General features: G+C 37.7%; 3 protein-coding genes and 1 non-coding gene across 11 annotated transcripts; 2 read left to right on the top strand and 2 right to left on the bottom strand.

The window, feature by feature from the left end:
• The first annotated feature begins 56,677 nt into the window (after positions 1-56,677).
• On the top strand, positions 56,678-68,293 carry PTGER4 (prostaglandin E receptor 4). The gene is made up of 3 exons (XM_006207682.4): positions 56,678-56,815; positions 57,274-58,193; positions 66,339-68,293. Exons 2-3 carry the CDS (start codon positions 57,315-57,317, stop codon positions 66,927-66,929), a joined length of 1,470 nt encoding a protein of 489 aa, XP_006207744.2. The 5' UTR covers positions 56,678-56,815; positions 57,274-57,314; the 3' UTR covers positions 66,930-68,293.
• Positions 68,294-75,607: 7,314 nt separating this feature from the next.
• On the bottom strand, positions 75,608-106,710 carry TTC33 (tetratricopeptide repeat domain 33). 5 transcript variants are annotated; one of them, XM_015242102.3, is made up of 5 exons: positions 106,582-106,710; positions 102,308-102,529; positions 85,154-85,235; positions 83,583-83,714; positions 75,608-80,505 (listed from the first exon to the last, which is right to left on the bottom strand). In XM_015242102.3, the coding sequence occupies exons 2-5, from the start codon at positions 102,526-102,528 to the stop codon at positions 80,152-80,154; spliced, it is 789 nt and encodes a 262-aa protein (XP_015097588.1). In that variant the 5' UTR covers position 102,529; positions 106,582-106,710; the 3' UTR covers positions 75,608-80,151. The 5 variants fall into 5 exon arrangements, with proteins under 5 accessions (XP_015097588.1, XP_072814850.1, XP_015097587.1 ...); XM_072958749.1 differs by having other exon boundaries at positions 106,590-106,705; XM_015242101.3 differs by having other exon boundaries at positions 106,496-106,586.
• Positions 106,711-112,828: 6,118 nt separating this feature from the next.
• On the bottom strand, positions 112,829-137,112 carry PRKAA1 (protein kinase AMP-activated catalytic subunit alpha 1). 4 transcript variants are annotated; one of them, XM_072958746.1, is made up of 10 exons: positions 136,806-137,112; positions 127,084-127,225; positions 125,314-125,407; positions 124,829-124,873; positions 121,891-122,035; positions 120,481-120,568; positions 118,337-118,561; positions 116,024-116,510; positions 115,785-115,911; positions 112,829-113,074 (listed from the first exon to the last, which is right to left on the bottom strand). In XM_072958746.1, exons 1-10 carry the CDS (start codon positions 136,930-136,932, stop codon positions 112,830-112,832), a joined length of 1,725 nt encoding a protein of 574 aa, XP_072814847.1. In that variant the 5' UTR covers positions 136,933-137,112; the 3' UTR covers position 112,829. The 4 variants fall into 4 exon arrangements, with proteins under 4 accessions (XP_072814847.1, XP_072814848.1, XP_072814849.1 ...); XM_072958747.1 differs by lacking the exon at positions 124,829-124,873 and having other exon boundaries at positions 136,806-136,932; XM_072958748.1 differs by lacking the exons at positions 124,829-124,873; positions 125,314-125,407 and having other exon boundaries at positions 136,806-136,878.
• TRNAA-UGC (transfer RNA alanine (anticodon UGC)) lies at positions 114,253-114,325 on the top strand. Its single transcript has one exon. It is a non-coding gene; the product is annotated as a tRNA-Ala (tRNA).
• Positions 137,113-144,179: the final 7,067 nt, after the last annotated feature.

Here is a 144,179-nt window from a genome sequence, read left to right as displayed (position 1 = left end):
AAACCATCAGTCCTTTTCAGTGAAGTCCTCCCAAAAACAGAATGCATTACACTGGGGCCATGGGCTTATTCTACAGGAGTGTTTTTTATTGGTTAGTTATGAGATTGGTTATTCCTAAAGGGAAATTTAAAATTCTCTGCCATGTGTTCATGGGGGACAGATCCCTGACATTTTTGTAGAGACTCCCAGGCCATCTCATGTCCCTACACCAAGAAGCCCTCCTGAAAGAATCCATGGATAAAAGAGATTGCAGTGCACTCCTTTCAAATGCTCAGAGTTTTTCAAACCTTCACCAGAATGCCCCTAAGCCCCTCATCATCTTTCAAATGTCAAGTAAAAGTGAAATTTTAAATTAATGATTAACTGTTTAAATACTTCAATTTTTTCATATAATTTTTAAAGTTAAAATAGCATGATTTTTTTAGAGTAAAGGATATTCATGTTTTATTCTATACACTTCTGAATTGTTGAGCTTTTTAGAATAAAAATGCATTATTTCAGTAATTTAAAAAGTATGATCAGCAAGGAAATTAAATTGTATCTAAAAAATTCATATCAATATTTTTTACTCTTTCTGGAACAGTCATACCTCAAGTCCAGAAAGTATGAAGTGCAATAATGAGGATAGAAAAGTCCATTATATGTGTCAACAAAGGACTAATATTGTCACGCTTTATCTTAATGCAACAATTGATTTATAAATGCATTATAGATGCTTTATGCCCTTTCCTGTGCACTTCATTAACCCCCCATCAAACACCAATCTCTTAAACTCTGAATAATGTAAAATGACAGTGTCTTTTTATAATGTAAATTATCCCCCATATAATGTGATCTAAAAGTCAAAAGCCAATCATGCCCCCTAAATCTCTTCTCAACCAGCCTGTCTATGCTTGAAATTCCTTCCACAGCCTTTTTTTTTTTTTTTTGGATTAAATTGTTATAATGCCTACAGGACACCTCTTCAAAATACAATTACTGGTTTTCTTAAAGGAGGAACCAATTAACCTATTAGAATCAACAGTTCTACCTGATTAAACCATTACAATGCAAGGCCTAACTCCAAACAATGGTCACTGATGATGGGGATTACTTTCCTCATCTTTTTCACATGTGACTATTAACCATAATGATCATGATCATCAACACAATTTACCAAGCATCCATGATGAATTGGGCCCAGTAGTTACTACTTGCCATACATTATTACTAATACTGATACAACTTTACAAAGTACTATTTTTTATGGATTAGGAGGCTGAGATCAATGAGACTAGGTCTGAGGTCTCCTAGGAACCAAAGTTAGGATTCCAACCAGAGCTGCCTGAAACCAAAGCCCACGTCCCTTCTACGCTGTGCTTATAATACCTGAGACCATAAGAGGGCTGCACCTATGACAAAGTTATAGATTTAGCTGATTTGTGAAAAAAGTTCCCTTTTCTCTGTCACATTCTTGCCATCTAGAGCCAGTAGCAGAAAGGCCATGGCAATCAGTTATCTGTCAGCCCAGGCCTTTTCCTGCATGCACCTCCTCTCCAGTGCCGGTCCTTAGCCAAGCATTTGAGTCTATCCCAACCCACTCTGGTTTTCCTAGTCTAATTATAGCTTTAGGAGACTCAATAACTCAGGCGATTATCACAATATCCTGCTGAGTTCAAACAAAATATTTTTTAAAAACAATGATAATTGCACATTAAGTTGTTGTGTAAGTAATAAAATAATAATTCCTTAAATTCATACAATAGGTGCTCCTCCTTCTCAAAGAACTTTACAATGATTGACTAATTGGTACTTGAACATAATATTAAATGTCTTTTAATCTGTGGAAACAAAAGTGTCTTAAGGTAAAGTAGTTCTGATTCTTGTCTGATAGTAAATGGGGTTCTGGCTCTCATGTTGTGGGAAGCTGCCTCCTGAACATGGTGAGGACAGAGTATAAAGTGAGAACAAAGACTGGGGAATTATGGAAATCACTCCATCTGCTAGCCACGCTGCTCACAAGGCACTTGTCTTGATAACACGTTTCTTCAGCCATATAATTTGCTACTTAAAGAAGGTGGCTTCCATCAATTGTGATGATGTGGTTTATGATGTAAGAGAAAGCTGATATCCCAGTGACAATTATATAAGAGTTTACCGCAGGCTGGATAAAAGACTGAGCTAAAAGTAAACAAAAGTGAGTTTGCTGGCAACCAGCCCTGTAAAACCTAAGGAAATACTTCAGATGACCAAATAACATTGCCCTGGTTCGGTGCTGGCTTCTATATGGAATTGCGGCTAATTTAATCTATTGTTTGATTGTAACATGTTCTAATAGTTAAATAACAAAACATTTCTCTATTAATTTCTCTGTTATTTGAAGACTTCCTTAAAGGATTTCCAAGTGACCATTACTCACATGAAAACATGGTCTCTCGGGGGTACAACTTTGAAACTGACTCCAAAGAAATATATGAGGCCCTTCTTGAGTTCCTACAGCCAAAAGACACACATGTGTAATCCAAACTAAACAGAATGGTGTACAGAAATCTGATCACATGCAACATTCAAAGAACCAGCTCTTAGAGCCAGTGGGAAAGAAAGAGATAAAATTCAGCCCACAAATCTCTTGACAGACAGGCCTTTAAAAAATTGCAACAACTTGAACCAGCCTTCTTCAGTCTATTTCAACGTCCCCAACAACAACAACAAAAGATTGACCTTTAGTATGAAACTTTGGTTCTCTTTTGGCTTAAGGAGGATGCTTTTGAGAGATATTCCGGTAACTTCTGTGTTCTTATTCTTATCCAAGAGATGAGTTCATAATAGACTGAGTATTTATGTCCCCTCCCAAAGGCATATGTGGAATGCCTAACCCTCAATGTGACTATTTGGAGATAGAACCTTTATGGAAATAATTAAGGATAAATGAGGTCATAAAGGTACGTTGTCTATCTAATAGAATTAGTATCCCTATAAGAAGAAACACCAGAGAGTTCGGCTTATTCTCTCTGCCACGTGCAGACACAGTGAGAAGGTGGCTGCCTGCCTTCACAGGAACCACATCAGCTGGCTCCTCAATTTTAAATTTCCCAACCTCCAAAACTGTGAGAAAATAAATTTCTGTCATTTAAACCCCAGTCTATAGTATTTTGTTATGACAGCCCTAACAGACTAACACAGATATCAAATTAAAAAATATATATATATATTTTAAAATACATAAATAAATACATATATATATGTAGTTCACTTGCTTGGATGAGAACCATAAAACAAAATATTTGCAACTTAAAATCTATAATTACTGAAATAATACATATTTATTCTTAAAAATCTCAATAATTCAGAAGTCTATAGAATAAAACTTGAATATGCTTTACTCCAAAGAAATTCATACTATTTAAGTTTGAAATTTCTATGAAAAAATTAAATTATTCAAACAGTTAATCATTAATTAAAAATTTCACTTTTCCCTGACATTTGAAAGATGATAAAGGGCTTTGTCACATTCTGGTGAAGATCAGCAAAACGCTGAGCATTTGAAGGGGCAAACTGAGATATCACCTCATACCTGTTAGAATGGCTATCCTCAAAAGGACAAAAAAATAACAAGTGTTGGTGAAAATGTGGAGAAAAGGAAAGCCTTGTGCACAGTTGGTAAAAAAACAATATGAAGTTTCCTCAAAAAATTTAAATTAGAACCATCATATGATCTAGCAATTCCACCTCTAGGTATTTACTCAAAGAAAATGAAAACTAACTCAAAAATATATATGTACCCTTATGTTCACTGCAGCATTTTTCGCAATAGCCAAAATAGGGAAACAACCTGTGTCCATCAATGGATGAATGGATTAAGAAGATGTGGTGTATATATATATATTTTATATATATATATATATAATATATATATATACACACACACACATACAATGGAAAATTAGCCATAAAAAGAAAAAATCTTGCTATCTGGGACATGAATGGATCTTGACGGCATTGTGCTAAGTAAAATTAGTTAGACAGAGAAAGTCAAATACCATAGGCTCTCACTTCTATGTGAAATCTTAAAAAAAACCAAAACTGAACTCAGATACAGAGAACAGACTGGTAGTTGCCAGAATAGAGAGTCGGGAGCAGACAAAATCAGTGAAGGACATTGAACTGGGTACAAACTTCCAGTTGTAATATAAATAAGTCAGGGAGGTAATGTATAGCATGGTGACTATAAATAGTAATACTTTATTGCATATCTGAAAGTCACTCCAAGAATGGATTTTAAGTTTTCACCACAAGGAAAAATGTTTTGTAACTATGTGTGGTGACAGATGTTAACTACACTTATTGCAGCAATCATTTCTCAATATATACAAATATCAAATCAGGTTGTACACCTGAAAGTAATAAAATATGTCAATTATACCTCAATTTTAAAAATTAATAAATATTAAAAATTGTGATCACTATGTTGTATACTTGTAACTTATATAATATTAAACATTAACTATACCTCAATAAGAAAAGAAATTAATAAATAAAAAACTTAATTTTAAATTAAAAAAAAAGAATTTCCCACAGAACTAACTGGCTGGCTCATCTGTGTTTACATTATATGCCATTCATAGCTCAGTACCCCAAGGAAGGATGAAATCCCCAGGGCACTACAGAAATCCTAATATGTCAAGGACAGTGCTCACTAAATATTTCATGAACTCCCCTGTATTTCACAGCCCCCATTACATATACACTTGAAGTCATGTGACTAATTCCAGCCAAAAGGACTCTGGGTGGAAATGCATATGACTTCCAGGCCAAAGCAGGTGAGAGAGCCAGTGCACCTCTGCCATCTCTGTTTTCCCACCTGCAACAACTGCAGAGGCCACATGTTCCATTCAGAGGCCAGGCAGATTCCACAGCTACAGGATGGAATGGGAAGTAAGCATTTATTTGGCAACCTCCTGAGATTTCAAAGTCTTATTGGCTGTGGCAGCTAGGATTAATTATCCTAACACATCTTGGAACTCTCATTCTGCAGAAGACTTTGTGACCTCGATGCTACTGGAAACTTGACTGTGGACTTCCACCTCCCCGCCAAGTTGTGACAGACCATGAGCAACTGAATTTGGAGATAACAAGGGAGATCAAGCATCAGTGTCTCCATAGGAACCACTTAAACTCCTTCTGTGTTCCTTGGCCTGAGCTAGGTGATGTGGAAAGACAAGGAGGAAAAAGACATAGTTTAGGTTCTCACAATGCCCGGAGGTGCTGTTCCCAGTATGGTTTTAGACTCCTGCCTCTCCTAACCAGGATGTTATTAATGTACCAGGGCACTGCTGCTTAAGGAATTACATCATTATACCACACTGAGACTTTATACACACCTAGAATGAGGATCATGAACCAGGAGAATAAGAAATGAGAATTTAATTGATGCCGTGGATTTCTACTCCAATTAGAGCAATAAAATTCATAATTTGATTTACAGTAACTTTCCCCACCGTATCCCTGCCAAAGTGCTTAGGGGCTGTAAGGGTAATCAAAAATCATCAAAGAAAATAATGCTAATTAAAACCATAAGCTAGAACTAGGGTGATAGTTAGATTAATGGACATCTTCGCTAATGGTACTTTTCTTATCTTATTCCAAAAGACCAAGGAACCTTCTTTTGTCATTCACCTTCTTTTCATTAATGGAAAAACTGAGGGGCATAGAAGCTATCTGTATGGGAAACAGGGAAGACGGACTAGACTGAAACCCATGGGGACCACGGAGTTTATTTGTGGACTTGTGCTCCTTCACATTCCCCATGCTCTTTGCCTTTGTCCCTTTTTGTGCCATTCTCTGATGTCACTTCCCAGTTCTCAGAAGATTAAAAGTTTATTTTTGGTTTTGGTTTTGTTTTGTCTCTTTTGCTTCTATGACATCTACCTGATGCCTTTAAGTTACTGGGAAAACAGGCACACTGCCTGGTTCTCTTGTGACACTCTTCCACTGGCTTCTTCTGGTGCCTGCTTTTGGAAGGAAAAGAAAAGAGAAAGAAAGAAATTTACGTAATGGATCTTCCCCTCTCTAAGACCTAGTGGAGTCTTAATTATCAAAGCCTGGTGCAGCAACCTGTCGAGAGTATACATTGGTTGGTTTATATTAGTCCCATTCTGTCTACTGGAACCTCCCTTTATGCAGAATAACTTCTTTTAAATTGTCAACTGATTCTTCCAGCTACCATAACAAGCACTTTAGTTGCTTCTTCTGAATGTTCCAGGACAGAAAAAAAATTTGTTTGAAGAACATTATGTTAAGAAAAAAAGAGGAACAAGAATATTGAGCACTTGCTACACTATAGGTCAAATGCAGTTTTATCGGTATTAGATGAGTTTATTCATCTAATTAACTCACAAAAAATAAGAAGTATAAATAAATATAGGTATGACATTTGTCCAAATATGGCACTTAATAAAATTTATTATTATGTGACATTAACACTAAAACATTATCTTTCTTATAAAGTCTTCCCCTGAGAAGATTCAGTTCTTTGATCTTCTCTGTCAAGGCCCATGATACCACGAATCTTAACATTGACTGTAAAGCATTTCTCCACTCGCAGTATTCTAAAATATGCCAGAAGGAATCAACATACATCATAACATAAAGGAAGTTTATATTGCTGGGTGTCTTCTCCATACAGTCAGAAAAATATCATATTCATCCATTATTCTAAAGTGGATTACACTGAGGTGCATTGGAAAGAACATGGAACTGAGAATTAGGACATCTGCATGCTGAACCTGGCTTCGTGCCTTAGTCAGCTGTGTCACTTGAGGAAGTCACTGAACTTCTCTATGACACACTTCTTCATCTGCTATAAAATGAGGAACACATTTCCATATTGTCTGTTTTGCCTAAAATAGCTAATTTAGGATACATGCTATTTAGAATACACCCATTTGAGAATATTTTCCAATTCTCTTACATCTCCGTGTTTCCATCATCCAACAATCAATGATCAATCACCCATCAGACCCCGCTAGGTGCTAGGGATACAATATGTAAAATATTACCTTTGTCTTCTACAAGACCATAATTGTGCAGGGGGAACAGTTATATAAACAAAAAACTCTAATGCAATGTGGTCATTGCTATAACAAGGGAACAGTCCAAGTGCTATGGGAGAACAAACACAAAAGTCAGAATGGCTAGAAAAGACTTCAGAAAGAATATGACATTTGATTAGTGGCTTGATAGTTGAATACTTCATATTTTTACCTAATAATTTCTCTTTCTCTCTACCTACCACTAATTTAATGGATATTTGGTCTTCTTTCATGATACATTAAAAACCAGTGCTTCAGCTAACCTAACCACAGCATTAAATAAAATTTCCTTCTTACCATACAGCAGCAACCCAGTTGCCAAAATAAAAACCACATTTTATCCCTCTTGTGGTATAAGAATAGATCCAAAAAAATTAAACATAATGGAATATAGATGTGGCCTAAAGATATAAAGTCAATTAAAGCCATCCCAAAAGCCATGGTTCCCCACTTTCATAAGGAAACTCTATTTCTAGAAGTCTGAATGCCCTATGACATTATGGCTTCTTCTAGCTTAGATACCCAAACTCCTATATAAAAAATGCTAGCCCAGGAGTTAAGCTTCAGTTTCTTTTTAGAGGTATTTTCAACCTAAAGGAACATATACTGGCACACATGTGACATGGTGGTTCAGGGCATCTTTCTCAGGACCTTCGTAGCAGCACACTTCAATCAGCTTCTATCACACACCCAGAGCAGCACATTCAAACCAAACCAAGTAACCTGTTCTCTTCATATCAGCAACTGCATAAGGGTAATATTGGTGTAGAAAGATTTACAAGCTGGTATGGCAGTATGCCAAAGTGAATGGAGTAAATCTTATAGACATATGCACAATGGGACCCCCTAAGGGGATCTTAGATAAAATAAAAATTACACTTTCTGTATTAGAAATAAGTCCTCAAGCCTGGCAAGAGTTCATTGAAAGGGGTATTACAGAGGCACTGTTGTCAGGGCTATAGAAGATTCCAACACTTTGGGGAAGTAATTTATTTCCCTGTGCTAAGAACTTGAAAATGTTCATATTCTCAGACACAGCTTCTGGGTCATAACCCTATTTATGGGAAAAAATTTATGCATGAAGATGGTCATCCTAGGATTATTTATTGTAATAAAAAATGGTACAATCCAGAAGTTCAACAATAAGAGAATGGTTTATTAAAATCATTGTACACCTATATATTAGTGTACAATAGATTCATTAGAACAGAATAAATTAAAATACAAAATGGAATAAATAGTTGGATCTGAGATCACAACCATGCTTTAAAAATGCAAAGAAAAAAAAGATTGGCAGGAAATACACAAAAAAATTCCCAGTGATTGTCATTGAGTGAAATAAATTGATAGTTACATCATTTTACATTGTAATACTTTCCATGTTTTCTCTAACGATATTTAGGAAATAAAATTAAGTACATTTAATTCAATAACTCAGAATGATCCTCTTTAGGTATAGTGTTAGATATTCATAGATTCATAGACAGCCAGACAGATCAATGACCAATATAAGTCAACACAAAATCCAAAAATATGTCAGTGAACTGGAAAGCTGAGGCACAGTGATATAAAACAGGAAAGTTAGATTCCCAGAACTTATGAGTGATAAGAAGATAAATGCAGAGGAAAAAATGCTATTAGAAATGCATCTGATTTTCTGAATAATCTATGTGATAAATGAATTCAGAATGTCTCTGCTAATGAACCTTAATTTAATCAAGGGACTAATTAATTCAACAAATCTTTATCAAGAAATTGCTATATACCAGGGACTTGTTCATGTGTCTGTGACACAAAAATATATATGACATGGTCCCTGCCTTCATGAAGCTTAGCAGAGTATGTATCAGTGCTATGGCTTTTATTATAGCTGCATTTAATGATGTAGGTATCTCCCCCAAAACTGCCTAAAGATAAGAAATTTTAAAATATTTCATTTGAAATGGTGGGAAGGAAGAATGATTAAATTCCAAGAAACTGGATGATGAAAGAGACTACAATTTGGAGTTAGAAAGTCAGTTAAAAGTTCAATAATTCATGTTAAGCTCCCACAGCTGCTAACACTGAGATAGGCAGGAGGAAGGAGTCACTTACCAGAAGTGAGTCAGTTGGCTTTGACCATCTGTTGAATGCCTACTGCAGCCAGAAGCAGTGAAAAGGCACTGGGAAACAGTGCACAAAAATGGAATGTCGGTCTCCTCCATAAGGAGCTTCCACACTGATTTGGGGGAAAACACACACAAAAGAAAGAGCTGAAGAAAACTTCTGAATTTCACTTGTCAATAAATCCAAGTGGAAAAATAATATTTCAGAGTAAAGATGGTACCACACAGAACAAAAAGCCTAATCTAGGGTATGAGTCTTAGAATTTCACTTGAAAGAGATATTTGAAGCTGCATTCTAATGAAGAACATTGACAGAGAAAAGAGAAAGGAATGGTTCACTCAGTGGAAGGGGAACAAAAAAGTAACATGCAGAATAAGGCCTGCAGGTGGAATTTGGCTTGACTCTAACCCAATGATTCCCAATTCTGATTATACCTGGGAGCTTTTGTTTGAAATTGAAGTATAGTTGATATACAATATTACATAAGTTATGGATGTATACTATAGTGATTCACAATTTTTAAAGGTTATATTCCTTTTATAGTTATTATAAAATAGTTGCTATATTCCCCATAGTGTACAATGTATCCTTGTAGCTTATTTTGTAACTAATAGTTTGTACCTCTTTATCCCCTACCTCTGTGTTTCCCCTTCCCTCTTCTCTCTCTCCACTGGTAACCACTAGTTCATTTTCTGTATCTGTGAGTCTGCTTCTTTTTTCTTACATTCACTAGTTTGTTGTATTTTTTAGATTTCATGTGCAAGTGATATCATATAGTATTTGAACTGAATAGACATTTTTCCAAAGAGGACATGCAGATGGCCAACAGGCACATGAAACGATGGTCAACATCCTTAATCATCATAGAAATGCAGACCAAAACCAAAATGAGATATCACCTCACACCAGTCAGAATGGTTATCATCAAAAAGAACACAAATAACAAATGTTGGCAAGGATGTGGAGAAAATGGAACACTTGTACATTGTTGGTGGGAATGTAAATTGGTGCAGCCACTGTGGAAAAAAGAATGGCGGTTTCTCAAAAAAAGAGAAATAGAATCACCATATGACCCAGCAATTCCACTCCTGGGTACACATCCAAAAACAAAAAAAAAAAAACAAAAAAAAATTAACTTAAAAAGACACATGCACCCCAATGTTCATAGCAGCATTATTTCCAATTGCCAAGATACGTAAACAACTTAAATGTCCATTAACAGATGAATGGATAAAGAAGATATGGGGTATATATGTATACACACACACACACACATATGTATACACATGTATATACATATATACATGCAATGGAATACTACTCAGCCATAAAAAAGAATAAAATTTTACCACTTGCAGCAACATGGATGGACTTGTAGAGTATTATGCTAAGTGAAATAAGTCAGGCAACTGGGAGCTTCTTAAACACCCATACCTGTAGGTTCTTACTTCATTGATCTGGGTAGGGCCCAGGCATTAGCATTTTGAAGAAAATTCCCCCAAGTGGTTCTGGTGTTCAGCCAATGCTGAGAACCCCTGGGTAAAGGGAGCATATAACTAAACAAGGGGAGATGATGTACTTGAGATGGGAAACAGATACTTGCAACTTAGATACTAACACAGGTTTAAATTCCATAATTAATTTGGCTCATTAGACTGTGAACTTCTTGAAAGTAGGGATCATGTTTTTATTCATTTCTGTGTGAATATAATATTAAGCTAATTATTTTTGAACGGTTGAATAAATGAAAGAGTACAGTAAGTAAAAAGAAATCACTGTAGGCATTTCAGCCACTAAATAAGATGATGGTACTGTTTAAGGGAGACTACTTCAATATTATAAGAGAAGAGAGGAGAAATAGGAAACAGCTGGCATCTACCAAGGGTCCCCTATGTCTCAGGCGCTTTACAGCAGTGTGTCATCTCATACTCACAACCAGTCTCTTACATAGACAATATTACCCCAGCGAGGGAATGGAGACCCATGATTGCTCAGTCATGGTTAAGTAACAAAGCTGGAATCTGGCTTTGCAAAACCGATATAGTGATTCTTTTTGGCAGATGCCTAAATGTATATGAGAAAACAGAATGAGCAACACAGGCTCAAATTTCTGAACAGATTTCCAGCTTTCAACTTATTCTAACGATGCAGAAATGGCATGTAATTTAATTAAGATATTTACTGAACTACAAGATTAGAACTCTCAACAGTAACCAGACAGGTGGGTCAACATCTGGTGTTTCTGGAAAATAATTTCTGTTGCTTTGTCTCTCCGCAGATAAGATTTTATTAGAAATATAATAGAAAAGAAAATATATCCCATTACACTTTGTTTTAAAATAGGACATACAATTGCTTTATTATTGAGGGAAAATTGCTCACCATCCGTTGTTTCTCGGTTCACATTTAAAGAAACATTTTCCTTTCATCCTTTCAGAGCTTGTCCAAAAAGAAATGTCTCCACTCCTGATGCCATGTATTATCTAGAATAGCAGGATTATGTGTCAGTAGAAATAAGTAATTAATAAACTGAAGGTTTCTCAGACTCATGTGTTACTGTAATGGACCTTAAAAGGCTGCTCTAGATGACTTTATACCAGGAACCATAAGAGATCCAGCTACTCAAAGCAGTAAATTTGTTCAAAAAGTAAAATTAAGGACATTTAGTTTTACCTTCTACTCAATGATAAGTAGAAGGCTTCAATTAAAAAAAGAAAAATTTAGCCATCCATCCCAAAAGAGAAAATGAGAGACCACCCTATCAGCATTCAGTAATATTGATATAAACAAGCTAAGTGCATTAATTTCTTTGTGATTCTTTGGGAAACCAGAAACTGGATCTTTTGAGAAGCTCTGTGTTGGGTATAACCAAAGCCAATTTACTTGAACAACAACTTGCAATATATTGCCAACTAGAAACACAGCTGAGTTCTTCTGTCCTTAAAATACTTTAACTTTGTAACTTCAAACACCAAACTCATATAACCTTTACCCATTTTCCATCTGCCTCCCTTTTTATATTAATTATCTTATCACTTGAAACTTTTGAATTCCCTGTTAGAACTTTAGGTTCAAACTCAGCAACCACTCTCTAATGAAGCTGAGCTCATATTTTTAAAATACCAAGTTTTAATGTCTTTCTTTTGGGTCTATTCCTCCTCCTAAGACCATAAACAGCATCATTTAATTTTAATTGGCATCAAAGCTTCAATGTTCTAATTGGAAGCTTTGCATTTGGCTTAGACTGTGCACTGGGGATACTTAAGAAAGCTCTTGTGACAGTCTCTGAACTGCTCTGGAAGTAAGAAAATAGCATTATCTAGAAGTTTCCTTGAGCTATCTTTAGAACTAGCTTACTGCCCTCCTCAGAAAAACTTACCCTCTAGATCCCCTAAATTATCTGGAAGGGCACTTTTGAGGGTAGAAGGGTCTTTCTAATTTATTAGATGTAAAATTGGGGCTTCTCCATAGGCCAGCCTTGGAGGGCAGCTCTGAAAAAGACCGAGGCCTTACTTGGGCAGAGCTGCCCAGAGGAAACACTGCAGTCCTCTCTGTTGATGACATGTGCTGTCACTTTACATAGTTACTGGAAATTCCATTTCTTTCTGTTTTCACTCTCTACACATCTTAACACTATACACACTGTCTTATTCTTCATGTCAAGGAGAAAGAAAAGGGGAAGTGAACAATGATAAAATCATTCAGAGATTACATAATCAAGGGCAGAACTCAAACCATAAAACAAGTTGCTACAGTAAAACCACCAAACCCCAACTGGATAAAAACACCGTCAAGAATGACAAAGTCTTCTGCCTAAATTTGGTTCATTGAAAGGAAAGTAATTTGTGGATGGGAAGCCAGGCCAGAGGGGGATTCCACATGAGGGCCCCATACGTGCTTAATACCTAGAAGAGGCTGAGGCAAAGCTAATGCCATCAGCAGTGCATAAATGTAAACCTCTTTGCTCACCATAGAGCCCAGATTTTTCCTTTTTCCAGCAGTTGTGCACATAAGGTGTTCTTCTCTTCCCTTTTTCCTTCCTCAAGTTACTACTTCGCAACAGAGATTAGGTTTTAGTCATCTTTCTTTCATTGCTATACAATGTTTTACAATAAATGCATGTTGAATTAAAAATTCTAAATGGAGGCTGTGCTATTAATATGGGTCTTTTAATTGCAAATGCACCAACAGGAAGATCTATTTCCATACATGCAGACTAGTTCTATCTGACTACTATGCCGGGATGTTGTGCTGCAAATTGATTGTTGGGATGCCATGTTTTAAGTATAATGTTTTGTACATAGCATTCAAATGCTATATGTCAACAATTTGAATGTTAGTCTTCAAACATGGTATTTTGTGAGATAATGTTTAATGTCACAGCCTTTCCTATTTATTTGAATACCAAAAAAGAAAGTGGAGTGAAGGGGGATTTAACAATTGTGTGCCTCTTCTGCACAACACAAAAAAATCACTGTAATCTAGATACACATCAATAATAATGCTTTCCATATTTCAAAACTTTAGTTATAGTTTCTATTCCACCACCGAATGACAGCAAAAGACTTTCTTTTCATTTTTTTTACCCAACTGGATTGAGAGAAAACTGAACATAATTTCAATAAGATCTTCAGTCAGTAATCCCATGGCTACTAAATTTTCTCTAAATTCATTTCCCTACTCACAAAACAGAAATTAAGGAAGTTGGAAGAACTTTTTCAAGTCAAAAATATCATAGTTCTAGCTCTTTGGCCACCTAGGTTAAGTACAAGAAGTAAGGGGAAATATTTCCACATAGAAGCTTCCGCCCCCACTTCCCTTTGCACGTGAAAAAAATTCTCCGAATAGAGTAGTAACAATAAAGACAATCTAGAACCCTGACTTTGTTCAAAGCTTTCCACACATTCTCTCCATTTAACTTCCACCACAGCTTTATGAGATCAGCACTGTTGCTCAAGTTTCTTCAGGTAACTTTTTTCTTCTTATAGGAAAAAGGAGACTTGTCCAAGGTTTCACACCATAAGAACAGAAGAGAGAGGACTGGGATCTTTTACAATTTTGAGGGAAATGAGGCTGAATAAATAAATTTACAAGGAAGCATGGATGATGAGATCAGATACCTTTCTCTTATCTCAGCTGAAAGGTATTCGCTCTTTTTCTCAAATCAGACAAAAAGAAATTCCCCATGTGATGGTAAAGGGAGGCCAAGTTTTCCCTAACCGGCTAGCTGCGTGGCTTTGAGCAAGATCCTCCGCCTTCGTGGGTCTCAGCTTCCTTATGTCTGAACCAGAAATGAGAAAGCCTTGTCTCCTGAGGTGCTCGTGAAGGTTAAATGAGATAACCTATGAAAAGACCCTCATATGTATTAGTCACTCAAGAAAGAAACTTATACTAAATCCTCTAAGGAACAGATAGTGTCCCTGTGCTCAGGAACTAGAGTTCAGGAGCCTTTAGCCTTAAAATAACTCAGTTCCACATTCAGGGGCTACTGGCCTCTGTCAGCACCAGAAGGGAGTTACACCTGGAACCCACTCTCTCCCACCCTAACCCACCCCCAGGAACACTTGCCTCTACTTGGCTCTTAGGAACAAGTCACCTGATCCCAAGGAGGCCTCCTCTTTACCCCCCTGGAGGCCACAGGGATATCTGTGAAACACAATCTGTTACACAAAATAAGGAGCTTCAAAAATTCAGTGTCAGCAAATTTACAAACAATCCAGCGTTGGAATGCATAATATAGGACTAGCATTCATTTCACATGTCTTGATTCAAGAATCTTAAAAGTGTGGGTAAGCCAGAGAACCCTGGTCATATCTAGATTCAAACAATCTGTAAGTCAAAAAAAAAAAAATCAGTGTCAGAATAGCTCTGTATTCCAAGGGCTAGAGTAGGGAACTTCTTGCTTAAAATCTCCTCACCCTAACCCATGCTAAGCCTGAGCTCAGAACCACAAAGCTACATGCAACCAAGCTGAAGCCATCTCTCCTAATGTAACTCCATGCAGTAGGTATGAGCTGGAAGACAGAATGGGGAATGATTCAGTTTATGTCACTGCAAATCCTTTTATCGCTGAGGAAAGCCTATAGAATCAGCTTCATTTTTTTTTCTTCTTTTTTAAGCAAGTTAAAAAAAATTAAACTGAAAGCTTCCATGAAGCCACTCTCAGTAAGTTTCACTCGTTACCAAACTATTATACATACCTCAGAAGTTAATGATTCCTGTCTTTATGCCTTGGTTCTAAAATTCCCTCTAAGGACCTCTAAATACATCTTAGTTCTGCACTAGAGTTCTTTCTCAGTGATCCAAATTCAATGTCCTTGGGACACAGGATTTCACATAATTATTATAAATATTTCCAATTCTTTGGTGCACATTACACAGAGATGTTACAGGAAGCCGAACATGAAACATGAGCATAAAGAAGGTAAACAAGCAGGAGCGCCAGCACCCTCTCATCCAGTCTGCACAGTGTCTAACACTAACTCCACAGGGGAGGTAGTTAGGAATGCCGTTTATAGCACATATAAAGAAAAACTGTAAATGTAGATTATAGCGAAAAAAATCTAACATTTTTAAGTGGTTATTTTTGTGTGGTGCAACTATAAGTGACTTCTCCCTTTTTCTGCTTCTCTTGTTCTCTATATTAGTTTTAAAATACAGAAAAATGCATTTCATAAAAACTAAGATACCATCAATTTAATTTTTATTTACTTTTTTTGGTCAGCTTTCACAATGTGCAATTTACACTTAAAAAAAAAATACCGGTTTTCAGTATGCAAGCCAATAAGCTTTGACAATTGGATTCAGTTGTGTGACTACCACCACAATCATGACAAAGAACATTTCCACTATTGCAACAAGTTCTCTCACACTTTCAAAGAGCCTCCTCACCCCAGTCCCTGGCCTTTGCCAACTACTGATCTGCTTTCTATCACTATGGTTTTGCCTTTTCTCGAATTTCACACAATTGAAATTATACAACATGAAGACTTCTACACCTGGTCCTTTCACTTTTTAGATTTATCGCTAATAGTGTGTTGTATATATCCGTAGTTTATTCATTTTTATTGCTGAATAGTAGTTCATATATGTATATACCAAAGTTTATCTACTCATAATTTATTGATGAAACAACACTTGGGTTGTTTCCAGTTTGAGGTTACTATGAACATTTGCATACAAGTCTTTGTGAGGGTATGTTTTCACTTCTCTGTGTTTAGTACCCAGAAGCAGAATTGCTGAGGCATACACAGGTGTGTGTTTAACTTTTTAAGAATGTAGCAAACTGTTTTCCAAAGTAGCTGTATATTCTTGCATTCCCATCAGCACTGCAAGAGAGCTCCACTTATGCCACATCATTACCAACAATTGGTTTGTCAATCTTTTAAATTTTAGCTATTCTTGGAAATACGTAGTGGTAGCATACTGTGGTTTTAATTTGCATTTTCCTGTGATTGTAAGTATAAGATGCCGTTGGTACTTAGTGTGCTATAAAAAAATGCTGCCAGTTAAACAATGACACAATGCTTTTTTATCACCTAGATATTGTATGTTGTAGCCTCCCTAAAAAGCTTTCTTAGTCTTATGTAGGCATAGTCTTTCTATTATATATCCCTTACATATAAATTAAAAAGTATATAAGCAAAATTAATTGGTGAAGAAACCCCTAAAACTTATTCAAAGTTAGAGTCTAGCTCTTCTCAATCACCTTTTAGCTCAGTTATTGATGTTAGCATTTTCCATATTATTTTGAATTCTGTGTCAACAATGGTACTGGGAAGGCAGTCTTTTATTTTGGAAATCTGCACCATTGTTGCTTCTGAGGTTTTTCTACAAGCCACTAACAACATTAACAATATTCTGCACATTTTGATGCTGACACTTACTTATTATCAGACTGGATTGAATTCCTTATCAGAAAAGGTTAGTGTTTCTTGCAAGCAGCTTATAGATTGAAATGGCAAAAGGTTTCAGTTGTCCAGTCATGCTACCAGCAATGACCATCAAGACTGCATATGCCCAGGCAATGATGAATGAATCAGCTGCCCAAAGGTAGTTATTGTAAAATATCATCAATTGTAAGATACACTCCAGTTTCAGAGGTGTAAGAATATGTAAAATGGTGCATCTTGGAAACATGAAATATAGAAGCAAATAAGCATACTTTTAAAAGTTGTCTCCTTACATACAGATGGCCAACAGGCACATGAAAAGATGCTCAACATCACTAATTATTAGAGAAATGCAAATCAAAACTACAATGAGGTATCACCTCATACCAGTCAGAATGGCCATCATCAAAAAGTTTACAAATAATAAATGCTGGAAAGAGTGTGGAGAAAAGGGAACCCTCTTACACTGTTGGAGGGGATGTAAATTGGTGTGGCAATTATGGAAAACAGTATGGAGGTTCCTTAAAAAACTAAAAATAGAGTTACTATGTGATCCAGAAATCCCACTCCTGGGCATATATCCAGAGAAAACTTTATTTTGAAAAGATACATGCACCCCAATGTTTATAGCAGCACTATTTACAATAGCCAAGACATGGAAGCAACCTAAATGTCCACTGACAGATGATTGGATAAAGATGTGGCATATATATATATAAGATATTACTCAGCCATAGGAAAGAATGAAATAATGCCATCTGCAGCAACATGGATTGATCAAAAGATTATCATACTAAGTGAAGTAAGTCAAAGACAAGTATTATATGTTATCACTTATATGTGGAATATAAAAAAATAATGCAAATGAATTTATTTACAAAACAGAAACAGACTAACAGACATAGAGAATAAACTTATGGTTACCAAAGGGGGAAGGGAAGGAGGATAAATTAGGAATTTGGGATTAACATATGCACACTACTATATATAAACTAGATAAACAACAAGAAACTATTGTATAGCATAGGGAACTATATTCAATATCTTGTAATAGTTTATAATGGAGAATAATCTAAAAAATAATATATGTATGTATAACTGAATAACTTTGCTATACACCTGAAACTAACGCAACATTGCAAATCAACTATACATCAATTTAAAATATATATATATAAACTTGTTTTTATCTTAAAGCTGTGTATTTCAATACAGAAAACACATTGATAAAAACCAAACATCCATCATTCTTGAACTGCATTATGCAATTTAGCAATTAATCATAATCTTAAAATACACTCTAATTGTTTACAAGTTAGTTTTCTCTCCCCAGGCAGACCACAAGCCCCTTTCCTTCAGAAATGTTACCTTGATTCCTCTTATATTTTTTACATCATTGCTTCTCAAATTGTATGTAACAATCCATTAACAAGTCATGAAATCACTTTAATGGGTCATGACCAGAACTTTTAAAACAAAATAGAATAGAATAAAAAATGTAAAAGTGTAATTTATAGTAAAGGTAAGGACCACTTCATAAATGTTTCAAACATTTCAAAAATGTCTGTTTTGGTCAATTATATTTATACATGTGAGTACTGGTTGTGATATCAAATGTATTTCTTAAAACATGCCATAATAAAAAAAAGTTTGAGAAACATTACTATAATAGCATGAAAAGTATTCAATAAAACTGATTAACTGATTTTTGCAGATAGAAGCCAATTTTAAACATTTTTAAGTGGCCCCAAATTTTGATCCCATTCTTAAAAGTTATTATCAGGTTGGTATATTTTTAACCTTCTTTCAATGAGGGCAATATTAGAATATGATTATAATATCACAATCTAACTTATTTCTGTTTCTAAGGGGAAGAGTCTCAATTCCTGACTCCCAAATGAAAAAATCAGATTTGAGTCATCTGGACAGCACCCAAACTTTTGAGTCTTGGGTGATTAATTATTTAGCACACTTTCAAACTTGAGATTCTTTAAACAATTATTCAATCTTTCTTCGAAAGAAAACACGTTCTTCAGTTCTTTAGTGAGTAAGTCTGACCCCAAGTCTGCGAATTCAAACCAATGACACAAAAAACTCTGATCCATCTCCCTTGAAAGCAATTCCAGGACTTTTTATTCGCAGTTTTTCAAACACACAATTTGGTGGGATCTCACCTCTCATGCACATGACTTATCAAAATAGGTATTATCTCCCTACCTCCTTCTTCCAACTTAATTTGATAGTCTTCCAGGAAGTTTATACACACACACACTTACAGACATACATATATATATATATACTTTCTTCCATCTCTCTTACTTTTCCAGTAATGTCCAGCTCCCTCACAAACTGGCTTCCTCCAGAGCTGTCAGGATAATTTATCTTTTACTCCCCTTATTCTAGGTCTGGCGACACTAGGAAAATCTCTGCCCTGGAACCGGGAGATCTGAGTGCCCACCCTGGCCATGTCACACAACAAATGACCTCTGGCATTTTACTGAGACTCACTGGGCTCCAATTTCTTCATCCATGGACAAAATGAGCTCTCTGACTTTATGTGATCCGATGCTTTTTGATGAATAGTTTGCAAATCTGCTCCACAATTCTATATCTTTTAAATATTTTAAAAATTATAGTCAGTTACATTGTGTCAATTTCTGGTATATAGCATAATGCTTCAGTCATACATATCCTACATATATTTGTTTTCATATTCTTCTTCATTATAGGCTATCATAAGACATTGAGTATAGTTCCCTGTGCTACACAGAAGAAATTTGTTTTTTTCATCTATTTTCTATATAGTAGTTAGTATTTGCACATCTCAAAGTCCTAACATAATTCCATATCTTTGATGAACAGTTTTCAGATCTGCTCCGAGAGATGGGGGTTATAAGCAGTGGGAGTATGGACTCAAGACCATGCCCTCCTTTTAGCCATAAAAATTCTACTATAATCAGTTTTGTTGGTTAAACCTACATAAGATTTCATTTGAATGAATGATTCCTTGAATAAATAAATAAATATATTACAGGAAATTTATTCAAATATTTTTTGAGTAGCCCCTATGTGCCAGACCTTGTTCTAGGTCCTGGAGTTTTCCCTGTGAACAAGACAGAGAAGGCCCCTGCCTTGGTGGATATTTGAGAAAGTATTTATGTTATATAATTTGTAAGCTTGAAAACACTACACCAGGTAATATGCTTAATTACATTAAACGGAGACAATTTTGTAAAAAATAATTTATTTCATTGTTAGAACATTTCTATCAGACCTAGTATTGTTATGGTCCACAAGAAGAATATAGTTGAAAATATCTGTATAATCAACTGGAAAATATAAGCATTGTAAGAAGAGAACTAAATTTCTGTAAACTATATCTTACCAAATCAAGTTAACAAAGGTATTACAGCATTTCCTTTCAAATAAGGAAGTGCTGATAGAGATTAAAATCATGAGAAGAGAGTGAAATAAATAAGAACATATCAGTATTATTCTACTTAGTAGTAACTATCTCTTTCATAACACTGTAAAATCCTTGAGAGCAGGAGAGATACATCTATTATATACCTATTTCTTTCAACAGCACCTAAAATAGGGCTTTATTACATATAAGCCTAATGAATGAAGTACACCAAGCACTCAACTCTGGGAGATAATACCTCACTGCCATCACCACTGTAAGCAGAGTGACTATACGACCCTGGGTTACCCAAGACAGTCCCAGTTTAAGCCTATTGTAGGCTAACAGTGCCCTTCTCCACTCTCTCGGGGCCATGTTTTACAAATACATCATATGCTTGCCCTAATCATAAGCCTCAGCCATATTCATCCTGCCTTTCAGCTCCTTTTAAGGTAAGAAATTCTAGAACATTTGGCTCTAGTTTCTGATTTTATTTTACTCTATGAGCAAGTAGAATAAGTGTAGACCTTGTGAAATGTATTCCTGTTCCACTTTCATTATAGGATTATGGAGAACTACAATCCTTTGGGGGAAAGTTTACCTTGGGGAGACTGAGCTAAACAACACACATACCTTGCCTGTAAAGACAAGGCCATCAAGAAACTTGAATGAAAGGCAAGAAGTCTCAAGTTTCCACCAAAAATAAAGACATGACCTGGAGGGAACCTTTCACCTCAATCCTAATGATCTGACATTTCTATTAGGCGGATGTGCCGTGCTGCCTGCTACATCCAGGGATTTAGGAAAATAATTAGATCACATCTGTTAATCACTTTGAGTTCCATAGAAACAGATGTCAGATAAATTCCTGGCTTTGTCAGAGGAATGTTACGAAGGCCAGACCGTAGGAAAACTTTTCACTAGTCGTAACTTCAGGGAAATTATCCTAATTTAGACTCCAGCTTCCACGAAACACACATGATAATCATAATATGGTAGCACCATCTGACTTATCCATCTGCTTTCTCATGACAACACCATGAAAATGGATGGGGAGGCAACAACTCTGGGAAAATGGTGGAATGTTAACATTCTACATTAGGGAAATGTGATCCTGAGTAGCCCAGTTCTGAACATTAAGAATAAGCTTGATGAGAAATAAAGCAAAAGCAATCTACATCATTTGTATTGATACAAATAAACTTCAGGGCACTGAGCCATGGACTTCTGATTTCTAATCCTCCTGACTTGGGCTTGGCAGTGATGTAAGCAGTTACATGGCAGCCCTAACAATGTACCAGATGCCCTAGGGAGGAGGTCCCAGAAAAGGAAGAACCACCTCTCTTCTTCCCAAGGTGAAGTTAATTCCTGCCCAGTTTTAGAAGTCTAAAATTAGATAAAAGAATCCTGAAGGCATTCATCTGACCCTAGGGAAAGTCTGAAGCTATGTACCCCACTCAGGTACTCTTAAGAATAAGAAATGTATAAATTTTGTCAAATTGACAGGTAAATGTCACCCTGAACCTAAACAAGATAAGGCATATATCCCAAATTTAGTTCTGGTAACATTAACATATTTACTTCTCTTTTCCCTTTTTACTACTTCTTAGCTACTGCACTTTATTACCCCAAAGTGACAAATTAACCTCTCTCTATTTTAATTTCTTTACTGGCAAAATTGATGGGGCTGTTCGGAGTGGAATGGGGGCAACATTTAGGCAACAACAACCCAGAGTATCAGAAATGCCTTGTATTTTTTTCATGAAGCAAAGGAGTAACTATAATCTCCCTACCAATCATCCTGGCAACGTGTGGGTGCCAAAGTGAAAGGAATCTAAGGCACCAACATCAAAGCAAACTAATTCTGTTGCTACAACAAAGGACAGTTATGGTGTAATCACAGCCATACCAGGTTCCATAAAACACTTCAGTTACCCACAATACTCATTGCAGCTTCTTCCTAGTTTTTCTCTGTCTTCAAGCTGAGTTTGCAGTCAAAGTGTCTTGCCCACTCTGTGTCCCCAAATGACTTGCTCCCATCTGCCCTGACCATAGACAGGGCACAGAACCAGACGTGGAGCGCCTGGGACCCAGCACACTCCCAAACAATAACTAGTTCTGTGGCCTTGGTGCAGGAATGTAACCTCCTGGACCTTTTTTTTTTTCCCACCTGTGCAATGAAGGGTTTGATCTCCATGAATTTCAATATCCCTTCATATTCAAATATCTCCAGTTCCCTAAAACTCCACCACTCTTTTTTTTTTTTAACATCCCCTCCTTTCTATCTTCTTACAGTTGTGCTCATGTTCCCAAGCTTGGCAGAGGCAGAATGGCTGAGAGGTTAAAAAGCACAGCTTTGGCACCAGAGAAAGCAAATTCATGGTTCAGTCCTGCCTTCATACCAGCTGTGTAAATTTGGATAAGTCATCTTGCCTTATCTGTAAAATGGGATTAATAATTGTATGGCCTTCATAGGGTTGTTGCGAGGGTTAAAGAAGATACTGCATGAAAATGCTTAGTACATATTCATTTAATTATTCAAGAACCTGCCATGTGATGGACATAGTGCTGGTCCCCAGAAGTACAGCAGTGAGCAGAATAAACAACGCCTCTGCCTATATGGAGGTTATAGTCGGGGAGCAAGCTCTTGAGCAAGTTCTTGCCAAAGTACAAGAGTGATATGTGCTATGTAGAAACCACCTAGAGACAAGATGCTAAACTATGTAACAGGGAAGTTAATTTGGGGGATGGCATGGCAAGAAAAGTGTCCTTAAGGAAACTTTAAGTATGAGTAGGATGGGGTCAAAGAAAGAGTGGGAAGAAGACCTCAAGCAAAGTTGGGGAAGGGCTTATGGAAAAACCCTAGAACTAGAAGGAGTGGCCATGACCAGAGACCCTGAATGCAGGAGAGACTAGAGAACTAAGCATGGGCTCCATCATGCAGGCAGAAAAGCCATGAAAATGTTGGCTGTTGTCCCCACGAATGTAACACATCCAAAACGGAATCTATCTTTTCTTCTATAGCAACTCCTCCCTCCTGCCTTCCCCCCTTTCTTGTCACGGTAGTGTCATTCTCTAGAACTTCATATTTTGAAGTCCTCTTTGATGCTTTTCTCTCCTTAGCCCCTTCCACTCATATACTCTACAAATTTTAAGTACCTACTGTGCTCAAGATACATAATCTATTGTTTCAACTTTTCAGAGTTTCTTCCACCCTGTGCCCTTGTTTCTGCCCCTACAGCTCCTCCCAAGGCCTTATGATCTCATGCTTGAGTTACATCAATAGCCTCCTAACTAATAGCCTTATCTTCATTTTCTATTAAATCTATAAAGCCTGTCTACAGACTAAGTGCCACTGTTATTCTTGTTTATTACTGCTTAAAAAAAAGTGACCTCTTACTAACCTTCAGATGAGACCAGTTTTCAGAGTCCTTTGAGAGATTTACTGCCTACCCATGGGCTGCTTCACAGGGGGAAAGTGGGACCTCTATTCTCTTCAAACTGATCGCCTCATGTCTCAAAACACATAAGAGTTCATTCCAGATTCTAAGTCAGTGATTCTCAAACTATGGGGCCACCTCAAAGGTTCTTAAAATACCCATGCTTGGCTCATCTGTAGAGATTCTGGAGAGAACCTTAGTCATCGGGAATTTTTTTAAGCATCCCAGGTGATTCAAATGTGCAGTCAAGGCTGGGAGCCACTGCTCTATGCACTCAGCCTTGCTGTCTCCCTGCCTAGGATGCCTCCTCTCCTTTCTTCTTTCATCCTATCTCCTCTGTCCTTATGAGGTCATCACTCTGGGTTATCTTTGTTTCCTCCTGACCATCCAAATGCCACCTTTCTCAAGACCCTTAGAGTATTAATGGTGTGAATCAATTATTTTGGTAACTCCACCATAGAAAGTTGTTTCCAAAAGCTTCTAAGTGGGAGTTCTAGAACTCAGTACCTCAGAAATATCATAGGATAAATACAAAAACTAACGAGTCAGTCTTGGAAACTCACACCATTTATGCAGTTTTATCTATGGAAGGGCAAATCTTTTCCTAAAGACTATTAGGAAAGTGGGTTCAGATTTCCAACTTGACTTTCCAAGCATGCATCCCTGCCTGTCCTTATTGCCCTTATCAACTCTACAGGAGCAAGGAATTCCATTTCCTTAACATCTCACATGCTGGTAGACACAGGACAAACCTTCAAGTCCCTGACGACAGCTTTCATGTCCTCAGGCACCTACTAGAGCCTCCACCACCACTCATACCTGTCACTTGGCTGAGTACATAGTATACATGCTGCATAAGTAGACGTATTTTCTCTCCTCATCTTGGAATGAAGCCCTTAATATAAATGGATTTTCTAAATAACTTAAGTTTACCTCTTTGAAGACATTTTTTGTTCTTTTGTTTGTTTTAACCATTTTGACAGAAATCTAATTGAACACATAGTCTTACTTACCTTACTGAACAGAGTAAATGGATTGAAATAATTTCTTGATCACTCTTCAGTGAGCAGGAGTGCTATGTAGCACCATATAGATCCCTGAAAGTGTTTTGAAAGTATCTAAACTTTTTTTCCCATACATATTCAATTATCTCAGACATAAACAGTTGGCATGAATAACTAAAAGGAAGTAAAATAAGTCATGACCATCCACCTTGTGCCTGAAATCTTCAGTACTTGTGATCAAGTGCCTACACTTTGCTGTGTGTACTCTGTGTCTTATGGATGAAGGCCTGAGGGTCACTCCTCCTCCAACCTTCAACAACAGGCTTAAATTCTGGGACAGATATGTTTCTACACTGCTTAGAGGCCTTTTTGTTTTATGAATCATTAACCCCAAGACGATCAGAAGCCTGAAATAAAGCGACTCTGTAGGAGGGATCGTCTTGGGTAACAGTTACTTTGCATTAATTATGCAAGTAATTCTGGTCTTCTGGTGGGAAAATTGCAGTAGTCAATGACCTACAAGTGAGTATTAGAGCAATATCCCCACCCCCACCTTAATCATAAAACATAAAAATCTAAGTAGTCTTTGTTTTTATTTTTTTTCCTAAGTAGTCTTTGTATTACATTGACTATCTGCTTGGAATTAGAGAGCCATGGACTTAGAATATTTCCATAAAATCTGCCTGGCCCCCAAAATGCACAGCTAGATCCTCCATTACCCTCATATAGTAAGGCTCATAATTCCCTAGTTACAACCTTATACAAAAGGTCCTGGAGCCTTTCCAAAATACCCATCACATCCAAAATAAGACATGCTCTAGATTTAGGCCAAAGTTAAGTACGCATATCTAACACGTTATGAGCAGCTACAGGCATAAGGTTCATTTGCTTTATTTGATAATTTTCTGATTGTTGAACCTGTGGTATTTAATGCATATATTTTCTTCCTACTTGAAGCTCCTGTTCTTTCTCAAAGAAGAGTAAAAACTATTGCTGTTATGGAGTCTTCACATCTGCAAATAAATCCTCATTTGTACATTTTGTTGGTGGTTTCTCTCTCTCTCAATTATTGGAATCTTGAAATGAAAGTGAATCAGCAACAATGACTGCTGCACTTAAGGAAATGTATGATCTGGTTTATAATTTATGTATTAGCTCCTGGAGGAACTTAAGTACTTAACTCCCAATTTACGATGAAAGTATGAGTAACAGCCTCTCTCAATTTACATCTGATTCAGCTTGCTCATTTTATCCAAATCTAATGTCTAGATTTAGTTCTCATTCTACATTCATTTCACCGTCAGTTTAATCCCTAAATGTGGAGCTGCAATAAAATATTTGCATTTCCCCAGAACACATTCTTTCTAGTTTTGAGACAAATCATTGTATAGCGTCTTTGACATTCTCAGAAAACATAACTGCTCTACCTGATGGTAAATAGCATTAAACAAAGGAGTTATTTTTCAGGGAAGGAAAGAGAGAAAAGGGCAGTCATACAAGGGAAGCACTTTTTAATCTGATGACTTAAAAATTAACTAAATAGCGCCAAACTTTTCTAAGGATCATTTTATTCGTTTCTTTTTTATCATCACATCAAATTTCAACTTCCCTGCAAGGGGTGTGGGGACAGCACAAGTGGTAGAGCACATGCTTAGCGTGCACAAGGTCCTGGGCTCAATCCCCAGTACCTCAAATTGACACAACATTGTAACCTAACTATACTTCAATTAAATAAATAAATAAATTTAAAAATAAATAAATAGAAAACCTAATTACCTCCCCCTGTCAATAAAAAATACACAAATAAATAAACTTCCCTGTCTGGCTTTCCAGATATGACACTGTCCTTCCCACTTAGCCATATTTTCCTCTTGCCCCCAACACAGAGTGTCTACTGCCTTGGGTCCCACACAAGCTCTACTTATTCCCACCTCTGTAACTATGTCTCTTGACCATCTAGGAAATGTGTGCATACTGGAAGGAATGCTAGAGTAGGACCTGGGGTGAGCCTGGATTTTATTCCTTTCTTGTTAATAAACTGGGGGACCTTAGCTATGTTACTTAACCCCTTTGAGTCTTGGTTTCTTGATTTATAAAATAAGAGTATATTAGCTTGATACAGTCTAATTATATCACTTCTCAGGCCATTCTCTATGTCTTACTAACCAAAGTATCTTTTTTTTTAATTGAAGCATAGTATCTTTTAAATTTCCTAGTACTTACATCATTTGATATAATATATTTTTATTTATTTATTCTCCTTACATACCTCTATTAGAATGAAAGCTCTGGATGGACAAAGTTTCTTCCCACTTTGCTCACTGCTATATTGCCAGCACTTAGAAAAGTTCAATGCATCATAGCCACTAAATAAATATTTGCTAAATGAATTAAAGCATCAAAGAATCATATGTATTATTCTTCCTTAAGCAGACTCTGCAAGTCAGATTTCCTCCCTCAGATTCTGCTGACTACTCCAAACCCAAACCTTCCTTCCACGCACTTCTAACGCAATTACAGTTAGGGCTATATATTTTGGCACTTAAGAATTGTCTGACTATTTCAGATGTGTCAGCACCAGCTTTTTTTGTTGTTGAGTAGACATTTCTTAGGGCCAAAGGCTATGCGTAGTCTGCCATATCTTTTCTAGGTAACTCATTGTTTGAAATGACGGAAAATGTCAGCCTTGTGTTAGGAAACTAACTCATGTTTAGTCATCGGTAACTCTTATCTGCTAATCTCCACCTCTTTTCTCTAGACAGGGCTCATGTAGGTAATAAAACCACCCAAGACATGTCTGAAAGCAGCAAAGGAGAAGAGCAGTCAACATTTACTTAGCCAGTCACTATCCCATCCATGAAAGCATGTAATAGTGTCTGCTGGTAAGAGAGAGACTGCAGGGGGCAGGGGACTTTTTTAGGGAGACTCAGGTTAAAAATAATTGGAAGAATCTTTCAAATAAGAGAAAGAAGTAGAGGACTTGAATTCAAATTTTAAAGATAGAACAGAATTAGAATTTATGGAGAGAGAATAGAAAATAGAATTTTAGAAATAAAAAAGCATTTTAGACATTGTCTCTTACCCTGCATCTGTCTGAGAAAAATTGAGGATTACAGAAGTGAAGTGACTTGTCTAAACGCAAACAGAAGTCGAAGTACAATGAAACACTGCTGATTAAAATCTGATCTGATAAGTTGAATTTTCTCATTAAAGATAATTTTCTCATTATGCATTTCATTTGTAGCTACGATCAAAATGCTTTCTAAAATATATCTGCGATCATATACAATATACAGGGACACTTGTATTTCTAAGCATAGTCTAGTTAAAGTCACTGAATCTGCCTTTGATATTTTAGGGACATATTACTGAGCATCAACTATAACTGCAGCATATTAAAGATGTGAAAATTAAAGAAGCAAGAAGAACTGAACTCGCTAGTCTCTGACAGTGGATTTTGGGACATTGGTTTTTAATATACATTGTTTTCTGTGGATTTGCTTCTTTCTCCTAAAAGTCAAATGCTTTAAAAAAAAATTAAATTAGAAGTCCAAATTAGTTCATTTCCAGTTCTCATTTTATAATCACAGAATACAGTTTTTTTAAAAATGAATAAACTATATCACTGCAGAAACTCTGATTTTGCTTTTATGCACAGGTGTTAGTGAATTAGTGAAATACATCTTTATTGACTATGCTACTACTTCTATTGCAGAATCATGGAACATTGGATTTGGAAGAGAATTTAAAGAACATCTTGTCCTATCCCCTCACTCACCCATGAGGGGACTGAGGTCCAAAGAAGCTAAGTGACAAGCCCAAAGCCATACAGCCAGTTAGTGTTAAGGCGTCTAATAAATCTAATCTAATAAATCTTAATTCCCCTGATGGTTAACTTCAGGACTGTGACCAAAGGTATCCAAGTTGCTAGAGGAGGCAACCTCCCATGGGCTACCAGCATTCACCTGTAACTCTCAGTTGCTATAAATCAAGACACACACACACCACTTCCTTGTAATTCCATAGGCCTATTTGTGAGAATGTAATTCTTCATTGCTGGACATTGCCCTGTTGGTCCTACAAAGGTTGCCAAGTGAGTGCTCCTGATATCCTACTGAGCCCTCGATCCTTCCTGCTAAGTGACCCACAACATGAAAGCCACACCTGTGAGGTGTTGAGAAAAGTTCATTCTGTGCTCTAATCAAATTTCTGACATGATTCCTTTCTAGGGCACTAACATCAGTCCTGCCTGAATTTCACTGTAATCTGTTCATTTTTTTTTTGAGTATTCATAACACATGGCACTCACTGTAAAAAACCAAGGGAGCTACAGTTTCTAAAGAAGGCCACTGTAGCTATGCTGGTAAACTCTCAAATTTGGCCTGGGAAGCAGAAATCTTAATTCCCCAGGTTAAAATTTACTTTACTTGTGGAATACACTCAGCAGTGAAATAATTTTGTATTATTTGTTCATTTGTTTAATTGCAACATTGAGATAGGAGGAAAGGGGGCAGGGCATAACCACTGAAGGAATGACACAGAAATGAGGACACAACAGACTGCTTAGAACCAAGATGGTGGAAGATTCGACTTCCAGTAGACCTTGAGCTTCATGGCACACCTACAGGAGCCATGACAGTTCCTAGGCTGCCCATAAAAGTAGGCAAGGGAGCCTTGTTCCTAGAAATCCCTGCCCCTTCCCCAAAGTAGTGGGAATAATCCTCCTACTCATTAGCATATGAAATTACCAAGCCCATAAAACCTAACAACTCTGTACCTCCGGGTTACTCTCTCTCTCTAGCCTTCTGAGACAGCCTGCACTCTGTCTATGGCGTGTGTGTCTATTTTTACTTTAAACTAAACACCTCTCAGCCTCTCTCCCTCTCACCTTTTTGAGATGATCCGAATTCTGCCTATGGAATGTGTATCTTCTAAGCTGTCTTACCTTCTGAATGAGATGGACCCCACTCTAAATAAACTTGCTTTCACTTCATGACTTGCTCTTGAATTCTTTCCTGCGCAAGGCAAGAACCCATTCTCCAACAACAACACCTCAAGTGCAGGAGACAGCTGGGTTGGGGGTCTACATCTATTTCAGTGAACTAATAAAGATACTTAAAAAAGCAAACATTTATAGCACTTAGGAGGCACCAGGCATTCTTCTAAGAGCTTTACATTGTTAACTCATTTAATCATCAGACAAACCCTAAAAGGAAGGTGTTAATATAATCCCATTGTATAGATGAGAAACTCAGGCACAGATACAGTAGGTAACTCGCCCATTGTCACGCAGCTAATAAGTGGTGAGGCCAGGATTATGAACCCAGCAGTTCACTTTACCACTATGCTAATACAAGTAATTTGAGAAGAGAAATTAAAACAGCCTTTTAACTTCCATTTTCTAAGCATTTCAGATTAAAGTATTTTGGGATCTGAGATAATTATATGGACAACTGAACCAATAGCTGAAGACTCAACCATGCAATCAACTGACAATTTTTTATCATTACAGTTTACATTTTCACAGTTTTACAAAATAGAGTCAAATGCATGAGAAAATTTCTATACTATTTGACCTTGATAAAAAAATATGTCACTAGCTACCTACTATGTGCCAGGTTCTGGAGCAATAACCGTGAATTAGTCATGGTCCTTCTCAAGACGCTCACTGTCTTATTGGTGGAGACAATATTTGAACGTAGGAAAAAATGGCAACAACACAGACAATGCATGGTACATGTCAAACTGGGAGGCTGACAGCAAGTGTGAAAAAAAAAAATCCTTCTAGAAAAAAATCTGAGCATTCAGCATTCTAAACACTAAAGAATAATTTTAAAAAAAAAACTCTTGGAATAACTCAAAGTTAGAAAATTGTGAAAAGTTTTATATTTTCTATTACAATTTGAGGAGCTATTACTTTTCCAATCTTGGTATAATCAAATAAACATTTTACTAACTATACACTCTAATTAAAATACTTTGATTAGGATTTAAAAGGATTTTGAATTGGATACCAGGTAAATATTTTCTTTGTTACTGAATAACATCTTCTATTAAAGCTTCAGTGTGTTTAATGTTTATAGTTTCTTTCCATGTCTGCTTTTCTTTAAAAAATAATAAAGTAACACAAGTCCCTTGACTATAATAGTAGCAAGTTTTCAAAATAAACCACACAAACATCAGAAACACCAGCACTCTTAACAAGTTTATTTCCTTCCCCTACAAATGTATGATTTCTTGATTATTCTTCATGCATTAAATGTGCATACTAACTTTGTTTTATCTCAATTTGATTTTCGGCTTTAATTTTCTTTATTTTGCACAATAGGTTAAGGATTATCTGTTGTTCTTCAGTAAAGTATAATTAGTTTGAACGATTATAGTCATTTTCATTCCCAACAAAATCTGTAAGAATAACAAAAAGCTCTAGAAGAATTTATCCATTGTCATGGACTGAATTGTGTCCTCCCCACCTAAATTCATACTTTGAACCTGAACTTCAGAATGCAACTGTATTTGTGGATAAGACCTTTAAAAGAGGTAATTAAGTTAAAATGGGGCCATTAAGGCATGCCCTAATACAATTTGATTGGTGTCCTTATAAGAAGAGGAGATTAGGCCACACCGGGAATGTGCCCCCACAGAGGAAAGACCATGTAAGGAGAACACAAGACAGAGGCAACCATCCACAAGCCAGGAAGAGGGCCTTCACCAGGAACTGAATTAGCTGCACCTACACCTTAGACTCCCAGCTTCCAGAACTAAGAGAAAATAAACTTCTGTTGTTTAAGTCAGCCTGTCTGTGAGATTCTGTTATGGCAGCCCTAGCAAATGAACACACCCTTGGGCAGGCTTACTTTCTTCTCCCATAGAGCCAATTTCTTAGAGTCAGTGCTTCAAGACCTGGTTGAGACATATTATCGCACTTTCTACCAGCCTCTCCATGTCAAATTTCTTCTCCTCTTCTCTACTCAATTAAGCCTGATTTTAAAATACAAGCTATAGCCCTGGTGAAAGGGTCATTTCTGAAACACATGCAAAAATGCTGACAACTTTTTTATTTTTAGCAAAGACAGTAGTCAGAGCTTCTCTCCAACATTAAAAACATTTGAGAGCCATTAGTTTTTGTCATGATCATTTAAAAATACCTTTTATTTAAGTATAGTTGATTTACAATGTTGTGAAAGTTTCTGATGTACAGCACAGTGATTCAGTCATATATATATTCTTTTTCATATTCTTTTTCACTATAGGTTATTACCATATATTGAATATAGTTCCCTATGCTATATAGTAGGGCCTTATTGTTAATCTATTTTGTATACAGTAGTTTGTATCTGCTAATCCCAAACTTCCCCCTTTTCCCCTTTGGTAATTATAAGTTTGTTTTCTATGTCTGTGAGTCTGTTTCTGTTTTGTAAATAAGTTCATTTGTGTCATATTTTTTAGATTCCACATGTAAGTGATATCATGTGATATTTGTCTTTCTCTGTCTGACTTACTTCACTTAGTGTGATAATCTCTAAGTCCATCCAGGTTGCAGCAAATGCCATTATTTTGTTCTTCTTTATGTCTGAGTAGTATTCCATTGTATATATACACCACAACTTCTTTATCCAATCATCTGTCGATGGACATTTAGGTTGCTTCCTTTAAAAAAAAACTAAAAATAGATTTACCATATGATCCAGCAGTACCACTCCTGGACATATATCAGAAGGAAATTCTAACTTGAAAAGATCCATGCACCCCAATGTTCATAGCAGCACTATTTACAACAGCCAAGATATGGAAGCAACCTAAATGCCCAATGTCAGATGACTGGATAAAGAAGTTGCATCATGATCATTTTTATTTTGTATCAACTATTGTTTTTAATCAAGCAGTAAGAGTATATATAAAGTTAAAAATAGAAGTTACCTCTACTTGTTGACCATTTACCAAATCCTTCTCCAAAGAAATATTCACTGTTGAAAATTTGGTGTCTAAAACTGCTTTACATATAAAATGATTATAAATCAATAAAAAATGTTAAAATAAAAACTGCTTTACATGGAGGGATCCCCCTTAAAACACATTTGCAATACTCTATAGGCTGCCTCCTGATTCTGTGAGCACTGCTCTAGCAAATGTCTCACTCCCTGGGGGAAAACATATCTTCTTCACTTCTAGAGCTGGAGACCCAGTCGCAGCCTCACAACCTGAATATCTGCCAGCAAGAGCAGAATGCCAGCCTTTGCAGACAGCCTTCCATAAAATCGTAATAAAAGAAGCCCAGCATTGCTTAAACATTACATGAGTAACTGTTCAGATTTATTTGTTCCTGACATAATATGCCAAACCCTTGCAGTTGAAAATTAAACCATAGTATACTTCCCTCTCTGTTCTACAGAGCAATCACCTGTTTCTCTGGTGGATAATCAGAGGCCAAAGGGTGGGTGATTTATCACAAAAGAGAAACGGGAGGATCGCCAAGACTAACAAAGGGGCAGTGATATCCTTCTTCCTACTATATGGCGCAGGTTTAATTAAGGCAAAGCTAATAAACTTTCCCAGCAGTGTAAGGTCAAGTCCAGTCTTCTCCTTAAAGCCAAGGTGGCCAGCCAGACCACAGAAAATAGGAAGTAATAGATATTATGTTAATCACCTTTTTTATGGTCAATAGCTATGTTCCCGGGAATCAAAAGACTAGTGTATAATGATCTAGTTGGTTTCTCTAAAGCTCTCTGATAAAAGTTAATACAGCTATACAAATTAATGTAGGCCACAGTCTCAGGAACTAAAAGAAAGACAGGCTTCAGGAAAGAGATACAAAGTCATTAAGAAAATTAAGTTCTGTCTTTCTTTTTTAAAGTTACCTTATAGGTTATTTTTCATGAGAGTGGCATATGTATGTGTGTGTGCACGTGCATGTGTGTGTGTGTGTGTGTTTAAGTGTTTGAAACCTCTGTGTTCATTTTCACAATCATGTAATAATTGAGCCTGTTTAACAAGTTGCTAGAGATGATAGAGTAAATAGAAAGTAGTATTAATAAGTAGATAGGGGATTTATGCAAATTTTGTAGCTGCTAAATGTTGTTTGCAGGCTCAAACCTATATACATGGAAAGGGTGACTGTGGCTATATACACAAAATGGAACAAGAGAATTCAAAGTCAATGCTTAGATAATTAATGTGGAAATGTGTAATGATATACATAAAGAAGAGATGAATTACATGCCTCGTGTGGGGACACATTCTTAAGGGGACTATAGGAAGAACAGCTAATATTTATTAATAAGTGCTCACTATATACCAGGCATTACTAACTGTTCAATCCCCACCACAACCCTGTTTGGTAGGTTGTATTATTGTCCCTGTTTTACTGGTAAGAAGATCAAGGTCCAGAAAAGTGAAGTGACTTGCCCCAAGTCATTAACAAGTTGGTGAGATGGCCACTGGGTCCCAAGTCCCATGCTCATCCTCTTTCAATGTCTCTTCAGGTCATGGAATCCCAAAATTGAAAAATATCTTAAAGGTATTTTATTTCAGTTCTCCACCAAAACCTTGAACAGGAAGTCCCCCAGCCTCCCACTGGATATCTCTGGAGGGAAAGGAGGCTCACTGAAGAAATCTCTCATAGGAGCAGCTCTCCTGGAAATTTCTTCCTTCTAGGTTGAGCTGCACTTATTTCAGCTGGAACTTTCAGTGTCTGGTCTGCACCCCTCCCATAGCAGCGCTAATCCCCCGTTCACGAGACACCTTTTGAACATTTGTGGAAGACTTTCATGTTATTCCTTGAGACTTCTCTTTACTAGATACATAGAAGGAGAGTGTAGCTCAAGTGGTAGAGCACATGCCTAGCATATACAAGGTCCTGGGTTCAATCCTCAGTACCTCCTCCAAAAATAAATAAGTAAGTAAACCTATCTCCTCCACCAAAAAAAAAAAAAAACCCTAAAAATAAAATTTTTTAAAAAACCCACTCTCTTTACTAGATGCTGAAAGTAATTTCCCCCTAAAAACAAACCAGATCACATCACTCCTTATTTGAAATGTCTGTTGACTCCTCTTTGCCAGTGAGATAACGTCCAAATTCCTTTGCATGGCATGCTTACATCCTGGCTCAAACCAAAGAGAGTCTATTTCTTATATTAAATCTAAAATGGATGTTCCTTATCCACTGGCACTTACGCTCCAAAAGGTAATTCAGGAACCCAGGCTTTGTCCATCTGGTGGCTTTGACATCTCCAACAAGTGGCTTCTAAGGTTGCCATGCATATCTAGAGTGAGAAGGAGATTAGCATGGGGGTGATTTAGACCTAGAATGGAGCAGATCACTTCCACCCAATTGCAATTGTGAGGACTCTACCATACGGCTTCATTTAAGTGCAAGGACAATGGCTGTGCTCAGGAAGAGGAGGAAACAGCTTGGGATCAGCCAGCGGCTCTCTGGTGACCTGATCTTCTCTTTTCTGCCTCATGTGCCACCACTTTCCCTTAAGCCACTGTATTCAAATCCAACCCACTTCCTAGTATTCCAAAGTGTATCAGGTCCTCACCTGGCTTTCTGCATGCTCTTTGCTATATCTAAGTTCTCTTTTTTGCCTCCCACTCTTTTTCATCTCTCGTTGCCAACTACCTGTGTTATTTTCTGACTCCTCTGTGTTCCCACAAAACTTGAGACATTTATGCATTGTAAATTCCATATATCTATGTGCTTATACATAAAAAATCCATTTTACTATACTCTGGTGTTTATGTTCTCTTCGGGATCTCTCAGTTTTCCTTTTTTCATATCTGTAGGCCTTCAACATCTCTTACCTGGACCACTGCAAAAACCTACAGCATCTACCTTTCCGATCACCCTCCACCCTCCAGACAGCTCCCAGAGTAATCTATCGAAACTGTAAATCATGTTGTGGAACCCACTTCCTACTGAAAACCTTTTAAGACCCAGGGCCTAGAGCAGCTAATCTTAAAACTGAGGGATCCCTGAGTCCCTTCCCCAGAGAGTTTCATACTGCAAGTCTAGAGTAGGGTCCAGGAAGCTGCAGTTTTAATAAGAGCCCTAATGATTTAATAAGGGCCCTAATGAATGTGAGTTTGGTAGGCCTTATTTTAAGAAATAATGAGTTACAGGATAAAATACAAAATTCCTATCATGACTCTTATTCTATTAATACCAAGTTATATGTATGTCCCTGTAGATACATTACATTTTGAGTCTGCTGTATTTCTGTGCAAGCTTTTCTGTATACTCAAATTGTTCATCTCCAAGTGACCTTCCTAATGGATTTCTATTCACTCTTGAAAATGCTACCTAGACTTCGTCTATCTTGGAGCCCTCCCAGGCCCTCCATATAATTTCTTTCTCCATATAATTTTCTCTGCATTGTAAATATATTTCTACACGTGTTACATTGGCAGAGATACCACTGGCTTGGACTGAGAGGGACAGAAAGAATGCAAAGTGAAAAGAGGTCATTAGACTCCCCAACTTCTACAAGCAGGTAGTACGCTGCAAGAAACCAGTCAGCTGTAGACACACACTATCTCTAGTGAAAAACAAGCAAACAAAAAACAATGGCCCAGAGGCAGGAAGTGAGAGCAGAGGGTGGAGCCAAGAGCCATTCAAAATTATTTCCGGAACTGCAACCTGTGCCCAGCTGGCTTTCAGAATCTCCACAGACTAAGGACCCTTGTGCATGTTACCCTTTCTTCTTAACAGGATGGCTATAGTGGTTATGCCAGGACCATCCCACCCTGACAGGTTGGCTGTAGGAGGAGTAGATAACTTGTCTCTTCAATTAATAGGTCTTTGGATCAAGAGGAATTGGTATTAAAGGAGCTATATTTAAGGGACTACATCCAAAAAGTCTCTCCACAATTGGACCTGATTTTGAAGCCAACATTCTACATTTTAAGCTGATAATTTAAGGGAATGAGACTCTTGAGGGATAAGGGGCTAGTTTAGTATATTTTGCATGTGGAGGCATTATAAGTAATTTGTGGCCAGAGAAAGAACTGTGATGGTTTCCAAAATATCCACAAATTGTTTGATACTCCTCCCTTCCAAAGATGGAGCTATTTCCTCTCCCTTTAATTGTGATTTGTACTTGGTGACTTGCTTTTAACAAGTAAGATGCAGTAAAAAGTAGCACGTGATAGCCAAAATTAGGACATTGATGGCCTACTCCTTAATCACCTTCTCTTTTAGATCATACCTCTGGGAGAAGCCAGCTGTCACATTAGGAGAACACTCAAACAGCCCTGCAGAGTAGCCCCTGTGGCATGTAACTGAGGCCTCCTGCCAGTAGTCTTAATAACCTACACAAAAATTAGTTAGTGAGCCCTCTTGGAACAGATCCTATAGCCCCACTCAAGCCCTCAGATGCCTACAATCTTGGCTGTAGTAGGGAAGAACAAATCTGACTCCATATTAGATCTGTCCCTTTGGTTCTAACCCTGTGCTTAGGCATGCTGCTTCTGCACCTTTTGTAAAAGAATGTTGCCTGTAGCCTGAAATATACAGGATAGCCCATCTTTAAGGCTCTGACCTTTAAGGGTATTAACACTTTCCCATTCATATAAAGATAAAAAGTGGTAGAATAGAAAATAACATTTGTCTTGTTGGAGGTTTACAGGGACACCGTGACCTGACATACATGGACAGCTGCAAGAACAAAGGATTCCGACACCAAGAATTTGCAACAACCAACCATGCCCCCTTCCCTTTTTTAGTATAAAAGGAGCCTGAATTCTGACTTAGGTAAGATGGTTCTCTAGGACATCAGTCTCCATCTTCTTGGTCTGCTAGCTTTCCAAATAAAGTCGTTATTCCTTGCCCCAACACCTCCTCTTCTGATTTATTCGCCTGTCAAGTGGCGAGCAGAATGAGTTTGGACTTGGTAAAAGGCTGATATATTGACTATAATTCATGAGAGACTCTGAACCATAGTCACCCAGAAAAGCCACTCCAAATTCTTGGCTCATCAAAATTATGAGATAAGAACTGTTTGTTACTTCAAGTAAATGTCTAAGTTTGTGCATCCATTTGTTACACAGCAGTAGATAACTAGTGCACCAGGTAATTACAGATCTTTACTTTTATTCATTCAGGGCCAGGTGCTCTGGTAGGCACCTGGATATAGTAATGAACAACATGACCATAATTTTTCTTTCAAGATAGACTAGTGGGAAAGGCAGATATTAATAAACACATGCACATATATTTACATATTGTGATAAGTACTGAGAGAAGAGAATATGAAAGGAGGAGAAAAATGGGAGAGACACAATTTAGCTTTGGGGAAACTCCCTAAAGATGTGTCATTTAAGCACAGATCTAAAAGAGGAGCAGAATTTAGCCAGCTAAAATAGTGGGAAGAGACTTCCAGGCAGAGGGGACAGTTTGCACCAAGGCCCTGAGTTAGGGAAGGGTATGGATGGGTTAAAGAATCAAGGGACAAAGGAGGCAAAGTGACTTGAGCATAATGAGCAAGATGGAGATGGGGCTGGGGTTGGAAAGGGAGGCCAGAAGCAGCTCATGCAGAAACTTGTGGACCATGATGAGGACTTTTAGCTGAGGAAAGCCTCTAAAGGATTCTAGGCAGAAGAATGATGTGATTTAATTTATGTTATTAAAATGACCACTCTGAGATTCATGTGGAGAACTGATCAGAAAGGGATACAAATAGAATGGGGAACCTCGGAGCCTGGGAGCCTCTGAATGTAGACCAGGAGGGGAAAGAAAGTGGATCAACGTAGGTGGTGGAGATGTAGAGAAGTAAATGATTCAAGTAATACCAAGGGGTCAGAATCAAAAAGCCTTCAATCTGCCGAGTCCAGCAGAACAAGCAAAACTTCTGATTAATATAATTTAAAGCAAAAGCCAATCCCATTAAAATTTTTCCGAGTTATTACCTAGTATTTTACTGTTTAATAATCATTCCATTTTTTTTTTCTAAAATTACTCTCCAAAAACATAAGAACTCTACTGTTTCTCAATGTCTGGAGAAAGGAAACAGAGGAATACTTCTCTGAACTTTGATTCTGACTAAAAATGTGAATTATCAAGCCTTTTATAAGCTGATCCAATTAAACAGCTGCAGCACTGAAGAAGTGAACTTAGGTTAAATAGAATGCTACCTGAGAGAGAGTCCATTGTTTGTTGCTTCCATTTTATTGCTACTTGTGTAGTCATGTAAAACCTGAAGTTACATGTTTTACGTGGCGACCACAATTATACAGATTGCCATAAGATTGCCCATAAGATAGCCAAGGTAAATAAGCTAAGGGTGATCCTTTGAAAAGCTAGATCTATTCTACCAGGTCAGTTTCAAGGATGTTGCAATCAAGGGGTGTGTTTTGAATTGAATGCTTCCTGTTCTGGTTACATAAACTGCACCACCCCTATGTTAAATACCATATGTCTCGGGCTACAGTTAGGAAAGGCTAGAAAAGAAATAAAAACAAAACACATTTGACTTCACAGTTCTAAAAAACTAAGGTCATGCAACATAGAAGGGTTTCCTAAGAAAGAAACTGCTTCAAAGTGCTTTTCTTCAATTAAAGACATTTATACTTCAGAGCAACAGTCCTCAAAGTGTGGTCCACCTGCATACATCAGCAATACCTGAGGTGCTGATGAAAATACAGTGCTGATTCAGTGAGTCTTAGCTGGGCCCCTTGTATCTGTGTCTTAAGCATTGAGGGAATCCTGAGTTTTATATATACACTAGAATTTGAGTATCTGTACTATAGGATACACTCAGACGGTTTGATAAAAACTCTAAGTATATGCAAAATTATCTGGTTTGATAGCCAAATGACATCAAACCATTTCAAAAGAAAGAGTTTTTTTGGTTAAACATATATCTACTATTTTACTTTGTGGAGACTGACAGTGTTAAACACACATAATTCTTTCAAAATCTTCTATTCTTCATAGTTCAAAAAATTACCATTGGCTATCAAAACTAAATTGCTCAAAGCAACATCAATTTTCTTTGAATTCTGGCTTTTTAAAAGGGATGAACAAAGAGGCCTGAATAAAATACTGTCTTGTGATATTTCTGTCGCGGAAAAATGTGTTACAGCTCGGTGTTACAGCTCAGTTGTGACAGCAACCTGGATCCAGGCTAGAGACCAAGCAGCACTTGGAGAGTTGGAGAACTCAGGTTTATTACGCCAGCAGGCCCAGAGGAGTTAGCACTCCAAGTTTTTATAGGCTGCCAGTTTTACACTTTGCAACATCATACGCAAATAAAGTGTAACAGAAGTTGACCAACCAGGAACAAGCTTTGTAGAACTAGACCAATCAGGAGTGAGAGAAATAACCAACCAGGAGTGAGCTCCATGCAACTGAAGTAATACAAATGGACCAATCAGAAGTTAGGGAAGTGGACCAACCAGAAGTGAGAGTAATAACCAATCAGGAGTGAAGGAAATAACCAATCAGAAGTGAGCTCAGGGAACCAATAGAATTTTAGGGGTAAGTAAGCCGTTTTCAGAGGCAAAAAGTGTGATAGAGACTCTGGGCCAGGGAACAGGATGGTGCCCACAAGAGAGTAGTGGCCCTGCTTGGGGGTCCTGCTGGTCTTTGTATGGGGCTTCCCGCCTCATTTCTATCATTTCTTAATCGTACTTTCAGGAGTCAGGATGTCTGTGGTTTCTGGTGGTCCATGGCTTTGGGATGTGTTCGCTCATCTTGCCCTAGAGATACAACCTGAGACTGTACATTAATGATGATCTCTAACAGCAAGTGCAGCCATCTGACTCTGGTTGATTAGTGTTCAGTTAGCTCTGGATTGAGGTCAGAGGGGACAAGACTGTCCTAGATATCAGGCATAATAATAACAGCTAACAATTTTGGAGGGCAATGTACCAAGCATTGTACTAAATACATTTTAATGTGTTAACTCATTTAATCCTGAGGGAGGTTAGTATTATTATCCTGATTTTAAAGATTAAAAAAAATCCTAAGGAACAGACAGGTTAAGTAACTGTGTGAGGTCACAAAGCCAGTAAGTGACAGAGCCTGGCAGAGTTTGTATACATAAACAATACATTACGTTGCCCTAACAATAAGCAGTTAGAAAATGTAATAGGTCACAAGAGCTCATTCACAAAACAATGAAGAATCGTTAAAAACAAACAAAAATCAAAATGAAACACACAAACAAAAATCCTAGCAATAAATATAACCAAAAAAGTTACATTTTTAGAAATTTAAAACAAGACTAGATGAGAAGACTCAATATTACATTAAATGGCTGTCAATTCTCCAAAATAACAAAGAAATGGGGTGGGGGGTGAAAAAATAAGTGAGTAAGCCTCGTCCTCCAGATAGTCTTGTCCTCCAGGCAGTCACTAAGGAAATTACTGGAAGCTTGAACTGCCATGTGCTCCATTCACACAAAGGTAGCTCAAATCCAGCAATCTGGCTCAGCTACTTTGAGAAAAAGGCATAAGGAGGTGTCAAACAATGCACGTCACAAAATGAAGCGTTCTGCTCCACTGCCACCCAGGAACCCAGGCATCAGCAGGACAGCCTGGTCAGCATTCATTCACTAAGGTGTGGTCAGGACAACATTTAGCCACTGTTTTCCTGGTAAAGATAGCAATGCAGGTTATAATTCTCTAGCTACACAGAAATAAAAGAGCCTTCCCTGAATCTCAAAGTGCATGAAAGGGGTTAACAGATCAGGCCACTGTGATATCCTTCTGTTCACACCAACATTGTTGAGCTGAAGTCAACCAAGATAGTCTCCAATCCAGCTCTATGTACAGATAAGGAAACTGAGGTCTAGAACCGCTTGGCCTCCCAGATCACAAAACTATTTTAAACCAGAACCAGAGAGCTAACTACCCCCTTTCCCCAAGTTTCCTGATGGCCAGTCTCAAGCTGCACATCCAAAGTACTGCAACCTATTTATAGATTAAACCAGCATTTCCCAACCTTCAGACATCCTCCTTCTAGCATCACGATTTCACCATACTATGTATTATGTCTACTACTATTGACTTTGTACTTTCTTTGAATATACTTCTTTTTTCATAGATTAACTAGGGCTTCATTCTAAGCAACAATACCCAGTCAATCATGAATGAGATGTGTATTTTTTCTCACACATCAAAATAAGTATGTCTCTACTGAAATTATTATGTTTGTCTCTAAACTACTCAGAAAAATAAATCATCCTTTGCCATATTTGGAAAGATCTTCCACATGTGTTCCAACAAATTCTGATCTGTTTCATGTTAATAGGTGTTAGTGATAAAAGAGCAAGATCAAATAAATCTAGGGCAGGCTAACTAAAATGAAGTTAAACAGTTTTGAAATTTTTTCATGATTGGATATCTCAGGGCCTTTCATAAAGCATGCAATGAGACTTTCTAAGGGGGAAACATAGTGCAGTATTTCCAAAATTTATCTATGAAACCATTTCTTCTAGGCAGAATCAATGTTGAAAATATGTTCTAAGTTCTATTTATTTTCATAAGGCAACAGGTTTTCTTTCTAAGCCCATAAATTATAAAAACAGATAGTGTATATAATAATTTACCCTGTATTCCTATGAGCATATTTAGAATATTTTTATGGTTGAAAGAAAGAATGGGTAGAAAATCTTACTCCCTCTTGCCATTTCAAAGAGTCAGTCTCTTGGGGAAAGGTAACTCACCTTGTTTATACTGAAACCCGACAGTGATACTGGGCATTCTAAAAGAAAACAAATCACTTCTAATAAGTCATCCAAATCTCCTACATTTCTGATAGTACTTGATGACACATAGGCTTTTTATGAAGGTTTGTTTTTGTTGCCTTGGGGACTTCTAGGTGGAACTTTCAAGAGTGACAGGCCTGTAACATCATCACCTCGGTCTGTGACTGTGTGAAAAGGTGTAACTGATTTACCATCCAGGCATTTTCTCTCTCTCTCTCTCTCTCTCTCTCTCACTCTGTCTCTCTGTCTCTCCTGGTCTTTCCCTTCCTTCCTCCTTCCTTTCTCTCTTCTCCACCCTTCCTCCTTTCAAATGCTTTGCTATAAAAAACCAAAAAGGATTTTTCGTCTTTAGGCATTTTTAAGTAGTTGTCTTTTCATGGGGAAAACATCCCATAGTTACTAAATGAATCCTTTAAAGCCAAAGTGTATAAACATTTTTTCCTATTGCATTTTCAAATAAAATTAAGAACTAAGATTCAAGGCAAAGAAAATGCTGTCATACCGTTCTTCAGTATTCCTGTTAATGAAATTAAGCATTCCATTAGTAAGGAGGCATGCTGAACTGTTAAGAACAAGATGTTCCTTCATTCCACTGTGCACCAAGTCACAGACCATCCTGAGTATATTACTCTTAAATACTTATTTTTTTCCCAACAACCAAAATTTCAATATAGCCTTCCTCCACACCTGACGGAGGTTATTAAATTATCGAGTGAATTTTTAGCCTATGGAATGCTTTTTATGTTCTCACTCAAAAATATTTATTAACTAGAAAGTTACGTTCTTCTGAGGTTCCTCACCGAACACTGGAGTCAGGAAAACATGCAGAAAAACAATTCAGCTCTTGTGAGAGTCCACTAATGCACTGCAACAGAATCAGCTCAAATACACTCAATTCTCTGAAATATTTAAAGCAGATACAAACAGAGTAAAAATTGAGTTTTCTCCTCTCACTAATTCCAGAGTCAACTCTGCACTGCATGCTTAACGAAGAAATAAATAGTGTTTCACTCTTTTGGTAAGGGAGATAAATACGAATTTAACTTGTATAAATATAATTTAAAATGTGTATCTTACTTTATATGAGTGAGAATTATTAAAATACACAAACGTCAAGAACAAAAGATAAAATAGAGATAGTAAATGTTTGATCCTTTAGGAAACATTCCCCAAAAGTCTCTGTTATTTCATCAAACTTCTGCGCCATAGGTTTCAGATGATTCAATTCTCCAAATATTTATTTTTGTGTATATTTAAACATCATACAGTATCTACTGAACATAGTTAGGTTTTAATGATTGCAATTCATCTTTTTTTTTTCAATCATTTACTCCCTACTTAATTCCCCAAATTCTATTCAAAGTATTGGAATGTCTAGCTAGTTCATAAGACATGAAAGCAGTCAGACTGAAATGTCACAGTGTGACCCAAGAACAATCCGTTCCTGCCTCTTCTTCAATTTGTGTTCTGCGGCTCCCCCAATTGCAAATATGGGTATTTTGCATAAAGATGTGTATGATACTGTTAGATATGCTCCAAACATCCTTGAAATACCTTTTTTATAGGCAGGAGCCTCTACCCTAGGTGAGATTTTTTTTTTTAGTTACAATTTAATGATCATGAGCTCTCTCCTGCTATATCTTTTTCATAATCCCTTGGCACAAAGTTTGCCCTCCAAAGCAAAAAATTCGATAAAAGGTCTTCAGAGTGCTTCTCAAATCATCTAAGCAAAAAGGACCTCCCATACATACGTCTGAAGTTTACAAAAACATCTTCTACTAGAGTCTCTTCGAATCAGTTCTGTACACAGCATATGCTAAATCACGTATGGCAAGTAAGTTTCCATTTCTTATGCCATCACTAGCAGATTGGTGGTGGGCCCTTGAAGGAAGGAATGATGTTGTGGATTAGCAATATCTGTAATGAGAATAGCAAGACAGGAAAGGATAGATGATGTATCTCCCACTCCCCCCATTTGCATCTGAATTTATGCTAATCCTTCTTACCTATGCCCATTCCTACCCCATCTCCCATGAAAGAGATGCACCAAATGACTGCAGATTTTTTGACTTTACATCCTGCTAGAGCTGTAGGTGCAATACCGCCACCTCCCTTGTAGGTTTACCATAGGTTTATCTAAGATAAATACAAAAGGTTTAGTATAATCCCCTGCACGTAGTTTATACTGGATCAATGTTTTTCATGTTATTGACACTACTCTCCATTTTATTGTCATGCATGGGTTCAACTTAAGCAAAGAAGTTGATTTGGGTTGGGTGTTTGTGAACAGAGTAAGACAGAGGATACGGAAGTATTTGATTATTTAAACGTCATAGAAGCTATTATAGATCCCCTTGGTAGTTGCAGAAGTAGTAAACTAATCCACATAAAATAGAAAATAAATTAAGTGGCTATAAGCTCCCATCAGAAGTAACTGTGAAGAATTTTCCATCTCCTGCTTTTTGCACCTACTTCCTGAACACCCAGGGATGAGTGGTCAGTGGCTAGACTAAATATACCAGAGAAGTTTTACCTTAATCTTTGATTGAAATGTGGTGGCTTCCTTCTTTAGTACATTAAGGGATGGGGTGAGGTGTTAAGGAGTGATCAGCGCTGGAAAGGAAGAGATGGTGTAATCCAGTGGTCAGGAACACACACTCTCTGCCACAGCACTTATGAGCTCTGGGACCTTGGAAAAATTATGTAACTTCTCGCCATTTCTGTGTCCTTATTTGTACCATAATAAAAAGAATTCACTGAAAGAACTTTGCACATTGGCTGGCACCGCGATAGGTGCTTATGAAATGTTAGTTGTTGAGGCTGTTGATAGAGTGAGAAATGGAAAGAAAGGGGGAAAGAAAAGAAGAAAGGAAAGAAGGAGGGCAGCTCTACCTGGCGTTGCTCCCTCCGTCATCATTTTAGGAGGCTGGCTGGCTTGATTCCTGGGTTTGTTGACTCAGGACTCAGAGACAGCTATTCTAGGGAGGAGGGGAGAGGCAGTATTGCAGAGCAGGGAGAAGTTGTAAAAAAAGGAAGCTCCCAGGAGAGAGCCTTAATTTGAATTATAGGAAAGCTCTTATCATTATTATGGATGGAAGAGAGGAGAGACATTAGTATTTGCCTACGCTTAAAATACCACAGCAATTTACACATTAGCTCAGAGATCTGAGAGTGGACAAGGGCTCTGCAAAAGAAATGATTCCTTCAAGCTCGTTTAAAAAACAAGTGTCCCACTAACCACCACAGAGAAATATAGGGATCATCTGGACAGAACTGAACACTTTCTAATAAATACAGTTTTTATAAAGTAACGGGGATCTCAGGCATTGTTCTCTAAAAGTGAATGTGCAGATTTGTAAAACAGCAGACCCGATCCTCCAACCTTCCTACACAAATCTCATCTCAGAAAAACACAAGAAAAATGATCAAATGCAAAAACACATTTTGTCAAAATCCAAAGAGTGTAAAGTAACCCTTTAAAAACAGCAAGGGAAAAATCTAAAATCAGAAAGTACTGATTTTTTCAAAAAAATTATTTTAAAATCTTTCTTAAGGCCAGCCCTTGGCAAGGGCTAAAAATTTTGATTTAGGGTTTAAAGCTGACTGGTCTGTCATCTAGGCCAAAAAGAGAGACCTTTGGACTTTCTTTAACAATCTGGGACTGATGGACACTTCATAAAAATTTCTAGCACCACTCTTTGAAGTCCAGGTGACTGTGCATCTTATAAGACCCCAAAGGAAATTGTAAACAGGATCTCCAAAATGATGTGAGCCCAGGCAAAACCTCATCTAAAGGACGGTCTCTTCCTCAAGAGAATGTATTTCATTTATATTCTTTTAGGGATATTTTTCAAAAATGTTCAGGTTGGAAAATAAAAGAGATGAAAGTCAGAAAAAAATAAAAGAAAACTAATACTTCTTTATGGTTTGTTTGGCTATAAGAAAAAGTTTTAATCCATAGTTAGAATATTCAGGTAAGAACTGACTTCTATCAAAGTTTGAATTGCATGTATATAGTTTAGAGTTAATCACACTTTAGACAATTTAGACTGCCAGCAGATCTTCTGAAATCTCTGCAGCATATCACATTTAGATTACCAGCAGATCTTTTAAAATCCCTGTCAGCACTGGCAAAAATATGATCAGAGACGAAGACAAATTATTAACACAGACAGACAATTTTGAGAAGGGTATGCTGTTCTTCCAGCTGCTAAAATTTCTCCTAATTTTTACTTCTTAGCAACTGACACTTTTACACTAATTCACTACTGCGAGAAAAAGAATTTATACTTGATTCTTAGCCCTCACATTTGATATCTTCAAAATGTACTTGTTTTTTCAACTTAAGTGTCCATCAATAGATGAATAGATAAGGAAGATATATACAGATACACACACACACACACAAAATGAAATAAATCAGAAAGAGAAAGACACAAAAGACCCAGAATTGCCAAAGCAACATTGAAGGAAAAGAACGAAGCTGGAGGAATAACCCTCCCAGACTTCAGACAATACTACAGAGCTACAGTAATTAAAACAGCAAGGTATTGGCACAAAAACAGACATATGGATAAATGGAACAGAATAGAGAGCCCAAAAATAAACCCACACACTATGGTCAATCTTCAACAAACAGGGTAATAATATACAATGGGGAAAAGATGGTCTCTTCAATAAGTGGTGTTGGTTAGGAAAGCTGGACAGCCACATGTAAATTAATGAAGTTAGAACATCTCCTCACACGAGACACAAAAATAAACTCAAAAAGGCTTAAAGACTTAAATATAAGACAGGATACCATAAACTCCTAGAAGAGAACACAGGCAAAACATTCTCTGACCTAAATCATAGCAATGATTTCCTGGGTCAGTCTCCCAAGGCAATAGAAATAAAAGCAAAAATAAACAAATGGGACCTAATTAAACTTATAAGCTTTTGCACAGCAAAGGAAACCATAAACAAAATGAAAAGACAACCTAGGACTGTTAGAAAATATTTACAGACAATGCAACTGACAAGGGCTTAACTTCCAGAATATGCCAACAGCTCAATAACAGCAACAAAAAAAGCAAGCAAGCAATCAAAAAATGGGCAGAAGACCTAAACAGACATTTCTCTAATGAAGACATATAGATGACACATGAAAACATGCTCAGTATTGCTAATTATCAGAGAAATGCAAATCAAAATTACAGTGAGGTACCACCTCATGCCAGTCATTAAAAAGTCCACAAACAATAAATGTTGAAGAGGGTGTAGAGAAAATGGAACCCTCCTACACTGTTGGTAGGAATGTAATTTGGTGCAGCCATTATGGAAAACAGTATAGAGAGTACTTAAAAAACTAAAAAAAGACTTACCATATCATCCAGCAATCCCACTCCTGGGCGTACATCCAGAGAAAATTCCAATTTGAAAAGATACGTGCACCCCAATGTTTATACCAGCTCTATTTACAACAGCCAAGACGTGGAAGCAACCTAAATGTCCACTGACAGATGATTGGATAAAGAAGTTGTGGTGTATGTACACAATGGAATACTACTCAGCCTTAAAAAATAATGAAATAATGCCATTTGCAGAAACATGGATGGACCTGGAGATCATCATACTAAGTGAAGTAAGTCAGACAGAGAAAAACAAATATTACATGATATCACTTAGATGTGGAATCTAAAAAAATGAGCCAAATGAAGTTATTTACAAAACTGAAACAGACTCACAGACATAGAAAACAAATTTATGGTTACCAAAGGGGAAAGGAGGGGAGTGATAAAAATGAAGAGTTTGGGACTAGCAGAAACTAACTACTATATATAAAATAGATAAACAACAAGGTCCTACTGTATAGCATGGGGAACTATACTCAATATCTTATGATAACATATAATGAAAAAGAAATGTGTGTGTGTATATATATAATATATATATATATTACATATACACATATGACTGAATCACTATGCTGTACACCAGAAACAAACACAACATTGTAAATCAACTATATTATAATAAAAAAAGAAAGAAAAAGAAAAAGTGTGATCTCATTTATATGTGAAATCTGAAAAAAAACAAACAGACTTATAGATACAGAGAACAAATGGATGGTTGCCAGAGGGGAGGGGAGTGGTGTGGTGAAATAGGTGAAGAGGATTAAGAAATGGAAACCTCCAGTTAGAAAACAAATAAGCCATGAAATGTAATATACAGCATAAGGAATATGGTCAATAATATTATAATAACTCTGTATGGAGACAGATGGTTACTAGATTTGTTGTCCTTTCATAATGTATGCAAATGTCAAGTCACTATGTTGCACACCTGAGACTAACATAATATTGTACATCAACTATACTTCAGTTGAAATGTATCTGCTTTTCTTGTTACATTAAAGCAATGAACCTTACTGCAGAACTGCCTTAGACAAATTTTACAGTTCTTTTAATATATAACCAACCTATTATTTTATAGGAAAATACACAAAACAATTTGGCATCAGAAAGTCATACTAAAAATTGCTGTTTATATGAACAATCACATCTCATTTCTTGTTAGATCAAGCACTATAGCTTTTTAAAAAATAATAATAAAGAAGTTTTCCTATAAAACAAATAAATAGCCTTCACTTACTTTGGAAGGTCTGCTCTGCCTCAGACTTTCATACATTTAGATCTTCTTAAACTACAGGAAAGTTTTAATTATAATTTTAGTTTCCTTTCTGATCCATACCCATTAACCTGAAATACAAGGAGCAGGCCAGGCCTGAGACTAATCTGGGGCTTGATTCTCAACAGATGGCGAAGTTGGAATTATCCTCAGAAAGCAAGCTGCTTCATTTCTCACCCCACCTCACCCTCCCCAGTGAAGAGCTTTGAACTTCTGTTACAGGAGTTCACTAAGCATCACAGTCAAGTGACAGATTCTCTCAAGTCACAGGTTCCTCTTTCCAAACTTTGATATTTTCCTTTACTTCAGTGCACCTCACATGGGTTTATTCAGCTCCTAGTTTCCTCAAGATGAATTCTCTGAATTCTCAGAAACCTTCTCTGCTCTAGTTGTTGGTCTACAGGATGTCAACTGACTTGAGACATTAGACAGAGTGGATGTGGAGCTCTGAGCCAGAGTACACGTAGTGCTTCCTGTACTTGGAGTGGAAGATAACCTGTTGTTGACCAGAGAGCTATTTTGAAGGGACGCAAACAACCCCCTGGTTACAAAATACCACCTCTCAGAAGGGCCATTGCTGCTCTCAAATCTAAATGAAGGCTGTCCTTTCTTTTTTCTCATAGCATCAATCCCAGTTTGTAAATGTCTAAGTGTGTATGCTTATTTGAATGCCTGTTTCCCTTTCTGGACAGTGAGTTTTCCCTATTACATAGAAAGCTGAATGATGGTAGGAACTGTTTTTGTACAAAGGATGTAGTCAGAGGTTAGCCCAGCCTTATATAGAAGTACTTGTTGATCAGATGAGTGAGTGGAAAACTGAAAGGAAGAAAAGTTTGTGGTTGGTCATTTCAGGCACAATGAGTGCACCAGGCAAATGCACCGTGCTCAGGGGAGAATGAAAACGTCATGTTTCTCCATGTGCTTGGTCCACTGGAAAGATCTATGTCTGAGGATGCACACAGGGAAGTGTCTGTTGGTGGGATGGGGCAGTGACTCGTGTATATGCTCTGTAGGTTGCACGTGTATCTACACGCATATAGGTATTGGAAGTGAAGAGACTGCTGTGAGACCAGATGCAAAATGGACTACATACAGATTACAAAGGCCAAGAGGGTAAGTTCTTGAACACTCACACTACCCTAGGTGTGCCAAGCATCCTGCTAAGGTACTAATAAGTTTTTGCAGGACAGGGTCCCAGTGGCACCCTGGATAAGCTGATGTCAGGCCAAGGGACTCTACAGCTATATATAGGTAGTATCTCGTAGGACAAGCTGAGTCCTTACACCTGTCGAAGAACAGCTTCTTTCCTCAACACACTTTTGTTCACAAAGACACTTGTTCTTTTTCTTTTCATTTTTGACTGGAAATCTCCCCCTCCTCGTCCCCCTCCCCTCTGCAAGGTCCTCACATTGACTTCCTGCTTCCAGGCAGATTTGCGTTCATTTCTCTCAAATAAATGCTCTTCTGTTCTTCTTATAAAGATTTCAAAATTAAAAATTGGAAATTTATTCTGGAGGAAAACCAGGTAAATTTGCTAATATCTCCCTAATAGCTCAACTGTGATTACACGATCAATAATATAAGATATACTCCTGAGAAATGATCTAATAAAGTTAAGCAGTATGAGTAGGCAACAGAAATCATCTCATTGAAAGTAATTCTTCCTTTCTCATCAAGGGAAGAGAAGGGGATTGCCTAAATTATCTGAATAAGTACTTTAATTCTCTCTTTGTGATTATATACATAACCAGTCTTTGGGTTGTTCTTGGGCAAAAATAAGTTCTACCAAAGTTATACTTACTCAACTTACTATGATGCCCTTTAAACATTTTATGCCCAACAACTAATCATAAAATCATTAGAAATAAATTTGGTGAACACAACTGTATGTAATAATAATAACTACTGTATAACAATAGGTTAATATTTATTGTTTTTAATATGTGCCAGACATTTTATTTATAGGATTATTACATTACTTAAAACTTCAAAAGAACCAACTTAGTAAAAGCTCCTTTTCACTGAAGCTTAGGAAACTCAGCTTCCCTATTATGACCTTTTACCCAGACTTTCTTTATCCCAAAGACAATGATATTGAGGGAGAAAAAAAGAAGACTATGAGTCATATGGTCGGAGTTCCAGTTTGGGCTAAAAAATATAAAGATTAGGGATAGAGGTTTGGAGATCAGACAGCCCTAGATGAAAATCTTTGCTCTGCTATTTATCAATACAGTGATCTGTAATTTATTTGACCTCTCTGTGCTGGGTGGGGTTATTATTCACAAACAACAGAAACTGATTATGGTCAGTTAAAGCAGGAAATAATTCATTGGAAAGACAATCAATTATACAAGGAGTCAACAGAAAGGCTGGCAGCAGCCAACTCATCCAAGGTCACATTAATCAACCTGGTGCTTTAACCAGCAGCCACTTAGACTGCCAGACTCTCAGCACCACCGTCCCCAGAGGCTGAGTAGTCTTTTAAGAAATGATCATGTCCCGCACATTCCTTCATCACACTTCAGTTTGCTCAGCTGTCAACTGGGCCTACTGCTAGGTAGTACCTTCCTCACAAGTTTATTCTGAGGAATAGATGACTTACGCATACTTCACTCCACACAGTGTCTCACACAGGCTAAGCACTGGCTAAATTTCAGGTGGCATTACGAATTCTCGTGCCTGTGAGCAAGTCTCATAGCTTTTCTGTGCCCACCTTCTCATAACTAAAGAGAGATGACTCCAATCATACTGTGTTAGTCAGTTGGCACAGGCAAACTGCCCAAACAAGCAGCCCCTCAGATCTCGGGGGATTACTTCTCTTTTGCATCACTGTCCAGTGAAGGTCATTGGGCTTGGAATGAGGTCCCCACTCCATGCAGCCATTCAGGGACCCAGTCACATTCTATCTAGTGACTCTGCCATATACCAGGGCCTCGTATCTTGTCAGAAGAAAAGGGAACACAGCACAGAGGGGTCTCTTAGGGACCAGGTCTAGAAGTGGCACACATCACTTCCTCCTGTTTTCCATTGTCTAGAATTCAGTCATACAAGCTTCACCCAAACAAGGAGAAGTCTGGGAAGTAACATCCAGCTACGTGTTTAAGAGGAAATGGAAACAAGGTTTGGTGAAACGTCAGTCTCCATCACACCTACCTAACATCCTCAGGGGTTGCTAATCAGAGCACATGTGAATGCAAATGTGAAAGTGCTATGGGAAGTGGTCAACAAGCTACAGAGGATGCTGGTGTTGATGATTAAGCCAGGGAGTCCCTGCGTATATTCTGAAGTACTAAAATATACAGCAATTTGGGAGAAGAAACTGAACTATAATCAGAATGTCCATCTTCCTGTAGAAGAGACACCTGAATGCTTTATCTCTGCACCTGTACCTTCAAAACTGAGCAATACTAAGTAGACAATCTCCTGTGTTTGTCCATTAGCCCAATCCACAAGGAGAGCGCAGTGGAATTATCTGCTTGGAGAAGAAAAAGAGGAAGATTAAATGGGTAGAAAGCCATCCCTTGAGGAGTGTAACTGTCTGAGTAGAAGGCAGCCTGAAGCAATCACTTGGTGGCGACCAGCCTTCCCAGCAGTAATTTATCCCCAGATGAAGACATTGGGGAGTTAATCACAGTAATGATATGTGTAACAACTCTAGGCACTAGACTCGTCATAAAATTTATGCTTAGAAAATGAAAATAATTAGGAGACCACACATTTAAAATACACCACTAAAGAGCGAGGGCAGTCCTTAGGATCACAGTCACAAACGTGGACCTCTTTTCATGCCTAAAATCAGGTTAATGCCATGCTTCTAATTCACTGAAACAACAGGGTGAGTGTGTGAAAGGCAGATGTAGCCAAGGGTACTGTGTTATTTGTACCAGATAGATGCCTTTTTCACTGTTCTGAGTATCTGTATGGCCTGTCCGGAATGACAGAGAGCAAACACAATTTACACAGTCTTTGCTACATAAACGTTAGCGCCCTAGGAATGCTCTAAGATCTGGCCGTCTTTGGATTAGGAAGAGGTCTAGGCCAGATCTGATTCATCCTGCTGCCTTTCTCCCAGGAACCCATTGTTACCCATTCATTTGACCCAAGGAAGATTCAACCTAGTCAAAGGGAATGTGGTCTGGAGCCTGCAAGCAGACTTTGCTTTTAAAGGAGCTCCAACCTTATGGTGTTTACTTAAAAGAGCAGTCCAATAGTTAGCTAGTAGAGAGCAATCACACTGATCGGTCAGGACGTTCTTGGACCAGTGCAAACTTGCAGAGAGGGTTCCATGACATTTCTAAAGAAGTGAACCAGGATCTTCCAGTGCAGAGAAGTAGATATTGGGGCAGAAATTGCAAGGGAGGATAGAAAACAATGCTTAGAATAAATGTCTTTTCATTAAATATGCAAACAATGACAAGAATTGTCCACACAATCGTGACAATTCCTCTTTTCCTTCTGCAATGTAGATTCTCGGTAGAATATGAGGGAAACTAAATTACACTGTCCCCATTTTTCAAATTAAGAAAATAAGTGTTTGTTTCCCAAATCTTCAACTGTACTTCTAAAGGCGAAACTTAAGTTTTAATAATCATGCACCAAAAGAGAGTACAGGTAAACCTCATTACATTTTCGTTTTTTTAAGTCTTGTGTCCTGGATTCTGATTTATTTTCATTTTCCTAAAGCTACCATGGAAAGAAAATTTAAAAGACTAGTAAGAAAAACAGCTCTACTGATAACAAGCCCAGTTTATCCATGACATGGTAAAACCTGTACTACTTACGAATTCTCTCAGCAGTGTGCCTCAATTTTTATATGTAATATACTCTTCACCATGAAAAGTTAACAAGTGCCAATCTTAACTGCTTTTCATTTTAGGAACTTCAAATGAAAAAAAAAAAACAGGAAAAAAAACTTTTTTTTTAAACAGAAAGTGATTATAAAGGGAACTTCCCACCTCCCCTTCATATTTTTACTGACAACCACCTGACAGGGTAGTAATGATGCAATGTGGTCAGGGAAGACTGCGGGTAGAATGTGCAGTTTCCTTTTTCTAGTGTTGATTCGTTTTCAGTGCAGACACAATCCTAGAGTTTACTACTCAACGCAAGCACAGACAACAGGAGTGGTTAATAGTGGTGATTAAGAGAAGACTGAGAAACTGGCTGCCTTCCATTCTTTTTATATTGGCTAACAAATGTGTTTTTCTTTCTGAATCTCTGGTATTCATGAAAAATACAAACAACTGAATTTTTATATATATATAATATATATATATTATATATATATATATCTCCACATGGTGCCTGTGTGATTCTAGATATTTTATGTCCTGTAATTAGTTGAAATCTGGAATGCCCTCCATGTTTCTTCTATTACTCATTTGTCACTGTGTCATTTGAGAATAACTGGAGAACCAGATAAATTCTTAGGTTTGTTCATTCACGAAATAACATTTAAGGCTTGAGTGCCTGCTTTACCATATGAAAGAATTATTTACCTACTCTGTGAGGAAATGCAATGTGTTAAAATGCATGTGTATAACCCATGAAAATAGGTTTTCCTAAGAACTGAAATTGCGACAGCTCACATAATCTCGTTTTATGGTTTAAAAAAATGGTGAAGCAGTTATAATTATTCCACGAAATTTTTCTCTTTTTTTTTTTTTTTTAGTTTTCCCTTCTGACTTTAGGTAATAGCACAAAAAGAAGCGAACAATGAGTAATGAACAAGAGAAACTGTTCCCTCCACAAAAGAAGTTAAATTGTATCTGGAGATAAAAGGTAGAGCAAATAGGATTTTCCAAGAGTTTAACCATGGAGGTAATGACTGGAGAATTCCTTTACTCGAATGACTTGCAAATCCTAGTTTCACTGCATCAGCCTTTCCAAGGATTCCTGGTGAAGGTGTCTAACAAATGTAACAGGGCCAAGGCACGAAGCTGGGTCTAACCGTTCTTACAGGGCGGAGAAGTCCTTCGGAGCCAGAGAAAGGCTTCCGCGGGCAGGCAGACAGTCCTCCCACCCTTACTGACCCTCCCCTGGGTCATCTCATCGCCACTTCCCTGGTGGTGCTCATCTGCTCCATCCCGCTCGTGGTGAGCGGCTGGGGCGATGGCCCCACTCGGCCCTTTTCCTGCATTCTCCTCCCCTGCCGTGGGCCATCTCTCCGCATCGACGGAGGGCTCTGCCACCTGCGCCGGGAGAGGTTGCTGTCCCGTCTCCTCCTTTTGCCTGGGGCTGCCCTACCGAGCACAGCCGACAGCCTGGGCACTGCCAACGAACTCCTTTCACGGTGAGAGGATGGAGTCTTGGCTGCTTCCCCGCCCATCCACCCACACTACCGTTGCGTTCACCCTACTTCTGACCCGGGGCCACGCGCCCACACATCCTAGTTTTCCACCCTATTTCTCCTCCCGCGGCCGCGCGCGCGCACACACACCTCGGCCGCTCCAAGGTAGGGTCCTAAGCAGCTGACCTCCCTTCCAGCACCCAGATGTTGCGACCCGTGTGTGGAAGGTGCGAGAAATAGCCCACTCGGAGCGAGAGGCAGTGAGGAAGAAGAGATGCTGTTTCCAGAGCTGGCCCCCCTGGATGCCGAGTTCGGAGTAGCTTAAGCATGCGCACAGGAGAGCGCCGGGGCTTCCCCGGGGGTCTCCACAGACGGCAGCCTCTCAGCACCATCAGCCTGAGGCGCCGGGGCCACGTCTCAACCACCCCCGCCCCTCGGAGGGCGGGAAAGCCGCGGGGAGCCGCCCCGCGAGGCGCTGCAGGACCCACGCAGCCCGGAGCCCCGCCCTCCGGTCCGCCGCGCTTCCTGGGGGCGCGGAGGAGCGAGCACGCGCCCCGCCCCCTCCCGTCTAGCCAATGGGAGCCCTGGCCGCGCGCTGTGTGTCTCCGCCTCCGCCAGGGAAACTTGAAGCAGGAGAAAAGTTTGTACAGAGGCTGGAAGGGCAAGAGCGGAGCTCGAAACCCGGCAGCCCGAGAGGAAGATGAACTGCCCCAGGTCAGAGCCTCAGGCCGAGTGGACCTCAAGCCGCCCCCAGGGCACCATAAGCTGTCTCAGCTGCAGCCACCAGCCCCGGTAGCCGTCCGCGCTGCCCTGGGCTGGGAAGGAGGGCGACCCAAATCGGGGACAGAAGCTCAGTGCCACCTGCGCGCGCGGCTGCACACCTGAGCGCTGTCCGCCCGCGAACGAGACCTGCGGACCCCTCAAAGCTTGGATCGTCTTTGAAGAAACGAAGAGAGAGAGAGAGAGAGGGAGGGGGGAGAGAGAGAAAATCCACGATCAGTCTTCGCTGACCCATCCCGCTGCCCTTCTGGTTCTCCAAGTTTTTGAAAGCTGACCACGGACGGACTCCAGTTCCGGAAAACTGGCAGCCAGCGAAAGTAGGCTCTTAGAAAGCGAAGGCTTGGCAACTCCACATTGAGCAGGGCAAGGCTGAGTGCAGGTTGAAGGCGTGTCCAGGACAACTGAGGCTTGACCCTGGAGGCTTACGCAGCTGCCATCGCCGCGGCCACCACAGGTGAGGTAGGGTTGGGGACACGGGGCAAGTGTGGTGAGTGAGAGCTCCTTGAGCAGAGCCAAGGAGGAAAGAGCGCGCTCTCCAAATTATCTAACATATCTTGCTTTCAATGAGACTTTTATTGACTCAGAATCTGCCGGGAAAACGAGAGAGCAAATTTTCCCTTGAGATAGGTCTTGTTCATCTTGGCAGTGAAGTGAGTTGGGTTGGGGGAGGAGGAGGAGAGAATGGCAGTATCAATTTATAAATATTAATGCCAGTAGAGTGGTGCTGCTGGCAGGACGTATCCGGACCCTGGAGATTTCGATAGCCGCAATTGGTAAGTGGCTACAGTCCACAATGTAGGATCGAGTTGCTCCCCTGGTCTCACCACGTACTGTTTCTTGGGCGCGGGTCTGACACCTTGCAAGTGGTCATTTCCACTCATCGCCTCTTTGTCTATCTTCTTCCACCCCCAGACCCAGCCTCGCACTCCAAGACTGTACTGCCGGCCACCACCATGGCCACGCCTGGGGCCAATGCGTCCGCCCAGGCCTCCGACCGACTAAACAGCCCGGTGACCATCCCGGCGGTGATGTTCATCTTCGGGGTGGTGGGCAACCTTGTGGCCATCGTGGTTCTGTGTAAATCGCGCAAGGAGCAGAAGGAGACGACCTTCTACACACTGGTATGCGGGCTGGCGGTCACCGACCTGCTGGGCACGTTGCTGGTGAGCCCTGTGACCATCGCCACGTACATGAAGGGCCAGTGGCCCGGGGGCCCGGCACTGTGCGAGTACAGCACCTTCATCCTGCTCTTCTTCGGCCTGTCGGGGCTCAGCATCATCTGTGCCATGAGTATCGAGCGCTACCTGGCCATCAACCACGCCTACTTCTACAACCACTACGTGGACAAGCGGCTGGCGGGTCTCACGCTCTTCGCGGTCTACGCGTCCAACGTGCTCTTCTGCGCGCTGCCCAACATGGGCCTCGGCAGCTCGCGGCTGCAGTACCCGAAAACCTGGTGCTTCATCGACTGGACCACCAACGTGACGGCGCACGCCGCCTTCTCCTACATGTACGCGGGCTTCAGTTCCTTCCTCATTCTCGCCACGGTGCTCTGCAACGTGCTCGTGTGCGGCGCGCTGCTCCGTATGCACCGACAGTTCATGCGCCGCACCTCGCTGGGCACGGAGCAGCACCACGCGGCCGCCGCCGCCGTCGCCGTGGCCTCAGCCGCTTGCCGCGGCACCCCGGCCGCCGCCTCCCCCGCCCTGCCGCGCCTCAGCGACTTTCGCCGCCGCCGGAGCTTCCGCCGCATCGCGGGCGCTGAGATCCAGATGGTCATCTTACTCATCGCCACTTCCCTGGTGGTGCTCATCTGCTCCATCCCGCTCGTGGTGAGTGGCTGGGGCGAGGGCCCCACTCGGCCCTTTTCCTGCATTCACCTCCCTCCTCCGTCTCCAGCTCTTTCCGCGGCGGTAAACGCGTCTCCTCCAGCTCGGGGATGGGGGTCCCACATTCAGCTTCTCACAACGGGCCCAACCTCCTTTTAGGCCGCATCCCTTAAGAGATGTAACAGGTGCTTTCCCCTCACATCTCCGAGTTTCTTTCCCCGAAAGCCAAGTTTCCCTTCTACCCCCGGGACAGCCCCTACCCTTTGCTGCCTGACATTGTTCTTGAGCCTTCCGGGAACACCTGCCACTCTCTGTCAGATGTGGAGGGGAAACCGCTGTAGTGTGACTTGGCCTCGTCTTCCACTCTGTCAAGGGCAGAATCCAAACTCAGGGGTTGTGATCTCTTTGGTGTACGCTCCTTGCAACAGTGGGTTTTTTATGTTTTGATTTATGTTGGGTTTTTTTTCTTTTTTTGTAGCTTATGTAGAGTTTTAGAGCTAGAAGAGATATTGGTTGCTTTCTGGTCTAGTCTAACTCCCTCACTTCCCATAGGGAATGACTTGCTTAAAATACGCTGTCAAGCTACATGCCCTGCTCTTTACCATGCTGTGCTCTGGGAGAATATCTCAGTGGGTCACACTTCCTACCCAAGCGTGGCCCTAATCGGGGTCCTTCTTTTTCTCTCAGGACCTGGCAAGCAAAGTTTCTCAGAGGGCCTATTATGGGCAGGCTGATGTACATGGGGTATTGAATTTGAGTTCTCAACTGTGAGAGGTACAGTGTCGTTCTAGAGAAATGGAGCTTTAGAGAGGGTTGTCTTATTTACTGGAGAGCCAGAGTCTTGCAGCTTGTGATGGACCTCAGACTCATCTGACTCCAAGCCCTGCTCCTGTAATATTACATCATGTCTCCCTCTAATTTTGACCTACCCAATAGTATATGTGTTTGAGTTTTGGTACACCTCATTTTCAGGACACTGCTTTCTTTAAAATTGCCTTTGGGTTAACTTTTGAAATATAAGCAGGAAGCTGGAGGACCTACCTAGTTCTCCTGAACTTTGCCTGTCACTAGAAAAGAATGCACTAGGGGGTGGGGGGGATTGCTCAGTGGTAGAGTGCATGCCTGGCATGCACAAGATCCTGGATTCAAACCCTAGCGCCCCTGTTTAGGGAAAAAAATTAAATTAAAATTTAAAAAAAAAGTAATGCACTAGAAACACATGGGCAGATGCACATAATACTTTAGAGTTTCTCTTGAAAGGAACTAGTTCTGAGTTTTTCCATCTCTCAGAACACTGCATTCCTGGAAATTCTAAACTGCCTACTCAAAAAGTTTTGTTTCTTCCTTATGCTGATTGGGAGCAAGAGAAAATAAACATAACAGGCTATTATTCCTTCTTTTCCCTTATTAATACTCTTCAGGGATCTTTAATATAGAAATAATATTTCTTTGGTAAAATTGACTGTAAATGGAAGGAGCTCCGAGGTGGCTGAGAGCCAACATACAGTAGCTTCTTGCCAATTTGTCTAAACAGAAGTAAATATAATTGGGCAGAAGGGCCTTTAAACCATTCCAGGACCCAGTATAATTTACAGAGTTAATTGAGACACATAAATATATTTTACTGTCTGTAATGGTAACTCAGAATAAAGTGAGATTTTGGAAGAAACAACTCTGTTCCTACTGGGGCTTGCTTCTGCGGCCTCTGCCTTACGTTTTACAGAACAGTAAATGCCAAAGTGAGTGGTTATTATTTACAGAACATCCACTTTGAGGAACTGAGGAATTAGGGCTAGCAGCTTAGCAACATGCACATACTTTTAAAATGTGGTTTGGTTGGAAGTAAGCATGTGAAGCTGTTGATTACTGCACAGTCACAGATGAACTGTTTTCTTCAAGCCTCTTGTGGGCTGAAATGGTAGATCTGACCCTACGGTGCAGGGTCATTTATCACAGTTTTTGATGTTATTGGAGAAGCAAGAAATTATAGGAGCAGTATTTATGGTTTGCAAATTAACCACATTTTAACTAACAAGGACTATCCACTCTACATAAAGTCAGTATCGTGTTGTAGATAGTAGGTAATTTTACTCTGAAAACTGAAAATGGCTCCGCTAAGAAGTAATTCCATAGACATACATTTAGAGGTAATAAGGGATCATACAAGTAATGGGGCTTCAGTTTTTAGCCTTTAGTTTTGACTACTAAAATCTAATTTCAGAGTTAACTTAATTGTATTAATGATGAGCAATGGGGTCATTGTCCTACGCACCCACCCACAGTTTAGCAAGTACTGAAAGAATTAAAAGAGAAACTTATCCACAACTGTGATCTTCCTTGGCTTACTTTTACAACTGTCTTGTTTTTTCATGTTTCTCATATTCATTTTGTAATTTAAGTTTCAAGTTTCTGAACTCTGACTTTTAAAGTGGACAGATCTATCTTCAGTTCCAAGGAAACTAATGAAGCATCTCTTTTAACTTTATCAAATCAAGCTAGTTGCTAATCCTATTTGAGGCAAATCAAACCCTTCGAAACATTTTAAATGCTTTGGAAATAACAGATCAAATGCACTTTACGTGGAATTTTAGCAAGCTTCACTTAATAGGAAAACAAGGAGTCACTGCAAAGTGGCCATCTTTTTATCTTTTGGACACCAGGAAGAAAACTACAGTGAGTCTTAGAAGGCAGGTGATATTGACTTGAGTATCAAAAGTAAATTTTAATTTGTCATCCAAAATATAAATGTCTCATAAATAGAACTGAGAATGAAAATTGGAGAAAGGCTGGAAAATTAGTTGTGGATACATAAGGAATTGTGCTGAAGTTGCAAAATTTCTAAAGTGAGTCATAAACAAGAAAGAGAAAAGGTGCAAGTACAGTCAGCAAGGAACATTCCATGACAAAGTATAGTGGGAAGGTGGTGCTTAGCATTTTGTCTATTTTTCTATTTATAACCAGGCTCTGGTTTTTTAAAACACAAGAGAAGTTAAAGTAATAAAAGAGTCTATGCTTCAAGTAAATAAAAAGGATGAATTCTCTAGAAATACACAAGCAAGACAGCCTCATAAGGTCCTAGTGTTAAATGCTGCAGCTGTGGACGTCTGGTGCCTAATTTTGCAGTTACTAATGTTATAATAATGATTATAATCCAATCTTTTGCCTCAGGGCTAAACAGATACACTGTAGGACTTGGAAAGGCATTTTCCCCCATGCAGGGGCAAGCCAAGGCCCTATTTATTGCTTACTTGTTTCTTTTATTTCCTTTTTCCTTACCTGAAGTAACAAGCATTCATCCCTATTAGGGAGAGAATGGCCAGTTTGATTCATCTTCTGCCTAGGATGGGTAAAGCTTAAGTCTTCAGGAAAATAGCTTCCTGTGAGTGTTTATTTGGTTCCTTACTATAAACTAGCTGTCTGTGTAAAGCTTTCATCAGCATTTGATCAGCAAAGGTTTATTAGAGCAGAGGAAGACTGTGTAAATAGATACACTTGTTTACTGTAGACAGACTGGAAATGGAATCTCAGAACAACTTGCTGGGGTTTCAGATGACTGAGAATCACATCTAGAGGTCCAGGAGGGATGCCATACAGCCAGGCACTACTATGGCAGAACCTGAAGGATTTGATTACTTTTTCAAAGAAATTTGGCAAAATTAAAAGAGAACATTTCCCCAAAGCAGTTTTTTAGTTATAACACAAAACTGCAGACCCAGTAATAGTGCCATGAAGACTGCAGAGAAGCACATACAAGTATGGTATTTTTCTGTATCTCATCTGAATCTTGAAAACAGCTCTAGGAAGAAAGTTGGGCTGGCCGATATTTTCACTCGTTTTGCACCTCAAATTCCTCAGATGAAGGCTTTACATCACCCTGCAACTTCCTGGGTGGCTGTGGCGGAGTCCTGATCTAATGCCTTCTTGCCAGGTTTTGCTGAGCTGTCAAGGCTTGGTTTTCTGGAACACCTGCTAACAAGATATTTTCCCTCCAGAGCTGACGTGATTCTTTAAAAAAAAAATTATAATTTACTTACATTTTTTCCCCTTAAACAGAGGCAGTGGAGATTGAACCCAGGACCTTGGGCACACCAAACACGTGCTCTACCACTGAGCTATTCCCTGAACTGATTCTTGAAGGTGCCAGTTAGAATGCTGAAAGTTAGAGTCTAAAAAAATCAAACACTTCCAAAATAAATTTTCGATGGACAGACTGACCTATGGAGATTGTCATTTGCCCGCAGTTAAATGGCCAGTTTAGTGACATAGAGGGAAGCAGCTCTGAGAGCTCCTTCCACTCTCCTTAGTGATTTTTTTCTCACTCAAAAAAAAAAGTGATAAGAATTTCTAGTAACAGCTGTGTCAATTTTGGACTCTTCACAAGGCAGTTAGATAACTGAGCACACACAGATCATTCCTTTTATGTGCTCGGAACAGAACAAGGAGCATACACGCAAATCCAGTTATAGGATCTCGTTATTTATTGGAAAGCATTTCTACTCTGACAGTCAATTACTGAGTCAGTCTAATCAAAATTTCACATTCTTTTTCAATTAGACATTCCCTGCCAACAGGTTAATTCTTAAATAGGAAGTACGTGTTTTTGATAACGTGTCATTAACTATACCCCAAAGGTACCTTGAAACTGTGGTTTTCAAATTCTTGATATATCCCACAGTGGCCAAGCTCCTACATAATTGCACTAAGCACTTACATAATTTGTACATAAATTATAAGGAGCAGAGCGAGGATTGGAACAGAACGTGGGTGTTTCTCTTTACAACATAGAGCCTCCCTTACCACTTTCCTGTCATCATGTCTTCTTCTGAATTTACCAGATTTTCTTCAAGTTATGCTTCAATATTCCTGAATCTTAATCTCTAGTCATCCTCAAGAAGTTTAGAATATTGTCACGTTTGTCAACATTAACAATAAACCACAGGTGTAAATCGGCAGCTGCTAAAAAACAGACTAACTTTTAAAATTGTAAGAGAATACGTATGTTGTTTGGTTTGTTTTTGGTGAATCCTTTGAGAGTGTTTCCCCCTCCCACCTCCAACTCAGAGATTCTGTTTTATCAGCAGCACACCCTTCCAACACTGAAAATTGCCTGAACGTGTTTATTTGTGTAACATACAGAGCCTGTTGGACAAGAATTCCAGAAAAGTGCTTTCACTCCCAACATGACACGAGGCACTGGTGTAGACAGCCCCATTTTCATCTGGGGTTTCCCCCTGTGGGAAGAGCAAGTCAAGTAGCCTATAAAGTGAGGCAAAGATCTGCTCTATTTTTTCAAACCTTACGAGGTACGTGGAGCTTTTGTTCACTTTTGTCTTCTTTTTCTCTACTTCAAGGCAATCTCCACTGAGAAAGGCTCCAAAGGAAAAATCCTGCATCTAGATGTTTTTCAAATGATTTGACCAACTTTTGAGAATGTTTTACCTGCATTTGGACATTGCTTTTCATACTCATCCTTATTGCTACCCTGGGAGCTCCTCTTTACTCAAAGGCACTAAATGACCAGGTTCAGTAGCTTGTGTTAATTGTAAGCTCCCCTCCAGAGTGGAACTCCAAAACAAGGCTTTCTTTTATTCCCTTATACAGTAGTCAAAATTAACTGCTGTGGAAGTAGGTCACAGAGATGATGCTTTCTTTGCCTCTCATCACCTTTGATTATGAAAGCCCATTATTAATTATTAATTATTTACAACACTGACTTTTCTAAAAGTTCATAGGAATTTAAAAATTAAATAATAAACTCCTAATACATTCCCTTAAACAGCTACAAATTTCATTCCTTCTATATTCATTGTAGCTGTTCAAAAAATTTTCTCCTTTCAGTAGTAACCATTTTTCCTTTGAGGAAGTGATGGGAGAAACAACTAGCAACAAAACATTTCAATGTTAGAAATTTGAGAAATGCAAATTTTTAAGCATAACCAAGATTCTGCTCTGAAAGAGGGTCTTGGGGGTGGCTGAGCGAAATACTTCCCACGGAGGCCTGTGGAAGCGAGAACTCCCAAGTGGAGCAACACTGCCACCTAGAGGCTGGAAGTCTCAAGTTCGCAGAATTCTTGCTTTAGGTTTTTTTCCTAGAGGCTCCGCACAGAGAAGGGCCTGATACTAACAGATTAAAATCCAGCATTCCTTTTACCCTTAGGAACATACTGTGTGATGTGAGTAAAACATAGATCTCATGCTTTTTACCAATACTTCCATTGTCAGGAAATAATTCTTAAACAGAGAGCCAGCCAGCCAGCCTGGTAGAACAGAAAAAGCAACATGGAAGTCCTCAGGAGACCTGGGGCCCAGACCAGAATCAGCCACCAACAGGGGACAAGGGGACCTTGGTGAGGTCCTCAAAACCTCCGGTCTCAGCAACATTTCCTCCGAGAAAAAGACAGCATTTTAAATAGAGTAATATTATGTGCAGAGTCATGGAAGAATGAAATGATATGCCTTCTGGGAACTTCAAATGACTCAATGAAGAGAGTGAATTTGTGTAAACTTAAGGAACACTATCAGTTTATTCCTTAGAGGAAAAGGCACTTATTTTTTTCTCTTTTCTCCCTCTTTTTTTAATTGAAGTATAGTTGATGTGCAATATTATATGTTACAGTTGTACAGTATATTGATTCACAATTTTTAAAGGTTATACTCCATTTATAGTCATTATAAAATATTGGCTATGTTCCCCATCTTGTACAATATATCCTTTTATCTTATTTTATACCTAATAGTCTGTACCTCTTAATCCCCTTTCCCTCTCCCCAGTGGTAACCACTAGTTTGTTCTCTGCATCTATGAGTCCGCTTCAGAAAAGCACTTGTTAAACGTACACTCTCACATTTACTCCTAAAGAGTAGATCTTAAAAGCTCTCATGAGAAAATTTCTGTAACTATGTGTGGTGATGGATGTTAATTAGACTTATTGTGGTGATTATTTTGCAATATATACAAATACCAAATCATTATGTTGTGCACCTGAAACAAATAGTGTTATATGTCAAATACCTCTCTCTTTTATATGTATGTATATATATAAAATTTAAAAAAAAAACGAATTTTACTCTTAAAGGATCATGATGATGACATAAATGATGAGGTCTGGGTCTTCTAATTCCACTAAGATCTTTTATTTATTTATTTTTTTAAACTGTTTTTGTTTTGTTTTGTTTTGTTTTTTTAATTTTTAGTGGGGGATAGGTAATTAGGTTTATTTATTTTATTTATTTATTTCTTAGTGGAGGTACTGGGGATTGAACCCAAGACCTCGTGTGTGCTAAGCAGGCACTCTACCACTGAGCTATACCCTCCCCCCAACCGAGATCTTTTATATAAAAAAAAGAAAACCATTCCAGTTTTCTCCCTGCATTTCTCACCTAAATTACTTGGGGGAGGCAGGTAATTAGGGTTACTTACGTCCTTTTTAAGTTTAGCAAAGTTTCACTCATCCATCAAAACTCAAGGCAAGATCCCCCCTTTTTTCCCCTATTGATTGATTGACTGAAGAACAGCTGACATATAGAAAAGGTTTTTGAAGCTCGAGTTAATAACATTAGATGATTATTATAACTGGGGAACAGACTCATAGAGAAAATAAAAATGACTCTCTGGTCATTCTAGAGCATAGGAAATTCAGATAGTGGTTTCAGTATATGCTTTTTAAACTCTAAAATAAAGGCATCTCTGGGCTTTTCTGTGATTAGATGATTAGTTGACTTCCAAAGTAAGTTTCATTTAAGTATATACAGTGTCAACTGAAATAAGGGAAATAAATAGCTATTGGGAGTAAAAAAGATACTTCAGTAGAATTACAAAAGCTTGAAAGCACTCACAGAAATGAAGTTAATAAGATTGTTCTCCAGGAAACTTTATGCACATGTTACCTGTAACACAGCTCATTTTTTATGCCATCTTTGATCTGGTGAAGATATTCACAAAGTAGTTACAAATGTATTAAAGTTACACTAACTAGAAACATGTTTATCAGTGGTTTTTCTGAGGCTTATTGTGTATGCTGCTCTTTTCTTGGCAATTATTCACAGAAAAGGGAGCCGCTACCTAACATTACTTCGTTAGACATTGCATGCAGATGTTTTCCCAGGTAACTAATGCAAAGCACTAAATGTGGACATCTCATTTACGCAGGTGCGAGTGTTCATCAACCAGTTATATCAGCCAGATTCGGAGAAAGTCATCAGCAAAAACCCAGATTTGCAGGCCATCCGAATTGCTGCTGTGAACCCTATCCTGGACCCCTGGATATATATCCTCCTGCGGAAGACAGTGCTCAGTAAAGCGATAGAGAAGATCAAATGCCTCTTCTGCCGCATCGGCGGGTCCCGCAGGGAGCGTTCGGGGCAGCACTGCTCGGACAGTAGAAGGACATCCTCCGCCATGTCCGGCCACTCTCGCTCCTTCCTCTCTCGGGAGCTGAAGGAGGTCAGCAGCACGTCCCAGACCCTCCTCTACATGCCGGACCTCAGTGAAAACGGCCTCGGAGGCAGGAATCTGCTTCCAGGTGTGCCTGGCATGGGCCTGACCCAGACAGACACCACATCGCTGAGGACTCTGCGAATGTCAGAGACCTCGGACTCCTCCCAGGGTCAGGACTCAGAGAGCGTCTTACTGGTGGATGAGGTTGGCGGGAGTAGCCGGGCGGGGCCTGCCCCAAAGGGGAGCTCCCTGCAAGTCACATTCCCCAATGAAACACTGAACCTAACAGAAAAATGTATATAGTAGCTAAGGAAAGAAATACAGCACTATTTCTGGAAGCGCCTAAAATTCTGTGCAATAGACACATAAATGAAGTGTTCAGCCGTGCTCAGAAGGGCTCTTTTCATCCTACAACGCACAGTAGAGAACGTCCTGGCTTTCGAGCACTTTTCAGACAATCACATTGATTCCTATGGGTCCCGAGGTCTGAAGCACGTTGGTGGCCACCTTGCTATTACACAGGATTTCGGTCACATCTTGGTGGCTGGGAAGATCTACTCTCAGTTTTTCTACTTGACAGGAGGATGGCATAAGTTTTGCTATTTTCGTAACATCAAGAGCTTTATATCTGGCACACAGCAGAAGGCCAGGTACAGAAGGGCTCGATTCTAATAAACTATGAGGACTATCTTACGGATGATATGTGTCTCACTAAAGCATGAAATGTGAATTTTATTGTTGTAAATATGATTTATGGTATTTAAAGTATTGTCTTCTCCGTGAGAAGGTATGTTGTTAATACAAAGTATAATGAAAGTATGGTAACCCCTCTCCTCCTAGTGTAACCAGCTGAAGTTGCAGATGATAGATATCTTTCATAACCAAGGTCAGGCCATGGTGTTTAAAATTCACGGTGAGAGTCATGTCTGTAAAAGAGATATAAATTTTTAAAAGGAAGAGTTTAGCACTATGAAAAGAATAAAATAAAGTTCTATTTAAAGTTGTGAAAACTACAGGCCAAAATATTCGAAGTTCTTTCCAAGCTATGTATAATACATAGTGAAAAACTTTTAGTGATGTTACATGTATTTATCCAGAAAACTGTGATTTCAGGACAACCTAACCTGCTGGTAAATGTTTTGTATTTTTGTCCCCACTAGCTGGTAATTTTTAAAAATGTAACATAAGTTTGAAAAAGCCTTTAGTAAGTAACCCGTAATTGAAGTGTATAATATAAAAATAAAAAGCCTAAGCAGCTTGTTTTCCCCCAAAAGTGTGCATGGTTTTACTTTCCTATGGAATGATCTAGAATATTCTTTAAAATTTAAGAGAAAGGCAGATTGCATCATGACAGCTTTACTTGGAGACGTGGAATGACTGGGTAAATTAGCCTTTCACAGTTGTCATAATTAACAACAGAAGGGGCATGTAAGGGTCATCTTCTAAAAGTTGTGTGTAATACCCGGTAATGCTGTAGACATATTTGAAGGAACTTTCTCAAAGAAATATTAAGCATGTTTTGTTGCTTAAAGTGTTTTTGTGAATTGCTTGGTTGTAATTAAATTCTGAGCCTGATAGTGATGTGGTTTTAAGAAGCAGTTGTACCAACTGAAATTATTTTGGAGATTATAATAAATAAATACACTCAGCCTGAGTTCCATATCCTCGGTTTTGGAAAATGTGTGTGATTTTTGTTTGCTTGTTTCAGGTCATCTTCTGTATCTTTTTAAATTGAAATACTTAAATTTTTTTATTTTAAAATAATGTCAAAGGTAGATAAAAGTTGCCAGAATAGTAAAAGCCTTGGATCCATTTAGTGAAGAATGATATTTAGAAACCAAGATCTGGGTGCGAAGTGTACTGAAAATTACCAGTTTGTCCAGGTGGTAGGGGAGACAGTGTTATGCTTAACTTGCTACATGTAAGAATCCAAATATTTATTATAAAAAATTAGCATAAACTCGTGGCCCTTCCTATTTGTAAATTCTCTAGATCGGAACTTAGCATGCATCAGAGTCATCTGGGAAGCTTGTGAAATCGCAGTGTTTGATTCAGTAGGTCCGGGGTGGGTCCTAGGTGATGCTGACACTGCCAGGGTGCAGACACACTGAGTAGCAACAGTCTCCAGGGGTGAGGTCGTGATTTTCTGTCTGCAAATTTTTAAAAGATATTTTTGGATGGTACCAGAAAAACAAGACCATCATCTTCACAGACCTGATGGCCTAGTGATTTTCAGCTGAGGGAGGGCTAACTCAGAAAAGCGGATCTGGCTCAAACTTGTAAAATGTTGTTTCACCATACTAACCGATGACTAAGAAACAATGTTTTCAGATAATATTTTACCTGTGAAAGAGGCTTTTGTTTTCTTCCAAGTATACGGACAACGAGATGACATCTAGATTTATATATTAATGAATATATGTATGCACCACCAGTGTTCATGGGGGGAAAACAAAAGCCTCATTCAGAAGTCAGCATTGCTCATAGTCTAAAGGCATAGTTTCATTCACCCTTTACTTCAGGCTCACCATCCAGAACACTGATTCTGCCCTATTCTTTTTTTCATTATTGAAATAAATTTCACATACAATAAAAAGTTTTCCCTGTAAGGCATTTTATTTTAGCATATTCGCTGAGTGCAACCATCACTACTGTCTAATTCCAGAACATATGCATCATGCCAAAAAAGAAACAACACACCCATTTGCAGTCCCCGCCAATTCACCTTTTCCCCCAGCCCCTAGCAACAACTGTATCTCTATGGATTTGCCTATTCTGGACATAAATGGAATCATACAATATGTGGCCTTTATTTTCAAGGTTCATCCATGTTGTAGCAAGAATGAGTACTTCATTCCTGATTTACGGCTGAATAACTTTGCACTGTATGGATATACCACATTTTGTTACATCAGTTGATGGGCATTTGGGTTGATTCCATTATTTGGCTGTTACTAATAATGCTTATAGCCATGTATAGTACAAATATTTGTGTGAACATGTTTTCAATTCTCTATATACCTGAATGTGAAATTGCTGGGTCATATATTAACTATCTGTTTAAATTTTTGAGGAACTGTCAAATGTTTTCCTAAGTGACTGTACCATTTCACATTCCCATCAGCAATATACAAGGGTTTCAATTTCTCCACATCCTCATCAACGCTTGTTATTATCTTTTTTAATTATGATAGTCATCCTAATGAGTATGAAGTGGCAGCTCACTGTGGTTTTGATCTGCATTTCCCTAGTGACAAATGATTCTGAGAATCTTTTCATACGCTTCCTGGCCATTTGTGGATCTCTGGAGAAATGTCTATTCCAATCTTTGTGTATTTTTAAATTGGATTATATATCTGCATTAGTTTGCTAGGGCTGCCATAACAAAATTCCACAGACTGGTTGGCTTCACCATCAGAAATTTATTTTCACACAGTTCTGGAGGTTGAAGGTCCAAGATCAAGGTGCTGGCAGATTTGGTGTCTCTCAAGGCCTCTCTCTCTCTGGCTCGCAGCAGCTGTCTTATTGCTGTGTCACATGGCCTTCTCTGTACACTTGCATCCCTGGTGTCTCTTTTCTTAAAAGGACACTGGTCACACTAGATTAAGGCCCACCCCTATGACTTCATTTAACCTTAATTACCTCCTTAAAGGCCGTATCTCCAAATACAGTCACACTGTGGGTTAGGGCTTCAGCATATGAATTTCAGAGGGGTACAGAGGGATACAGTCTATTTATTGTTGAGTCTGGCTTATTCTAAGAACAGCCACAGGAAGAAAAACTTCAGCACCATTTGCTATCCATTCCACATTAACTTATAATACTTAACAAGTATGTTATGTGAAGACAGTTTTCTGTTGTGGGAAACTTGTTTCTGACAATTTAGAGCATCAAACTTTCCATGCAGGGAAGTTCTGACTGTCTACCTGTCTGATATTAAATCCCACCTGGTCCCAATAGGATACAGCAAACAGGAAGATATTTTTAAAACCATCTCATAATCTTTAAGACAATCTCAAAATCAAACCAACCAGGTCAAGTGTGTTAGAAAAGACTGTGAGATTCGTTCAGCTATTAAAATGGTACTTTGACCCAGAATACCATGGAATGCAAGAGTCATTTCCCAAAGTACAGCCACCTCTCTCCACAAGTTTCTTATTGGAATCACAAACACAAAGAACCATGGAGAAATTGAGGCATAGTAGTATTCACTGTTAGCTACGCCTTTTACCTTAGACCTTAATGCAGAAACATCTGCATTATATGAATCCATCATTTTTCCTAAACTACTTGTAACAGTTTCAGAAAAAAACAAGCCATGAAATTTGCTCTCTTCCCACTGCTCCCCCAACCTCCTGCCTTTCCCACCACCACTGAATCTGAGTAAGATGCTGTTAAATATGATCTATAAGATCACAATTACTCTCCAGGGATCCCAAGAAATGGGAACCAGAATGGAATCAGAGAAAAGCAGAGAGAGAACATTTGACCCTATTGTTCAGCCTGGAGCTGCCCTGGGCCACACCCGGGGCTTTAGCCCTAGGCTGGAAGCACTTTGGAAAAGAAGAGAAGACAGAGAGCTTCTTGTCCTAATATCAATATCAGTATCTCTACCATTCACTCACAACTTCATATTTATCGCTCCAGGCCACCCACCCCCTTCCACACCACGAAAGAGGACGGAAGAGCGTACTGGACATACCTGTTATCCTAACAACTTTCAACCACAGCAAGTCCATACACTCAAATCTGAACAATTAGGTGAATATTTCTCTTTCTTGAGTTCAATGCATGGGAGAGACAAAAAGATTTCCAAGCATAATGATGAAAGAGACCTCAAGGCAACAGGCTGCAGCAGGTCAAGAGCACAGGGAAATCAGAGTGAGGCAGGAGAGGGGCTCTAGGACGTCCCTAGGCTAAAAACAGGAAAATGAACAGATTATTTGATTTTTGGCAATACTGAGGGGAGAATTTTGTAATATGGAAACTAAAAAATGGAAAAAAACAAGGCAATTATTGACTCCATGAAAAACAGAGAAGTACAAGGAAGGTAAAATAAAAGACAAGGTGAGATCAACTATGAGTAATAATTAGTCATATGTAACAACGAATATAGATTGAAGCCAAAATTATAATCAACTTATTAGGATTGGAAGCAGAAGTAGTAAGTAAATATACTGCGGAAATGTAAGAGACCCAAGTCAAATTCCTCTATAATAAAAAATCAATAGTTCATGTCATAAATTTCTAAAAGTGAATAAGCAGTGAAGTCACAATGGTGTATATATACCCTTCTACACCAATCATATTTGTAAAGATTTTATAGTCTGAAAATACCTAGTATGCTTTAGAAACTCTAACACACTGTAAGTGGGGTATAAGACTGATAGAACCATTTTGAGAAAACGAACTTGGCATTATCTACTGAAATTCAGGATACACACAACATCAATTCAGTATAATAACTGCAGGGACTGAAACACGTATGTCTCAGCACATGACTTCATAATGATACAAAAATAAAACAAAACACCTCACCAGTCACCCTTAGAAGATGCTAGAGAATAACCTTTTTTTGTCACTGCTGAGCCTGCTGATGCATAAAATACTCATCTATTCCCACTCTCCTTCGCCTTCCTAAGGAAAACAAAAAACAGTAATCCTAATGATAGGCAGAAAATGACCTATTATTTTGAAAAGTGCTAAATACAGGGGAAGAACAAAGCCTCCACTACATAAACTGCCTGTACCACATACATTGTTTCCAAGGTAACAAAATAGCTGACAAGAGGAAGTTTTTCTTCAAAGACGTTTTCTAGCGCAAAAGTCTAACAATTACCACCACTTTGTAGTGCCTAATAATCTAGGCAATGACAGTCAATGGCTGCTGACATTACAAAGAGAAAAAGCCAGAAATATTTAACTTCTGGTCTAAGTACCCAAAGCCACCCATGATGTATTCTTGCCAGAATCTAATCAGTTTATAGGAAACACAGGTACAGAGGAACATTAATCACATTAGGTGAGATGCAATAAACAACATATAAAACGTGGAAAATTCTATAGGACAAATGACTTAGTTTTTAAAAAATGAATTGCGAGGGGAAAAAAAGGAAGGGGAACCTACAGTTTACAAAAGACTAAGAGTCATAACAATGCAGTGATGGACTTTTTTTGGATCCTAATTTAATCAAACTGTATTATCACTCAGTGTGACACAATTGACAAGGTCTGCACTGTAGCTATTTTTGAAACTGAATTTGTAATTAACTTAAGACCTTCTCCCAAACAAAATGCTAGCTCTAGGTGATAATGCTTGTTAGTTCTATTAAATACTATTGAATGAAATACCAGATCTATAGCAATTCTTTGAGAAAGAGTAGGTGGAAATACTTTTCAGCTTTTTTTTTTTAAAATGAGGTCAGCATTATCCTGATTCAAGAACTAAAAAATACATTAGAAAACCATAGACCAATATTTTTCATGAACATAGAAATCACAGACATAAAAATCCTTAATGAAATGTCAAATTGAATCAAATGAGACCTAAAAAGGATACTCCATCATGACTAAGTAGGGCTTATCCTAGGAATGCAATTGATTTGACATTTTAAAAACACATGTAATTCATCATATTAACAGAATAAAAGAGAAAAATCGTATGTATGATCTTCTGATGGATGCAGGAAATACATTTATCAAAATTCAATACCCACTCATGATAAAAGGTATTCTCTAGACTAGGAAAGGAACTTCCTCAATTTAATAAAGGACATGTAAGAACTATAGTTACCATCATACTTAATGGTCACAGACCAAAAGATTATAAACAGAGCAAGAATATCTATTCTCACAGCTTCCATTTAACATTATACTGGAGGTTCTAGCCAGTGTAATAAGGCAAGAGATACCATGTCATTAATCATCCCACTCCTGGGCAAATATTCAGAAGAAACTCTAATTCGAAAAGATACATGCACCCCAATGTTCATAGCAACACTAACAATTGCCAAGACATGGAAGCAACCTAAATGTCCATCGACAGATGATTTGATAAAGAAATTGTGGTGCGTATATATATATATATACAATGGAATACTACTCATCCACAAAGAATAAAATAATGCCATTTGCAGCAACATGGATGGACCTGGAAATTGTCATATTAAGTGAAGTAGGCCAGAAAGAAAAATACCATATAATATCACTTACATGTGGAATTTTTAAAAGTGACACAAATAAACTTACAAAACAAAAACAAACTCACAGACCAGAAAACATACTTATGGTTACCAGGGGGGAAGTGGAAGGGGTAGAGGGATAAATTGAGAGTTCGGAATTTGCAGATACTAACCACTATATATATAAAAGATAAACAACAAAGTCCTATTGTATAGCACAGGGAACTATATTTAATATCTTATAATAGTCTATCATGAAAAAATATGAAAAGGAAATATATAACTGAATCACTATGCTGTGCATGAGAAATTAACACAATACTGTAAATCAACTATACTTAAATAAAAATAAATACATGAATAAATAAAATATACAATCTAAAAAAATTAAAAAATAAAAGCCAAATGGTTTGGAAAGTAAGAAGGAAAACTATCTTTATTCACATGACTATATGTAGAAGAGCCTAAAGAATCTAAAAAAGCTAATGCAACTAATAGGTGAATGATCAAGGTTGTAGGCTACAAGGTCAGTACACAAAAATTGATGTTTCTATGTAATAATATCAAATTGGAAAACGAAATGTTAAAAACACTTCTTGTAACATCATCAAATAATATGAAATCCTTAGGAATAAACTTAACAAAAACATGGGAAACAAACTTATTCACAGGAAACTAAAAAAATCACTAAGAAATTAAAGACCCAAAACAATGACAATTATGCCATGATCATGGATTCAAAGATGTGATATTGTTAAAACAGGAATTCTTCACAAACTGATTTATAGATTCAATACAATTCCAAACAAAATCCCAGCAGACTTGCATGTAGATAGAGACAAATGATTCTAAAACGTATATGAAAGAAACTAGGATAGCTAAATAACTTAAGAAAAAAAAAGACAAAGTTGGAAAAATCACACTGATTTTTAAAACTACAAGTTTTAATCTCTGGTAATCAAGACAGTGTGGTATTGGCGTAAGAATATATACAATATAGATCAGTGTAACAGAATGTAGAATTCAGACAGAACTTCAAATAACGTGGTGAAGGTATTTTGACAGGAAAGGGCAGATTTTTAATGAATAGTACTTGACCAACTGAAAATCAAAAAAATGAACCTAACCCTTTACCTCATACATTTCATAAAAATTAATTTAAATCACAGACCTAATTATAAAAGATAAAACTGTAAAACTTCTCGCAGAAAACAGAGAAAATCTTTCCAAACTTGGAGTAAGCATAGATTTCTCAACACACAAAAAAGGACGACCATTAAATATATATATATGTAAAGTGGACTCCATCAAAATTAAAAACTTCTGCTCTTCAAAATTTATCATTAAAAAAAAACAAAAAAAGCAAGCCACACATGGAAATAAAATATTCACAAACATATCTTATAAAGGATTTTTATCCAGAATATGGACAAAAATTCTTACAACTCAACAAGATAACCCAAATAAAAAAATGGTCAATATATCTGAAAAAGCACTTCCCAAAAAGATATAAAAATGTCAAACATATGAAGCAATCAATGCTCAACATCACCAAGGAAATGCATATTAAAACCACCATGAGATACCACTACCCACCCACTAAAGTTACTAAAATGAAAACCAATGGCAATACCAAGCATTGACAAGGATATGGCACAACACATTGATGGCTGGATCACAAAATGGCATAAATACTTTGAAAGATTCCGTTTCCTCTAAAGCTACACATATACTGACCGTAAAACTCAGCAGTTCCACTTTCAAGTATTTAAATATATATCCACACACAGACTTGTGACATATGTATGTAGCAGCTTTATTCATAATACGTCAAAACTTAGATGTCCATCAACAACCTAGATGTCCATCAATTGATGTGAACAGTTACAAATTGTGGTATATCCATACAACAGAATAATACCCAGCAATAAGATATATACAATGCACAGATGAATCTCAACATGGATGGATTTCAAGTGTTATGCTGAGTGAAAAAGGTCAGAGTATATATTGCATGGGGTCTTTATTTGAAATTCTAGAAAAGTCAAATCTAATTTATAGTCACAGAATGAAAATTGTAGTTGAATAGTTGTTGGGGTGAAGGAGAACTGACTACAGATGAACATTAGAGAACTTTTTGGGATGGAAATATTCTACATCTTGATGATAATGGTGATGGCATGGGTGTTCACACTTGTCAAAACTCTTCTCTGTAAACTTACAATGAGTTCCTCTTATTATATGTAAATTATTCTCAAGAAAGTTGACAGGGTGGGCAGAGGAAACCATGATTGTTTTACATTCTTTCCTTCAAATTAAATCTAGAGTCAAAATCATGGTCTATCATGTCAAGTCAGTAGCCCTTTTAAATATCCTGAACAAACGTTTGCATTTTGCCTTGTAACTAATATCACCCATTTTCAATAGAATTGCCGTGACTTAAAAAAAAAATCTAAAATTAGAGAAAAGTTCCCAGTTTGGGTTTTGTCTCATGCTTACTTTGAAATATAATCTGCACTAAACTTTCCTAGGGCTTGAGGGAGTCAAAATAACACCCCTTGTCCCCTCCTGACTTCTGAGCCACTTGAAAGACAAAAAGAGTCATGCAGAGATTTAATATGTCAGATTTACCGCTGAAGAAGTCTAGGTTAGAGGATGTAATTTAGGTTTGTGCCAACAATGGCCACCTAATATCAAACCTAGAATCAGACATGTTCACTTACGGCATGGGCAGGCCTGCACAACCACAGGTCTTCTCTCAGGGACATAGAGCCTTCACTGCAAAGCATACAACATTTCTGGCAAGAGATCACAACATAGGCTCTCTATAGGCATCCAAAAAAAAAGAAAAAAAAAAAGGCAGACCGGGGCTTGTATGTCCAATTCTTTATCCTAAACTCCCTTGACTGGGGAGGTGGGAGAGAGGAGAAAAGGGAGAGACTGGAATTCCTTAGTTAATGGATGTCCAAAGCAACAGTGTAGGAAAAAGGCCATTCTCACCTTCTGTCTTCCCAACAACGTAGATCAGCATTTCTCAACCTTTCTTCCACCTTGGCACACACAGCAGCCAAGTTCACACAACAACATGTTAAGGCACAATTCACGGTACACTAGCTACAGGGCTAACCCTTCTCTTCCATTCAAGTGGGCATATTTAACCACATGTGACTAAAGTGACATATTTCGTTTTAATTTACTCTGGTAATGAGTAAATCAATTATAAATTTGTGAATTTTATTATTTTAAAAAAACATTACTTTTTCAATCCTAAAATGTCATCAATTACAAAATACACCATCAGTTTCATAATAATCTCTTAGGAAAAAGACACTTAATATACCCATTGATTTAAGATCATTATAGAACTATGGTCCTTGTGTCAACTCATAACTCATTTAGATACAGGTATGTCATGAAATTAAAGTCCAGAGTCAATTTAGAAGGGCTTCTGACTCATGAAGCCTGAAATTAAAGAAATAATCATTTCTTTATTCAAAATTTCCTACTGCTAGGAAAGGCAGTGAAACAAGCTTTTGACATCATTATATAAAACAATTTTCAAACTGAAAAGGCCATACTGGTCAGTTATAATCATGGAAACTCTAGCTTTCTGAGACAAACTTTTTTATTTAAAGTCTTCATTATAGTTTCGACACAGAACACCAATTTAAAAGCTGATTTCATACTCTGACTACCATAAAATTGTGTACATAGGCCCCAATTAAAGTAGATCTAGGTTCTGTGATCTATTTCGTGTGTGACTTTTCAATGTTTATGTAGTATTTGTTAGCACATTTAAGACAAATACTCTATAATCTAAGAACTGATGTCTAGAGAATAATAAATGATTCTCAAATTATCAGGCATGGTCTGGATGGGTGGTTTTCCGACCAATGAGCGTCTATGCCATACAATTTTCAAACAAGAAAAATACAAATTATATTCAATATAATTTTAGTCTTTACAGGGTTGTTTCAGGAAGTATATTAAATATCTTTAGTTATATCACTATCATGAACATCAATTATTTTTCTTTCAGATTCAAAAGAATTTATTGCCATAAGCAAGCTTAGTAAGATCTATCAGTATTCACATCCTTATAAAATAAAACACGCCATTTTCTCTTCATGCACAGAAGAGTGTTAGCTAAGCATCTTTGGGGGCCTGAAGAAATGAGCTGCCTTCTTTCTCCATAATTCATTATTTCTTTCTCTACTCCATCTTACATCTAAACCATCTTATGTCTTATCTCTGAGTAAGGAAGGGACTAAGCTGGCCTACCCCATGTCAATACAGAGGAAACAAGAGGTTCATAAACAGAATCTAGTGGCTACATGTACTCCATCCTCGGTCTTGCTTCTTTTGGGTTGACATATAGACCTTACACCAAGAATAGTCCCTTCTGCCCTATGATACCAGAAGAAGTGGCTTTCCACTTTCAGGTGAAGAAATTCCACAAAGAATTTCTCCTTTCTTAAAATCAAAAGAAAGGAGGTTAAATAACTCAAAATTAACTCAAGTTCTTCTACAGAATTCTACAGAAATAGCATTTACTGAATACATCACATGCAAGACACCATACAAGGTGCTTACATATTTTATTTTCACATAAGAAGGAAATTAAATAAAGCAATTCAATTTTTCAAAAGCTAACAACACAAAATAATAGGCAAATCTTTAAATGGAGAAAAAAACCCTGTTTATTCACAAATTACACAATAAACAAATACTCATTACTCAAAACAACAGATGGTAAGTGCTCACCCCTCTAGATACCCAACTATCCACCGTTTGACAATATTCCTTATTCAACAAAATAAAGTAGAATTAATATTTGTTTTTTGGATCATTCTAAAACTAATCTAACAAGAACTAACTTTCTGGTATAACTTTGGAGAAAAATATAATACTTTCCAATGCAAATGCTGACTTCTCCAACTCTTAAAAAAAGAGGCAAGCATTCCACTAAAAGAAATGTTCTCTAAACCATTGCAGAAAAATGTACTCCATTATGCACATGCTCCAAGAGGGTAAGGTAAAATTCCTTAAAATAAAGAAGCTTACTTCATCTCTAACAAGTATAAAATTAATTTTCAACTAATAATAGCTTCCTGAGTTTCAGAAGTAACAATATCAGCAGTTCTATATAACTGTACTATAACATACGTAGTATAAAAATAATAATTAACATTAGCAATGACAGTATTGATTTGTGGATGTGACTGTAGCCTTTCAATGAAATATCCTCTTCAATATATCCTCTTTTACCCATGGGATTGCACTGTAGATCACATTTCAGTTTCTAGTATGTTGTGCCTAAGGTATTCACTCATTGGCACTTTAATAACACTCCTACATTTTAATTTATAGAAAGATATAATTTAGCTATTTAAAACCGTGATTGTTTCTCATTTCACTGACTAGTTCTAGAAAAGTTACCTAGAAAAGGAATTCTAAATCATCAGCTAGAAAGTTATAAGAAAGAAATTAAGTTATGTTCAAGATTTTTAACCTTTTAAAAGCAAGGAAAAGAAAATACTGCTTTTGACTGGGACAATATAGCAGTACAATTTGTTATGATTTATCCGTAAGAGCCACTCATTTAAAAAAATGCACATCTTAAAAATGACTTGCTTGTGGTAAGGACTATCTACTTTAATATTAAAAAAAAAATTCTGACATTTAACAGTACTTCACACATTTAACAAATACTGAAGGTGGCAACTTACCATTGTTATAATTTTAAGTCAAAACATAAGCACAAATCAGAATTAAGAGAAACTTCAGAAGATGTTCAGAATGTACATATTTGCATGCATTTCCAGCTGGACTTTCGAAGATTCCACATAAAACCAACTTTGAATCAAAATGAATGTCAAAAAGATTCAAGCTTTGTGACTCTACTCTAATGAAACAAGAAAAATAGAAGAGTGAACAGCAGCAGTGGTATCTTTGTAGCAGGGAAAGATATCACCTACTTCCTTAATCAGCACACAAAGTCAACAAGTCAACATTTTAATAACACTGGCCATGAAGTTATTCACTATTTGAGAATGTACTTTCCAAGTTGTCTTTAAAATGCATTCACTTATATATCTGGATTAAATTAAGTTTATTAATCAAAACCCACTGTACTCAGAATTTTAATCTTAAGAAGCTGAAAACATAACTTAAGAAAGCACAGTCCAAACACTGTACAATAATTCTTTCATTTAGTTTTCATATGCCTCATCTGAAAAACATATTTTACAAACAGGAGTTTTACCCTGTTTCTCCAGAATAAATGTCCCTATGCCTAAAACTGTGTAAGTGACAACACAGACTCAAACTCTGCCTGCTAAGCTTCACCGGGCTTTGATAAAAACAGAGCCATCTGGAGGTGCAGCACCATCTTCCTCCTCAGTTACAGTCTCCACAGTCCCGGATGCCGACACGATAACCATTGTTTTACTTGCGGAAACCGTCTTCTGCTTTTCAGCAATAGCTGCACAAACAGCAACAATCTCATCACTTTCAAAGTCATAGTCAGGAATTGACTTTGGTGAGAACTGCGTTACCTCTGCGGATGCGTCACTTTTTTTAATCCTCTGTGCTACCTTCTGCTGCTCCTGTAGTGTTCTTGCCCAAGAAAGGTCTTCTTTCCACATTTCAGGGTTCATTGGATAGATGTGAAGGGCTACTTGAAAACTTCGAATTGCCTAGGGGGAAATAAGGTCAGAGTTTTTTGTCTGCTTTGTTTTGAAAAATGAGTATATTTGTGGGGAGGCTGATAGCTCAGTAGCAGAGCAGGTGCTTAGCTGTACAACGTCCTGGGTTCTATTTATCCCCAGTACCTCCATAATAAATAAATGAATAATTTTTTTAATTGAAAAAAACAGAAAATAAGAAAAGTGAGTGTATTTAATATAATCCATACAATATCCACAGCTCTGTCTCTTCTTTTCCTTAACATATTAGACTGTAAAGATGAAAATTAGAGCTATGCTCTAACCACTGAATGATGATTATGGTAAAAAAAAAAAAAAGTTACAGAATGTGAAAGAAAGTGACTGACAAACTGATGAGGACTAAAAGTCTATTAAAACAGAGGTACTGTTACTATGATTCAGAACAAGGCAAATGCATTGCTCAGCTTCTGCAGTTTGGCAAACATACGAATGTGCAGATTTCCAGGAAAACTCATGATCAGAAACATACCAGGAATACATATCTCTGAAGCCAAGAATTTAGATTATAATAATGATAACGTATCTTGAGTGTCACAGGAGACAAAGAAGAACATTATATAATAATGAAAGGATGAATTCACCGGAAAGATACAACAATTATATAAGTATACATGCACCCAACATCAGAACATTTAAGTGTACAAACACTGACAGAACTGAAGGGAAAACAGACAGCAATAAAGTATTAGTAGATTTCAATACCCCAACTTCGATAATGGATAGAACCAGACAGAAGATCAATAAGGAAAGAGAAGACTTGAACAATACTTTAAACCAAAGGGACCTAACAGACATATATAGAATGTTTTCAACCAACAGCAGCAGAACACACATTATTCTCAAGAACACATAGAACATTTTCTAGGATAGATCACATCTTAGGTCACATAATAAGCCTTAAATTTAAGAAGATATATCAAGTATCTTTTCTGACTACAATGGAATAAAACTAGAAATCAACAGCAGAAGGAAACTGGAAAAATTTACAAATATGTACAAATTAAACAGCACACCCTTGAACAACCAGTGAGTCAAAGAAGAAATCAAAAGAGAAATTAAAATGTATCTTGAGACAAATGAAAATACAATATACTAATACTACAGGGTATAGCAAGAGCAGAATTCAGTGGGAAGTACACAGTGATAAATACCTATGTCAAAAACAGAAAGATCTCAAGTAAAAATACCTAAAACTTTACCCTCAAAGAATTGGAAAATAAAGATCAAACTAAGCCTATAGCCATTTTCCAACATACACATTCAGATCAGTATAAAAATCTAAATAATTACTCAGGGATATATCCAACCACTGACTTTTAATTTACTATCTGTTCCATTTATCTTTGTATTTTCTTATGTTTTTGTCCATATGTATATATAGTAAGAATTGTTAGATGTTAGAAATTTTAGCTTGCTTTCAATATATTTTTTTACAGTATCCCTTCATTATGACATTGAGCAAAGTTATTTTTTAACCATTCTAGTGTTTCAAAAGAACAGCTTAAATTTACATAAAAATTACAGATTCAGATTTTTTTCAAGTAGAGACCTAACATTATATTAAATGGGGAACAAGAAAACCACTTTCAATTCCTCCAAGAATTTTACAATATAAGGATCAAGAGGAGGGAAAAAAAAAAAAAAAACCCAGATCAACAACTGGTACTATTATTTTAAAAACTTAAAATATTGAATAATTTTACTTCTACTGGCTGATTCAAAGTGTCTCTCTGTTGTCTCATTTGCAGTATATTTTCTTTCTTTATAGGGTAATCTTTGTTGAACATTATGTCCTAGAGGTTTTTTCCCAGTACCACAGGCACTTATAAGCAAAACAAATAATGATTTGTAAGTTTTTAATAAAGGAGAAATGGGGAAAAAACATTATAGGATAGTTTTTTGTTTGTTTTGCTGTTAACCTATTAGAAAACCAAATTCCTTAAATTTCTTTTTCCCAACTCTGATGTGATTTAAATCTTTAGATAAAAAAGAGAAAAGAGGACTACTACATTAAATGGCAAGGGAAGAAAATGACCTTTGGTTAAACTGGTTTCCATCACTGTGAATCTTACTCAGATTTTTAAGTTACTTTACTTCAATCAATTCTGTTCTAATCAAAATCACTTATTATTTCTAAGAACTTAACAAACACCTTTTTTGGTAATTAGAAATATGATATATTTATAAGAGCACCAGAAAAATCTAAGTTATCCACAACTTACTAGAACCATGATTAGTAAAGTTAAATTCAGGCTTTACAAATAATTTCAACCTTTAGGAAACTTTTTTGTTTTTTTGTTTATCTTATTTCTAACTGTAAAAAGCTAATAAATGAATGAAAAATCTTAATTTACTTAATAACAAGAAGGAAATTTGGCACTACTATATTAGATTTGCAAACATTTTTTAGGAAATTAGCAGTCAAAACAAACACAAAAACAGGACAATTCTCATAGCCAACTATGACCTACTTGGCCTTTGCTGCCTATAAGGTATAGTCCAGACAAGTTGAAAAAAGCATTAAGTATCAGTTTTACTAAATGTTACACAATTATTTCATAAGCTTCTACCCTTCCCCACTTCTCCTCTCACTGAGCCCAGCAACTTTTCAGTCTAAATATTTATCACCACACTCTCCCATATTCTACTTTGTTCCTTCCTCAACATAATCTTTTAGTGGTTTTGTCTCCATGGTGACACTGATAGCACTTTATAATGTGGTAAATTTAATAATGCAAGGAACTAACCTAAAAGTGATTTTATATTTAAATAAGGTTTACCAAATACCAATGTTTTGTTAATTTTTTTTTAATTCCCACGCTGCCAGATACCTGAAAAACATTCTGACCCTGATGTAACTGATGTTTGTAATGGAAAAAATTGTTCAGTAACAACTTTGACCTGTGTTTATTGATTAATACCTTTAAAAGGTTATTTGCTATTTACTTTTTGTGTAGATTTGATAAATGGCTATTTACTTTTTGTTTCAGCTGATCAAAAACATGTCAAAATAAAATGTCATCATTGTAATAATCTGACTTCCCTACCAAGACTATCTCTCCTAATCCAAGTTGAGCACGTCCCAAAGTTTGCCAAGACTCCCATGAGTGTGGATTTCTCTGGACAGCCATTTCTGCAGCATGAACTGCTGGGAACATTTCATGAAGAGACATTAGGACCTACAGCCAAGAAAGAAAAAACAAAATCCATCAGTAATAGTCATAAACTTGCAAACTAAAAATTAGAAAAAAAAACAGGATAAATGTATGAAAACAACTCTTTTCATTTTTAAAAATATATTTTTAGTCTGGTAAACATACCATTTCTGTGGTTTTTGACCCCCTCCTCTGCTATTAAAGGTTAGAAATTATATTCTTCCTACCTGAAATAACTATGAAAAATATATATCACTTCTTTTTCAATTATTGAACCCTATTGTTTATCTAGTAAAAACCAGGTGGTCATATTCTGGCCATGGTGGCTCAGAGCTATTTGAACTCTCAATTTCCCTCCTATTTATTCTAATCACAATATGGTTTTTAGGGAACTCTGGCTCCTGCTGTCAATTAGATAAATTTAAATTTCTTCAACCACCAATCCTGTCCCTAGTGAACATCCTCCTGCTATAAAAATCATTTAAACACTCCACCAGCCTCCTCACAACTGGGTTCTTCAAGCCATACAAATCAGAAAAATCAGGGAGTTCCAGAATCTTCCACTTCAATTTATGCGAAAGGGCTGGATTTCATGTGTAATCTCTGAGACCATTCACATTTCAAAAGATTTGTGACACAACCATCATTATCAGGTTCCAAATTAAATAACTCATTTCATACAGTTTGTCACAAATCCTACATTTAATATATACATATTCATGACTGAAAATTAGACATATCCAAATGAAGGTCCTCACAGCACTTCATTTGGTGGATATAATTTATTCAGGTTTTTCCTGCATAAACTGAAAGCTAAAAAAGGATATGCCCTATGTTGGGGGTCAGCATCTGAAAGGTATCTGTTACACGGTGTGCAGATCGAGGCTGAACTGCAACTATTCCCTGTCAAAAGTACGTTTGATGCTCTGTTTGAGATTTTAAGTCTCTGGGATGATCTAATACAAGTGCTCAGAGGTTTTCTTTATGAACTTTCCCACAGAATACTAGAAACGTATTTTTAAAAACAAATGTTGTTTTTAAACTATTAGCAAATTGAGTCTATTCTGACCTTTTGCTAGCTAAGGACTAAGCCATTTCTAGAGAAATTATCATTTAGAATCTAATCCATCCTCATTCTGAAGAGACAGAGTTATTAATATACACACTACAGTTAATATCCAAGGAAAGCTAACACATATAAAGAGATCACCAGTTACTTTTCTAAAGATATCCATCTGCTCAAATCTCATCCAGAGTTTAGGTTGAAATAAAAGTTAACTTCACTGTGAAGGTAAACAAATTTCTTAATTTGATGCTTAAGGAAGAGCCATAAATAATATGGTGACATATGTTTTTCCCAAATAAACTGCATTTGAAAGAGAAAATGGGAGGAAAAACTTTTGGGTCATCACTGCTCACCAAACACAGTGCAAAATGAAAGTGAAGTTCTTCATAATCATTACCTGTGATTTCATCTCATACAGGGTAGCATCATTTGGGGTTAACTGTAGTGCTTCATCCCACTTCTGAATCGCTTCTCGATATCTATGGTTGTTAAGGTTACATTAATATCATATTTTCAGTAATTCTTTGAAAGTACATGACCAAGTTTAAAAATCAGATACTAAGGAATAATTGTTTATAAAGAAATAGCTCTATTCAAGAACTGATAATGATGATGTTACAAAAGCAGAAAAATTTAAGAGATGAAAGGAAAGGACAGTAAAGGAGAAAAAAGCAAAATATAAATAAAAAAGACCTTGGAAATCTTTCTCCAAGATTTTATTTTCTGGGCTAAGAAGTCACCACCAAAATGTTTTTTTCCATCAATGTCTGCATACGTTGTCACTCATTTTAAATGCAATACAAAGGATTTCTCTCAAGAATTTATAATCCAGTTGCAACTGTTGGCTCTACTGCAGCAATCTAGCTGACCCAGATGACAATTTAAGATGCTGCCAGGTCATTTTGTAAAGATTCTTCAGTTTTCAATTCCTATAAGCTCCATGAGCACAGGGACTATGTCTTGTTCATCACTATCAATATACGGTAAGTTTATAAGAAATGAGCCACATGAATGAAAAATAGTATGAAGACAGTGATTTCCACTATCACCTTTTCACTGATGCTCTCCCAGTCATGACTCTTTTGAGCTAACATCTCCACCTAGATGCCAAATAGACACCTCAAACTCAATATGCCCCGAACTGATCTTAACATATTCATGCCAAATCTGCAGAAGCACAGCGTAACTTTTTAAAAAAAATAAAATTAAAGAATGACTAAGTCCTACATGTTATCCAAGGCAGTCATCTTCATAGCATCCTTCCCAAGTGGTTAACTTATGTATACTTGAATATTTCTAGGAGAAAGTTCAAATTACCAGAACATTCTTCATTATTAATGACATGAAACTTTCTATCCTGTACCTTTCCCTCAGAGCTACTCATTCTCCTTTGTAAAGCTAAGCGGAAAATAAATAATCCACCAATTTTCATTCCTAGCTACATACAGATGATTTAGGGAGGTTTTGGAGGGGAAACACACACACACATGCTGGTTCCTGCCTCAGATCAATAAAAACAAATTCTTGGAGTAGGGCCCAGGCATCTGTACTTTTTAAAAGTTCCCCAAGTTATGCTAATAAAAATCAGGGTTGTGAACCACTGATAATATCTCTCATAGGATATTATGCCCCATCATGCACTGCCTTCTCTTAAATCACTCTTTGTTACCTTTCATTTCCTCTGTACATAACTTCCTATCTATTATGTAAAGATCCAAACCAAACATAACAACCAAAACATGGGCTGATCTGCACTGATTATTATTTAAGAAGGGAGTAGAAAACTAAAGAAAGAAAGGCAGAATTTGGTAGAAAATACAAAGTTAAAGAACACAAAAAAAGTACACTCTGTTTTCACCTTGCTAGAGCATTCCTTTACTAGTAAATAATTCAAATGGGCAATACCATGTCCAGGATCTTATGCCATCATGGCAAAATGGCAAAAGGGCTTCAGCCATCTTAGAATAAGTTTGCCACATTGCCAACCGCAGGCTAGCAGCAGGGGTGAAGGTGGACAGGAGTGCACTTTATAAAGCCTGCCTGAACTGCCACATGGGTTGTAGCAATGGTTACTGTTATTCTGTAGCAGCAGACTATGGATAACTGTAAACTGAAGATTCATTCCACAATAGCTGGCACTCTATGTTTCCAGACAAATCACATCTGAATATGCAGATTATCAGAACTACTGTTAATAACTTCTTCCCTAATAGGGACGCTGGCTGAGTCCTGAGGAGATATTTGTCTGAAGACTGTGTTTAAAGCTGGGTGAGAGACTACTCGAATTTTAGGAACTACCAATGATTTGAAGACATTGTGACCATTATTGACCTCATTTTTAAGATGTGCTACAACAACGCTGTATGTTTTTCCCTGCCTCTACCTATCCGCAATATTCTTATGTTATGAATCAAATCTCTAAGAGTTTTACTAAGTGAAAATTACTTCTCTATCAAAGATTTTGCCAAGCTCAAGCGTTTGTTTAGAGCCAGGATCCACAAGTGGGACGTAATAGTGGAGACAGGCGTCTCACTGGCTGCTGTCCCCTTCCATCTCACCTCCTTCCACCTCACCCAGAGATCCCTTTGGAGTGCCGCACACACCGCTCTGCTTCCCACGGACTCTGGCACTCTGCAGTGTCAGGCTATGCCCACTTGCCGGGCCTGCACAATTCTCCATACAAACTCTGCGAAGTAGCTGGTAGACATAGGTTGGCTAAACCACTGTGTACCACTGTCCACTTCTACTTACCCTTCATGGGAATCTGAGGTTCACAGTTATTTTAAAATAATTCTCATGTCAATGTCAGCTTAGATCTGCCTAGTGCACTTCAAAGCAAGCCATTTAAGAATCTTTTCAGGTACCATTAAAATTCTTTATTTGTAATTTCCAATTACTCTATTAAAATACCATCAACTATACAGAATTAATTAACTAGCTGCTTCTGTAGCATCACCACCTAACAGACAATACTGCTTGGATTAATATACTGACCCCTAAAGGGGCCCGTTCTTATAGTCTTTCCTTTCCCAGCCCCTCAGGTAAAACAGCCTCCTTTAACCCAAATGTACTTTTAAAAAAAGAAAGATGGAAGAGAAAAGATAGAAGGACTTCACCTGGTATCAACTGAGCAAAAACAAAAAAAGAAAGAAAAAAAAGGAAAAAGAAACATACAGAGAAGGAAGGAGAAAGTCTGAATTCTACTAGTGGACTCTTAAACAGGGATTAAAAAAAAAAACCAAAAAACACCACAGCTTGTGGACAGGAGGGAAAGAGGAGGAAGACAAGGTCTGCAGATCCCAGTGGACCTCATCCTTCTTTGAGCTACACATGTATATCTATTAAGGCAGCCCAAGACTTCACATCTATACTGGCAACTAAAATACAATGATGGCTTATATTGCATATTCAACATTTTTTTTAACACAAACTGTTCTTAAAAGAAATCAGGTCTTCCTTATATTTATTACCTGAGTAAATGACACCTGCTTTGATATACAAAATTGTTTCTGGGTATACAAATAGAGAAGAATCAGATAATAGAGGAAAGTGCCCCCCTCCACACACGATTTCACCACCCAAAGATGATAACTACAGTTAATACAACATTTTATTATATATACTTCCAGTTTATCTTAATATAACGTACATAACACACACAAAACATTTTTCTCAGGTCTTGAAATCATCAAATGCTTCTCTCTACAGCATAATGCTTAAAGACTGATTACTACTATTCCAATGCAAACTTCATTCAAATGGATCGTCTATTGTTAGACATTAAAAGTCACCCTTTGGTACAAATTTCCAGTTATAAGATGAATAAGTTCTAGAGATATAATGTACAGCACTATATGGAGACTACAGTTAACAATACTGTATTATTTACTTGAAAGTTGCTAAGAGTGTGAATCGTAAATGTTCTCACCACACACAAAAGTAATTTTGTGAGGTGACAGATGTGTTAACTAACCTTATTGTAGTAATCATTTTGAAATATATACATGTATCATATCATCACACTGTACACCTTAAACTTACACAATGTTATATGTCAATTATCTTTCAATAAAGCTAGAAAAAATTTACCCTTTGGCCATAATTGTCTTTTGGAAGAAAGTGGGCCATGAATAATAATTATTAAAGATAAAAAATTGTATTTTGGAGGACAAATACAATACATATATTATATCTGATGTAAAACTGACTGGAAATGAGATCATCTTGGAAGGAAGGTTGTATAACTCAAGATATCATTCACACTGATTTCTTTTAATTAAGAAAAAAAGCCAATGAGGAAAAACAAATATTATATTTACCTGTCTACACAACCCCCTTCAGATTTTCTATTAATATCATCTGCCAGCTTTTCAAGGAACATAACTTCAGTTCCAGGTTGACTGTGTTATAAGGACTAGCAATCTCTACATTAATCAAAAATTCAAATGACACTAACATTCTTTACATGTAAGATTATATCTAAAATACAAATCATTTTCTGGCCATTTAATCCTCTGAAGCTAGCCTACATGTTTAACAATTAGAATTACAACTTTAAAATTTTAGTCTTACAGAAAAGGGAGAAGATTCTTATAATGGAACATAAATAAAGCAGTAGATTCTCATGTCTTCTCCCCTCAATCCAGTCTCCAAAATCCATGTGCGTTCACACACACACACTTATAAGCTCTACTTCAAATGAACAACTACTTTTAATTTAAACTATGTAAACAATAAGAAGACATGTACATGAACACTAATTATTTTCAAAACCTTTGTAAAAGATAGAACTTTTTCCTTCAACAACCTAGATATAAAACTAAATCTCTAAACAAATGATGAGGGAAAGTTCTTAATAGGGGGAAAAACAGCTGATAAACGCAATACTAGAATTTTAAAAATCATTACTTATGTGAGATAACAGATCTAGCAATGATCATCAATGGATGTTAAAACCATTAGGGAAAAAAGATGGATGCAGAACTGTATAATGGGAGGATGCTGCATGCTCTAATTGATCTTAGCATCAAGGTACACCCAGACATTATAAACATCATGATGTGATGCAATAGAAAGTAAAAAAAAACAATGAATATTCTAGGAAAAAAAAAAAACAAAACCCTGAACTTGAATCGAAGCTGCTAGGCCTAACTTCTAGCTTAGAAAATACAAGAGATGGAGGGAAAAAAGTTAAATGATTCAGAGGGAAAAAATCAAGCAAATCCAGAGTCTGAGACACTCAACTAAGCAATTTTCCTGGTCAATTCTAAAAGTCAAAATTTTAAAGGTGAGAGAATTGTTCTAATGTTCTAAATACAGGTCCACAAACTTTCTTCTGTAAAAGGCCAAACAGTAAATATTTTAGGCTTTGGAGGCAGGATGGTCTCTGTTCCAACTACCTGACTCTGCTGCTGTAGTGTAAAAGCAACCACAGAAAACCTGAATGAGTGGTGCTGTGTCCCAACAAAACTTTATTTAGAAAAATGGATGGGCACACCAGATTTGGTCCACTAACAGTGGTCTGTAGACCCTGCTCCAAATTAAAAGAGACTAAAAGCCAGGGGGCGGGGTGGGAAGGGACAGACTGGGATTTCAAAATGTAGAAGAGATAAACAAGATTATACTGTATAGCACAGGGAAATATATACAAGATCTTGTGGTAGCTCACAGCGAAAAACAAAAATGTGACAATGAATATACGTATGTTCATGTATAACTGAAAAATTGTGCTCTACACTGAAATTTGACACAACATTGTAAAATGACTATTACTCAATAAAAAAATGTAAAAAATAAATAAAAATTAAAAAAATAAGAGATTGTACAGAAGTAAAAAAAAAAAGAGACAGAGACTAAAAGCACATAACCTTGTTATGAGTCTTGATCGGTCTTCAGTCAAAAAATCAGCTACAAAAAAACATCTTATGGACAATTGCAAAACTAAATACGTTTGAGTCACTAGAATATTATTAGGAAATTAAAAGTTTTTAATGGAAAGTTATATGCATGACCCCTATCTTCATACATGTACACACATGCACAGCCATTAAAATCCAAGTCTGTTTCTTGATAACAATATACTCAAAAAAAAAGAAAAAAGTAAACTGTATTTTTTTAAACGTACATCTAATATGATCTAGTAATTCCATTTCTATAAATCTTTCTTTTAGATTGAACTGTATGTATGCACACTTAGACCTTTGAAGGATATCCACTATATCACTTGTAAAAATTAAAGATGAAAATATCCTATTTCAAAAGAGGTATGGTTAACATATTTTAATACATCATATAATGAAATACAAGTAATCCTTTATATCCAAATTTCTCTAGTTCCTGATTTTAGACAGTAAAAGCCTGGATAGTAAGAGATCTACTATAGAGCTATTAAAAAAAAAAAAAAAAACAGTTCTTTATGTAAGAATACAAAATGATCTCTAAGATATATTAAGTAAAAAAGGCAAGGGAGAGAATGGTATATATATTACATTTAGAATGCTATCATTTATGATGTTTTAAAAGATCTATAGGGTGGGGAGTGTATAGCTCAGTGGTAGAGTGTGTGTTTAGCATGCACGAGGTCCTGGGTTCAATCCCCAGTCCCTTCTTTTAAAAGTAAATAAATAAATAAACCTAATTACTGCCCCCCCTAGGAAAAAAAAAACCAAAACAAAACAAAAAAAGATCTATTAGACCCACATGTTTATAAATATACTCTTTGGCAGGATATTAAGAAACTGGTAACTGTGGCTGCCTGTGGGAAAGTGAACTAAGAGACTAGAGGACAGGAGTAAGGGCAGGACTCTTCACTGCATGTCTTTTGTTATTACTGCATCTGCTTTTTAAAATCATGAGTATGTACCATTGCCTTTTTCATTAAAAGTTTCGAGAATTAAACAAATCATGAATCTGGGAAAGAGCACATAAAGAGAGAGAGAGTAGAAAGGAAAGAGAAAAGAGGCCAGGGGTGGAGTTTTCAAAATTCAGAGATCAGGCAAAGAAGGAAAGATCAGCAAAGACAACTGAGAAGCACAGAGAAAAAGGAAGGAGAAAATTCAGGAGTGTGTGTGATTTCTCAGAAACCAAGAGAGAAGTCTGTCATGGAGAAAGTGATGAGTTACTGAATACCTCAGAGAGATCCAATACCATGTAGGTCCTCGGTGACACTGACCAAAAGCAGTATTCTTGGAATGGCAGGAATGGAAACCAGGCCAAAGAGTGAAGCAGAAGTAAGGAAGTGGGGACAATGAGTGATGACAACTCATTTGGGAAGTTTTTCTGAGAATTCCAAAGAGAGAAATGAGAAGATTACTGGGCAGGAATATTACATCAAAGGTGGCTGACATAAACCTCGAACGAAATGTCCAAACTGAACTCACCATCATCTCCTACTCCAAATTTACTCCACCCTTGTATCCCTGACTTAAAGAACAGCACCATCAAGTCACAAGAGAGAATCCTGAAGCCATTCTTCACTACACTTCTCCCTGCCCTACCCAGGTCACATTAGTCTTCAATTCTCTAATTCCATTCCTTGAACCCACTGTCACTGCTACGACTCAGTGTAGGTCTTCAGTCTTCCAGGACTGTCAAAAATTCAATTAACCAGTCTTCCCGAGACCAGTGTTGCTAGACTCCAATCCATTTTGGTAAGTTCACCTACTGATTAAAGTATTTCCGTAGCTCCTGGCTACCTTAAGGATGCTGGAGTTCAGGCTTGTTAAATTCAGCTATGCACCCAATAGTCATGTCTCTGCTCCCAAGTCTCCATTTACCTCTAGACACTTCTTTCACCAGACATTGTATATTATGTTCCTTCCAGCTGTACTGAACTAGTTTCGATACTTCAGTGGGCAAGATTTTCTCTGGTCTCCTGGTTTTGCACATGCAGACTGGAACACTGCTCTGCCCCTTCTTCAGCTAATTCTCATTTGTCTTTCATGACTCTTCTGATGCTATCTTTTCCCAAAATCTTCCCAAACGCTCTTTAATTCTTCCATTCCCCCATCTAATTCAATGTCCTCCTTTTATATTATCCCATGAACTCTCTAAAACAGTACTCTTTACTCCACATCAAAACAGCTTCTCTCTTTGTGTCACTCTACAAAAGATGCTCACCTACTATATTCTTTGTGGCATCAATGCCTAACAAAAGCACTAAATAAATACTCAAGGAGTAAAAATGGATATAAGAAATTAATGCACTAAACTAAATTAGGGTGAGGGGAGCAGAATATAAAACAACAATGGCAACTGATGTTGAACATAATTTTATCTTTGCTGAATCACAGAGATTTTTAGATGTTACGCAGCTTTAAAGTAAATTTTAATTACTTGTCTGATACTTTAAATTCTTGACAAAAGAAAAGTTGCATACATTAAAACACTGCTAAACTAAAAAGCTTTATTCTATATATAGTTGATTCTCATTCCCAGTAGTTATGTTCTGTAAAGTCACCATAAAGTCTGAATGAGCAAATACTGAATCATCGCTCCTGGAAGATATTTGGGGTTACGTTCCAGACCAGCCAGCCTCTGGTCTTGACATTTTTATCAAGTGATTAATATATAACTAACTGATTAATATGGGATTTTATGTGTGTTCCTGTTTAAAGACATTTAATACATATTGCTGATTCACTAACACTGAACTCATGGCCGGCGGCACTGTAACTTATGCCTGGACGAAGCTAACCTAACACACATATTTTCTCCATAAGACACACATCACAGCCTTCTTAACAGCACTTCTGCACTACACCTGTGGGCTATTTTAAACAGCAAAATCACCAAAAAAAGGCAAAAAAATGTGGAAAACATAACACTACACAGACCACAGGGATGATGCTTGCTTTCAGTATAAGAGCCAAATAAAACAAGAAGGCAGAGGGAGCATCGTCTTGTTTGATTCAGCTGGGAACATAAACATCTGGTGACTCAAATTTTTCACAGCTCTGTGCATGCCCACTAATGACTGTGAAAGCACCATGAGTACTGATTTGGGGGTTACAAATACATTTTAGTGAGTAAGCGAACTCACAAATACAGAATTCATGAATGAGGACTGACTGTATATAAGAAGAAATGTTATAGCATTTTTGTCTACGTCAAGTCAAAAATAACTAAACACAAATGATCATCACTTTCCACTAATATCATAAGATTTCTATTTGACTTCTATTATACAATTTTATGTGCTCACGTAGAAATACCAAAACAAATTTAAAAGCTATTCCTATACAGCTACATTTCAGTACATAAGTAGCTAATATTGAGATTCATTTTATTTTCTTATTAAAAACTATGTTGTCAAGAACATTAAAGTTTTAACCTTATTTATTGTGTTTCTAATATTTATAATATTTGTGCCTCAAAATGTTTATTGATAAAAATAACTTTTCTGGTTCAGTTTAGATTTTGCTTTTGGAAATGACTTTCCTTTGTCCAGCATATAATATTTGAATTAAAGTTTAATTTACTTCCTTGGTTTTGTGGAAGCTTCCATAGAGAAATTATAATAAAATTGAAAGTAGTCTTAGACAGCTTTAAGTGAAAATTGTATGATTTCCAACATAGGTAGATCAGATTCCAATCTTTAGGCAATGGTCAATTTCCTGAATTAAACCAAAAAAACCAATCTCTAAATTATTTTGAGTTTGCTCTATCTAGAATTTATAGAGTAGCATTCTGAAGAAAGCAAGGAGAAAATACCGTGTGGTTACACACAATGAGCATTCATCATAAGGAACCTAACATCTCGTAAATCAGACAGGCTTAGAAAAAAAGAAAGGAAAAAAAAGCAAAAACAATGAAAGAGAAAAAATATACTTCCCAGTGGCATATTCTCTCAGGACAGTCATATTTAAGGAAAGGGGATCTGGAACATTGAGATGATGCTCACAGTAGAGTTTGAGTACGTTTTTATCAGGCAAGAGTGAGGGAAATTATATAAATTGCTTTAAAAATAAGTACTACATTGCTCTGGATTTCAGTCACTATCACTTATTGAAATTATGTGGACACATGGGAAGAGTAAACACAAATTCTACCCTAAGCCAAGAGTAGCAAACACCTTAATTCTTACTCTGTTTGATCTCATCATTCCAGATAAAGAAATTATAAGATAAGTCAAGACTAGGGGAATGAACATGTGTGGAAAAAAACCAAGAGATTGGAATTCCAGGTATAGCAGAGGTACCTGACGACCCTGGGATATCTGAGGGGGGAGAACATAGCTTAAGTGGCAGAGTGCATGCTTAGCATGCACGAGGTCCTGGGTTCAATCCCCAGTACCTCCTCCTAAGAATAAATAAATCAATGTGATTACCTTCCCCCACCATGAAAAGGGGAAAAAAAAGCAAGACCCTGGGATATCTGAGGTTTCAGGAGTTGTTGTGGTTTCTGAGAAGGGAACTGAAGGTCAAGGTCAGCATACAGTGAATATTTTAGGCTTTGTGGGTCATACATTCTGTTACAACTACTCACTTCTGCTGTGGCACAAAATCTGCCACAGATGATACACAAATGTGCATGTTTGTGTCCCAATAAAACTTTATTTATAAAAATAGACTGTGGTTTGCCAACTCCTACTTTACTTGGCCCAATCACTGTTAGAATTTGTCACATTTGTCAAATGCCCTTTTTTTTTTTTTTAAACTTTCAATCCTATTTTCTGCCTAACTCAACTGGGGGCAGTTATCACCCTATGTAGGGTATTGATGGCAATTTATAGAGGCCCTTGGGTTGTCACTAAGACTTGGAGGCACTAGTGGCAGGGGATCAGGGATGTTAACATCCTGCAAGGCAAAGGATCATCCTGTAAAACAAAATGTCCTGCCCAAAACGCCAACAGCACTATTACTGAGAATCATGTTGGCTCATCCCACTCACTCCCACAAAGCTGCTTACACACCTAAGCTTAAGTTGTCCCAAAGGACAAAATAAACCAAGAAGTTCAAGATGACACTGACCATCACTAGGTCTGCTTTCTCTTTTCCTGAGGCCAGCATGCAAACACGAATTTGTGCAAACACAGGCATACAGATTGAAGGAAAAATGTCTTCTTTCCAAGTTGCACTGATTTGACTTGAAAACATAACCATTGCTGTCAGCAGAGGAACTGCTAAAGGAAATATGTTTTGTTGCCCACAGCGTGCAAAGGTTGAAAGGAACAAGTGAGCTGCTTGCTACTGGTTAAAGAGAAGCAAGAACTGGCAGATACTGATTTCACTCCTTTTTCACTCCAGCTTGCTGAATTCCTTCCCCTCCTTCATGTCTCATTTCTCTCTTTGATTTACTTCTCCTGACCTACAAATAAAAGGTGGCACCACCTACTTCCTCTATTTTGGGGTCATAGGAAACTTGGCACCTACTAAATCAATGGTCTCACATAACCTCTACAACGTATCTCTTAATTCAACCTTGGTTTGGAACAGACTGAACAGACACTGCCCTACTGCAGCTGCTGGATAGGAAGCATTAAAAGATAAAAACTTGGTTTAAAGTCACTGTGGTTAATAAGTGACCAAAGTCTGATTCAGGCTGTTTAAAGACAACCTTAACAGTACGCACCCGAACTAGCACAAAGAAGGAAGCGGAGTGAATAGTTCAGGGATTGCACCAGGCCAGGGTGAGATATTACCCGACACTGAGGTAAAGAACAGCTGGTGATCAAGTCAAATAAGTTAGCACGTTTATTTACCAGCTAGAAATATCAACATGTTTAGCTAACATGTTTGCTCCCAATTAGATCTGTAATTTACTATAGCATCAAGTTTAATGAGCTATATAGTTACCAGCTTATTCATTTAATAAACATTTATTGAGCACCAGAGTAGAATAGTATTCCGGGCCAGGTGGTATTCTAGGTACTCAGGAAGCAGGATTTAATAAGATATAAAAGGACCCTACTATTCTAGAGCTTACATCCTAGAATGTGCGTGGGAAGAAGGCAGAGAAAGACAAATGTAAGTTAAAACACGGTACATGCCATGATGACAAACACATGGAACGATGTGATGGGGGTGACCAGGTGGCTACTCAGAATGCATGGTCAGGAAGGATCTCTCTGGGAAGGAGTCTGAGCTGAGAGCTGAGTGACAAAAAGTAGTCAGCCAACAGACAATCTGGAGAAGTCCATTCCAGACAAAGGAAGAGCCCAAGGCAGGATCAAACACCCCACACTCTGAGACAAGGAAAGAAAACCAGCAAGGCTCCAGTGGAAGAAGGAAGGGTTGTGAGAGGTCAGAGAGGCAGTCCAAAGCCATGATCACGGAACTAGCAGGCCTTGATCATGAGTACAGATTTACCTGTGTGAATTGCGGGGAATTTGTAAAGTTTCCATGGAACACAGAGACATGAACTGATGTATATTTTGAAAAGATCAGTCAGGCCCAGGGGAGGGGAATGGAGTCCAGGGGTGTAAGAATGAGCAGGGGAAACCCGTTAGTTAGGAGACTACCAGGGTAATTAATCTAGGTAAGAGATGACAGTAGATTAGACTAGGATGACAGCAATGAAAACAGAAGGGAGGATAAAAGTGATTTAGAGTATGTTAAAAAGTAAAGTGGCCTCAACTTGGATAGGATATGAGGAGTGAAAAAAGCAAAGAATCCAGGATACTGTCTTAGCTTGGGTTACCTGGGAAATAAAGCGTGAAGCCTAAGCATACAAGGTGACCCTCTGTGGAGGGTAGGATTCAAGGGAGGCAAGAGTAAGGGGAAAAAAAAAAGAAAAGTGAGGCAGGAAAGAGGGAGAATAAATACAAGGCATATGCTAAGCTGGCAAAAGCTTCAAGAACAAACAGAGATGATTGCTAATCTTGTAGAACTTCTTCAGAGACAGTGTGAAACCTCTTTGTATTGGAAACAGTCCAGTGGGGAAAGGAAGAAAAATTTATCTGCAGCCTCTCTCCCCATAGCCTGTCTGCCATCAGTCAAAGTTGGCCCCACAAGGCTTTAACCCACTCAACATTTCTGGGTGGGTGACCCTGTCCCTCTAGAGCACCTCTAGGTCCAACCTAGCCAGTGTCAAGGTATGATGGTCTTTCATTATCAGTTAGCAGCATTCGTGGGGGCTCTCTGGCCTGTGATGACAGCAGCAGCTACCAGCACTTCATGGTAATAATAATATTTGTAATAACCTACAATGGAAAATAATCTGAAATATATATGTGTGCATATCTGAATCACTTTGCTATACACCTGACACTAACACAATATTGCAAATCAACTGTACTTCACTTAAAAAAAAAAATTGAAAAAAATGTCATGCGCTGTCTCAAGGGCAGGTGTCTGGAGGTGAGTGGGGCTGACTGGCTCTGGACTGGCCCATTAAAGCGGCAGAGATGACTCCTGGCTTTTGGACTTAAGCAACTGTGTCAATGGTGGCACCTTTTATTACTGACATGGGCAAGACTGGAAAGGGCCAGATGCTGGGGAGAAAAATCAGGAGTTCTGCTCAGCACATGTTAAGTTTGAGAAACTCATTGGACACCCAAGTGGGTATAAAGCAAGCATGGGAGACTTAAGAGTCTGTAAATGAGGTGGGAGGACACCACTGCAGGCACACATTTGGCAGCCACTGGCACAGATATAGTACTGAAAGCAAGCGACTTTGTATGTTTAAGAAGGGCAAGAATGTATATGGAAAAGGGAGAAAGTATTGTCTAAATACTGTGGCCTACCAATATGTAGAAAGTGAGCAAAAGAAAAGAGTAAGCAAGGAAGATGGACAGGCAGTGGACACTGACACAAAGGGAAACACATGAGAGTGTGGTGCTGCAGACTGGAGCGGCGTACTGAGGAAGAGCGCTCAGCTGTGTTGAGGACGTGACGAGGTGTACGGTAAGTAAGAACCAAGACACGATGACTGGATTCCACAACATGGAGGTCACTGATAACCTTTTCAAGAGTGGTTTCGGTGAACGAGTGGGGACAGAGGCTGACTAGAATGGACTGAAAGGATGATGATTCATCAAGAAATGGAGTTTGTGGTGAAGGGAAAGCAGAGAAATGGTAGGGTGAGTGGAGTCAAGGGAAGGTTTTTAAATGGATCCTATTAGGGTGTGTTTGTATACCAGTGAGGGGGGCTAAAAGAGACGGGGAGGGGCAGTTCAGGAGTAGGGGATTAAGAGGTACAAATTATTCTGTATAAAGTAAGCTACAAGGATATATTGTAGAACACAGGGAATATAGCCAATATTTTATAAGTGGATATAACCTTCAGAAATTGTGAATCACTATACAGCACAACTGTTAATTTATATAATACTGTACATCAACTATAATGCCATTAAAAAAAAAGAGTAAAAAAAACATAGAGAAAGAACAGGTGACATCAAAATGGAAGGGGATCTTAGGAACAATATTCCTGAAAAGGCAAGGAGGGGTGAGGCCTAGGCAGGAGTGGAGGGATGAGCCTTTGGTAAAAGCAGGGGCCTTCATTACCACAGAGTGAGGGCAGACGGCTTTCATGCAGACACACTCAGACTGAAAGACGTGGTAGTGAGAAAATAAAGGCATTCTACACTGACTGCATCTATCCTCTTCCACGGAATGTGAGGCGAGATCATTGTCATTAAACATATCCAGGCTGGCACTCAACAGAACATGTTTCACATGGCCAGATCACCCTCAAGTTCACTTTGGTAGGTATGCTTTTCCAGACAAGAGACAAAATTCATGTTATTAATTCTAATTATGTTCCTGCTTCACACACATACACACTAACTCTCACAGAGAAAAAAAAAATTAGATCATTTAGCTGCACAACCAATTATCACCATCTAGTGGTTGAAACCTTAAAAGCCAATATATCAAAGTTGGGACCCACACGGTAATTCTTGAAAAAACATATCCCACTTAGCAATAATTCTAGAAAAAGATATCTGATCAAAATACTTATTAAAAACTTTAATACTGTATGAAATATACCAATCACATATAAAATCTTAAAATAAATTACCTAAACTACATTTATCGTGTGCCTACTAGGTGTCAGGTGGCATGCTGAGCTCTTTTCCATGGACTTGTTCTTTAACCCACCAATAGTCTGAGGTAAGTATCAGCATTTCACATATAAGGAAACTAGAAACTGACACGTAAAAGGTTAAGAATCTGCCCAAAGTTTACACAGATAGAAATTATAAAGCTAGGATCTAACTAGACTTAAAATGACTTCAACACCCTCACTCATAACCACTAGACTCATTATATTGTCTCTGTAAGGGCTTGGGTAGAAAAGTAAACCAGTCTTTTGTTGCAAAAAAATCATGAATACTACAAGGCACAACTTCAGAATTTAAAAACCATTCCACTGCAAACCAAATTTTTCTCAGAGTAGTTACAGTTAGTTACTAGTGAAGTAAACCAGACAGCAGGAGACTCTGTGATGCTTAAGAATCGGGCCTCCTTCAGAGAAAGTATGCAATTAACACACTTGGATCATGCTCTATTCAGTGTGTTCAGACAACTCTCTTAAAGTGCTAAATAAAACTAAATGAGAAAATCTTGAGGGTAAAAAAAAGAAACTCACAAGGAGGTAAAAGACTGTATCCCAGGAAGTAGAAGTAGCTCCCTCCTTTTATCAACCTCCCTCCCTCCTTCTCCAGCAATTCCTCCAGAGGCATCCCTTCTTCTCTACAGTCTAAGGATTATTCCTCATTCCAAGTTCAAAGCTGCCCCATATTTTGTTACTTAATCCTTACCATCATAGCTTGTGGGGAAAGGAATGAGACTCAGAAAAGAGCAATAATTCTCAAGTGTCATATTCTCATGCAGGTGAAGAGTACGAAAATTCTGTTCCCAAAGGCTCTTGGTGGTTGGGAGATGAAATAAAAAAGGTACTCAGAATTCTATGTTCTAAATCTGGAGTCTAAAACTGTATATTCCTATAGATACAATGCAATATATGGTAGTTAATACACAAAAACCTATCTAACTATAATATAGCAAAACATAGCAGCCTTATAAATATCAGGTAACTACTGAGGGCCTGGTAGGTGCTGCAAATTGTTTTAAGAGCTGTAGACAGAGTACAAAGTCTATCTAGACAAAACCCCTACTGTCCTGGAGCTTACAGTTCCATACAGGAGAGACAAACACAAACAAATAACTAAGTAAGTGCGTAAGGTAACTTCAAACGGGAGACATACTAAAATCTTAAAGCCACTACGATGGAGAAAGAGGGAGCACAGGGGTGCTACTTTCAACTGGATGGTCTGGGAGGGAGGGGCTCCCTGAGAAGAGGACACATGAGCAGAGAGCTGAAGGACAAGACGACAGCATCAGAAGACAGGAAACTAGAGCTTTTCAGACAGAGTCATCAGACAAAGTTGTATTAAGAACTGTGTTCAAAAACATAAGGAAAGCCAACGTGGTTAAAAATGCAGCAAAAATGACGGTGGGGTAAGGTGAAGTTGATCTTCAGGGACTGAGTTGTATCTTTTTTTATTTAACTTCACTATTCTTCCTTACGTTATTTTCTAGTCCTCATCTTACTTTCAATCAAGTTTAATACTCTGTTAGATATTTTTAAACTATTATTTCTATTTATTTTTGGCTTAGAGTAGCCAGAAGACTAATTTCTATCAGATTCCTTTAATTCTGTTTAGTTATCTTCTAAAGCTGTGTATACATTACTCCAAAACAAATGCTAAAGAGCTAAAAAACTTAATCATCTCACAGTGTTCTCCATTCAAAATAAAGCAACCATCCAGCTGATTTCAGTGAAATCACTCAATGTTTTGACATGTAGGCAAAAAAAAAACAAGAGTGATTTTGTTTATCCACAAAGTTGCTATCTCTCATCTACCACAGGAAATTTCAGAGGGAATCCCATGGCAATAACTGAATAGCTTTTCCCTCCCACACTAGTGTGGTTTAGAGAAAAAGAGAAAAACAACAAAGCCGATGAACCTTTAACAGGCATTTACAGGCATCTCTAAAGATGTTTTATGGACACTCTGAAAGTCATTTCATAGATGTGGAAAATTTATAGTTGGTTTTCTTCTAAGGCAGAATGGCCAATCTTGAAAAGTTCTGCGAGAGAAGAGTCTTTATGCCTAGAACACCACAAATGAGAATTCACAGCCTAACATTAGGCCATTAAGCTGTTAATTGTCCTTAGTTGTTATTTATTTTCTACCCTTACTCCCAATTTGAGGAGCTATTACAGTTTAAGCATCATGTTATGCTTTATATTAAAATACATTAATAAAAGATTACTCTCAGAATAAAAAATAATAACATGCCTAGAAACAAAAATGCTGGTTTCTCAACTTTGACTTAATTATGACAAAAATGATTAACAAGGAATCTTACAATCATCCTTACCGACTGAAAAAAAAAAAGAAGAAAAAAGAACACAGAAAAGGAAAAGAAGTGCTTCCATTTAGCACTATTTCTTGTAATTCCTCAAACTCTTCGACACCACACGGGAGATACCAGTCAAAGGCACATGGGCCAGACTTTAGATCTCTGGGTGATCTCAGGAATACTCTGCCCTATCAAAAACCAAAACTGTTCTCTATAAGAAAACTCTAAAAACATACCTTTTATTTTCTGCCAAATTGGCTCCCTCATCCTTCAACTGTTTACTTTTCTCAGCACAGCCTTCAAGGAGAATTTCCTTCCTCCGTTTAACAGCATGAAGCCAGTTCCCTTCATCGTTTTCAACTGCATCCTTCTCATCAGCAGCTTCAGCTTCAAACTGCTGCGACGTGACCTTGGAGACCTTCTCGCCAATCTTCCTTTTCCATCCGAAGGAAGCCATTCTAGGAAATTACAAAGAAAGAGCTTTAAATTTCAAATTTGGCCCTTTATAGAAGTATTCCAACAAACAGGTAAAGAAGGGATACTAAATTATACTGTCACCATTTTTTTTAATTGATTGAAAGATTAAGACTGTTCCCATTTTTAGCCCCTAATTCAATAGTGGATCTAAATAATCATCGAAGGCTACTAACAACATAAAAAAAGACAGGTGTACGTTATGTATCTTCTGGTGGAGGTGACACAGCACCTGTGAAGTACTACTGCCAAAAGTTAATGTTACATCAGAAAAAGCCTCTACGAATTTATAAGAAATGTGGGCTATTGTAAAATGATTATAAATCAATAAAATGTTAAAAAAAAAAAAAAGAAATGTGGGCTACAGATGAGCATGCTAAATGTCAGAGATACAGACAGCAAAAAAACAGAAACTAAAGAAAAATAAAACTGGTTTCTTTAAGACATAAACTGCCAGGTTTCTTCAAGCAAAAAAGGCAAGTTGGGGGTAACCCCTAGATTAAAAGAGACTTAAGAGACATACTAACCAGATATAATGTCTGGATGTTTTTCAGTAAGTCCATGGAGGAAGAAACCATTATGAAATAATAGGGGAAATCAGAACAGTGATTTGATATTTGATAACATTAAAAAATTCCTGCTGTTTTAAGTATGATAATAGTATTATGATTATGTTTACAAAAAGAACACTGTTCTTTTAGGAATACATACTAAAATTGCTTACAAGAAATTATATGATATCTAGGAATTGTGTCAAAGTAATCAGCGGGAGGAAGGGTGCTATAGAACAGTGATACAGATAAAAAGATTGCTATGAGTTGATAAGTGATGAAGATAGGTGATGAGTATACAGGATTCCTCTCTTCTTTCATATACATTTGAAATTTTCCATAATAAAAAAGTTTTTGAAAGAGTCAAACTCAGTAAATGACTTAATTCCCAGAACTACAAGGTTAATCAAAAAGACCGAAAGTTAAACTGCTTTGTAACTCTGCAGTGATATACAAATATAAGGGCTAAAAGAGGGCATAATTGATGGAACAAAGTTAAAGGAAACCCTGAAGAATTAAACAAATATGTATTTAGAGAAGGGATTTACTGAGGCATCAGAGAACTCTTACTAGTTACAGTTACATGGATGGGTTATAGATACTGAAAAACCCCTGGAATAGTATATAAATTTTTACATGCTTTTGTGTACTCTGCACAAGTCTCTAAATTTTCATTCTATTCTTAAAGGAGTCTATAACCCCAAGAAGATTATGTTCAATTGACTGATCAATGAGATGGATAAGGAAAAGCAATGAACCAGAGGTCTTCATAAAACTATCACAAAATGGGCATTGTGGGAGTAAGGGAGGGAGAAATGAAACAGCGAATAAGTCCTAGCAGACATCAAGATCTTCATCACTGATGCACATGGTGAAGTAAGTATAACTAATCACTAGGATGAAGGAGACAAAGAAAGTGAGGGTGGCTGTGAAGTCACTAACATAGAAAGGCCCAAGATAATAACAGATCTTGGAGGGGTAAGAAGACTGCGGGTCATGAATCTAAGTTCTTAATGAATATGACAAAATGCCAATAAATCATAGCAATCAAGAAATGCATAGACTGATATGAATGAATCACATGCTTTCCACAGGAGCAGGGATTTTTAGAAAAGCCTGTAGGAGCAATAAATTATGAACTATACTAGGGAATCAGGACAAGGCCAAACTCTCTCCCCAGACCCATTACAATATGGAAGAATGAGTTTGTTATATTTGAAAATGACTACAAGTAACTTACATAAAGAACTAAGAAATGGCTGAAAATGGAAGTGTGGTTACTAGAGAACAAAAGTCCAGAGGCACAGAAGGGGGACCACAAGAGACCATGGATCGTTAGGGAAGTCTCACGAGCTATCAGAATATGTCAACTTAAGAAACAAGTCTTATATTTATGACTGTCCCTAAAGGTGACAAGAATGAGGATGTTTAAGTTTTCTGGCTTCAAGTTTCCAAATGGAACTTTGTTTCTAAAGCACCAACGTGAGAGACCAGCTAGCGTGGAAACCCTAGCAATACAGATGGAAATCTGGTGTGTTTACTAAAGGCAAATTACATTAGAAATCATTGATCATGTCTGTAGATTACTGGGAGCAGAGGTTAGGGTGGGGAGTAAAGGAAAAAGGAACAGACAGAGCCACACATTTTAAAAAAATTAATAGGTCAACAAGAGGCCCCCTACTCCTCCCCCATCCTCCAACCCAAACCATTGTTAAAAATGCTGAGGATAGGCCAGGTTAAGGCCCCAGATGGTTCTCAAACACGTATGAAAAATCCACATTCAGCACGGCCTCAGGTGTTTCTGCCTTTCTCCTCCACAAATCCTTTAAGACCTTCTAGAAATCAGAGGCTGTGGAGGTCAGTACAACATGAGGTTACAGGGGTATAAGATACGTGATGATCACTAACAATTGACAGGTTTAGCCTTGAAGAGAGGGACAAGAAGACATTCCTCTCAGACAAAGAGATAATACTGCGTGGAAAGTATAGGCAAGCTTGGGGGTAGAGGGAAAAGGAAACCAAGGATTTTATACCCCCAAGCTTCACATTTTGCAGAGAAATGGGAGGCTAGTCATCTGCTTCAAGTATAGTGAAAAGAAATGGATCTGAGTGCTTGAGAAGAGAAAAAAATCTGAAACAGTGGCTGTTGGTAACAGGAGAAGCAACAAGGGCTGAGTAAAGACAGCAAACAGTCTCAAAGGCCCACCGAGGTTAAAAAGCAGAAGTCTGCTGTTACGAAAACCACTAGTACAGTTTTATATTTTCTTCAAAACTGTCCAGGGACCACAAGACTACAGTCAATACCATACAGGATAAGTGCTACTGCAGAGTAAACAAAGGATGCTATGACGTCAAAGAGAGACCCTTGAGGCTTCGTGGTGGCAGTTAAGTTTTTGTGAATAAAAGTTAGCCCGGCTTAAATGGAGAGTGGATCCCAAAACATCAGCAAAAACACTTCCGCCTCGGAAAATCTAACAGTCGGAGTTGATTCGGGTATCTTAAATAAACAGTACGAATTTATTGTTCCTCTAAAGCTACCTGAACTTGAAATTAAAAGTCCTTATAAAGAAAGCTATCCTGAATCTACAGTTACAAGTACAAGGCGCAACATTTTCTTTGCACTGGGATAAGAAATCATATGGGTGAGTCATAATCATACGGGTTTCATATTAAATTCATGAAAAAACACAAATTCCTTTTACACAGAATTATAATGAATGCTACGAAAATTGTAAACAATGACGCTGCATTCCAAAATCTTTTTCTGGTGCAATGACCCATATAGTTGGCGCTCAATGACCGTCGATGTTTTGACATTTTACCCTGCCACAAGCTGGAGAATGCTTCCCTTCACTGCGTGGGAGGAGGCAGCACTCAAAGCGAGAAACCTGGGGAACACAATCAGATAATCAAAACAACACCCTGCCAGGTATACGGCCATATTCGGAGGTGAGGAATTCGAGAAACGATTTACCCGAAAATGTTACCGCAAGAGAGAAGCCAGTATCGGCGACTTCCCTTCGTTTTCCACAACAATAAAAACGTGCAAAGTTCAAAAGGCTGCCTGGAAGTCACCCGAGAGTCCACGGCCCCGCCCTCCGCCGCAGGCTCCCGGCCCGCGGCGGAGAGCGGGCTCGCTTCCGCTCCTCCCACCGCTCAGGGCAGGTCCAGGCCGCGCCACCTGCCTCGGAAGCCGCCCCGGACGCCGGTGAAGGGAGGGCCCGACCCCCAGACTTGCTGGTCCCTTGAGACCAACCTTATCGTCCCCGCTCTGCCACACTCGCGCTGGGACCCTACTCCCACTTCGGAAGCTCCTTTCTCCCGTCACCACAGGACCCACGAGCCTCGTTTTCCACCGCTTCTTCCGGCGTCCACCACCAACCCGGGAGCCCCTGTTACCTGATGACCACTCCCCGGGTCCCGTGTTTACATTCCGCTTGGCCTTTGCCCACCGGAAACGGAAATGATCATGCCCGACCTCCTACCGGCTTGCCTTTGGTGCCTGGTCTCCCAAGAAAGGGGGTTGGTCGACCCCAGGCGTCCGAGCCGTCGAGAGAAGCGAGCAGGGGCAGGGAAGAGGCGACTCTGTGCGCTTTTCTCATCCGCAATCCCCGCTCCAGGACTACAAATCCCAGAGGTCACTGCGGCCGCCCCCACCCCATTACCCTCCGGGGCTGGTAGTCGGGGACGCCCGGGCGGGAGCGCCCTCTAGCGGCGGACGGGAGCGTGACGCGCCGGGCACGCATCGCGGGAGCGCTGGGAACTGCGGCTGCGCGGGCCGAGTGCGGGTCCAGAGCACAGCCCTGGCGGTACCGCGTGACCCATCCCGTATGCAGGTAAAGCCTACGAGTCACGGGTAATTCAGAGCACGACGCGTGGTCTTCACTAAAGGAGTTAACAGCTTAGTTGGTGAGGTCGGCCAGACGCAGAGGACAGAGGCATTACTCGGTTGAAAACGTTCAGGGACGTCTGTGGCTCAACTGTCGGGGAAAAACCCGCCAAAAGTTGGACCCATATTCTCTAAAGAAGAATTATGGCCTGAAAGTAGTTGCCTTGAAAATAAATAAGTGAATAAATAAGTGGGGACATGTAACAAATACAGGGAAGTATTTTAGGAAGATTGAAAAATTAAGATTGTTGATTTCTCCATGTTCCTGTCTTGTGCAGAGGAAGAACGTTTTTTTAGACCAGGTTTTCTCAACTTCAACGCTGTAACTTTTCTAACTGGATAAACTTCTGTTGGGAGAAGGGGAGGGAGGCTGTCATGTGCGCTGCCAGGTGCTCAGCGGCATATGTGGGCTCCACCCACTAGACGCCATTAGCATCCTCCACCACCACCATCGGTGACAACCAAAAATGCCTTCAGATGTTGCCAGATGTCCCTGGAAGGAAGATGGGTCTCCCATCCTTGCCCCATTGAGAACCACTGATGTGGAGCAGTGATTCTCCAAACGTGATCCTCAGACTTCTGAGGGTCGTCAAGATCCTCTAAGTCCAAACTATTTTCATACTAACATGAAGACATCATTTGCCTTTTTCACGGTGTTGACACTGGCACTGAGAGTGGAAAAACTAGTGGCTAAAACCATTAGCACTCAGCACGAATCAAAGCAATGATACCAAGCTGTACTAGTGGTCATTGTATCCTTCACCAGCACATGCTGAGTGAGGGGGAAAATGCAGTCACTCAGGAATGTCCTTGATGAAGCAGTAAAAACTGTTTTATTAAAATGACCCTTGAGTACGCACTTTTTAATATTCTGTATGAAAAAATGGGAGGTAATCATAAACTACTTTCGGTGTATGTTGGAGTATGATGTCTCAAGTTAAAAGGACTTGTGAGATTAAATTATAAACTGAAGTAGGTAACTTTTTTTTGTGGAATACAACATGCACTTCGAAGGACTGACACACCTGCTGGTTATTCAGGCTTGGGCCTGACAGGCATTTTCTTAAAAGTGAACAAAGGGTTCAAGAAAAACAACTAACAGTGTTGCCAATGATAAAATTTTTCAAGAATTAAGCAAAAATTATGATTTTGGAAAACTTGTATTTGCCATAATTTTCTTGCTGCTTCCCAGTACTTCTAGACTTTTCTGATTTGATCTGTGGTGGTATCAGATGTGATTTTTATTTATATTGTTGGGTTAAATGTTTCAACATTTGTAAGAGCGGCAGAAGTGAACCAGTATGTTCAAGACGATCAATACACAATTGTGGTAGCCAGCCTCCAAGGTGGCTGCCTATGACTCCGCTCCTGGGATTCCCACTCTTGGTGGTTCCTTCCCACCTTACACCCAGATTGTTCTGCGTTGCCTACAGAATAGGGCAGAAGTGATAATATGTCACTTCTGATATTAATATAAAAGACACTACTAAGGGGGTAGCAATGTTTCTTCATTTGGGTGGAGGTTTACCTGGCCACGTTCACTGCAAACCTGAAACAGTGAAAACTCATCAAGCCAAATATTTATGATTTGTGCACTTTTCTGTGTACATCATACCTCTATAAAAGTCTTTAAAATACAGGTATCTCCCTAACAAGGCTCTCAGGATTTACGCCTTTTGGTCACATATGCTGTGCTTAGCTCATAGTAGCCATGTGAGGGGATATACCTTGTGGAGCAAATAATTAAATGGTGCTTGAAGCTGTACCCCTTTCTAGGGGTCTTCCCTAAATCTCTCAAAGAACTTAACCTTGATCCACTCCACCCTGGTAAAGGCTACCTCCAATACTAAGTCTTTACACCTCACCGCCACTTCCTTACTCACTTTGGTCTATGATCATGATGCATCTATTGATTTATTTAATAATTTCCCATACTGTCTGCTTATAGACAACACGATCATCGTCCATGTTGCTAGAAAGCCTCTAAATTTGTTATAATGTTTATTGTTATTCATAATAAGTAGAACAGTCTATTTTTTTACAAAACAACTAGAACAGTTCAATAAATGATTTTTCAATTCTCTTGAATTTCTTGTACAGTTTCGTTCAGTCAGGGTAAATGATTTTACCCAGAGTAAATAAGTCCCTAAAAGAACCACCTATGTGCTGTTCATAACACTCTTATTTTTGTTTTTCTTTTTGGTGGGGGGGGGGTACTAGGTTTCTTTATGAATTTTTAAATTAATTTCTTGTTTTTTATTGGAGGTACTGGTGACTGAACTCAGGACATTGTGCGTGCTAAGCATGCACTCTACTGCTGAGCTGTATCTTCGCCCATAACACTCTTCAGTACTGTTTCCTTTTGTTACAATTATAAAGCTATTTTAAAGATTCAGAATGGCCGACAATCTAACACAAACCCTGCCAACAGTGCCCCCTGGGATGTAAGATTTCTTAGCAGCCAAAGATAACTGCTTTAACTTTTGTTGAATACAACTTAATATTTTATTCAGGTGGTTAAATTTTAGAGGAAACAAAAACTCACTAATTTAGATGAGACAAAAGTCACAATATTCAAGAGCTAAAATTTGGTCAAGCACTATATTTTACATTTAGGCACATTGTTTAAAAGGTGCACAGATAGTTGGCCTTTTTTTTTTTTTTCAATTTAGTTTTCCCAGAAGTTAAAACAGTTAAGCACATTATAAACCTATGAAAAATGATGTTTTTCTTTATTATCCATTTTCCAAATCAAAGTATTTGAAATTGTATTCTTTAATATACTCTGGTCAAAACACACATGAACATGTCTAAGAAATATTGTACCACAAAGACTGATTTCTACTCTACTACCAACTTACGGTTACGTTGTATGTGGACTTTCATTCATCTGGTCAAGAGAACTCACAATGAAAATACGATTTCTATTGTGGATGGGAGCGATGGAAGGAGTCAAGAGGGAAAGATTTAAACACATTTTTTTTCCCCTTTCATCTCAAAGGTACATGGAGTTCTACATCCACCCACAGTCCACCAATCATTAACTTAGTGTGAATGGTATTTCTGCAAGGTCAAAAAGGGTGGAGGGGTTGGGTGAGAGCGCTGGACTTTATATAAAATCACTTAAAACTCTGAAAAACTACAAAACCATCCCAAGAGAAAATATAATCAAAGTAAAAGCAATGGAGTTTATTTCAGTGAAATTATTTTAAATTAGCTATGATATATTAAGCTCCCATATTCCCCAACCTGGTAGAAAAGTTCCTCTCAGCGAGAAGTCATTTATTTAAATGGCAAAACTTTTACATATCAGTAAAATCTGTTATATTTAAAACTATGTATACAGTACATTTCTGGCAGAAACCTTATACATCTTTCAGTTGTCAAGACAAAGTAAAAATATGGTTGCATAAAATCACAAAAAAATATAAATTGCTGAAAACATAATAAAAAAAGATTAAAAATCATTTGCATTAACTCCCTTACATTTTCAATTAGTAAGAATTTGCTAACAATAAATTTGTGAAAATTCTGATGCAACCTTGACATACTCATCCAAAAGCTGTCATTTCAAATATCCCACCTTAAAAAAGAATTTACTGCAATAGTTTGTGCATTTATACTATTTGTACAAGTGCAATATTTAAATATCTTCAAAATAAAACTCAGTAACTAAAAGGAATCACAATAACTTAAAAAAGAAGCAAAGTTTACAAAATTAACAATTTTTAGAAGATCCTATTTAACTGGTTCCTCTTTTTGTTTCTCACGTCCCATAGCAGGTTATGAGGACATTATAACAATGTCTTAGTTCTATATACAAATCTGTAGCTTTAAAAATACAGTCTTCTGTTCTTAACATTAGGAACATAATGCTGCATTTAGAGAGCCTACACAAAGTCAACATCCCCAAAACAGAGAGCCAATACAAGTTATAAATACAGTTGGAACTTATATTTAAATAGAACTCCTATAATTGTATTCAGCTTTCAGATTCTAAGTTGAATAGAACAAACCCTGGACAAAGGAAGCAACATTTTTCTTTTGAATTCAGTGCATGTTTCTAAGGGTGCTGGAGCCAAATCTTCAACGACAGTAACTATGCAAGCTGTCATGACATTTGAGTACATTATTTATCGTCTGTTTACATAGGTGCTCACTGTATTTGCCAAAAACAATCCTATAATACAAAGAGTCTTAAAATAGAAAACAAAGATGGTTCTGTTGCAATGGAAAAGTAATTAATACCAAAAAAAATTTCTTGAAGTTAAAATAGTATAAGGCAATTATGAGTGATACAGTATTTTATTTTTTATCAGCATACCCATGATACAAATTTTATCCGAGGTGACTCTAAATCTTCTCTTACACCTACTATGCAATGCATTATACTAAGAGCAAGAAAAACAAACAGAAATCAGAGCTCTTAGGAAGATTAAGCGTCTTTAGGAAGTTCCCATAATATGCCTTTTAAAAAGTAATTAAAATCCAAAACAAATGTCACCATTTAGAAGAACTGATTTGTTTCATGTTTTATCAAAATAATAATAATGTAATATCTGACTAAGGAGACATAACTAAATGTAATGTGTAAACTTTAACTGGATCCTGGTTTTAAATAAATTTGGAGGACAATGGGGGAAATCTAAATATGCATGATTAGATAGCATTAGGGAAATATTAATTTTGTAATGGTATTATGATTTTTTTTAGGAGAACATCATTATTTTTTAGAAGATGTTTAAAGTGTTGAGAGGTGATGAGTGTATCTGCAATGTTCAAATGGTTCAGGGGAAAAAAAGCATATAAACACACACATATATATATATATGTGAAACTGTACCTATATACAGATACAGAGATAAAACAAATATGGCAAAATGTTAATGAGTGTTGAATCTAAGTGGTAGATACAGATGTGATCACCTTACAGCCTTTTAATTGTTCTTTTAAAAATGTCCATAATAAATTTGGAGATAAAGCCACATCAGAGCATTTAAACAGTTTGTAAAAGATGTTTTATGCACTGAATCAATTTAAAAGATACATGACTGAATGACTAGAAATTTTTGCATACATTCAACACTGATTGACATGATGAGCAGAGGAATTTGTGATATTGGCAAAAACAAGATTATTTACAGTATATCCAACTCAGCTCTTGTGACAAAGAGCAATTTATGTACAGAATATAATGGGACAAATTGTAAAATTAAACTTAGTGCCTAGAGTATCTGAATATGTAAGTTCTGTGTTTTTGGACTTACCAAACTAAAGAAAAAAATTTAACCAAGTCCAATATCTTTAATGTGACTTGCCATATACTACAGAATATTAAGGAGGGGATATGGAAAAATTATTCAGACTGTCCCTACTGTTGAAGATGTTTGCTATTCAAGAAGGAGCCCAGAAAACAAAATCACCTATAAAGGTCTCTGGGGATTCTAGGCAAATATTTACTGAATAAATGTATGAAGCAAATATATAACACATCAATATGTAATAACACATGAAGGCCTTTGTGGTAAATTAATATTCAACAAAGCCCTGTATACACTAAATATAAAATAGCCAAAACTCAAGTGAGCCTGAGAGCCCTATAATTCATTGTGTATATTATATTATGCTATATACCTACTGAACAATGAACAACAAAATTATCTTAATTCACTTTTGCACATTATGCTTTTAACTATTAATCATGTTCCAATCCCTGTGCAAACTGCATTCCAAAAGGCCAATCTTCGGTTATAATTATGTATAACTTGATTATAAATGGAAGCATTTGGCTATGATTTATTATGCATGCTTATTGCTATCAAAGAAATAAGAAAAGTTTTAGGTTTACTGTGCAAGAATTTTAATTAGATTCGCACACATCTCAAAAAATTCTATTGTGTGACTTCCAGGTCTTGGAGTTAAGTCAACAGGAGAAGAGTCAAGTGAGGTGACAGATGAGGTAAGAGAAGCTTCTGAGGATTTTCCTTGAGCCTCAGCATCTGAGTCATTCCTTTGGCAAGCTCGATAGTTGCTAACTGAGCCCGATCTCTGTGGCGTAGCAGTCCCTGATTTGGCTTCAGTAATTTCATCTGGGTAAAAAATATTTCAACTTAATTACAATCCACGACACCCTCCCCAAAATTTTAAAGGTATTTAATTTGCTTCTTTAAGTGAGATCACTGACCAGCTATCAAGAGCATGTTTATTTCAAATACCCTACAAAATAGAGACAATGAGTCTGGATTAAGCCACTTGCCTTTTTTACACACAGCAATGTATTCCCCTGATGTAATTTTACATATGTAAGACTGGGTACATATGTAGCTACTCATCAGTCTTGCAATCAAGATTAAGAGCCCAATAAACTAGTAATAAGGCTTGATAAATATTCCCCAACAATCATAGTCAGTCTTTCTATATTAAAATCATAAGTGAACTTAAAATTTGGAAGGAATCTTAGAAATCATCTCATCCAAATTCTCATTTTATTGATAAGAAAACATAAACCCCCAAAAGTTAAGTGACTTGCCATAGGTAATGAACAGACTGGTAAATCCAGAACCCAAGTCTCCTAACTCTCATCTCAGTGCTTTTCATTCTGCCACCTTCTCTTCATATTTGATTTAGGGTCTTATAAAAAAACAATTCCAGTGAACAAAAATCAAAGAAAAACTATATTTGGCAAAACAATACAAAAACAGAAAATGGTCATTCAATCGGTAAATTCAGGTACTAATAACCTAAAGTTACAAATTTAGTCCAAATACAGTGAAAAAGCTAAAACCCGTCCCATATCTCAGACTGCATGAGGATGTGTTAGTAGAAAAATATCATCTGGACATAAAGATAAGCAGACAAATGAGTTTGGCCACCACATCAGAACTCAAACCTGTGTCTTTCTGATACTATGTAGGTACGATCTTTTGAGTTTATAAAGAACACAAAAAATTCATAGGTAAATTCATCTTAATAATTCTGTACAATCTTAGATGAACGAAAGTGGCAACATATATTAGTTTAATTGATTTGGCCAATGATGAATTGTCATAAACTTATACTTAATTAAAGGCTCTATTTGTGAGACAGCATTTATAGATATGTACATATATACATACACACACACACACACACACACACAGCTGTACCCTTTTATAATGCTGGGGTAGAGAAAAAGAATACATATTTACTTGAACTATGAGTCAAGTGTGTTCCATCAGTCTTTTTAATAGACAAGTTAAATTAGGTTTAAGAGTGTATATGTAAGGGGGGAGGGTATAGCTCAGTGGTAGAGCACATGCTTTGCATGCATGAGGTCCTGGGTTCAATCCCCAGTACCTCCATTTAAATAACTAACTAACTAACTAAATAAATAAATAAATAAATACCTAATTACCTCCCCCCAAAAAAATTTTTTTAAAAAGTGTGTATGTGTGGGAAATCTGAATTAACGTAAATTTTAAACCATGGTATGATCTTGCACCATTTGCTAGAAGTCTGCTAATCTATTCATATATACCTTGGCATATAAGATATTTTTCCCATTTAATATAAAAGTAACAACAACAACAAAAAAAACTTCTGCTTTCTGCAATTAATTATTTACCTCAACTTAACCAATATGAATAGTTGAGAAGGAGATATTCTGGCAAACTACACATAATGGTAATCAGAGATATATATTCTAAGTATAGATTTTCATTTTCAAACTACTAAAACAGTAAAACAATATAATGTTTCTTTAATAAAACTCAAGAAGTTACTTTAAAGCCTTATAGTGTAGAAGGATTAATATTTTGACAACCAATTAAAATATCTAACTTTAAAATTTTTAAATATTTCAGTGATCTGATCATCAGGTTGTCTATAACTATTAATGACTGCAAGGAAATAGAAATGTATAGCAGTTTAGGTTTAAGGTTAACAATGTCATTTTAGCTAATCATGATGGTCATCTGGGACATAAAATGCTCTAGTCCCAGGAGTCTTTACACAGTGCATTCCACATAAAAATGATCTATTACTTAAGAACACTTTATTGAAAGGTAAATGAAATTGGAATCATGTAACTCTCACAAAATTAGTATCAGAAGGAAGAAAAGGCTGCTTCAGAGGAGAAAAACAACCAGAAGAACCGGAAGTTCCTAACTGTACAAAACATTTCTCTCCCAGCCCTTGCAAGAAACCTTACTCAGCAAATAATTCCTTGTCCTATAAATCAAATCTATTAATAGTGCTTTGTACTCAACTCTAAAAGCTAATAACTATTCTTTAATTCTTGATGAGGGACGGTAATTAGGTTACTTATTTATTCATTCTTAAAGGAGGTACTAGGGATTGAACCCAGGACCTCATGCATACTGAGCATGTGCTCTACCACTTGAGCAATACCCTCCCCCTTGTTCTGTAATTCTTAAATGAATTTTACTAGATATCAGATTTTTTAAGTTTAGTAATAAAAACTAACAGAAAAGTCAACATTTATTTCTAAATAAAACATTTCATCTTACCAAAATGAACTATACTGAACAACAAAAATGTAGCAGAAACTATCGCTTTAGGATCAGACTGATCAGGCTTTAAGGATTTTAAAACAGGATAATCTTCAAATGACAAAACACTATTAACAATATTCACAGATGTTGATAACACAAAGGCACAAAACCTCACATTTTATGTTCTTTTGCTATTGAATTACTAGAACTATTCTAGAAGCTTCAAAAGAAACAAAGATTTACTAAAACGCCAAATTGGGTAACAAGGTCTAATGTGTCATCTGTATTGTTTGTGTGATGTACATACCGTCAATACTACGGAAATCCAGTAAGTATGTTCTACTATCCACTTGGTATAACTGTAGGCTCATTTTGGAGTATGTACTTGTCACGGGATTCTTCCTTCGAACACGCAAATAATACGGGTTTACAACCTAGCATATGTTATGGACAAAAACAAAGTCAAAAGCAATTCTTTTTAAAAACATTTTATAGACTACAGGTTTGTCATGTATGCTAATAATTAGAATGCCCTTTTGTTCTTACCTTCCATTCATAATCCAGCTGTTTAATTGCTCTACAAACTTCTGCCATAATATCATTCGGTCGACTTTGACTTCTAATTCCCAAATGCCATTTTGCTTTCCTTACACCTTGGTGTTTGGATTTCTGTGGATTTAATTCATCAAGTGTATGGCGTGCCCTTGGTGTTTCAGCAACCAGGAATGGTACTCTTTCAGGGTGGGGCCGAGTCAAATGGTGATCATCCAGAAAAGAATCAGGCGGGCTTGTTGCCAAGTAAAAATCTTTGGCCTCATTCATTATTCTTCTGTTATCTATTATGAGGTGGTAGGCGACTGCCAAAGGGTCCTGGTGATTTCTGTTATAAAGGCAGCTGAGAACCTCCTCTTCTGAGCATTCGAATTTTTCACACACTTCTTTTAAGGCTTCATCATCAATCATGGTTGAACTATATGATGGATCCTCAGGAAAGAGATATTTTGGAAGGTCCTGTTTAAACCATTCATGTTCCCTGAGAGAAAATGGCAGAGGTCAGAAGGATTTTGAGTGGAGGTGAGACTGAAAGTAACAGTTTGGGGAATTTAGGGTATGAATTCATTTATATTGAGACTTATACTGTATTACCATTTTTTTTAACTGAGATTTTCCTCTTCTGGGTCACATTTCATTGTATATACTGGGAGAAATGCTACAGCCTTCCTCTGATTGTATGAGGGAGAAAACCCTGCTGTAGCAACCGGAAAAGGAAGTGTCTACACTTATTCAAAGCTTTGGAACAAATGGCAATGACAAACAAATGGCAAAGGCCATCTTACTTCCAGCTCAGAAAGAGAACATAAGTCTGTGGTTTCATTATAATACTCTTTGGATATAATGTTAAGTGAAAAAATAATGCAACAACAAAAATGGCTATTACTGAGTGCTTACTATGTGGCAGATTTTAAGCTAAACCCATCATAAACATTATCTCACCTCATTTTCAAACAACTCTATGAAAATAATATCCCCTTATGTTAAATGAAGGAACTGAGAATTTCTTAACTTCATATATAAAAGTTTAATAGTAAAACCTTACAGAAAAAGTCATACATAAAAGGATATTTTTGACCTGAACTACATTAAAAAATAAGCTGAAGCTAAAAACATCAAGTAAGGAAAACACCCAAAAGAACAATAATTATCTTCTGGGTGATGGAATTGTAATTCTCTTTTCTAATGTTTTGGTGTTTTCTAAGTCTTTTTCAATTGCCACATATTTCATTTAAATTGGAAAAAATATGTAAAACACAAGAAAAAGCATCTCTCGCTGAGATATTTTAAAATACAAATTTTAGAGAATGATTCATCCCTCTCCTCTAGTGGTAAAATCATGCCCTGCCATTCATGGTCTCTTTCTTAGCGAGTCTACAGCATATGGAGTAAATGAGAAGGAATCAAGCTTTAAGTTCTACTTATGATCTTTCCTTCTTCCTCATTACCCTAATGCTTTCTTCTTTACTACTCCCAGACATACATCTGATTTCTTTGTCTCTTCTCCCTCCATCTCAGAGAAATATGCTGTCTAGCCATTAGAAAACCAAGACAAATTTCCATAAGGAAAAAAGAAGTGGAAATGATGGCAGAAGAAACAAAGTTTGCAGTGATTTTTAAAAATCTTCATCAGAAGTGGCTCCCCCAAATTTGAGAAGGGAATTTGTCATCATCACTTTTGCCTTATTTAAACTATTAGGTTGAATCATATGAAACTGGCAATATTGAATTTTTTTTAACTTACAAAAAAGCAATTTCATATGAAATTCAATGTGTATTACTGCCCCCCAAAAAGTGTCACTGATTGCATTTAAGTTTTCTCATTCTTTAAAATAAAAGGGAAAAAAATACAGTAATTCATGAGATCAGAACTCAAATAACAATACAAAAATTTACTCCTCAAAGTATTAATCCCCATGAGAATATGTAAAAGTCAAACATGAAGCATACTATTTAAAATCTTAAAGAATCACTACCAAATCTAATACCCCACCAGGGTCCTTTTTATTTTTCATTAGCTTTTTTTTGTAATTTAAAAAGTTATGAAATGTTCATTGTTAGAATTTCAGAACCAATAAAGAAGCCTAAGTAAAACGTTAAAGCCCTCCCACCTACCAATCTTACTCCCCTGAGGTGGCCAGCTTGGTGTGTATTTTTAAATATCATAATAAAATAAACAAATGAGTCTATATACTATCCTTAACATAAAAACAGGATTACATTGTACGTACTGTCCTGCAACTTTTTCTTTCACTTAATTTATATCATTGATACTATCAGATCTGATCACCAAGTTGCTTTATGTACCTGATATCTTTGATTGTGGCTCTCTTCATGGGATCCACCTGCAGCATATGTTTCAAAAGGCTAATCACGGAAGGATTTAAATACTGAGGGGTATAAAAGATCCCATCACATATCTTCTTAAAAAGAGTTGGCACATGATCATCATCAAATGGAAGGGTTCCACACAGTAAAGCATAGAGAATAACGCCACTACTCCATATATCTACCTCTGGGCCAGCATACAGTCTGTAACAGGAAACAGCAACAGCATTACACAATCGTTAGCAACTCAAGAGTCAACCAATGGTTTCTATAAGTCACCACTGCATACTATACATAAAGATTCTGTACTAATTCTATCATTATCTTTAAAAGCAAAAATTAAGAATTTTTTTTAAGGTACAGATTTTAGCTAAAATCTTCTTCTCACTATCTTACAAAGGTCATCATGATATCCAACCAATAGGGCCAAACTTTGAACAAACATATCATTACTGAATTTAAAACCATTGTTTTTTTCCTTACAGAGAAATTAAATGATCTTTCATCAGCAGAGAATGTTCCTTACTGATGACTCTAAAGCCACTCCCCCCAGTAACCCAAGACCTCATACCAAAGTCAAAAGGGTCAGAGGTGGTAGAAGGAAGTCCAGCTAACTGATTCACAGAAGATTTTAAACTCTTATTTGCAATACCCTGTAGACTACTGACTTAACTAACTGCAGACTAGTTAGATAACTAAGTCAAAGTCTGGCTTCAGGGAAAGGATTTCTTTCAATTGGTCAAATGAACTGTTGAACTGATCAATAAATACTGTTTTGAAAGTAAAGTTTCCATATTTTAGACCTCACAGAAAGACTTTATCCAAACTGGGAAAATTAGACTCCAGTAATGGTCCATGGCATGTAATGCATAATTACATTTCTTTTTATTTATTTAATTAACATTGCCCCCAGCATCCAGGTCCTGAATTGTTTTCTTACCAAAATAATTTAGACAACTCATATGAAATAATTTAAACATTATGTTAATATAAAAAAATGATGAACCTTGATAAATCTAAAATTAGATATTTCTGCCTTACTCATAGCCATGTCTTAACACAAATATAATTTCTCTGAGCAGTCTAGGCAAGCAAGCTTATGAAAACAGTAAAAAAAAAAATACAATATTTCTGCATTATGAATTAATCAGGATGTAAAGCATTCAAATAAACATGGTTTGAATGAAAAGTTATTAAAAGTTAATTATAAAAAACTAGTAAACAAACTTTAGCCTCTCTGTTTTCAATTTCAGTGGTATGGTGAAGAACAATTACTCTTGAAAAAAATTAAATTTTCCTGTCATCTAAACTATTAAAAAAGCTGCCCTGTCCAAAGATCCTCATGTTCTCAATGCTGGTGGTTAGTAAACTGAGAGATTAAAATTCTTATAATATTTCAGTCTCTAGAAGATTCAGAGAATGAAAATTCAAAATAAATGATATCTGAAGATTTTATCAGTACTTCAGTCCAGTTCCCCAAGACCCCCTATCATAAAAGCTAAAGCTACTACAAAATTCCATCTATTTGAAAAATTAAAGGGGGGAGGGGATAGCTCAAGTGGTAGAGCATATGCTTAGCATGCTCAAGGTCCTGGGTTCAATCCCCAGTACCCCCTCCAATACTAAATAAACAATAAAACCTAGTTACCTCCCCCCTGACAAAAATAATAATATAATAATAATTTTAAAATAATACAATAAATTTTTAAAAACTAAAAAAAAATTAAAGCTACACATTACATTTTAATTTGTCATCTAAGTAAATAGTAAACCATTTCTAACTACTAGATATTTCTGTATTATTCAAGTTTTTAATGTCTTGCTTATCTTTAAGACTCACTAGTTTTAAACCTTCAGTTTCTTTCACTGGGGAAAAAATGAAAGTACTCTCATCTAACAAATATAATGTTGACTTGCAAACCAACATTCTCCCCTATAAATGGAGTCCTTAATCCTTATTCACTTATGTTTTATTCTTAAAACAGAATACTTTCTGGATAAGAAAAGAATAAACCTTAAATTTCTTTCCTTTCATTAGAATTGAATATGATACTATAGACTAACAAAATGTAGGAGAAAAAGACAATTACAAATATACTGGTGAGGGAGAGGTCAAATACTACCTTCCTGAAATTACTTCCGGTGCCGCATAGTTGGGTGAGCCACAACTTGTTCTTAAAAATTCACCATCTGACATCATGTTTGAAAGACCTGAAAATGCACAAAATCCACTACTCAAGATTTCCCAAGGACAAAAATACAAACAAAACTCCATTAAAAAATAAAACTGAGTTTGTGTTAACATAATAAACCATCATTTTGTTCTTTGCTTCAACAGAGTCCTATAGTCTTCACTGTTCAAAAATCTTTTATTTCTGGAAAACAGTTGTAATCTGTTTCAACTTTTAAATTTAGTGCATTGTTGGAGTGTAATGAATACGTACTTTTTTTTTTTTTTTGAGGGAAGAAGTAATTAGGTTTACTTATTTGATGGAGGTACTGAGGATTGAACCCAGGATCTTGGGCATGCTAAGTATGCGCTCTACCACTGGGCTATACCCTCCCCCACAATGAGTACATATTAAGCTACTTGTTATTTTACTTACTAGAATAAACTTGGCTTGTTAAGTTTTATTAACATAGACTACTAGGGAAAAAAATGGAGGACAGAGGAGTAGCAGAATTAAAATGGAAAGTTTCTATTAACCCCTGTTCTGATTCTTTAAAAAAACCCATTAATTTTGAATATCAAAGTTCCTTCATAATTTTACTCCAAAAAAACCTCTGCCTCCTCAAAACTGCAATGTATAAAAATAATGACAATTAAAGAATAAGGAAGTCAAATAATTTAGTCAGGTAACAACAACAAAAAGCCCAGTAGCTCAGAGTTATTTGGCATTATTTAGTGAAACTCTATAGGTTAAAAAACATATATACATATACAAAACTAAGGAAATATAATTCAAAAATATCTCCTCTGATTTTAACTGAAACTAAGCAAAGAGAGTTTTAGAGATTCACTTTTCTCTTAGGTTTAATAATGTCAATGGCAATTTATATAGGAAATAAATTCATTAAATTTTCCTCGAGCTGAAGTTATGCTTTTCTATCATTTAAAATATTTTATTTTTTAAAATAATTTTGTTCATATAATTTACCTTCTGGCTTTCAAAGTATGAATAACTCCATCCCAGTCTCTCTGTCTCTCTCCTCTTGCTCCATACTTGATCAAAAGAACACACTGGAAATAGGTTGCTAACTTCTCCTTCACAAATAATAGTCTCTTTTCAAATGATGTCTCTAATGCTGCCAATTTAAATTGTTTACCTAATGTCATAAAATTCAATTTTTAAGACATAAAGCTAAGAAAAGAGTATTCTTTATTTTTATTCCTTTTTGTGTGTTCAGACAAATGGTGAAGATATACCACTTTAGGATACTCAGTCTATTATATAAAAGTAAAAGTTATCTGAAGAATGCTACTGATGTTTATTAAACATAAAGAATATATGAAACTATGAAAATCTCCTTACCAAAATCAGCTATCTTTGCATTCATGTGTGCATCAAGCAGGACATTTTCAGGTTTCAAATCTCTGTGCACCACCATGTGCCTGTGACAGTAATCCACACCAGAAAGGATTTGTTGGAACAGACGTCGACTTTCTTTTTCATCCAGCTAAGAAAAGTAGAGAGGCATCTGAAAAGTGTGTCTTTCAAAAGAAATGATTCTACCTATAATTCTCCGACCTATATAACTGTGAAAATGCATGAAACCTTCCAAACGAACCTCACTCACGAGATACTTTTGAAATGGGGAGAAGATATAGGCAATGCAAAATGGAAATGCTAGGAGGACCTTACAGCTCAAACCAGTAACTCAGCTTCCTAATATCATCAGTCTCTTGACTACATTCTAACAGCTTGCTTTCATCTAACTCTCATGTGCTATTTCAAATAATTTCAATTTCTACTTGAAACTAGACATGTTTTCTCCTATAAACTGGAAATGTTTAATCCTTGATTCCTTAAACAAATATTTATTGAACACCTTTAATGTGCCATGCACTGTTTTAGACACTCATGATCTAGCAATGAATAAAACAAAGGCCCTAATCTAAAGAAAATATATAAAAAACAAATAAATATAAGTAGTGCTAGTGTTTTGAAGAAAAATAAAGCAGGATAAGGGTACAGAGAGTTATGCTGAAGCGGGGAATACGGTTTTGGACTATATGAGGAAGCAACATTTAAGCATTGTTAATGAATTAGCAAGCCACCATGTTATCATATATCCTGAAATAAAAGATGTTTTAATTTAATGAAAGAAAAGCCTTAATTCATTCACTTTATAAAATATAACAGCATTTATCTTTGCTTACTGAAAAAATTTTATCTTATGCTGTAATTGTGTTTTTAAAATATTCTTCAAAAGTTTCTCTTTCCATTTATCCATACTTTATTTTATATTTTTTCCATAAGTAAAAACCATTATTTGGATATACCTGCTCCCAAGAAGTCATATTTAATAAAGGAGCTATTACTCCTCTAGGCAAAGGACTCTAAACTTGCAGTTCTCTAACAGAGGTCACAAATTAGGGTTCTAAAATCAGACTCTCCAACCTTAAATGGCATGGATAATCTGGAAGATAAACCAGTAATTTCTTTTGAAAGCAAAACTAAAACTATCAAAATACCAAGAGATACCCTCCCTCTAGAAAAAATAACACATTAGCAATCTAACACCTTTATTTCTAGAAGAAATGTAGGTTCATTTTTTAATACAACTTTATATTAAACATAGTAAATGAAAAAAAGAATGTGTTCTAAATGTGAAAGTGAAAAACATTTGATTATACAAAATACAAGAGGTAAAGTAACTAGACAGGCTACAAAAAATGAAAATTATATTAATAATAAGTACAGTACAAAGGATCAAAAAGGGGAAGTCTACAGAGAAAGATTAGAAAAGTCAAAGCATATTTTCCTTTAAACATGGCAGATGGAATCTTTTGTCCCCACTCCTTTAAGTATCACTAAAATGACAGCATGTAAAGACAAAAGAGCAAGAGAAGAGAGAACAGAAATCAAGGAGTCACTAAGCTAGAGAGTAGATGAACATTGATGAGACTTGGCGAACCACAGAAAGCTGAAACCTAAGCCTGTAGGGGTGGAAACCAGCAATAAAACTCGTCCACACACAAACTCCTGGAAGGGCTTAGATATGGGAAGTGCTGGGAACTTCTGAAGGTAGAAGTGAGAAGTAGGCTGAAAACAGGACAAGTGGTTGAAAAGGAAGTTTTAAGCTCACCCTTATTGGGGAGTAAGACCCATGATTTACTCTTTAGTAAGGCTGAACCAGCTCTGTTCTCCAGGACACCAAAGTAGGAATGAGGCACCAGAAGGAAAATGTGGGGATTAAGTGAAAGTCAACATACTAACCAATGAGGTTTGTGGGCCTTTCTCCCATTTAGTCCCCAGAGTGCTGGCACCTAAGCTAATACCCTCAAGGAAACTGCAGGTTTCTTCTGGAGCAACTATCTGATCCAAGGAAAAATACCTGTAATTACTGACATTTGGTGTTCCCTAATAAAACGGACAGGTCCCTGCCTATTCGACCTATGGGAAGGCCCACCAATCCATAAGTTCCATCCACGTGAGCTTGGCATTTAGTATCTCTCAAATGAGTGGACAACCCAAAATCACCAGACAGCTGAGCAAGAGCCATGCACAAAAGACAAAGACCAATAAAATGAACAGAAAAAACAGGGAGCAGGGAGCACGGAAGGTACAGAAGCAATGAAGGAAACAGAAGAAAACTTTTTTTAAAAAACGAATTGTCATCCTCAGATAAGTTTGTTATCTCCGTGGAACAAAATAATAAGCTATTTTAAAGACAATTTCAGAAAACAAGAAAAAAGACCTTTGAATAGAAAATGAAAGCTGCAATTTTAATATGCAACAGGCAAAACTGAAGAAAACTCCCATCATGTAAAGTAAAATGATCAAGACATGAAAAATGGAAGGGAAAAGATAAGAAAGCAAGATACCAATTCAACCTGTGCCTGCTCTCCTTTTTCTAGACAGAACACTGGGGCAGGGAAGAGGGTGGGGAGGACGTGGGGAGTGAAAACACGAGGAATACCTGACACTGAGATGAACCACACTGAGAAATGGTAAAATCAAAAGTAACTTGGTTAATGATTTTGATTTTGATGAAAGGAAACAGATATGCTATACAGAACAAATGAATGTATGATATAAAGAACTATAGATTGGGAGGGAAAAAAACTGGCTTCTCAGTGCTCAACACAGCTCTTCCAGAAAGAGGTGTGCATACCATGTACTCTGGGTGTTCAGAAAAGGATGGGCGAGGGGCAGTGTTCAGTTTTTGTATCTGTAACTTAAGATACTATTCAAAATGTCTTCTAAAGTTCCTTCCAACTCTAAATTCTTTAAGTCTAATTCCTACCTCCTTCATGGAGCCTGTTCTTACTATTCCAGGTACATCAGATTTCTGAAACCAAAAAATGAATGCAATTTAAATGTGGCTAGGGTTGACTAACAAGGCCTAGATCTTTAAGTATTTAAGAATATATTTCGTAAGGATTAAGTATATACTTTAAGATATATATTAAAAGTATCTGTATGCTCCAGAAGTTAAGTCTGAAGATCATGAGTTCTGGGGTCTCAGTCCAATTCTGTCACTAGTAAATCATGTGACCTTGAGCAAATATATCAACTATGAGTCTCAGTTTCCCTATCTGTGTAAGAAGGCTAAGGAGATAATCTTTAGGATCCTTCCTTGCTCTAAGTAGTCTGTATTTCTAGGCAAATATGACTAAGGGAACTGGTTGTTAAATAGACCTCTTAACAAAACTGCCTTCTGATATTCTGATACTAGTAAGTGATAAGGGGAATTACAAGTATACACAGGATTAAATCAGAACTGCTTACCCTTCCATTTTTACAGATATAATCAAATAGCTCTCCTCCTGAGACATATTCCATCACCATGAAAATATCAGATGGTGTACTGATGACCTGGTACCTGGTAAGAGAAAACATTATCTACCAGTATTAAAACATGTATATTCATTCATTCAATAAATATTGACCAAGCGCCTAAAATATACCAGGCACTGTGCTAGGAGCTGGGAAAATTACAGGGAATGAAACAGATTCTTTGCTCTCATAGAGTTCATGTTCCAGGAGCCAGGAAACAGACACTAAATAAAAAAGCAGTATCTCAGGTGGTGGAACATGATTTGAAGAGAAACAAAGCAAACTAATGGGAATCTTTAATACAGGGTGTTCAAGGAAGGCCTCTCTGATTAAGTAGCACTTGAGCAGAGCCTGATGGAAATAAGGGAACAAACTATGCCATTTTCTAGGAAAAAGGTCAACCAGGCAGAGGGAACAGCAAATGCGAAGGCCCCCCAGGTGGAAGCCTGCCTGGCCTGTCTGAGCAATGGTGAGAAGGCTAAAGCAGAGTGAGCAGGGAGAGAGAAACAGGACATGGAGTCAAAAAGGTAACGAGATCAGAGGACATAGAACCTGATGAAGCCATGATGAGGTTTTGGCTTTTACTCTACGGGAGAAAGAAAGCTACTGAAGGTTTTACGCAAAGTAGTCATGCGATCTGGCCGATTAAAAGGGTGACTTTGATTTACAGCAGCAGTGTGAAGAACTGACCGTGGGCAATGCGGTGGGAGCAGGGGGCTAATGCAGCAGTCCATGAGAGAGATGAAGGGGGCTCACGCTGGGCTGATGACAACGAAGGAACTGAGAAACACTCAGATCCTAGATACATTTTTAAAGGAAGAGATGGAATGGAGGGTAGGGAGTGAGAGAAATAGGAAAGTTAAGGACAGTTCACCCTGAGGAACTGGATGTTAACTGAGAAGGTGAAGACTGGAAGACGAGGCGTGGGAGGTTAATAAGGAGTTCAGTTCTGGCCATGTCAAGTTTCACACGCCTCGTACACATCCAAATGGAGATGTAAAATAGACAGTGGGCATATGAGTCTGGAGTTCCGTGAAGAGGTTTCAAAAGCAGGAGATGTATATTTAAGGGTCATCAGCATAAAGATGGTATTTAAAACCATGGCACCTCAACAAATGAGAAGAGGTGAGAGTTGAAACAAATTTTGAATCAGCCACTTCAGTACAGAAACCTAACTGGTTTAAATTTATGCCTGCATAATAAAGCTGAGCAGTAAATAAGTTATCTGTAGACCCTACAATTGGCAACTGTGAAACAACAGTACTATTACGGCATTTTGAAAGGTTGTATTTCTGAAATTCTATTATTTGTGATTTGTTTTATCAGATATAAGCAGTGTAGAGGGGATCCCTTTCTACTGCGTTGTCTCTAGTGAGGCTAACTGACATCATGTGGAAACTGGGAGGTCAAGAGTTGTTACCACCAAATCATTGTTGGTTCTACAGCAACAGGGGCACTGACAGTTACCTATTGGAAGGGCATCAATCCAGAAGGTAAGAGAGAATGCGAAAGAATGACAGCTGATAAGCACAAGGGCAAAACATGAACACAGGCTTAAGCGACCATGAATGGGGTTAGAGAAATACATGAACAGGAAGAAATTTTAAAATCCTCAGGAACTGACTAAGAAACGTCACTCATCTGTCTCACTTGTTAGATTAAGCACGTGAACAAAAATGATGAATAAATGATATGACTATATTAAATATAATTGGATCTTACAGTTTAATTATATGAGGATGCCTGAAAAGCTTGAGGTTCTGAATCTCTCTGCGGATTTTTCCTACTACGTCAAGGCTTCGAATCTTCTGTCGATTGAGTATCTTCACAGCAACTTTATGCCCAGTCAATTCATGTTTGCCAACTGAAGGAGAAATAATTTTAATAAATTAGTGCCAGGTTTGATTAATAACATATTTATAACTATTCTAAGAGTAGTAGTCTTAGCGTTCTCTGAAAACACTTGAGAAATTCTAAGTTCCTTTCCATTCTTCCTGATTTACCCCTGAATGTCTGGATGTTTAAGAGTGACTAAACGGGAGACTACATAAGAAGCTAGTTAAGAGTGGTTTCCTCCAGAAAGGAAAGCTGGAAGGCTAAGGAAGAGAGAAAGAGACTTCCTTTTTGGCTCTCTACCCTTTTGTACTTATAAATGATCTTAATTTACTTTCCATTTTTTAATCTATCACATTTACAAATTGAACTTTTTTCTTTTGGTGGGCAATTCTATGGATTTTAACATATGTAGAAGTTGGCGTAACCACCATTATAATCAGATACAGAATAATTCCATCATTCCAAAAAACTCCGTCATGCTAGACACACTTCTATCCATATTCCCTTGAATCTTTTATATTCTGGTTCATGAGAATGATTATTTTATAGTGATAAAATACAGCGGTTATGAAATAAGAGAGAGCAAGACAAATTTTAGAACAGAACTGAAACCACTTAGAAAGCAGTAAGTTGCAGCAGAAATGTGAGAGAATTTTATGGAACACATACCAAAAAGTTTGGAAGAAATTAGCAGAATAGGAGGGAAGGTGACAGACAAGGCGCAGAGAATCAAGTAAAATTCAACTCATGAATAGTAAGGAGTAGAGTATCATTCCACCTAAAATAATAGAAGCCCTCCCACCAAAAAATTAAAAAGGCAGGACAGAATGAAATCAATTACCAATCATGGTATAGCTTGACTTTCCTCTAATACTTGAGCATTTCATCAAATTATAAATTAATTAGAAGTACAGAGGCATAACTTTTCCAGTTTTGAAAAGGTGGAAGAAATCCCAAAAGTGTAATTATATAAATATTCAAATAAAAATCAAGACAGTGATGGGGGAAGGAAGGTATCGTGACAGCAACTGTAAAGAGATCATTCAAATTCTCACACACACACACACACACATTACAACTTAAGTAAACAGGCAGGGTACATGATCAGTTTGGTTTTTAATGGAAAATTAGGATACTAATTCCTTTTTCATGGCTGGGTATACCAACAGAACATCTTAGGGCAATAAAAAGGCAATTCATGTCCTGCAATAGTACTAAGCGTAATATTTCATTTTTTAAAAAATGTGTAGTTCCCCTACTCATAATTTAACTTAGAATTAAGTAGATGAACGATGTGCATAAAAATGTTTATTATAGTGTCTAATGTAAGAAAAATACTGCAGTTAACTTAAATGACCAATTTCAGAGAACAGTTTAATACATTGTCATTCCAACATAAGAGTCTGAGAGGAAGACTATGGGAAGTGTTCTCATAAACATGAAAATAGCAAACAAAAATTGTATATGCATTCTACATTTTCCAGCTACACAAAAATATTTACATAAAAATGATAATGTGCTAAAATAGTTATTCTACATTGATCTGTTTTCAAATTTTACTTATTTATATCTTTTCAATTAAAAAAATTTCCAAATGGAAGAAAAAAATAATAGATGTTAGCAGATTCACCTCTTCCTGGATTAGGGCTGAGCACCCAATTCCACCTCCACATGAGAAGGAAATCTGTGTACAAAGCAGAGACTTCGCAGTCACACTGACCTGGGCTTTGTTCCCGCATAAAGGTACTTACTAAATGTTTGACGTGGGCAAGTTAAATTACTTCATCCTTCTATTTAAAATAAGAATACCAAATATTCCGTAAGGGTGACATGAAGTAGGGTTTGTAAAGCAATTTCCATTGTGCCCGGCACAGCGAGTGCTGGATAAATAAATGGTGGCTATTACTATTTAGGGTTATTTATTCTCCATTGCTCCCAAATCTGTCCCCTATTCCTATCTAATCAGTCCTGTGTTTTCTAGTTTAATCCTGTATAGCCAGTTTTATCTCAGCTCTTTGATTTGTGCCCTTTATCCACTTAGATTCAGTAGCATGCCCTTGTCCAGGCACATCAGTACTAAATAAATAAATAAATAACAGCTGTAATTTCTATATATCTAGCTTCCATCCCCATAAACTTCAATCCCACTAACCTGCTCCATCCTCCCCTACCCCGTCAACACCAGATATTTCTAGCTTCCAAAGTTCAACCCATTTCCTGACTTTGGTTAATTTTCAACAGAATATTGCTAGACATACATACACATAGCGCCAAGTCCTATACAGCATTTTCACCTACTACCCAAAAACTGTAAAAACACTTACTCGGTCACAGAAGAGCAGAGGTAAAAACAGGTTCATCTGACTTAAGTTTAAATCAGATTTTTTAAATGATTACTATTTTAAAATTATAAATCTGGTTGATTTATAATATGTAACACAATTAAGTTATACAACTCACTAGTTAATCATAACATAACACTTTGTACCCAAACACCAACCCTGGAAGACCGGTATTATTAGCAACAAGTAACTGAGGCACAGGAAGATGAAATACTGGCTCAAAGTTACGCAGCTAGTGACGGACACAGCCAAAATATAAACCCGGGTCTGTCTCAAAAAGTTGTGCCTTTTCCAAAAATGGTAAGTGAAATGTGATATTTTTAAAGAGATAATCATCAAAAGACTATTACATGGTATAATAATACAAATATAAATACCCTTTTAATAAAACATAAACAGAAGTTGAACATATCAGAGGAATCCTTAATTTATAGTCTTACGGTGTTGAAAAGAATAGACTGAATCCTCCATTTAGAATAAGAGTTATTATAAAAACTCATTCATTAATATAAGAAATAGTTATTGAGTACCTGGAGCACCTACTATGTGCCAGGCACTGCTACTGTCACTTTATCTCGCATGAGAAAATAAATCCAGTCGACCAAAAACCTGCCTCCTATCAATTTCAATGTTTTAAGACAAGATACCAAGAAGACATTTTATTCATTCTATCAAACCAATTGAAAAGTTACTCAAAAAGTACAACAGAGACTTGAACAACATGGGTTTAAACCGTGAGGGTCCACTTACAGGATTTTTTTCAGTAAATAAATATTCCTCCTCCTTATCTCTGGATGCAGAACCTGAGGATATGGAGGACCAACTAACTATCCTATGTTACTTAATATAAAGGACATGAGCAACTATAGATTTTGGTATCCTCAGGGGCTCCTGGAACTAATCCCCCACAGATACTGAGGGATGACTGCATCATAAGGGAGAAATGAAGTGCATAAAACTAAAAGCATATAAAATATAATGGCAAATATAGTGGGTTGAATAGTGCCCCCCCAAATTCATGTCCACTAGAACCTCAGAATGTGATCTTATTTGGGAATAGGGTCTTTGCAGATTTAATGAGTTAAGGATCTCAAGATGAAATCATCCTAGATTTAGGGTGGGCTCTGTATCTAATGACTGGTGTCCTTATAAGAAGAGAACACAGGCGCGCGCGCGCATGCGCGCACACACACACACACACACACACACACACACACACACACACACACACAGGCAGCCACGTGACGACAGGCAGAGACTGGAGTTTTGCTACGACAAGCCAAGGAACACCAGGAGCCACTAGAAGTTGGAAGAGGCAAGAAACAGGTTCTCCCCTAAAGCCTTCAGAGGGAACGTGACCCTAGCAACCCCTTGATTTCGGACTTCTGGCTTCCAGAATTCCAAAACAATTTCTGTTGTTTTAAGCCACCCACTTCATGCAGCCCTAGGAAACTGATTGGGTTTTTTTCTAAAATATGATACTCACCATTAAAGTTAACAAGTTTACAAAAGTAATTATTTTTTGAAAACAGATACAAACTACGTATGTCCAAGAATTCTTAAACAGAACACATGATGACAGGGAACCAAGCAAATGTTCACCTTGTATGAGCACCAGGTACCCCTGTGCCCTCACACAGTGACACCCATGGGAGTTACTCAGCTGAACAGGACATCTTGCTCGCAGGCTATTATGTTGCAGCTCCTAGGGTTTTCTGCTTTTTGAAGTTGTGTCTCATCCTTCATAACCTATCAGGAGTCAAGTCTTAAAGCCTCCTCTCCAATGATCTAATTTCAGGATTTTAATTTTCTATGGGCTAGAAAAATCATAAAACTAAAATTATTAGAATAGGGCATGCTTTGCATGTATGAGGCCCCAAGTTCGATCCCTGCATCTCCACTATAGTTAAACTCCTGAGTAGGCGTTCCAACTGACTTCTCACCACTGTTTAATCCTTGGAAGGGATTATAATTTAACAACAAAAACATAAATAGAAGAATTATTAGGAAAGATTTTCTAAAGTAGGCTCTACAAAACAATAGACTGGAGACTCTACGCAGAAGAGTCTCCTCATAATGAAGGAGTCTGGGAAAGGATGTATGTTCCCCTCTTGGAAACTCATTATACATATTAACACAGTAATAGCTCTGAAAAGCCTTACAGTAAAGAAACCTGTTAAACGTTTAACCTGGTATTTCCCAGTCTTAACTGGATACAGATCTTTCCCTCCATGATTTTAAAATAGCGTCCCAACATTGACGACTCTAAATATTTTCTCAAAGTAGCCAGTATCTCCTATTATTTTTCTCCCTTTTTCTTCCCAACAGTCTTGCTAATTTAAGGCCATGATATGATAACATGTTATGTTTTCCCTACGTATAGGAACAGAGATATTTGCCCTGAATCCAACTGCCGACATAATTCAATATTAGAATTTCAGTAGCATAATACATTTGAAAACAGTTATCTTCTTATAGCTTAGGAAACACACATTATCATATCCGAGCCTCACAATAAACCTATGATGCAGGTAATATGATGCTCTGAGAGATGATATAACTTGTTGAAGTAAAGCTATTAAGTGATCAAGGTGGGACAGGTCTTCTAATTAGAAGAATTCCCAGTCTTTGACCTATCCACTCTACCCCACTGACAATGTGCAGTGGGAAGGGGGGAAAAAGCCTTATTTAGCACAATATCAAAACCTAACTTTTCTCAAAACTAGGCTAAAGATTCTCCATTGACTAAACTCAGTTGCAGACAAATTAGCTGGTGCTCCATGGTCAATCAATGCAGTATGGACTTGGTCAGGAATAATGCATTACTAAGATATCGCTCCCCTTTTCCAAAGCCTAAAACTGGACTCTTCAGACGGTCACTGTTTTACGGTAATGTTAAGATGTTACTTTTGATTGAAAGGGAAGATGGTTATTTCTGCCATGGAAGACATGAGTCACTCATAGCAAAGGTTACCAGAATTCACGTCTCCCTCAAGACAACAGCAACAGATGAGTCAACTAAATATTAGCTAACAACCTGTTACCGCTTTCTAAAGGGAACTCTGTCTGACTGAAGCACACAGTAACAGATGCTCTTCTAATCAGAGGTGAAACAAGATCATACACTGAAAGGAAGAATTTTAAATACTGACAGACGCCACAAAGATAAAAATACCTACTAAAGATATTCTAATCACCTCACCATTTCATTCCTGCTCTAAAATTAAAAACATAAAAACCTCACAGCTAAAAGTATCACAGAAGTAACAATCCTGTAGAGGGATGAATTTTAAAAGCTATTGAAGGAAATTTGAGAAAGGCCCCTTTTCGGAACAAAACATTTCAAGCATCCCAAAAGGCAAACCAAATACGCATGTTCCACCCAACAGCAACTTAAGCAATAAAACGTTTCAGATGCACTGAAGCCCTATATGACTCCTTCCAGATTCCTTTATCCTCTCTCCCCCTAGGGATTCCCACCATCTTGAAGGTGGTGTTTGTCTTTCCCACATGTATAAATCCATAAATGACATAGTAACAATGTTTTTCATGTTTTCTTTTACAAATTTAATTTTACATATTCTTTTGAATACATAACACCTGACTACACAATTCAAAAATACAAAAGGATATACAGCGACTGTCCCCCTGCTGCCTAGGTCCCCTCCCTTGAACAACTAATGCAACAGTTTCATGTGTATCTTTAAAGAGACATCGGACACATACATACCAAGTAGTCACATTGAGATATTTTAATTTGCCCCTGAATTTTTATACACAAATGGTAGATATACTATACACTTTGTTCTACCATCCCCTTTTTCCTCTTAAAAATATACCTAGGAAATTGTTCCCTATATTATATAATCTCTTGCTTTTTTTTTTCCTTCTAAATGTTTGCAAGGTATACCACTGTATGGATAACCATAATTAACTGCTGTCCTACTAGAAAGATTACTGCCAATCTTTTGTATTTGTAAACAGTATGGCAATAAATAACTCATTATTTCATACACCTATTGGATAAATTCCTAGTTGAATTTCTGGGTTAACTTTAATAAACACTGTCACATTCTGTAGAGGTGGTACCAATTTATACTCCCACCAGCAATGTATGAGTGTTTCTGCATGACTTTAAATTTTATATAAATAACACGACTGTGCATACTTTTCCACTTCTTCTGGTTTTTGTGGCCTAACCTTACAAACTTGAAATTCACCCATGCTGATATATATATATATATATATTTAATTCATATATAGATTTTTTTTTTACTTAAAGAAGCTTTAAAATAACTCTGTGACCCTTCAGCCAAAGAGAACAGCCACCTATTTACCTGAAGTTGCAGTTTTATATAGAAATACTCACCAACTCAATAAATAGATTGTACGTATAAACAACTCGTTTGCCAAAGACTACCCACCCCACTAAAGAGGCATCTTCTCTTGGAAAACTAACAAAAACTGCCATTTTAATTTACTGCAATAGTAACATGACTCTGTTCATTCATGCTTTTATAACTGTTCTATCTGAGAGGAAAGGGGCGTAGATCCCACAAGGGGAGTAGAGACTAACACCTTGACAACCATGAGGGGAAAAAAGCTGTCTTGGAAATAATAAGATAATTCAAGCACAATCCCAAACTAACCCTAATTGTCTGTTTAAAGTTTCCCCTCAAAATGTTACCATTAAATTACCAGAGGATTTTTAAAAGCCTGTAACAAGAAACAAAATAATCCCTATGAATTTACAGGCCTCTCTGCACCCCTCCCCCAATAAGTTTCCTCTAAGATGGAGTATCATATTGGGAATGTTTCTGCTTATCAGTAGCACATCTTCTACTAGATGCCTTTTCTATGTTTAATTTACCAATGTGTATGACTGATTTTAAAACCTCTATCTATTCCAAAGTATCTCCATTGAAATATATGGCTAATCATATAATTTATAATAATTCTTGTCAAATTCCTGGCTGTGAGTTACCAACAACCACTATAGTAGCTATTTTTGCCTGCTCACTGAGCATCTGTGTCCCTCTTTTTCTCTTCTAATACTCATTTCTGTGTAGGTATCTACCCTGTCCCCCATACTATCCAAGCACTTCAGAAGATGCCCTCCCCCAACACACACACATCCAAGAGTGGGCCATATTCCTCCAAGGGTAATGCCATCCCCCTGCTTACAGGAACACAAACCTAAGCCAGTTAGCACACAGCATCCCTGGCCAGAGGGGCTGAATGAGTCACTGAGACTGAGGATTGCTGTGCTGGGGCTTCCTTGCTCTGGACGGAGAACCACATATGTTCTTGGCTAGGGTGAGTTGGATTTTCTTTTATTTGGGGCAAGAAGCAACCCAACTGTTTAACAACTTAGAAAATGCACTGGTTGAGGATTTTGACCATCAACTAATATATTTATGAACAAATATAACCATAACTATGAAACCCATAACGCTTTGACTAATACTGGCCTTCCTATATTTGGAGAGACTGTTGACTTTGACAGTGTGTGGTACTTCAAGAAAGGCACATGTGGAGGAGTGAAGGTTAAGGAACAGCAGTCACTGGAGGGATTCATGTCAGAGCCACATCACAGATCAAATCCGGAAAATGAAAAATGTCCTCTTTCCTATCTGCCATGCCAAAAGCCACCTGGCAGATAAGAAAGCGAGACCTGACTCTGCTCAGATCTATATTAGGAGAATAATGAGCATCCTAATCCAAGCAGAGCTCTGGGAGGGGTGAGGACATCAAGACTGTCATCACTGTTTTGGGGGCATTAATGAGTACCTCTTACAAATACTTGTAAACTGAAAGCAGTTTGTAATTGCTAACAAATAGAGACACATCGCCAAAAATAAATAACTTCAAGGCACAGAAACATCTTACTGGTCTAATACAGACCCACCCTAATGGCTGTTATTACCCTATTCTGGTATTTGTTTCTTACTTTCTTACATTGTTGGCCTTGCTGATTTTCCTAAGAAGGTTTAGGCAGTTCCTTCTCTGAGGCCTATACAGCAACTTTCCAGTTCTATGACTCAGAAAGGGCAAGAGAAGGAAGGGCTCTCCTCTTCCATCCCTAGATGAAATCAGAAAATGTTTATTTAGCTCTGGAAGAGCAAGGCTCAGTTAATCCACTGTACAGACTTTCACAAACATTTTTTCTTTCAAGTCAAATATTTTACCAAGATTTTATATGCAAGTCACAGGCTATTATTTATCCAAAGCCAATGCACAGATTATTTTTATCAGTTCCATACTTCCTTCCTCTACATCCCCAATAATAAAGTCAAATATTCTGAAGAAAAAATATTTATGCCTCACAAATTTGCAGTTAAACTTTTTGTGCCAGAATTGGTGGCTTGGAGAGCAAGTCTGTAATTTCCAGACTACTAACTTGAAACACAAGGGTAAGCGATTCCACATTATTCTTAAAAAAAAAAAATCAAATTATGTGCACTAGACTGTATTAAAATATAAATATCATGTGAAAATAAATGGAAACAAACTGCATCAATGAATTAATAAACACTGTCTGGAGGCAAAATCTGCACTACCTACCAGGTTTGGCACAGAGACTGCCAAACTGTTAATTCAGAAACACTGAAGGCACGGAGTCTGCATTCAGACCGTAAAGCATGGATCGCAAATATATATAGGATCAGTTTATATTCATTAACTCCTCCGAAAAAATTAATGATACTTTCTGACGAGATGGCCTTTTTTTTTTTTAATTCTGTAAACTATTTCCAAAGCAACCTTACTTCGGCGGAACACATTTCACGCTTGAGAATCAGCCAGGGCAGGTAAGTTCTAAAGAGGACGGAAATGTGGACAATGCCGAGGACCGCCAGGGAAGCGATGGGCTGGGCCCTGAGCCAAGGAGCACAGCCGGGGCGAACGGGAGGCCGCCTGCCCCGGGTTCCCGGCGGAGACCCCGGCGCCCGCACCCAGCACCCGGAGCGCGGCGCGCAGCCCCAGACTGTCGGGCCTGGGAAAGTTCGCACCTCCGCATCCCCGCCCCTCGCACGGACGAGCCCCTCCGGCCGCGGCGCCGTCCCCATGGCGACCAGTCCCCACCCCACCCCCACCCCGCCTCGGGGGCCGCGCCGCAGCCCCGCGGCGGCCTCGGGCTCCGCTCCCGCCGGAGCCAGGACGGGAGCTGCCGCGGAACGCCGGGGTCGGGGGAGGATGAAGAGGTGCGAAAGGCGGAAGTCGCCCAGAGTCCGGGCGGGGGCCGAGCCTTGCCCCGGGGTTCCTCACCCTTCACTTTCCCGAAGGTCCCGACCCCCAGCGTGTCCCCCAGGATGTAGTGGCCGATCTTCACCCGCCCGTCGTGTTTCTGCTTCTCGGCTGTCGCCATCTTTCTCCAGGAACTGAGTCTGCGCATGGCGCCGCGGGAGGGGGCGGAGGGGGCGGGCAGGGCCGCGCCGGGGGCGGGCGGCGAGGGGGTGGGGACGCGGGAGGGGAGCCGCGCCGCCCAGCCGCCGCCCTGCGCCGCCCGCCGGGTCCCCGCAGTCGGCAGTCGGGCGAGGATGCTCCCCCTGGCGGGCGGGCCGGCGGGGGTCGCTAGGAGGGGTACCGGTACCCCACTCCACTGGGGCGGCCGCCCACCTGCGCGCGGGAAGGGGCTTCCTGGATGGCGGAGGAGGGCGGCAGTCCCTCGGCCCCTTTCCTCTCTGGCGGAGTCTCTGCCCGCATTGGTCTCCCTTTAATATTACTCCTGGGTAGGGGGGACCGCTCTCCTTGTGATTCCAAGGAGGGAGATGGGCTCTGGGGAAGCCTGCGCGGGTAGAGCAGATGTGTGGCTTGTTACTAGTGCAGCGTGAATTCAAACATGTCAGGGGACGCCGCCCTATCACTGTTTTCTAACCTTTTCATTTTTCTTGTTGGGATGGAATCTGGAAGCCACTGGGAGTTGTCGCTTGCATCTTTGATGAAGTTTCCTCTTCCTCCACCCCTACCCCCACCCCACCCCCCGCTGCTCTTTTTCACTTTGAGCCAGTAAGTTGTTACTGGGCACCTCGGCAGCTCAAGTAGCAGTGTTGTCGGTCTTGCTGAATGCTCTCCTGAAATATCCTCCCCAAAACAAGCTCTATTGGAAGAAGCAGGCTGGGGACAAGGGTGAATGTATTGTGTTCGGAAAGTAGGATGTTACTCAGACATTTGGATGTATAGGATTAATATTTTTAGATTATCAGTAAAGTGTAGGCTTTGAACTAAAAATAAGACTTACATTTGCACCGACAAGAGCAGTCGACAAGTATGTATTGTACTTGAAGTCAGTAAGAGTTAGTCTATACAAAAGGGATCGTGGCATATCACAGGGGATATAGAGAAAGTATGCTTATTTGTAATAGAATCTTTAAATGAGTGTGTTGCAGTGCCATAGCATTTGGACTGGTGTTACTGAGCAGAGTTGGACTCCGTGAAAATAACATAAAAAAGTAAAAGACAAAATATTATCTTTTTCCTTCCCGATGAAAGTTTCTCAACTCTACTGATTTTGATGCACTGTAAATTTATGAAATGAAAGTAATATTCATTAAGCACAGCTTTGTTCCAAGTAAGGTACTGCAGGGGAGGCAAAAACCTTTGAGTTTCAAGGTTGGTTTTTTTTTTTTTTTTGGTTTTTTTTGTTGTTGTTGTTGTTGTTTTGCTTAGAACCTCCAGAACGGGCACAGCCCTGCCACTCATTTTAGACTTCTGACCTCTAGAACTGGGAGAGAATTAATTCGTGTTGCTTTAAGCCTCTAAGTTTGGATGAGTCGTTAAAGCAGCATCAGGAAGTGAAAGCCATTTACCTGGTTCACTGACTCAGGACTAACCACCTTCTGGGTTAATTAACCAGAGCACATTTGTTTCTTTCAACAGAAAATTTGCCCTCGCTCACCAGACAGAAAGTTTGCTACCCTGGTTCCAACAAATGCCACAAAGCACTGTAACATCAACCTTGGTCAGGTCAATTTGTCTGCTATAGTATTTTGCTTTCATTAACAAAGTGTTTCTTTGTCTTGTGATGATGCTAATTGGAGGGCGGGATTATGACTTGTATTCTGATTTTCTAAACGTATCTTTAATAAGCATGTATTAATTTTGTGATTAAATGACATAATCATTAACAATTTTAAAGGAAAAAAAAACTTTGAGTTTAGAATTACAGAAATAATCAGAGAACAGTTACAGTCAGCCTTGGATAGATAATCACTTACTGCTGGATTATGGCTTGCACATACTTTGAAGAGCCAAAAAGTTAAGAAATCTTTAATTACTGAGATACTTGGGGGCAGGCAGTGGTTGCTGTTGTAATTTTTGCTCTCTCATTTTTCACCTTTACCTGTTTGTTCTGTGAGTTTCTGCAGCTCAGGCTTTTTGAATTTCTACAAAACAGAAATAGCTCTCTGGATTCTCTTAGGAAATAAAAAAACTTTAATCATCCCCTCCCACCAAAAATAGCATCTTAAATAACTTTACCTTTTCATCACATCTGGAATTTAGCCCAGCAAATTTCTGTTATTTCTTTTAACCTAAAAGGAGAAAATCACAAGGTATCTCAACTCTGTACTCTGCCAGTTAAGCCACAGAGCATCCTACAAGGATGCAATCTGACACTGAATTTTGCAAGCCTATTGCAAATTTCTTCATGAAACTATCAGTTCATTTTTAAAAGAAACATCAATTTGTTTCTGCATCAGTTTGTTTTTGGTGTTACTTTCTATTATAATTCTCTGTAATAAGTACTCATTAAATGCCACTATTTGCTCAAAAGCATTGTTAGGTAAATAAAACCAATAATCATAGATCAAGGAATTGAATAGGAACTTAGAGATCATCTTATTCAGTCTCCCAGAGTCTCTGTTTAAGTAGCTTTTATTGCTGGATTTTTTTATTGTGTTGAGTTTAAAAAGTGAATTCAGTTAGCACTATCTAAGAAAGTAAGTAACAGACCTCCTTTATTCCTTTGCTTTTTCTCTTCAGCCTTTTAAAAAGGTTTTGTCATGTTTTCTTCCACCCAGACACTGTGGGTAGATACAAGAGGAAAAGTCATAGTCCCTACCCTGGAGGATCTCATAGTCTAGTATGGCAGTTCTCTGAATCCCCCCAGTCCCACACACAATAGATAATATTCACATACTCAGCTTTCTTCCAAGGTGGAAGTGAAGATAAGGTAAACTGTGACTTACACCCAGTTTCCGGACCCATCAGTTGTACCCCTATCTCAACAAAGTATACTGGAATATTAGTAGGCAGGAGTAACTTTATAGAAGTAACCTTGAATCCACTCTAGTTTAAGAAAGGGGAAAGATTAATTGTTTTCAAACTTCACTACTTTAACTTTTATTAGTGCAAATAAATTACAAGTACATCTTAGCACTGATAAAGACAAGCCAGGATGACCAAACACTGTGGTGGAGAACCTCTGACCTCGTGGGGAAACTCATTATTAGTCGTCAGCTGCTTTCTCTTCAGTCCTGCAGAGATTCTGAGGGAGCCATGTGTTCTCTTAGTCTTACCATCTTAAGGCCATCTGTAAGGGAAATACTACATTTCCTCGATGTCTATCTATACATATGGTGGCCAAAACTGAAAAATTTTACCATGCTGGCTATTAATGCAGCCTGGTATTTCCTTAGTTGTAGTTACATTGTAATTAATATTCAATATTTATTAAACAGTAACTAAGTTTTAGGCAGATGGCTGGACTCTGAAGACTCAAAAACAAAGGAACATAGTATTGCCTTTAACATGGCAAAGCAATCTGGTAGCTGCAATAATAAAAATATATATACATATGGTCCTAGAAGGGCTTCATGAGAAGAGAGCATAACCTTTATCTGTGGAGGTCCACAGCGTCTTGAACTTGAATATATTTAGGGGATTACTAAGAGGGGGTGCTTTGTACTCAAAGAAAAGGGTGGCATGGGGAATGAAGGAACTTGGATCTGTCCATGATCAGCAGCATGGAGAATAGTCATTCACCAAAAAAATGTAACTTCAAACTCTTTGTTGCCCTATGCTTATCAGTTAAGGGAAATAATTCCCTTGGATGGTTGCCCGAAAGATGGGCTGATTATCTAAACATGCCCTTGAATCCTCTGAGACTATCAGATAGAGAGATCATTGGACTGTCGCATTTCTGGTCGCTGTTAGCCTTATTCTTACTCAGTTTGGTAATATAAGGGGCTGATCAACATGTGGATGCCTTGAACAAGCTAATAATTTGGCCCTCCAGTCCGACTAGTAATTTGGTCTCCTTCAAAACCATATTCTTGAACAATTTATTCAATGTTTATTTAACTGGAAAGGCAGAAAAAACAGCTGGAGCAGTGTCTCAGGGAACTAAAACCCTCAAGTTACCAGACCCTCACTTCTTAGGCAGCAGTTCACAGGCTATCTGAGCATCCTTTTTGTGGGGGAGGTCTTATCATACCCCAAGCATTTTACCAAAGTAGTTCTTTTTGGCCACATCATTCCTAGAAGAACTCAGGTGAATACAAATTTGAGTGATGTTTTGGCGCCCCAGAGATGTGCAGTATCCTTTATAGACTGGCTCCGGGGCAGCAGCCTGGCTCAGCTCCCTCTGTTCTGCTGCTGCTGCCCCTGTGCTCAGTGCAGGAGCATACTGAGGGCGGCGCTGAGAAACGGACACGCAAAGCTGCTTTACTTCCGCAGACCCAAAATTACAACCTACCTCTAACAAAGAACGTAGTTTCTAAAGGCATGCATGTTAGTATTCTAACCTTATTCCTAGATTTATCGGATTTTCCTTCCTGCAGCTCCTTATTTCCTTTATTTATTTATTTATTTATTTATTTATTTATTTATTTATTTATTTATTTTTGCTGGATATTTTTACTCTCTAGGCTTCTCAGATGCTTTTTGTAAGTAGACTTTATTTTTTAGAACAGTTTTAGATTTGCAGAATATAAAGGTAGTACAGAGTCCTCATATACTCATGCCCAGTTTCCCCTGTTATCAACACCTTACATTTTATGGTACATTTGTTACAATCAATGAAAAAGTAAATAAAAATTAAAACATAAATCAGTGTTGATGTGTTATTATTAACTAAAGTCCAGTTTATTCCAGTGTCTTTAATTTTTACCTGATGTCCTTTTTCTCTTCAAGGATCCCATTCAGGATCCACGTTTCATTTAATTGTCACGTCTCCTTAGGCTCCTCACGGCTGAGACAGTTTCTCAGATTTTGTTTGTTTGCTTGTTTGTTATGACTGGGACAGTATTGAGGTGTATCAGTCAGATGCTTTGTGGAATGCCCCTTTATTGGAATTGGGTGTTTTTCTCATGGCTAGACTGTATGATGGGCTTTGGGGAGGAAGAACACAGACAATGGTCCATTTTAATCACACCCTATCGAGGGTTCATACCAGCCACATGATTTCATGATTTATCACTGTTGATGCTGGCTTTGATTACATGGCTAAGGTTGTGTTTGTAGCGTTTCTCTGTTGTAATGTTACTCTTTTTTCCTCCTTTCCATGCTGGACTCTTCTGAGGGAGATCACTAAGTGCAGCCCACACATAATGATTGGAGAGTTTTGCTCCCTCTCCTTTATTTTGTTTCAAATTTTTTGGTCGGTTTTCAACCCCTTTTTTTTCAAATAGAGGTACTGGGGATTGAACTCAGCACATCATGCACGCTAAGTATGTGCTCTACCATTATCCACCCCCCCACCTGCCCCTGCTCTCCTTTAGAGTGAGATATCTACATAAATTATTTGGAAATCTTCACAACGAGACTTCTCTCTTTTCTCCCATTTGTTTATTTAGTTGATCATTGTTTACAGCACTATGGAGTCACGAATATTTCCTTTATATACTGGGTTGTAATCCAGTACTCCTTCACTTTATTGCTTAAGTTGCTCCAGCTTTGATAGTTTGGGTGCTCCTTCTGTTGGCTCTATATCCCCTTGACTTGCCTCCATCAATGTAGTTTTTATTGTTTGTTTGTCGCTTCATTATTTTCTGACACTGCAAGATGCTCTATGCTCAGCTTGTATATTTCCTGTCCTGTCCTAGGATCAGCTATTTCTTGAAGGTTTCCTTGTTATTTTATAGGAGAGTGGTATTAGAAACTAAGATTTGGTTTTTGGTGGGTAATTGCTTCTAGACCCTCTCAGCTGACGGAGCAAGGAAATATGTGTGTATTCTAATACCTATACCCATAACTCTGTTTCTGTGTTTGGAACCATCCCATCTGTATTTAGCTAAACATGATTTCAGACTGACCCACACAAGCAACTCTCATCCATTGCCACATAGATTATTCTAGCCTTTTCCCTTTGTTTATCTGTAAACTCCTGCTCCAACAGTGAGAAACAGCTTCCATTATCTAACATCCACTTACCTAACTGCTCAATTTGAGTATACATTTATGGAAGTATCAGAATTGTTAACTTTACCCCTGTGGATACTGGTTTATCAACTTGAGTCCAGTGCAGTTCCTTTCGTCTTTAGTTTTACAGACTTCAGTCCTTCCCAGGTGGTGATCTGGAAGTCCACCATTTCCTTAGGTAAGCACCCATTTCCTCCACTCTCTTCAGTGAGGTCGTTTTATGTATGTATAATACAGACAGATAATGTCACAATCTGCACTCCCTCCTCAGATCCCCCACCCTCTGTTTTAATTGCCTCCTTTCCACCCTGTTGGTGAGGGAGGAATTCCTTCCCTAGGGTTATGGGAATAGCCAAACAGACAACACCTGACACAGGACAGATGATGTCAACAACAGTGTATTGGTCACATATACTTACAGCCCAGGGCAGGAGGGCACCACATACTGCTCAGGACCACATGGAAGTTGCACTCAGGAGAAGGAGAAACAACCAGAGGCTGTGGGCGGCAGGCTCTGTAATACCAAGAGGGTAAAGTGCCCCTGATTCCTGTGAAGAATATGACTAGTTGTCTGAATAATCCCATAAACTGGCAGGGATCTGAGCCCACTACTCAGGGATTAGCTCTGACTGTGCCTAGTCCCTTCGGTAAAGAGGCTTCGAGGTTTAGCTAGAGAAACTGATCTGTGGGAAAAGAGGGGAGAGGAACTTAGAGTTGGGCTATTGCAGGCCCTCCCAATTTTACCAGGTTAAATAAACATGACTGTCAAGGCAGCACATAATATTGAGCCTTAATATTAAGCCTTATACTACAACCTTCCAAATGATTTTTTTAAATTTTGCATATGTTAAGGTTCACTCTGTGTTGTTAATTTTTGTGGGCTTTGACAATGTCATGTATCCACTGTTATGGTATCATACAGAATAGTTTCACCACCCTAAAAAATCTCCTGTTGCTTCACCTATTCAACCATTCTCTTCTTTTTCCTGTCTCTATAATTTTGTTTTTCAGAAGGTCATATAATTGGAATCATACAGCTTATGGTGTTTTCAAACTGGCTTCTTTTCCTTAGCAATATCCAGTAAGGTTCATCTGTTTTTTCTGTCATCCTTAAATGTTTTTGAAACAAGGAAAATATAAAACGTTTTTCAAATTTAAAGAAGTGTCTTCATTCTAAAATATTTTCTTAAATATTTGAAATATTTTATACTTTCTAAAAAAATCTTACTACAATACAGATTTATTCAAAGTTATGTTGAATGTATTGAGGATATACTTTGA

This window comes from Vicugna pacos, chromosome 3, assembly GCF_048564905.1.
Source record: "Vicugna pacos chromosome 3, VicPac4, whole genome shotgun sequence".
Taxonomy (NCBI): Eukaryota; Metazoa; Chordata; class Mammalia; order Artiodactyla; family Camelidae; genus Vicugna; species Vicugna pacos.
This window is presented reverse-complemented; position numbering and strand designations above follow the sequence as displayed.

Coding starts and splice junctions, on each gene's coding strand:
- PTGER4 (XM_006207682.4), top strand. CDS start 57,315: ATGGCCACGCCTGGGGCCAATGCGTCCGCCCAGGCCTCCGACCGACTA. Junction 58,194..66,338: donor TCTGCTCCATCCCGCTCGTG/GTGAGTGGCTGG, acceptor TCATTTACGCAG/GTGCGAGTGTTCATCAACCA.
- TTC33 (XM_015242102.3), bottom strand. CDS start 102,528: ATGGCTTCCTTCGGATGGAAAAGGAAGATTGGCGAGAAGGTCTCCAAG. Junction 83,715..85,153: donor TGTATGAGATGAAATCACAG/GTAATGATTATG, acceptor TCTTGGCTGTAG/GTCCTAATGTCTCTTCATGA. Junction 80,506..83,582: donor GATTAGGAGAGATAGTCTTG/GTAGGGAAGTCA, acceptor ATTTCCCCCTAG/GCAATTCGAAGTTTTCAAGT.
- PRKAA1 (XM_072958746.1), bottom strand. CDS start 136,932: ATGCGCAGACTCAGTTCCTGGAGAAAGATGGCGACAGCCGAGAAGCAG. Junction 115,912..116,023: donor AGCTGGATTATGAATGGAAG/GTAAGAACAAAA, acceptor AACATATGCTAG/GTTGTAAACCCGTATTATTT. Junction 113,075..115,784: donor GGATTTCCGTAGTATTGACG/GTATGTACATCA, acceptor TTTTTTACCCAG/ATGAAATTACTGAAGCCAAA.